Source organism: Mustela erminea, chromosome 8 (genome assembly GCF_009829155.1).
Source record: "Mustela erminea isolate mMusErm1 chromosome 8, mMusErm1.Pri, whole genome shotgun sequence".
In the NCBI taxonomy this organism is placed as follows: domain Eukaryota; kingdom Metazoa; phylum Chordata; class Mammalia; order Carnivora; family Mustelidae; genus Mustela; species Mustela erminea.
Window position 1 is genome coordinate 19287607 of NC_045621.1, and position 144179 is coordinate 19431785.

General features: G+C 37.0%; 1 protein-coding gene across 1 annotated transcript; it reads left to right on the forward strand.

Moving 5' to 3' along the window:
• The first annotated feature begins 220 nt into the window (after nt 1–220).
• PTH2R (parathyroid hormone 2 receptor) lies at nt 221–90013 on the forward strand. The gene is made up of 13 exons (XM_032355609.1): nt 221–862; nt 28337–28439; nt 35701–35811; nt 35927–36048; nt 45045–45142; nt 48574–48763; nt 49941–50094; nt 58650–58710; nt 72208–72274; nt 78103–78197; nt 85117–85255; nt 87236–87277; nt 88954–90013. Exons 1-13 carry the CDS (start codon nt 788–790, stop codon nt 89347–89349), a joined length of 1653 nt encoding a protein of 550 aa, XP_032211500.1. The 5' UTR covers nt 221–787; the 3' UTR covers nt 89350–90013.
• Nucleotides 90014–144179: the final 54166 nt, after the last annotated feature.

Below are 144179 nucleotides of genomic sequence, written 5' to 3' on the forward strand. Positions count from 1 at the left end.
CCCACCCACCCCTATAAATGAATATTAGGTGTCTTTCTACGAAGCTTGCATCCAGTACTTAGAAAATGATACAAAGAAATTTCAACCCAGAGATTTAGAATCTCTGGGAAGTAGAATCTCCCTCCCTCTTTCCTTCGCTCTCAGTCTCTCTCTCTCACACAGGTGCGCACACACTATTCACAGTGGTGAGAAGAAAGGGAAGAGAATTTGAGAGGGTCGTGGAGACCATCGTAGAGACGGCTCCTCACAGCCGCAGGTGCAGCACCCGCCTGGCCTCCGAAGCCTTCAGCCGCACTAGCCGGTGCCTCCCGTGACGGGTGGTCAGCGCGCACCGGACAGCAGGGAGCTTTAGAGCATTCTCTGAGGACTTAGGCCACCCCTCGAGACAGGGGGTTGGAACCCGGTGCAGAACGCACGGAAGTAGAGACGGCGGGAGCTGGGGGCGGCGGCAGCAGAGCTCGAGATCGGTGCCCTCGGGTCCCCTGGGCTGCGGGACTCAGTGACTCTGAGCGGGAGCGGGAGCTCCTCCCGCCCCTCCTGCAACCGGGGATCCGCAGGGTCCGCCTGCCCCCTCCTCCCACGCGGGCCTTGAGGGGTCGCTCTCCCCCGCCGACCGGACAAGGCGCGGGCCTCACCGCGCAGGACCGAGATCCGACGCGCGCTCCGAGCCGCCCAGCGGTGCCGCGCTCCCGGCCACAAGTTTGCCCCGCGCTGGCCAAGTTGAGAGCGGGGAGCCTCTCCGGGCTCTGGGAGAGCGTCTGTGCTTCTCGCTCGGGCTGGTCCCGGCATGGCCGGGCCGGGAGCATCGCCCCACGTCTGGGGGTGGCTGATGCTCGGCGGCTGCCTTCTCGCCGGAGCCCAGGTAAGCGCAGGTGCCCCGTGACACCTGCTTCCCGGAGGCTCGCGACCCGGGGCGTTAGGGAGACGGAGACCGAGGCGTGCGGGGGCTCATGCGAACACATCCAGGGGCGCGCGCGCACACACACACACACACACACACACACACGCACACACGCATCCCTCAGGGTCTGACAGGCATTTAGTGGAGCCACGAAGATGGATCTTAGGGGAGTGTCCTGGGTGGGCGTTTTGGCATCTGCAAAGTAAGGGGGTATTTAATTTACAACCGGTTCTGGATCAGGAGGGCGAGACGGAGGTGCACGAACTTTTCTTGCCCTTAGACTCCTTGGTTCCCGTTTAATTAATCCGAATTATTTTTGTCTGTTGGTAATTTACGGTCACTTTTGAGAACTTAAACTTCTAGGACTGATAGTAACTACTGACTGAAAGGATTGCTGGCTCTCCCTGATAGTCACATACCATTAAAGCGAAGAGACTTGACAGAGCAAAAATACAGGGTTAAGTAAAGCTCAGATTGTTAATGTTGAGTGTTAGTTGTTATTTCATGCGGCTAATACTGTTTAGAGATTTTTCTTTTAGCAAAAGCCCTTTCTAATATGCAAGTCACAATTCAACCTAACATTTTCTTGAGTTAAATAAAATGTGGGGTTTACACTCAACTTTTCAGATGAGCTGAATGGACATACGTGTAGTGCAAGAACCCTGTGAATTTAAACTGTATCAAGGTTATTTCTGTCTTCTGTTCAGCAGAGGGCGCACCTTGACCATCAAATGGAGCCCCAAATTTTGTGGGTTTTTTTTTTTTTTTAAATTCTTTAACCATGAGAAAAATTAAAGCATTGATTTATGTACTAATACTATCTAAACTTAATACTGTGTTCTTGGCTTTCAGATGATCAGTTTAAATGTCAGTTATCCTAAAAGCATAATTTAAAGAAATTTATTATTATTATTATTATTAACCACATAGCCACATGCGTTAAAGGAAAAAATGCCTTTCCCTGCTACATACTGGGCTTTGTCTAGCATGACTAGGATGTTTAATGTATACTTGCTATGTTAAAAAAATCAAATAATATGTGTGTTATATGTTAACAAATAATATTAACAAGGGGTGCGTGAAAGTAGGGTATGCTCAAACCTGAAAAATTCCACCAAGGTAACAGAAAGAATAGGAGCAAATGGAAAAAAAAAAGAAACCCTAAGGATTTGGTGACGGTTATGGAACTCTGGTGATCTCTAATGTATGTCCTGCATTTCTGTGTCATTAAGATATTTGAATAATTTGCTTAAAAGCATTGCTTCCTTGTATAAGGGCAAATGATTGTAATCATTTATTTTATTCAGTGTTTGAGATTACCTTTTTTTTTTTTTTTTTAGGAGAATGGGGAGATACTGATTAGCACAACAACAAAATATCACTATGAGATTGTGGGTAGAACATTTCTTTTACTTTTAGCTTTCAATAAAACACTCAGGACATTGGACACTTTTACTATAATTTTAAACCAAGGTTTCTCAACCTTGACATTATTGACGTTCTTTGTTGTGGGGACCCTCTTGTACACTGTAGGATATTTAGCAACATTCCTATCCTGTCCACTAGAGGCCCGTAGCGTCACCTCCCCCCACGCCGCCCCCAACTCCACCCCCCAAGTTGTTGCAACCAAAATATGTCTCTAGATGTTGCCAAATGTCTCTTGGGAGGCAAAATCAGCCCCAGTTGAGATACATTGCTTTAAATTGACTTCCGTTTATGTTTATAAATTAAGAATGTATGAAATGAAATGATAGCTTTTGGCCCTTTAAACAAAATGTGAAGTTTAAAGTGATTTACACTGACACGTTCACAACTTCTCTGATCGTCAGTCTGCTCATGTTCATTCCCAGCTAGTATGTATATTAAATTTAGAAAATATATTGATAGAACATCAAAGCAGAAAGCTTGTGTAGAACAAATGTTTATTATTTAATAAGCATTGGATCACATCACAAAATAGATAATACAGACTCGTACCTATCAATTGTTCTTAAAGATCCCTGTCGTTTTTGGTTGGTGAAGATGCACAGTTCAAAACTCAAGTATTTGTGTATCAAATGTCATTACAGTGCCCAGCAATACATTTCTTGATGTCAGATTATCTTACGGAAATTGGGAGCATTGTATAAATATGTGTAGTATTTTGTTTGCTGTGTCAGTGGGTCCTTCTGGACACAGACTCTGAGATGGAATTAGTGGTACAGTAGGTTTACTGGGAAGAATGCCTGTGAAAGAGAGAAAAGCGAGAAAGTAGAATTGGACAGGGAGAGCTTCAGACCAGGATGGGAATCCAGCAAAGCCTTGGCCAACTTCGTGGAGAGCTCAGGAGTAAAAGGTGCCCATCAGAGGAGTCCTATGTGGTGATAAAATTGCCAGGTCCTAGTACTCTGCCTGTGGTTTACTCATTAGCTCAGGATTCTTGATGTCACTGTGCACTTGGCTCCAAAGCTGAGACAGATATTTGAAAGTAACCACAGCTGGAGGCTGTCAGGCAACCACAATCCTTACAGACAAATAGTTGGTTGTTTCTTGAAGGACTATGTTAGTGGCGCACCTCTGTGTCTGCCTTCCTTACAAAATTACCAAGGGACCACACAGGTTTTGCTGGGCTCAAGAATGGGCTGACCCCACGTGATTCAGTCACCTTCTGCAGGCTCCAGAGCTGCAGATCAGTGTGGCTGCAACAGTGTATGTGCCCGGAAGTAAGCACAAATGCATTATAATGACTGGAGAAAATTCTCAGAAGAATATGACATATTCAGTGGAAGTGTGTAACTTCCATACAGTACTAGGTATGAGCGGGTACTCATGGGCAGATTTTGTTTTTCAGTAATCATTCATTTTTTGCCTGAGTGGAATATCAACATAACAACACAGCACATTCTGATGTGGGGAAAGGAGCAGTAGCTTGGGAACCCCACATTCCATTTCCTCCTCCAAAAACATGCAGCCTCCTTGGGCATGAAACTTGATAGCTCTGCTCTTATTTGGTTCAGTGAGAAAGATTAGCTCTACTGACCTTCCAGTATGAAGATTCAGAGTCTATTGGAGAATCAGAAGTCTCATATTTGTGGAGAGGGGTGATAATCAGTGATAATATTTATTTACCTACTAAGTACCAAATACTGTGCTAAGCACTTCATTGTTATCTCATTTAGTTCTCATAGTAACTTTATGAGATAGGCACTGTAATTATTCATTTCATAAGGAAGAAAATGGGGCTTAGAGATGTTATGTAATTTTCTCAGGTCACACAACTAACAAGTAGAGTAGTCATGATCCACACCCTGGCTTCTACCCTGGGACCCACCCCTCGGATTGGTGTCCTTATTGTGGAGATCAGTTAGGCATTGCTTAGCTTAATTATGTCTATTCAGCCTTCTGTCCCAACAATATCCATCTCTGTGGATATATCTCAAGGAATTTCTTAGACAAGTTCATAATGGTTATTGCAATAATTCTGTGTGTTGGGATCAACCCGGGTGCTCATCACGGGGTACACTAGGCAGCAGTAAAAAGCAGTAGACTCAATGTACACAAAATAGCGGGTATGAGATCTTTCAAACAGGATAAGCTATAGCATATAAACAATGAGATATATTACACAATCTCATTTACATACATTTAAATACATGCACATAAAGCAGCAATAAATATTGTGTGAAGATCTAGATTAAGAAGGATATGTATATAAGTTTCACATAAGTAGTTGCATATGGAGAGGTAGAGAAGTAGGAGTAGGGTATAGAGAGAAAAGGGGAGATAGATGATAGATTGATTTAAAGAAATAAGTAAGTAAGCCTACAGCCGTATCTCAATTTCTGTGTCAGTTGGAGATCATGGTGATAGCAGATGGAACTAGCAACAAGCCATCATCGGTAGATTTAAGAATGAGGACGTAATTAGGATATTCGTCCCATGAGATAGCCATGGTGTCTTCATCAGCTTCTCCAAGATGGTCAGCCGAAGGACTACTCTTAGCGAAATCAAACTGAAACTTGCTTGCTGATAACGTCTGCACCATGCCTCTTTCCATAAACACTACTGTAGTTAAAGAGGAATGGTTGGTTTGTTCTCCTTCTTTCCTGTTGACAGCCAGGACGGTTTTCATTGGTCTTCCAGGCATGGGGAAGCCTTGTCTTCTGTGGCTGCGCTAATTGCAGGTAGAACCCTTAGCGTCGGCAGCCCAGAAGCTGCAAGGTAGAAGAGAGCTAGGTGTAGCCTCTTCCTGGCCACGCACAGAGAGGTTTCATTTCCTTGGAACTTCCTCAGTTCTTCGTGAACAAAAATAGAACATTTTCAACTAACAGTCACACATTCCACTTATTTTCCTGTTCTGAGCTTCTGTTGGATTTGTCATCCGCTAGAATCCATGTTCGTTCTTTCCCCTCTGCCTTCTCCCTGAGTTATTCTTTAAATCTTTTAATGGCAATGTGAGTTTAGACAGCCCAGTGTACCTTCTGAGCCTCCATTTCCTCCAATATAAAGGGACAGTGATGAAGACACCATGACTATCTCATGGGATGTGGGAATATTGAGTTGAAAAGTACGCAGACTCTCAAAAGCCTTAAGGTGTTGGATAATGAAAATGCCAGCCCTTTTCTTCCTTCCTTCCTTCCTTCCTTCCTTCCTTCCTTCCTTCCTTCCTTTCTTTTTTAAAAATTTTATTTATTTGAGAGAGAGAAAGAGGATGAGAGGAGAGAGGTCAGTGCGAGAAGCAGATTCCCTGCCAAGCAGGGAGCCAGATGCCTGACTCAGTCCCGGGACTCCAGAATCGTGACCCGAGCCAAAGGCAGTTGCTTAACAAATTGAGTCACGCAGGCGCCCGCCACTTCTTTTCTGTGTGTGTGTGTGTGTGTGTGTGTGTGTGTGTGTGTGTGTGTATTTTGTGAGGTTATTTTCTCTGCCTCCAACACTGTTCCTTCTATTCCTTACAGTTTCTCCTTCAGGATCCAGTTGCATTCTGACAGCAATTGGATATTTTATTCATAGTACTGATAGCTGTTATAATTTTACATTTGTTGATCCGACTACTTGCTAAATATCTGTCTCCCCTTCTGAAGAAGTCATTCTGAAGACAGAGCAACTTCTCAGAAGGCCATGGCAGCTGTTCTGACCAGTGTGTCCTTATAGAATTGGAGATGTAAGAAGGCAGATGGATTCAAGAGACAGAAGGTACATTCAGCTGAAGGAAGAGTGCATTGGGGCAGATATGATGAGTGAAATTTTTAGATAAGCTGAGCATGAGATGCCTGAGATATTTAGGAGCTGGTTGGATTTTGGATTATAAAGCTTAAGAAAACTCTGGATTTAGCATCAGCATTTTGTAGGAAGTACCTGGAGCCACATGTGTGAATGATATTTTCTCAATGAAGGTATAATGGAAGTGAAAGGACTGGCTAACTTGCTTAAAAGAGGATATACAGATAGGTTTTCTTTATGATTACTCCTAAATTATACATTCACAGGGGAAAAGGGACTAATAAACAGTTTGGAACACCCTGTGACAATCAGCATTTTATCTTTAGGTAGTAGGTTCTGCATAAATGTTTGAATAAGCTCATTTGTATTTTTTCATTTCAAGAAAATCATCCTCTTTGATCACACTTGGAGCTGAAGTCTCTAATCATTTACTCTGGTTTTAATATTAAAAAGGTCATTCTGTTCTAAGGGCAGAGATCATGGAACCTGCCTCTGGTCATGGAGATGGCGAGAAAAGTGCTGTTGGTCTCTAGGAGAGTTTGGTGTTTCCAAAGCTCTCTTGTCCTAATAACGGATAAAGCAGGCTCAGTATTGAGCTTAACAGTTATTCCATTGGCTGGTGGGATTTTACAGATCTCAAAGGAAGTAAATCACAGCTTTCTGGAGGGGGAAAGAAATATACAAAACGGTTAAGCTTATGACTTTGGTATCAGCACTGAATTTGGAATCTATGTTTCCTACCCTCTCTTACTAGCATCTCAAAAGCTCAGTTTCTTCATTTGAAAAATGGGGATGACCTAATGCCAAATTCAGTAAGTTGGTGTGTGAATTGCACAGCATGAAAATCTCAGGAAATACACTGAATGGAGCACCTGTCAGAGAGCTTGCTCACTCTAACTCTTAGCCATCACTGTTGTTGCTATCATTGTGGCCGTCATCATCATCATTTCTGTTATATTTTCTAATTAGCTATTGCTGGTATAGAGAGATGATTTTTTTAAAAGAATTTATTTATTTATTTGACAGGGAGAGACACAGTGAGAGAGGGAACACAAGCAAGGGGAGTGGGAGAGGGAGAAGAAGGCTTCCTGCTGAGCAGGAAGGGAGCCTGATGCAGGGCTCAATCCCAAGACCCAGGGATCATGACCTGAGCCAAAGGCAGACACTTAGTGACTTGAGCCCCCAGGTGCCCTGAGAATTGATTATTTTTATTTACTCATTCATACCTACCAAGTTTATTCTGAAACAGTAACAATTTTCTCCAATAACAATACTGTTATTTCTTTTTATCTTTTGTCTTATCTTACTGCATTAATTAGAGCACCCAATATAGTGTTGGATGGTAATAATTACTACAGGGATACTATCTTGTTTATTACTTCGATGGCACTGCTTCTAAAGATTTATCATGTATGGTATTTGCTCATGTTCATGTTAATTTTATTAAACTGTTAAATGGAAGGAAAGTGTAGAAAGTTCTGAATTATATAATGTATAATTTTTATTTTAAAGTCCTAAATGATATGCCATTTCTTTTTTAAAAGATTTTATTTATTTATTTTAGAGTGAGAGAGACAGCATGAGAGGGAGGGGCAGAGGGAGAGGAGAGATAGAATCTCAAGCAGATTCTATGCTGAATGTGGAGCCTGACACGGGGCTCGATCCCAGGACCCTGTGATCATGACCTGAGCTGAAACCAAGAGTTGGACTTAACTGACTACACCATCCAAGTACCCCTGATATGTTCTTTCTTTGAAAATATGTCATATTAATTGTTTTGATGTTCTGCCACAGGTAGTGGACTACTTGAGGGCAAGAACTGATTCTTCATAACTTTTCTATAGTACAGGGTACCTAGTAGATGCTCATTAAATATTGGTAAGTATTTGTATGATCATAGGTAGAAGACCTATTACATATTGCTGCTTGAATTAGCAAATAAGCCAAATACTCTTGTTAATAACAAGATACATATTATTAACATACTTAAAAACCTAGCAAACAAACAAAAGTGTTGCTTAATCCTATTTGGCTAAATATTTATGTGACTAGATTAGAGCAGACTTCTGTGTGTAATTAAGGTAAACTGCTTCCTTTTCTTTATGAAACCATTTACATCAAATTGCAAACTGGCTATAATTTCTTAAATGAGAATAATTTATACTTCTTGTCACTTTCCTTACTTACATAATCAGGCTAGTTCTGTTTTCTATGAGAAAAAAATTTTCAGTAATTTTTTTGACTACACTTTATGAGAGCAAAGATTATGTTTAACAATACATTTATACCAATTCTGTGGGCATGAGATATGTCTAAGCTTGCATATTCTTCTGCCTATACCACAGGAGACTCTGCCTTCAGAAAGGCATTCATGCATATTGTGAGCACCAAAGTGAAGCTTCTCCTCTCAACATCTCTTACTTCCTATATGCATAAAGTCTGTAAGACACAACATCCAGAAGCTTTTGGGTTGTCGTGTAAGCAAAACTCAAACACAATTTTCATATTGATTAATTGAACTTAGAGATATCTAAAAAACTAGAAGAAACCATAAGTAGACACGTGGGAGTTTCCTGCAGTCTTAAAAATGCCTCTTAATATCAACCCAAAAGACACAGTAATGCTTCTATCTCCCACCAGATTGGTAATATATTAGGAATGGCATTTTGTCTGTGAGTTTATCACATTTTTTTTTACCACTCGTGCTAATTGTGTAATAAGTGCCCAAGAGCCATACTGTCATTCCTGACCTACCTGAGGAAGTTGTTGACTACATCTATTACCTTGATTTTGGTGATGGCATCTTAAGTGTTTACATGTGTCTGAATCCACCAAACTGTACCCATTAAATATATATAGTTCTTTGTATCTCTTTCTTTCTTTCTTTTTTTAGATTTTACTTATTTATTTGAGAAAGAGAGAGAGAGAGAGCATGTGTGTGCATGCACGCACTTGCCACCTGGGGGTGGAGCAGAGGGAGAGGGACAAGCAGACTCTAAACTGAGCATGGAGCCTGATATGGGGCTTGATCTCATGACCCTGAGATCATAACCTGAGTGGAAACAAGAGTTGGACGTTTTAACTGACTGAGCCACCCAGGAGCCACTAGTTCTTTGTATTTTAATAAAGCTGTTAAAAAAAAAAAACACCTTATCTAATAAACAACAACAAAAAAATCTCCAAACAGGGCCAAATGGGCAAGGTGGTCACTGGTACAAGCTTCCAGTTTTAAAATAAGTAAGTCGTAAGGGTGTAACGTACAGCATGTTGACCATAGTTATCACGTTGTATTGCGTTATTTGAAAGTTGCTAAGAGAGTAGATTTTAACACTTCTCATCCTGAGAAAAAATTTTGTAAATGTATGGTAGCAGATGTTAAATGGACTTATTGTGGTTATCATTTCACAATATATACAAATATCAAATCAGTATAGCTGGAAATAATACAACATGTTACACATCAATTATAGTTCAGTTAAAACACAATAAAAAACCCATAACCTTCTATTCATGACAATTCAGTTCAGTAAGTTCTTAGAGGGTCTCATATGTGCTGGACACTGTGATAATCACTGGAAATAGAAACACGGTCAACACATGCCCACCTTTTCAAACAGATCATGTTCAGTATTCTCAGAAAGATTTTGACATTTGAATTAATGTTTAATACAACCTTTGAGTGATGATGATTCATTTGGGAAGGAAGTCAACACGATAAGACACAATATTGTTGGGTGGCTGGCTCTTATGTCTCTCCCCACATCTGTCTAAAAGTTTGTGCCTTAGACTATACTGATCTCACAGAGTCTTGTCAAATATAGCCCTTTCTATTCCCCGCACCCTTGGCTCTCTGAGTTATTTTATTTTACCTCTGGTAAGACCATGTGGACTCCCACTTCTTACTGATTTAGAACCCTTTATTAATCCCAAATCTATTGACTAAATTCCTTATTACATGTTACCTTTTCCTACTCCCCAGACACCATTATTCATTCAACTATCTAAAAATAGTCACACCTCAACCTCCTCTCTTTCATCCATAAAGCTAGCAGTTGTGTGACAGGCAATCACATCCTTAGTCAGGAATTAGGGAAACCAAAATTTCATTTCAACATTCAACCCTTTTTTGAGAGGTCATAGAAAATGGTTTAATTTACAAGTTCTCATAGTAATTTTCCTTTATTCTCTTAATGTACATTCATAATTGTTATAGCTAATGAGTGCACAGTTTCTACCATGTGAAACTTACTTTATAGTTTCTTGACCTTATTATTATTGTTTGTAAAAATTATTTTTATTAACATATAATGTATTATTTACCCCAGGGGTACAGGTTTCTGAATCATAAGCCTTACATTCTTCACAGCACTCACATCACATACCCTCCCCAATGTCCATAACGCAGTCACCCATTCCATAACCCCCTCCGCCCAGCAACCCTCCTTTTGTTTTCTGAGAATAAGACTCTCTTATGGTATGTCTCCCTCCTGATCCCTTCTTGTTTCATTTATTCCTTCCTAACCCCCTAAGCCCCCCACACTGCCTCTCAAATTCCTCATATCAGGGAGATCATAATGATAATTGTCTTTCTCTGATTGACCTATTTGGCTAGGCACAATACCCTCTAGTTCCAGTCACGTCATTGCAAATGACAAGATTTTCATTTCTTTTGATGGCTGCATAGTATTCCATTGTGTGTGTGTGTGTGTGTGTGTGTGTGTGTGTGTATACACACTACATCTTCTTTATCCATTCATCTGTTGATGGATATCTAGGTTCTTTCCATAGGTTTGGTATTGTGAACATTGCTGCTATAAACATTTGGGTGCAAATGCCTCTTTGGATCACTACATTTGTATCTTTAGGTTAAATATCCAGTAGTGCGATTGCTGGGTTTTAGGATAGTTCTGTTTCCAACTTTCTGAGGAACCTCCATGCTGTTTTCCAGAGTGGCTGCGCCAGCTTGCATTCCCACCAACAGCATAGGAGGGTTCTGCTTTCTCCGCATGCTCTCCCACATCTGTCTTTTCCTGACTTGTTAATTTTAGTTATTCTGACTGGTATGAAGTGGTATCTTATTGTGGTTTTGATTTGTATTTCCCTGATGCCGAGTGATGTGGAGCACTTTTTCATGTGTCTTTTGGCCATATGGATGTCTTCTTTGCAGAAATGTGTATTCATATTTTCTACCCATTTCTTGATTGGATTATTTGTTCTTTGGGAGTTGAGTTTGATAAGTTCATTATAGATTTTGGATGGTAGCCCTTTATCCGATAAGTCATTTGTGAATATCTTCTCCCATTCTGTCAGTTGTCTTTTGGTTTTGTTGACTGTTTCCTTTGCTGTGCAAAAGCTTTTGATCTTGGTAAAGTCCCAGTAGTTCATTTTTGCCCTTGGTTCCCTTGCCTTTGGCGATGTGTCTACCAAGAAGTAACTGTGGCTGAGGACAAAGAGGTTGCTGCCTGTGTTCTCCTCAAGGTTTTTGATGGATTCCTGTCTCACATTGAGGTCTTTCATCCATTTTGAGTCTATTTTTGTGTGTGGTGTAAGGAAATGGTCCAGTTTCATTTTTCTGCATGTGGCTGTCCAATTTTCCCCAATATCATTTGTTGAAGAGACTTTTTTCCATTGGATATTCTTTCCTGCTTTCTTGGAGATTAGTTGGCATAGAGTTGAGAGTTTATTTCTGGGCTCTCTATTCTGTTCCATTGATCTATGTGTCTGTTTTTGTGCCAGTACTATACTGTCTTGATGATCACAGCTTTGTAAAAGAGCTTGAAGTCTGGAATTGTGGGGCCACCAACTTTGGCTTTCTTCTTCAACATTCCTCTGGCTATTTGGGTTTCTTTCTGGTTCCATATAAATTTTAGGATTATTTGTTCCATTCCTTTGAAAAAAATGGATGGTATTTTGATAAGGATTGCATTAAATGTGTAGATTGCTTTAGGTAACATGGACATTTTCACAATATTCGTTCTTCCAATCCATGAGCATAGAATGTTTTTCCATTCCTTTGGGTCTTCCTCAATTTCTTACATGAGTACTTTATAGTTTTCTGAGTACAGAATCTTTGCCTCTTTGGTGAGGTTTCTTCCTAGGTATCTTATGGCTTTGGGTGCAATGGTAAATGGGATGGACTCCTTGATTTCTCTTTCTTCTGTCTTATTATTGGTGTATAGAAATGCAACTGATTTCTGTGTATTGATATTATATTCTGACACTTTACTGAATTCCTGTACAAGTTTTAGTAATTTTGGAGCGGAGTCTTTTGGGTTTTCCACATAAAGTATCATATCATCTGCAAATAGTGAGAGTTTGACTTCTTCTTTGCTAATTCAGATGCCTTTAATTTCTTTTTGTTGTCTGACTGCTGAGGCTAGGACTTCTAGTACTATGTTGAATAGCAGTGGTGATAGCGGACATCCCTGCTGTGTTCCTGATCTTAGGGGAAAAGCTCTCAGTTTTTCCCTATTGAAAATGATACTCGCTGTGGGTTTTTCCATAGATGGCTTTGATGATATTGACCTATGTACCCTCTGTCCCTACACTGTGAAGAATTTTGATCAAGAAAGGATGCTGTACTTCATCAAATGCTTTTTCAGCATCTATTGAGAGTATCATATGGTTCTTGTTCTTTCTTTTATAAATGTATTGTATCACATTGATTGATTTGTGGATATTGAACCAGCCTTGCAGCCCAGGAGTAAATCCCACTTGGTCATGGTGAATAATACTTTTAACATACTGTTGGATCCTACTGGCTAGTATTTTGGTGAGAATTTTCACATCTGTGTTCATCAAGGATATTGGTCTGTAATTCTCCTTTTTGGTGGGGTCTTTGGTTTTGGGATCAAGGTAATGCTGGCCTCGTGAAATGAGTTTGGAAGTTTTCCTTCCATTTCTATATTTTGTAACAGTTTCAAGAGAATAGGTATTAATTCTTCTTTAAATGTTTGGTAGAATTCCCCTGGGAAGCTCTCTGGCCCTGGGCTCTTGTTTGTTGGGAGATTTTTGATGACTTCTTCAATCTCCTTACTGGTTTTGGTTACTTCAATCTCCTTACTCCTTTCAGGTTTTCTATTTCTTCCAAACTACCAGTTTTGGTAGTTTATATGTCTCTAGGAATGCATCCATTTCTTCCAGATTGTCAAATTTGCTGGCATATAGTTGCTGATAATATATTCTTATAATTGTTTGTATTTCTTTAATGTTGGTTGTGATTGCTCCTCTTTCATTCATGATTTTATTTATTTGGGTCCTTTCTCTTTTCTTTTCGATAAGTTTGGCCGGGGGTTTATCAATCTTATTAATTCTTTCAAAGAACCAGCTCCTAGTTTTGTTGATCTGTTCTACTGTTCTTTGTTTTCTATTTCATTGATTTCTGCCCTGATCTTTATTATGTCTCTTCTCCTGCTGGGTTTAGGCTTTCTTTGCTGTTCTTTCTCCAGCTCCCTTAGGTGTAGGGTTAGGTTGTGTACTTGAGACCTTTCTTGTTTCTTGAGAAAGGCTTATATTGCTATATACTTTTCTCTCAGGGAAGACTTTGCTGTGTTCCAAGGATTTTGAACAGTTATATTTTCATTTTCATTTGTTTTCCTGAATTTTTTTTTCAATTCTTCTTTAATTTCCTGGTTGATCCATTCATTTTTTAGTGGGATGCTCTTTAGCCTCCATATATTTGAATTTTTTCCAACTTTCCTCTTGTGATTGAGTTCTAGCTTCAGAGCATTGTAGTCTGAAAATATGCAGGGAATGATCCCAATCTTTTGATACCAGTTTTGACCTGATTTGTGACCCAGGATGTGATTTAGTCTGGAGGATATTCCATGTGCCCTAGAGAAGCATGTGTATTCTGTTGCTTTGGTATTGAATGTTCTGAATATATCTGTGATGTCCATCTAGTCCAGTGTGTCATTTAAGGCCTTTATTTCCTTGTTGATCTTTTGCTTGGATGATCTGTCCATTTCAGTGAGGGGGGTGTTAAAGTCCCCTATTATTATTGTATTATTGTTGATGTGTTTCTGATTTTGTTATTAATTGGTTTATATAGCTGGCTGCTCCCATGTTAGGGGCAGAGATATTTAAAATTGTTAGATCTTCTTGTGGGACAGACCCTTTGAATATGATACAATGTCCTTCCTCATCTCTTAGTATTCTTTGGCTTAAAATCTAATTTATCTGATATAAGGATTGCCACCCCAGCTTTCTTTTGATGTCCATTAGCGTGATAAATTGCTTTCTAACCCCTCACTTTAAAACTGGAGGTGTCTTTGGATCTAAAATGAGTTTCTTGTAGACAGCATATTGATGGGTGATTTTTTTTTTTTAATCCATTCTGATACCATGTGTCTTTTGATTGGCGCATTTAGCCCATTTATATTTAGGGTCACTATTGAAAAATATGAATTTAGTTCCATTGTATTGTCTGTGTTCCTTTCTGGTCTACTACTTTTAGGCTCTCTCTTTGCTTAGAAGACCCCTTGCAATATTTCCTAGAGGGCTGGGTTAGTGTTTGCAAATTCTTTTAGTTTTTGTTTGTCCTGGAAGGTTTTTATCCCTCCTTCTATTTTCAATCACAGCCTAGCTGGATGTAGTATTCTTGGTTGCATATTTTTCTCATTTAGTGTTCTGAATTTATCATGCCAGTTCTTTCTGGCCTGCCATGTCCTTGTGGATAAGTCTACTGCTAATCTAATATTTCTACCATTGTATGTTACTGACTTCTTACTTACTTCTTACTGACTTCTAGCTGCTTTCAGGATTTTCTCTTTGTCACTGAGTCTTGTAAGTTTTACTTTTAAATGACAGGGTGTGGACATATTTTTATTGATTTTGTGGGGGGTCTTTGTGTCTCCTGGATTTTGATCCTTGTTGTTTTTGCCATATTAGGGAAATTCTCTACTATAATTCTCTCCAATATACATTCTGCGCCCTCTTCTTCTTCCTCTGGAATCCCCATTATTCTAATATTGTTTCATCTTATGGTATCACTTATCTCTCAAATTCTCCCCTTGTGGTCCAGCAGTTGTTTGTCTCTCTTTTGCTCAGTTTCTTTATTCTCCATCATTTGGTCTTCTATATCACTAATTATCTCTTCTGCTTCATTTATCCTAGCAGTAAAAGTCTCCATTTTTTATTGCACCTCATTAATACCTTTTTTGATTTCAACTTCTTTGATTTTAGTTCCTTTATTTCTGCAGAATGGGATTTTATTTCTCCAGAAAGGGTTTCTTTAATATCTCTCATGTCTTTTATTGGCCTAGCTAGCACCTTGGGAATCGTCATACTGAACTTTAGTTTTGACATATTACCAATGTGTGTACTGATTAGGTCCGTAGCCATTGGTACTTCCTCTTGTTTTTTTTGTTTTTGTTTTTGTGAGATTTTCCACCTTGTTATTTTATCCAGATAAGAATATGTGAACAAGAAAATAAGGTCTAAAAGGTGGTAAAAACCTCAAAAATGTAGGCCAACCAAATCAGAGGAGACCCAAAACCCAGGGGAGAAGGAATGGGGAAAAAAATAAAAATTAAAATAAGTAAATGAATAAATTAATAAATTAATATTAGACTGGTAAACTTGATTTTGGGTGTATTTTGGTCTCTTAGAAGAAACTACTTCCCAAAATTTTAAAGAAAGTAAAACATATATATACAAAAATAAAGGTAAAGATGATGAACAGATGGAGTATAACTATAAAGATGAAAATTAAAAAAAATTCTAAAAAAAGGAATTAATAAGTTGGTTGGAAGAAGGAAAAAAAAAAAGAGAAGAGAATGTGCTCAGGCTGGAGATTAGAACAAAGCCATATGCTAGATTTGGGGTATATTTTGATCTATTAGAAGAAATTGTATCCCAAAATTTTTTAGAAAATAGAACCTATATGTATACAAAAAATAACATTATATACAATGAAGGGATAAAATATGACTATAAAGAAGGTTTAAAAAGATTTTTTTAAAGAATGGTATTGTTAAGATAAACTAGTTAAAAAATGTTAAAAGAGGAAAGAGGAAAAGTTAAAAAAAGTAGAATAAGAAAAACATAAAATTAAAAAAATTAAACTTTGCAAGACTTAAGGATCATGGGGAAGAAGCCATGAATTCTATGCGTTGCTGTCCCCTAGCTCTGGAGTTCTGCCATTCTTCATTGGTGAGCTTGGTCTTGGCTGGATGTTCTTGCTGATCTTCTGGGTGAGGGGCATATTGCAGTGAGTCTCAAATGTCTTTGTCCAAGATGGAATTGCACCAACCTTGCCAGGGGCCAAGCTAAGTAATCTCCTTGGGTTTGCTCTCAGGAGTTTTTGTTCCCTGAATGCTTTCTGTAGAATTCTGGAGGATGGGAATGAAAATGGCAGCCTCCCAATCTCTGGCCCAGAGGAGCTGAGAGCTTGGGGCCTGACTCCTTAGTGTGCCTTCAGAAAAAAGCAGTCAATCACTCCCATCACCCTAGTCTCTGGCTGTGCTCTGAGCTCACGCTGCCTGTGACCAAGCATTTCTGTCTCTGGTGCACAGCCGTGTTTGGAGTCTCCAAACCCAGCTGATTCCTGGTGCGCTGCAACTCCTGGAGGAAGAAGGTGAGTCTCTCCAGATCTGCCACTTGTGGGGTCCCTTCTTGAAGAGCAGTGGTCTGACTGTGTGTTGGATCACAGTTGAAGGCAACCTTGTTACTTCAACAAGGAGTGAGAGCTCACTCCTTGGCTCTGACTAGGTAGTTGGCTTTCCCGCTCTGATACCTGGGAGTTTTGCCACACTCAGACACCCCCGATCTTTCTGTGACCCTGTGGGACCTGAGACCACACTGTCCACACAAGGGTTCTACCTTTGCTTAGCCTCTGGAGTGATGTCCGTCAATGAAGCAGACTTCTAAAAGTTCTGATTTTGTGCTCTGCTGCTCCACTGCTTGCTGGGAGCAGGCACCTCCCCCTGTGGTTTATCTTCCTGTCACTTGGGATTCACTTCTCTGCATATCCTACCTTTCAGAAACTGGTTGATTTTCTGTTCCTAGAATTGCTGCTGTTCTTCTCTTCTATCTCCTATTGAGTTTGTAGGTGTTCAGAGTGGTTTGATAACTACCCAGCTGAACTCCTGGGACCTAATGTCCTATCAGTCTGCTAGTCCTCCTCCATCTCTCTGGACCTCTGGACCTTATTATTAATAGTAATTTTACCTCATTGCTTTTGCTCAAAATTAGCCTTCTCATTCTCATTGGATATCAACCATGTTATTTTTCCCTGCCACAACTCTTTCTCAGGATCCCACAGCAATGCTGTGTGACAGATGTGTTGCCTGGGGTGGTGACAGTATGGATACAAATGTATGAAATGTTTTCACTGCAATTTGGTCAGCAGCCTGATTTTCTGTATTTCAAATTCTGGTTGCCAACTGCCTGAAGGGAATAATCATCTTCTTGATGATTTTTCGTATCCCCAAACAGGCCAACACTGTTTGTTATGGTGGAGGTAGATTTTTTATTTTGTATTGCATTTCTTTCTTTCTTTCTTTTTTTTTTTTTTTTTGGTTGTGTAATGTGATTCTTTTAAAGGTGTACAACGCAATAATTTAGCACATATATATACATGCTGTGAAATGATTATCATTATCAAGTTAATCAACACATCCATCACCTCACTGTGTGTGTGTGTGTGTGTGTGTGTGTGTGTGTATGGTGAGAACACTTATGATCCACGGGCTTACCATGGAGATACTACAGGTTTGGTTTAATAATAAATTAATATTTCAAAAAAAATGAGTCGAATAAATTACTGGGTTTCCCAGTGAACATAAAAATTTTATTTATACTATATTGTATTCTGTTAAGTGTATCATAACATTATGTCTGAAAAAATGTACATATCTTAATTAAAAATACTTTGTTGCTGAACAGATGCTAACCATCACTCAAGATTTCAATATATCATGATCACTGATTACAGATCACCATAAGAAATATGGTGATACATGAAAGAGTTTGAAATGTTGCAGGAATTACCAAAATGTGACACAGAGACATGAAATAAGTAAACGCTGTTGGAAAATGGTGTGGATAGCCTCATTCCATGCAGGGTTGCCATAACTTTTCAATTTGAATTAAAAAAAGACAAAACAAAAAACAGCATCAGTGAAGGGCAATAAAGCCAAAGTGCAATTAAATGAGGTATGCTGGTTTTTTGAAGTCCTGTATTTCCCCATAATTACAGGGACCCTACTCAAAGCAAATTTTCAGCTTTTCTATGTTCATAGAAAATTCCCAAATTCTTAGTGTGGAATGACTTCAAAAGTCATTTTAGATGTACTAGCTAGTTAGGTTTTTAAGTAACTAAAGTTCTTGGGTCAGTTTTGCTGAGATTTGGAAATGGAGCTTTTGACTTGAGGATTGAATGTTGCACACACCTGCTTGATCCTGTGGGCCTAGTTCTTAACTTGGCTAATTCAGAATTTGTGTTTTGATGGCAACTTCCATAAAATAAGTAAATTACTTTTGAGGAAGATATAATTACTTCACTGAATTTCTAAGGGGTTTATTTTAAATTAGTTGGTGATTAATAGTTGACACTTAACTCTTGCTTGGGAGATTTGGTAATGGGTAGGAATTTAAAATTGTCAGTTCTAATTGGTTTTGTTTGAGAAGATAGAGAATTTTCATATTTATAGAAGCCTATAAATTATGCAGGGCTACCTATTGCATGATTTCTTTTGCACTAAAATTCTTTGCCAAATAGTCTTAATATATTTGCACTTAATTTAGCTCAAATTAATAGATTATATAGTATTTAATTTAAAGTTTAGTTGGTCTTTCTCTGTCATGGTTATCATCATTAAAAGAAATACAATTCACTAAAATAAATGAATAAAGAATGAATAAATGAATAAAGAAATAATAATGAATAAATGAATAAAAAAATGAATAAATGAATAAAGAAAGTACTTTGAGAAAATTGTAGGTTCACATGTACTATAAGAAATAATACAGGAATTCTGTGTACCTTTTACCCTAGTGCTCCCTTGGTGTCGTCTTTCATAACTATAAAACAATAGCCCAAGCAGGAAATTCATTTTGATATAATCCACCTACTTAATTCAGCTCTCACTGGTCTTCTATGCATTCGTTGATATGTGTGTGCATTCAGTTTTATGCAGTTTTATTACATGCATAAATGCCCTTGACCACCACCATAGTCAAAATGCAGAACAGTTTCTACACAGGAATCCCTCCTGCTACCTTTACATAGCCGCAGCCTCTTCCTTCTACCTTGTCCCTTGCTCTCTCTAGTACCTGCCAAACCACTCATCTGTTCTCCATCTCTATAATCATTAGACGACTTGAATAATTAACTATGCTTGGTTTCTAAATAGTAATTGGAGTTCTACAAATATTAATAAATTCGTGTGGTTAAGATGAAAGAGAAAGTGTGGATGATAGGTGTGAATGGTGACGGTTCTTTGTGATCACTCTCCTAATGCTGAAATCCTAACTGATTTTGAATGAGGCCACGGATAGGTCCATTGTATTCTTAAATTCCATTTGCTTTCTGCATGAACAGGGTCATGGAAGTTTCATGGTTTATTGCCTAATGTGCAAAATGGACTGGTCTTTAGATTTAGTTTTGAGTTAGAGGTCAATTTGTGAAAGGATTAAAAAACTTGAGAAGTTTTCCAACAGCGTTTCCACCATTTTCCAACAGCGTTTACTTATTTGGGTTGTGTGTGTGTGTGTGTGTGTGTGTGTGCGCGCGCGTGCATTTTTGCTGTGTGTTTTATCCATATAACCTGTTTTACTTTGAATTAAAAAAGGACAAGTGGGGAAACACTTTTATAGTTGCAGTTTTAATTAAAAGTGGATGGTTCAATATTTTTCCCAAAGCTATCAGTTTATTATAACAGAATCCTTTTCTCTATTCGAACCCAGTAGTATAGACAATAAATTCTGAATGATTAAAAACATGTTTCAGGGCTCCTGGGTGGCTCAGTGGGTAAAAGCCTCTGCCTTCGGCTTGGGTCATGATCCTGGGGTTCTGGGATCGAGTCCCGCATTGGGTTCTCTGCTCAGCAGGGAGCCTGCTTCCCCCTCTCTCCCTCTGCCTGCCTCTCTGCCTACTTGTGATCTCTGTCTGTCAAATAAATAAATAAAATCTTTAAAAAAAAAAGGAAGGGCTTTCTGAAAGATTATTTTTAAAAAAACCAAAAAAAACCAGAAACATGTTTCATTCTCCACAATATAAAATCTTTAGCTACTCTCAATGAAATCATATTCTTGGGAATGAAATTAGTATTTAAATAAAAAAATATTAATATGTTTGTATGAACTCTTTTGAGGCCTGTGTGAAAACATGAAGTAAAAAGTTAATAAGACTGATTAGCTCATTAATACTAGACTGCATGACCAATGCTGAATTCCAAACAAAATTCCTTATTATAGACCAGCTCACCTTTCTCTTGGACTGTGGAAAGTAGAATGTCCAAAGAAATTCATTCTCTTTAAACATAGTCTTTCAACCCTTTCCAAATTAGAGTCAAATTTGGTATATGAATATTACAATAACTTCATCAGAAAGCATTATATGCATTAAAGAAATTTCGCTTTATAAAGGAGACATTTTTGCAAAATTACAAAATAGTCATATTTTAACATTTCTTATTTAAAAAAATTTTTTAAAAGATTTTATTTATTTATTTGGTAGACAGAGATCACAAGTGGGCTGAGAGGCAGGCAGAGACCGAGAGAGGGGGAAACAGGTTCCCCACCGAGCAGAGAGCCTAATGCGGGACTCGATCCCAAGACCCTGGGATCATGACCTGAGCCGAAGGCATAGGCTTTAACCCATTGAGCCACCCAGGTGCCCTGACATTTCTTATTTAAAAAATTTGGTTTTTACAACCACCTTGTGGCAAATTATCACAAAACATTTGTTTTTTTACAAGCATCTTGTGGCAAATCATCATATACTAAAATGAGGTAATATTTTTATATATATTGTGTTTTTTCAAGTTAGGACAGATTGATTCTTTTGAAAAAACTTAAATAATTGTAGATTCATATGTAATTGTAAGAAATAATACAGAGAGAGCCCCGTATCCTCTACCCAGCTTCTCCCAGTGGTAATATTTTACAAAAAGTATAGTACAATATCATGACCAGTTTATTGACACTGATGTAGTCAAGATACAGAACTTTACTATTTCCAAAATATTCCCCTTCTGTTGCCATTCTATGGATGCACTCACATCTCCTCCACCTCAACCCCAGGGCAACAATTAATCTGTTCTCTATTTCTATAATTTACTGTGTGTTTTCACTCTTTTTTTCCCCCCTTTGTTCACTTGCTAGAAATTTTTCAATTTTATTGTCTTTTCAGAGACCTAACTCTTTGTTTCATTGATATTCTCTATTTTTAAAAAAATATTATGGATTTCCTTTTTTATCTTTATTATGTCCTTCTTTCTATTTGCTTTGGATTTAGTTTTCTCTTCTTTTTCTAGGTTTTTGAGGTAAGACATTATGTTATTGACATGAGACTTTTCTTCTTTTCCAATGTAGGTTTTAGTGCTATAAATTTCTCTTGGCATCGCTTTAGTTGTACCTTACACATTTTGATATTTTGTATTTTCATTTTCATTCAGTTCAGTGTATTGTTTTGATTTCCCCTGAGACTTTCTTTTTGCTCCATGGGTTATTTAGAAGTATGTTGTTTAGTTTCCAAGTGTGTGAAGATTTTCCTGTTGTTTTTCTATTTTTGATTTCTAGTTTGAGCCCATTGTATCTGAGAACCTAGTCTGTATGATTTCAGTTCTAAACTTGTTGAGATCTGTTTTATGGCCCAGGACATGGTCTGCCTTGATATATATTCTGTGAGCATTTGGAAAGAATTTGTACTCTGCCTTGTTGAGTGAAATGCCTAAATGCCCATTAGGTCCTCTTGGTTGATGGCATTGTTGAGTTCTTCTATATCTTTGTTGCTTTTCTGTCTCTTTGTTTTATCAGTTGAGCAAGGAGTACTGAAGTTTCCAGCTTTAATTGTGGACTAGCCTATTTCCTCTTTAAATTCTATCAATGTTTGCTTCACATATTTTTCTGTCTTTTTTTTTTTTAAAGATTTATTTATTTATTTTAGAGAGAGAGTGAGAGTGTGGGGCCAGAGGGAGAAGAGAGAGAATCTCAGACAGACTCCCCACTGAGTGCAGAGGGCTTCCATCTCATGACCCCGAGATCTGACCTGAGCCAATACCAAGAGTCAGTTGCTTCACCGACTGAGCCACCAAGGTGTGGGCACCCCTATTATTTTTTGTTGCATATACTTTGCTTTCTTTCTTTCTTTCTTTCTTTCTTTCTTTCTTTCTTTCTTGCTTTCTTTCTTTCTTTCTTTCTTTCTTTCTTAAAAGATTTTATTTATTTATTTGACAGACAGAGATCACAAGTAGGCAGAGAGGCAGGCAGAGAGAGAGAGAGAGGGAGAAGCAGGTTCCCTGCCGAGCAGAGAGCCTGATGCGGGGCTTGATCCCAGGACCCTGAGATCATGACCTGAGCCAAAGGCAGAGGCTTAACCCACTGAGCCACCCAGGCACCCATATACTTTTAAGATAGCTATGTCTTTTATCTTAGGTAATGTCCCTCTTGGTCTCTGGTAGTTTTGTTTGCTCTGAAGTCTACTTTATCTGATATTAACATAATTGGGGAAGTAAGGGTGTCAGTAGAAGTTTAGGTTCCCAAGCAGCTGCTGTTGACATCCAAAGTGGGGAGCTCCTTGTTGCTGATGGGTGGGGATATGAGTTCAACCCCCCCTGCCACGTGGTCTCCACTGACACCACAGAGGGTTGGCCTCATTGCTAGGCTGACTCCCTACTTGGTCTTTTCTGACCACACCCCAAGGAGGGCTACCCTTTAACTGCCAGCAGGAGAGGGAAGTCCAGGCTCTCCACGTGGTCTTTACTGATACCTGAGGTGTGAAGGGGCATGTTACAGACCAGCGTGGTGAACATCCTGGCTCTCTACTTCATTCTGAAACTGCTTTGGGAGAGACTGTAGTGTTACCTCCTTTCAACCTACTAAGGGTGGATCTCCACTTGTCCTTTGCTGGTGTCAATTGGGTTAGAACTGCAGTGCTTTTGTGTGATGTTTGGCTTAGGTCGAGCTGTTATTTTATTTTATTTTATTTTAAAATTTTATTTATTTATTTATTTTATTTTCAACATAACAACATAACAGTATTCATTGTTTTTGCACCACACCCAGTGCTCCATGCAGTCCATGCCCTCTCTAATACCCACCACCTGGTTCCCCCAACCTCCCACCCCTGCCCCTTCAGACCCCTCAGATTGTTTTTCAGAGTCCGTAGTCTCTCATGGTTCACCTCCCCTTCCAATTTCCCTCAACTCCCTTCTCCTCTCCATCTCCCCTTGTCCTCCATGCTATTTGTTATGCTCCACAAATAAGTGAAACCATATGATAATTGACTCTCTCTGCTTGACTTATTTCACTCATCATAATCTCTTCCAGTCCTGTCCATGTTGCTTGTAGCAACTTTTGTAAAATTGGGTATTCATCCTTTCTGATGGAGGCATAATACTCCATAGTGTATTTGGACCACATCTTCCTCATCCATTCATCCACTGAAGGGCATCTTGGCTCTTTCCACAGTTTGGCGATCATGGCCATTGCTGCTATAAACATTGGGGTACAGATGGCCCTTCTTTTCACAACATCTGTGTCTTTGGAGTAAATACCCAGTAGTACAATTGCAGGGCTATAGGGAAGCTCTATTTTTAATTTCTTGAGGAATCTCCACACTGTTCTCCAAAGTGGCTGCATCAACTTGCATTTCCACCAACAGTGTAAGAGGGTTCCCCTTTCTCCACATCCCCTCCAACACATGTTGTTTCCTGTCTTGTTAATTTTGGCCATTCTAACTGGTGTAAGGTGATATCTCAATGTGGTTTTAATTTGAATCTCCCTGATGGCTAGTGATGATGAACATTTTTTCATGTGTCTGATAGCCATTTGTATGTCTTCATTGGAGAAGTGTCTGTTCATATCTTCTGCCCATTTTTTAGGTTGAGCTGTTATTATGTAAAAGTTTTCTGTCTAGTCAGGTGGTTCCTCTCCTTCCTTGCTGCAGAGAGTGTGGTTTTCTTGAGGCTTTTTTTTTTGTTTTTTTTTTGAGTCAGTGTCTGTTGTTGCCAGCTTCTCAACTCCAAGTCCCAAATACATAAGGCAAAAAGGAAACTGAGAGAATTTACCACTGTGTTGTTCTTTGGAATCTGAGGTCCCTAGCTGGTCTGCTTTCTGCTTTTTGCCTTTCAGAATCATCTCATATTAATTTTATATATAATATCCAGAGTTTTTAGTTGTACTCACTGGAAGAAGTAGGAAAAAATACACTTACTCCATTGTGCAGAAGTGGAAGTCCCAGAATGCTTCTTTTTAAGAACATCTAATTTATGGGTTCATGTTAACTTAAAAATGGAATAAATGTGAATATTGAAATTATAAGAATTTGCATGTTCTGACTTTAATTAATCAGTACCTATTACAACAACTTTAAGTACTTTCAGTAAAATACAATATTTTTATTTCAAATTGTATTGTAAATGATCACTTACCCAGAAAAAAATGTTTTGTTTATTTTTTTAACTAAATGTGCCATTTTATTTTGGATGCAGTTGTTGCCTTTGGAGTAACAGCCATTGACCATGAAAACTCTTCTTCTGTTTTAAGTACACTATGATTTTACTGCCCCTCTATGGTGAAGAACACTTGTAACTGAGGAGGAAGAGAAAGCAATATAAAAGATGTTAAACATTTTCCATATTCTCACTTGATGATTGAAGAGCAATTTAAAAATCATGGATTAGCACATTCTAATCAAATTTGCTCCTGGTTCAACTGGCCACATTGTATAGAGCAAAATATCTGTAGAAGCTATAGTATATATGATGCTTATGTTCCTGAAAATGTTATCCTGATAGAAAGGCTAAATCTGCACAAAAGAAAACAAAAAATGTATTAATTCAAGTAAAAATGAGCAAGGGATGATTTGCAGTGTTCATGTTTGATAACTGAAGTCACAGTTCTCTGAATCAAATTTAGAGTTCTGAAACTTGGTCACAGCTTACCCAGCGTTTTTCTAGGATTGAAGTAAAATAAAATAGCTATTGAACTGAAAAAAACAAACAAAGAAAAAACCAGCCAGAAAACAGAGCAAAACAAAAAATGAATGGTGCTTGGCTGTTTCTGGATAATGAATGAGAAGCAGTCAGTTTCACTACCATGCTCACCCAGATGGTTCATTAGGCCCACATTTCATTCTCCTTTCTGGGTTAAGTGAGCTTTTTATAGCTCATTTTTAGTGTAGTTACTTTTAAGTCAGGATCTGCATGGTGTTTTCCTGATGACTAAATTACGGTGTGTATTCCAATCCAAAAAATTAGTTTTTGTTTATTGTCTCCTTCCATAAATATCATTAAATGTGAACATTGAACTATGAATATTATTCAGAAGTCTCTAAAACTATATACCAGACTATTCACTGAACTGCTCTTTATATTATAAATATATTGGGAAATAAACTCATAATTTTCAGGAATAGGACTTTTTTTATTCTGAAACTAGTTCTTATGATAGATATTTTTTTCCATATTCTCTATTTGAAGTTAACCTGTTAGGTTGTCATTTTATGTTATTTAAAATCATAATTTTCATAATCTCTGGGTTTTTATGGCTAATAATATAAACATCTTTCTATTTCTATTTTTTAACCCATAATGTCTTACTGCAAAACATAAAAAGGGTTGTTTTCCCATGTTTCTTAATGAATGGCTCTAGAGAATAAGTATTTGCAGCCTGAAATTAAAGATTTAGGGTTTGCAAAGTGTTGTATTATTGGGACTTGGTTACTGAGGTAAATTGATGAGTTTTATCTTCTCATTTGATTTAAGAATTTCTAAGTCACCTACAGAAAGACAGAAATGCAAAGCTTTAGACTCTATCATCATCATCATTATTAATAATTATTATTTTAAGTATTTTATTTATTTATTTGAGAGAGAGAGACAGTGAGCATGAGCAGGGGAGGGGCAGAGGAAGAGGGAGAAGGAGAAGCAGACTCCCCGCTGAACAGGGAGCCTAACATGGGGCTGGATCTCAGGACCCTGGGATCATGACCTGGGCTGAAGGCAGACATTTAACCAACTGAGCCCCCCATGTTCCCCTGGACCCTATGATTATTAATAAATCTACAAAACCCATAATACTCAGTATTCTCTTTCTATGGACCACTTATAGAAATTTTTGGTTGTTTAAAGATGTATTTATAAATTTTTTGATATCTCTCTTTAAAAGATAGAGATTAATTCCTCTTCTCTTAAGTAAGACTTGGTGGCTTGCTTTTAGCTAATGGAATATGATGGGAATGACCATGAGTGACATCTGAGATTAGATCATAAAAGACATAGTGGGTTTCCCTTGCTTTCTTTCTAGAATCACTCATCTGTGGGAAGCCAGTTGTCATGTTGTAAAGACACTCAGGCACCCATATGAATAGAACTGTGTGGTGAGGAACTAACATTCTTCTAATCAGCCACTGAGAAACTGAAGTCCTCTGCCAATAGCTGTGTGAGGGCACCATCTTGGAAGTGGATTCTCTAGTCCCAGTCAACATCTATAGTGACAACATCTATAGTTGAAGTCTTAACTGAAATCTCTTAAGAGACTGAGCCCAGAACCACCCAGCTAAGCTTCTCTCAATTGTGAGATAATTAATGTTTGTTGTTTTAAGCCAAAGCGTTTTGGGTTAATTTGTTACATAGATAGAGATGATGAATACAGACATTGTTTCCTTAAAATTCTGTTCTTTTGGAATCACGCTTTGTACCAAGTAGATTGTACCGTGATAGATGAAGCATGACTTTGTTATTGAGTTTTCTGGAAGTTTGTTGTGGTTTGAAGAGATGTGTGTGGGTGCCAAGTCAGCAGAGGTGGATTTTGATGACTTTGTAATATGTCAGTTTGGTTATGTTAAAATGTATACCCCAGAATTCCCATTCCCTTTATGTTTCTGGTTAGGGTGACACACAAGACATTTTTTCATGAGCACTGGTGGACAGAAGTGAAGCAGCAGCCATTTTGTCTTTTTACACTCAGATGGTCAAGGCAGGTACTTTCATATCTCACACACATTGTTGCTTATATTTGGGTTCATCTCACTGGGGAGGGACAGTAGCCAGGCCTGCAGCTGTTTCATCTTTTCCTGGGTCCTCCTTTAACTCTCTGATTCTTGGGCTAAGTGTGTGTTTAGGTCCATGATAAAAAATGCCAGCTTCTTCGGGACACCAGCAACATGAAGGTTGGAGGCACTAAGCATTCACATGTATTTTAGTGTGTCCTTATGGTTTCTAGCTCATGCTCATGGTTCCAGTTTGTTCTTATTCTCCCTTCCTTTACATTTATCTTCTTTTTTTGATTTCCTGACCTGCAGATTTCTAGCTCCTGCATCAGACCAAAAAAAAAAAAAAAAAAAAAAAAAAAAAAGGCCTCTGGAGATGTTTAACTAACTTCCACAATACTTCAGTCAAATTGTCAAATCCCTGTAACAAGTACTCTTTCTATCTCTATCTCTACCTGTATTTCTTTGTAATTTATCTTAATCTCTTAAGAGTTCTGCTTCTCTGATTGAAGCTTGACTAATATAATGATATTTACCATTATCTTGTACCTTCACATATGCTGGTTTTTAAACTCATTAAAGTTAGTGCCAGAACCATAAAGGGTTCCTGTGAAACATGGGGATTACCAGTTGCTGTCTCCATGATTCACTGAATCTGATGCTAGCTTAAGGATCTACACTTTGTATATGAATCAGATTCAGGCTGTCCAAGCACCATACTTTGAACAAACACTTATGAATGTTTTGTCATATTTAAGATAAAATATATTTCATTGAAATGAAAGTTTTTCCAAAGTAGAATTTCCTCTCCGTTGCTGGTGGTGTTAAAGCCAAACCTAGGTGAACCCATTCAATTAGAATTCATTATTCACTTGTATGTTAGGTGCATGTTCCAGGGTGGGAATGAAAGATACCTCGTAGAAAGTTTGACTCAGATAAAAGACTATTCCAGATAGGAGGATATCAAAACTTTAATTTTCAACAGTATTAGAAGGTAGACAATGAAATATTATATCATAGTTTAAAAAAGAGGTAATGGGAATGTTTTTCTGTTTGTATTTTTTTCATTTCCACAGCTGGATTCTGATGGCACTATTACGATAGAGGAGCAGATTGTCCTTGTGCTGAAAGCTAAAGTACAATGTGAGCTCAACATCACAGCTCAGCTTCAGGAAGGAGGTAAAGGTGCTAAAAATCATGTCTTCTTGTGTCCTGGCCCCAGTCCTCAAAAAGACCCAAATTCCTCTTTTAAGTAGTAGTTGGGTATTCCTCATCACTCATTCCATGTTTCCATGTGAAGGATCATGTAGCAGAACCATGCTCTTTTCATTTCTTTTTTAAAAAATTATTTTATTTTTAAATTTTTAAAAATATTTTATTTATTTATTTGATAGAGTTCACAAGTAGGCAGAGAGGCAGGCAGATAGAGAGGAGGAAGCAGGCTCCACGTTGAGCAGGGGCTTGATCCCAGAACTCTGGGATCATGACCTGAGCTGAAAGCAGAGGCTTTAACCCACTGAGCCACCCAGGTGTCCTCTTTTCCTTTCTTTAACCACAAGCTCTTCCTTCCCTATGGACAGAATGACTTGCCTGACTTTAGAGTTTCAGAATAGCAGCTGGGCACATGCACATCAGTCTGTTTCTCAGGCCTCTTTTTGGGATCTCTTTGCTTGCAGACAGCATGCATCCTGGTTTGCCCTCAACCAGGTAGTAAGCTTGGAGAGACAGACTCTGTTCTTGTGTGTCTTGCTTGCAGTTTGGTAGTATATATAAATATTAGAAGAACAAATAAGCAGACCCCTTTATATGTACCTAGGCCCTGTTCTCAAAATATTTTTTCTTTTTAGTAAAATGGTTATTTAATTTCCATATGCCTGACTCTCTGTGTAATTTCTCAACTAGTTCCATCTTCAAGTGGGGAACTAGAAAAGCAAAACAATACTACAGGTGAGCTTGTGGTGGCTTTGGTGCTCTTGGGGTTACTCTGCTGTTATAACTGCACAGGAACCTGTGGCTTGTTCTCCTTAGGGCCTGGTGATGACTCATAGTTCTTATTGGGACCATTGAGAAAAACTATTTATTGGAATCTTTGGAGTATTAGGTAAATTATAATGTTTTATATGGGAAAATGCCTTGCCTTGATAGTTGAGTATAATTTAGGAATTTTTTTTTAAAGGGAGGTGCTATTTACTGAGCTTCCCTAAATTCTCAACAATCTGAATGCAGCAGATGTCTCTAAAGCTATGCTGTACCAAAATTCACAAGTCAGAAAACAACAGATGTTGGTGAGAATGTGGAGAAAGGGGAACCCCCTTCACTGTTTGTGGGAATGCAGTCTGATACAACCACTCTGGAAAACAGTATGGAGATGTTAAAAATAGGTGTTAAAAATAGAGATACCCTACAACCCAGCAATTGGGCTACTAGGTATTTATCCAAAGGATACAAACATAGTGATCTGAAGGGGCACCTGCAGCCCAGTGTTTCTGACAACAGTGTCCACAATGGTCAAACTGTGGGAAGAGCCCAAATTTTCATGGACAGATGAATGGATAAAGAAGATGTGTGTATATATTTCTATAATGAAATATTATGCAGCCATCAAAAAGAATGAAATCTTGTTGTTTGCGGTGACATGGATGGAACCAGAAAGTGTTGTACTAAAAGAAATAAGTCAGAGAAAGACAGATACCATATGATTTTGCTTATATGTGGAATTTAAGAAATGAAACAGATGAACATAGGGGAAGGGAAGGAAAAATAAAATAAGATGAAATCTGTGGGAGAGGCAAACCATAAGGGACTCTTAACTTTAGGTAATAAACTGAGGGTTGCTCGAGGGGAGGTCATTGTGGGGATGAGGTAATTGGATGCTGGACATTAGAGAGGGTACTTGATGTAATAAGCACTGGGTGTTATATGCAACTGATGAATCACTAAATTCTACCCCTGAAACTAATAATACAGTATATGTTAGCTAAATCGAGTTTAAATTAAATAAATAAATAAATAAAAGCTATGCCCTGGGGATGTTTGGGTAGCTCCGTTAGTTAAACTCAGGGTTGTGAGATTGAGCTCTGCACTGAATGTGGAGCCTGCTTAAAATTCTCTCTCTTCCTTACCCTCTGCCCCTCCCCCCACCTCTCCCTCTCTTAAAAAGGAAAAAAAAAGCTATGCCCTATAGTGAAATATCTGGTTTGATCTCCTTCATTCTAATCTCCAAATACTTAATTTAAGAACATTTAAAATTTATAACTTCTTCCTCTTAAATAATATAAGCAATTTGAAATACTTTAATTACTTCCAAATTATATGCTATTGTCATGTAATTTTATATTAATAAAGTCATATAGTTTTATCTTAATTATATATTACAGTTTTTCTTCAAGATGAAATATGTCTTTTTGTGAACTTGCTTGCAGTGAATGCTCTCAGTGTTTGTCAGAAAAAATGTTTATTTCGGTCTCAATTGTCAAAGATACTTTTTCTAGATGTGTGATTCTTGGTTGAGAATTATTTATTTTTAGCACCTGAATATTATTTCATTTTTACTCTAGCTTCTGTTGTTATTGGTGACAAATCAGTTTTCAATCTTTGTTGATGATTAGTTTTTTTTTCTCTGGCTCCTTTTAAGAGCTTTTCTTTGTATTTGATGTTCTGCAGTTTTATTCTGTATCTAGGTATGGATTCATTTAATTTCTGAAGTCTGAGGATCTATGTCTTTCAGTCATTCATGGGAATGGTTTGCTATTTTGTCTTTGAAACTTTGTTCTCTCCCATTTTCCTAGTCTTTCCATCTGGAACACTAATTAGATAAATATAGGACCTTCTCCGACCCTTTGTGTCTTCATAAAATAAATTAGATGAAATAAATATGGCAAAATATTATCAAGTGTCAATTCCAGGTGCTGTATATATAAAATATTCTTTTATTTATGAAAAAATTGTAGTAAAAAGAAAATACCATTTTTCATCATGTCTATGGAAGTGGAGGAAGTATAAATGCAAATACCTAACTATCAAATGATTCAAGTAGTTAAAAACAAAACCCAAAATATTGTTGATCCTACTTTGACTTCACAAATGTATGGCTACACTGTATTATGGGTAACAATAGAAGGAAAAGAGACAAAGTTGGAGTTTCCAAATTTTAGACTGTTCTGTGTAAAGATCATGGTTTGACAAGCATCACTAATAAGTAGTTTGTCCTGGCATACACAAAAGATGACAGGGAATATAATTAATGGTGTTAATTTATAAAGAGAGATTGGTGAATCACCAGGCAATTAATTAGTTTCTGGGTAACTGGTGAAAGTATTTGCTCACATAGGATGTGAAATGATGATCAAAGAGTAGATGTTAATTAAGATCTCTGTATTAGCTGTGTGAGGCCATGGCTTCCTCAATCCTTTCAACGTTTGTGGATTTTTTTTTTTAAGATTTTATTTTTATTTATTTGAAACAGAGAGAGAGAGAGATCACAAGTATGCAGAGAGGCAGAGGCAGGCATAGAGGAGAAAGCAGGCTCCCCACTGAGCAGAGAGCCCAATGCGGGCCTCGATTCCAGGACCCTGAGATCATGACATGAGCCAAAGGCAGAGGCTTAACCCACTGAGCCACCCAGGCGCCCCGTTTGTGGATATTTATTATACTTTTTGTCAAAGAGCCACCAGAGAGATGAACACAATCTACAGAAACATTATTTTTGAGGAATGTTGGTTTTCTGAATTTTGGGGAGTGTATGTGTATGTGTGTGGGGTATCATGTAGGGAACTAGAAAAATTGTCCCCTTTAGAGCATGAGGAAAATATCAGCAGATTTATCTCCATAGTAGTTTAAAACTACATAGTTATAAAATAAATGGTCATTGGGTTTTAAACTTGTACGAAGACCTTATTCCATCATGTTAACTAACTCTTGCCAGAAAGTATCAGGATATTGCAGCATACATTTTATTTATCTATGTATCTGTTTTAGAGAGAGAGAGAGAATGCAAGTAGTGGGGAGGGACAGAGGAAGAGGGAGAGAGAGATTCCCAGGCTGGCGCGGTGCTCAGTGCAGAGCCCTATGCTGGGCTTGATTTCACAATCCTGAGGTCATGACCTGGGCCAAGATCAAGAGTTGGGTGCCAACTTACTGAGTCAGCCAGGCACCCCTGCAGCATACATTTTAGAGGGATAGCTAGTTTTCGGAACTCAAGAATGTGTGTCCAGGTCCAATTTTGGTAGATTGTACAATAGCTCTCTGGTAAAAGATTGGACAGTACAGGTCAATAAGGATGCATGTCTTGTTAAAGACAAAGTGAATGTCTGTGAAGCCATATGGAATGGTAGCAAGATACAGAAGAATGCCTAGGGTAAAGTTGGTGGAAGAGGTTGATTCATTGCTCTCTGTTTGAACAAGAAAGAAAAACAAAACACAGGTAATGGTGGAAAGAAGCTGGTGAAGCCCTGCACCAGAAGCAAGAGCCAGTATAATGGGTTCCTGGGTTGCTTTAATATGTAAAGCACAGTCTTTTTTGTGTGGGCAAAGTGAGGCTATTTCCAAGAAAATGCTCTCTTCTATAAGAACAGTGTGGGTAAGGAAAGGCATTTCCTTTTTCTTATTGCTTCAGCAATCCCAAAAGCAAATCAGGTTATTTGTTTCCATGTGATATGGAGGACAGTAAGAAATTAATTTCAGGTTTATTCTGAATTCTTTTCTTTACAGATCAGGGTTTGCATGACTATTCAAAACTGAACAAACAACTCGACATCATGAACATCAGCTAGAAGAAAATTACTCAGCTACCGTAGTGTAATTGGTAACTAAAAAATAAGGGAGCTATAATGGTAGCAGAATAAGGGTCCCTAAAGATGTCCATACCCCAATACTTGGTGTTATGCCTGTGTATATGCTATGTTAAATGGTGCAAGGACATTGCAGCTGGGATTATAGTTATGGGCCTTAAAGTAGGGAGATTATCCTGGATTATCTGGATGGGTCCAATGTAGTGTGTGTGGTGGATGAATCAGGAGGGTAAAAGGAGAGTGGAAGAGAGAAATGATAAGAAGTGTCAGCTTGCTTTGCTGACTTTGAAGATGGAGGAAAGGAGTCATAAACCAAAGAATATAAGTGGTTTCTAGAAGTTGATCACCTTCAAGGAAATGGGGAACTCAGTCCTAGCTGAACTCACTGGATTTATGACTTAAAGAAATAGTGTGATAATAAGTTTGCGTTATTTGAAGCCGTTACATTTGTGGTAGTTTGTTATGGTAGCAATAGAAACATGGATACAACACGCATTAAAAGTAATCTCATTTTTAAATGGAGGATATGCTCTCTTCTTGGAAGTTAAATACGCAACTAACAGAGAGCAGTCCTGAAGAACACACGGTGTTGACTCTGACTGAATATTTGTTAAGTGCCTGCCTAGGGCTGGTACAAAGCAGACAAAATTCCCCACCTTCAGGGTTCCTGTGGTATAAGAAACCATAGTAAAATAACAGTTCCTATTGGAAGATGATGAGAGCTCAGGTAAAAAGTATAGAAGGAAAGGGGATAAGGCAAGTTTTGAAGGTAACTGTAAATGGGGAAAGTTTACTTAGAAGTGACCTGTGAGTAAAAAAGTCTGTAGGGTGAATGGGAATAAACCTTAAAGCCATCTGGTGAATGGACTGAAGTGAAGGGAGAGCTAGGAGGACCTTAGCAGAACCAGGGTCAGGGAGATAAGTATGGGGGAAAGAGGATGTTGAAGGGCTTTCAGATTTTGTAGACTTGGCTTTTGCTGGGATTGAGAGGGGAAGCCTTTGGAAGATTTTGGCTTATTGTGTGAATGAATGAAAGGAGAGCAAGAATGGAACCAGGAAGACCAGATTTACCTTTCAATAAGAAATTTCTTCAATTTGGGGCACCTGGGTGGCTCAGTGGGTTAAGCCTCTGCCTTCGGCTCAGGTCATGATCTCAGGGTCCTGGGATCAAGTCCCACATCGGGCTCTCTGCTAGGCAGGGAGCCTGCTTCCTCCTCTCTCTCTCTCTCTGCCTGCCTCTCTGCCTACTTGTGATCGCTCTCTCTGTCAAATAAATAAATAAAATCTAAAAAAAAAAAAGAAATTTCTTCAATTTATGTGTAAAAAACTAGAACAGCATTTTGAATTCATTAGCTAATTTAAGAAATTTCCACTTTGAAATTCCCTTAAAGTTGAGAGATAGGTATCAAAATATTTAAGAGTGATCTGTTATGCTGTCTGCAATTTACTTTAAAATACCACAGCAAAAATAGTTGAAATAAATATGATAAAAATATAAGCAAGTGTCAATTCTAAGTGAGGGGTGTGCGTGTGTGTGTGTGTGTGTGTGTGTACAGAATATATTGCTTTATTTATGAAAGAATTTTTGACACAGAGACACAGTGATAGCAGGAACACAAGCAAGGGGAGTGGGAGAGGGAGAAGCAGGTTTTCTGCCTATCAGGGAGCCCGATGCAGGGCTCGATCCCAGGACTCTGGGATCAAGACCTGAGCTGAAGGCAGATGCTTAACGACTGAGCCACGCAGGCTCCCCTGAAAAAATTTTTGTAATAAAAATTTTCCTCACGCCTATGAAAGAAAACAGAATGTACATGCAAATACCTAGTTATTATAAAATGATTCAAGTAGTTAAAAGCAAAACTCAAAATATTATTCATCCTGGTTCAACTTCACAAATGTTTGGTTTCTCTGTGTTATGGTTACATTATAATATCAGTTCAGTTATAGAACTGAAAAGAGACAAAGTTGAAGTTTCCAAATTCTAGATTTTTCTGTGTGAATATCATGGTATGATGAGTTTTGACCATGGATGTGGCAATGGAGATTATGAGAACTACTTGGGTTCTGGATGCATTTTGTCCGTTTAGTACCTCCCGCTCCAAATTTTTATACTTGATTCTTAAGGAGAGTAGAGCTTGTGAGAATTTTGTTTGAGATGAGAGTTAGGCTCAAACAAATTACTAGAGTAACTGGTGAAAAGAAAAAAAAAGAATTATTGGTAAAAAGGCAAACTCAAATCTTGGAGCTTACTGGGAAGCTCAATCTGTTTCACATATCATATTTTTTAATAGCAATTTTTAAAAATCTAGGGTAAAAAATATAGCTAGAACTGTGATAGAATTTTACTATGGTTGTTCACAATGAATTCCAATGTTTCTTATATATTAATTGCTATAATTCACATAGAGTGGAATCACTAAAATATTTTTAATTTCTGCAGATCAAATGTTTCTATTAATGGACCTTTAACGAGGCAAGGTGGAGAGAGATTAGGACATTTACGTCATATCTACCCCATTCTAGTTTCCATAACTACCAGTTTGTTTTATGTTTTGCTGCAGGTAGAGACCTGAGATTTTGTATTTTGAATGTACTTACTGTCTGGTTCCAATTGCATTTTTGTTTATTTGTTTTTTAATTTTTTTTATTAGAGGGAAATTGTTTCCCAGAATGGGATGGACTCATTTGCTGGCCCAGAGGAACAGTGGGGAAAATACTGGCTGTCCCATGCCCTCCTTATATTTATGACTTCAATCATAAAGGTATTGAATTTTTCTGAAATGATTAATTTGGAATAGAAAGATACTTTTTTTTTTTTTTCCTAGTGAAAGCCAAGAGCATTGAGCAATCTCGATGTTTTCCTTCATGTCTTTACAGGAGTTGCTTTTAGACACTGTAACCCCAATGGAACGTGGGATTTTATGTACAGTTTAAATAAAACATGGGCTAATTATTCAGACTGCCTTCGCTTTATGCAGCCAGATATCAGCATAGGAAAGGTAATGATAATTTTTGTATTTGTGAACCGCACAGGGAAAATGGAATATTTTTATGCATTTCTTGATTGCCAACTATTATATATAAAAACCCTTTTATTCTAGAACATAAATGTTCTAAAAGATAAAAAGCAAGTTTGGAATCTTTTTAGCTATTTGGTTAAGGAATGGTGTAGGACCTGAAACATTCCGGTATTTTCTTTAGGTTAGAGTTATCTGGCTAAGATACATGTATCTATACTTATAAATCTGTGTTTGTGTGTATTATGTTATAGTACATTATATTTACATTATATTACATTATGCTATATTGCATTATATTTTACTTCAAAATCAAAATACATAGTCAGCAACATGATTTATGATTTCTTTTTTGTTACCTATGAATGGCTACATCTCATTTCACTCTGTATTCCTGAAGAAGATTTGTATTTTAAAGATGTATTTGTCCTTTTGTAAGATTGGCCTGTAGGTGATATTATTAGTATATGAAAGATTAGATTGTAGAATTAAGGAGAAGCAAGTGGCATCCCATAGGTCTTCCAGATGACACCTTAATTTTACACATGAGTAAACTCAGAACCAGAGATTAGGTGTTAGAGAGACTCAGCTCACTGATGACAGGATCTACAGCTGAATCCTGATCTCCAAATACCTGATCAGTGCTATTTGCAATGTAACAATCATATGAAAACGTTGGAAACCCTAGATAGTCAATTTAACTGATACATGTTGCTTTAAGTCATGCTTAAATTCCTATCACTCAGACCTTGTGAGTAAAATGCATGGTGATATATGCATATGATGTTAGGAGTTAATAAGATTCATGGATGTATAAATGGCTTTTATGGGGATCCTGAGAACAGTCTATCATACATAAACTGTACCAGCATTAGACATTTTTCTTTATGCTTGATTTTTTTTTTTCTTTTTGCTGGGGGTTGGGAATAGGGACAATAGTAGGGGAAGCAGTGAGCTGAAGATTTCTTTGATTTTGCACTAATAGTCAGGACTTCCTTTTTAAAAAAAAGATTTTTAAAATTTATTTATTTGAGAAAGAGAGAGAGAGAGCAGGAGCAGAGGGAGGGGCAGAAGGAGGAGCAGATTCCTTGCTGAGCAGGGAACCCCCCCACCCCAAGTGTGGGCCTCAATCCCAGGACTCCAGGATCATGACCTGAGCCAAAGGAGGATGCTTTAGTGACTGAGCCACTCAAGTGCCCAGGAATGAGAGTTTTATAGAAGGAACAATAAATTAAAAAACAAAAAGGTGTGCATTGAGAATAAACATCTTTATTGGAGGGAAATACGACTAAGATTTTTAAAACATCTATTGTCTTCTTCCTAAAATAATTTCCTTATTGTTGGCTTGACAAAATGAGGCTCTTACTTTTATTTATTTATTTATTTATTAGCTTTCATATTTTATTATTTTTCAAAATAACTTAGAGTGTATTGTTTGTTTGAGGGGTTACAGGTCTGTGATTCATCAGTCTTATATAATACACAGCGCTCGTTATAACACATACCCTTCCCAGTGTTCACCAACCAGTTATACCATCCCCCACCCCTCACCCCTCCAACAACCCTCAGTTTGTTTCCTAGGATTAAGAGTCTCTTATGGTTTGTCTCCCTCTCTGGTTTCATCTTGTTTCATTTTTTCCTCTCTTCCTATATGATACTCTGCCTTGTTTCTTAAATTCCACAAATCAGTGAGATCATATAATTGTCTTTCTCTGACAGACTTATTTTGCTTAGCATAATACCTTCTAATACCATCTATGTCACTGCAAATGTCAAGGTTTCATTCTTTTTGATGGCTGAATAATATTCCTGTGTGTGTGTGTGTGTGTGTGTGTGTGTGTGTGTGTGTACCACTTCTCCTTTATCCATTCATCTGTCAGTGGACATCTGGGCTCTTCCATAGTTTGGCTATTGTAGACGTTGCTGCTATAAACACTAGGGTACACGTGCCCCTTCAGATCACTACATTTGTATCTTTTGGGTAAATACCTAGTAGTGCAACTGCTAGGTCATAGGTTAGCTCTATTTTTAACTTTTTTCCAGAATGGCTGCACCAGCTTGCATTCCCACCAACAGTGTAGGAGGGCTTACCTTTTCTACACCCTTGTCAACATCTGTCATTTCCTGACTTGTTAATTTTAGTCATTTTGACTGGTGTGGTATCTCATTGTGTTTTTGATTTGTATTTCCCTGATGTCAAGTGATGCCGAGGACCTTTTCATGTGTCTCTTGGCCATTTGGAGGTCTTTGGAGAAATGTCCATTCATGTCTTCTATTTCTTGATTGGATTATTTGTTCTATAGGTGTTGAGTTGGATAAGTTCTTTATAAGAGACAGTTTCTTTTAGTAAAAAGATGGGAAAGAACTCTTCTGATAGGCCATAGGTTTATTAAATTCATTAGAGAATTATATTTAAAACAACAGCTTACTGCAGAAATTACCATATAATCCATCTCACATTTAAAGGTTAAATGAACTTCTGGAAAACAATTTAACAATATGTATTAAAATAACTTCAAAGCGGTCATATCTTTTGATCTTATGAAGTTTCTTCTAAGAGTCAAGTATAAGAATTTGGAGTGTGGGGAATTGAGTGGACAGAATGTTCATTGAACTATTAATTTTTGTAGTGAATATTCTAAAGAATTTAAGTTTCCAGTGAAGAACCTTCCAGAGAAGTTTAAATAAACTCACATAAATGTTTTTTGTAAAGAGTTTGTGGCCTTAGAAATTTCCTTTGTTATACAGTTAACAGAAAAAAAAATAGGGTAATAAAGTTGTATATAAATTGGGAATGTAGATGCTCAAAACAACAGAAAATGCTGCATAGGGATGGAATAAAAAGAAATACATGAAGTGTTTCTTTTTGGCTGGTAGAAATTTGGGAGTTTCCTCCCTCTTTTGTGTTTCACACATTATCCAAATATATTCTTTTTTTCCTTCCTTCCTTCCTTCCTTCCTTCCTTCCTTCCTTCCTTCCTTCCTAAGTAGTCCTCCATACCCAGCATGGAGCCCAACGTGGGGCTTGAACTCATGACCCTGAGATCAAGACCTGAGCTGAAACCAACAGACTGACGCTTAACTGATTGAGCTACCCAGGCATTCCCAAATATTTTCTATAAAATGTTTTGTATTTTATTGACTGATAATAATATGTAGTAAACATTTTTTTAAAAAGGAACAAAAGGCAAAATCTTTTGCTTTCAATTAGGATGCTGGAAGTTGTGACAGTAGGAACAGATTAAGTAAGATGCAAAGTCAGTAATTTGTAATAATTCATCAGTGAGCTGAGGATGCCAAGAAGTCTAAATGATCCCACTTCTAGAAGGGGGCAAGCCCTTCCTATAAGAGAAGAGACCCATGACTGCTATCTATCCCTGGGTCTATAGCAGAAGAGGAACAACCAGGTCATAGAAAGAGATGGAAAGAAAAGAGCCAGGCTCTTAAAACAACAATTTTTTTTTTTTTAAAGATTTATTTATCTTAGAGGGAGAGAGAGAGAAAACAAGTGAGCTTGGGCCAGGTGCAGAAGGAGAGAAAGAATCCTGAAACAGACTGCTGAGCCAGACTCGGTGAAGGACTTGGACCTGGACATAGGTCTTGACCCCAAGACCTGGGATCATGACTTCAGCTGAAACCAACAGTCTGCCACTTAACCAACTGCCACCTAAGTGCCCCTTAAATCAACTTTTAATAGATAAGCGTTGGTATATAGGCTTAGAATCTCAAGAAGTGAGCCCATTCACAGTGCGCTATCACCCACCAGCCAGTTTTTACCCATGGGAGTGGAGGCCATGTGCCGAAGGCTGGGGACAGCACAGGTAGGGTAAGAGAAATTCTGGGAGAGTTGCGAAGTACTCAGAGTGAAATGCAGCAGTTAGCCAAAGGCATGGGACAAAAGATACATGGAGCATCATTGCTACAGACTGCACGCCAGGGAAGGTCAGGAGAGCAAAGTAAAATCCCTAGCAACTCAAAAATCTGACGATGGTTCAAAGAGCATCAAAAGTTCTATGGCTTGGGGGGGCGCCTGGATGGCTCAGTGGGTTAAGCCGCTGCCTTCACCTCAGGTCATGATCTCAGGGTCCTGGGATCGAGTCCCGCATCAGCCCCTCTGCTCAGCAGGGAGCCTGCTTCTCTCTCTGTCTTTCTCTCTGCCTGCCTCTCCATCTACTTGTGATCTCTGTCTGTCAAATAAATAAAATCTTAAAAAAAAAAAAAAAAGTTCTATGGCTTGGAAAATGTCAGGTGAACTAAAATCCATAAAATGGCCACTAGAGGCTGCTAGCGCTAAGATCTCGAGGTTCGCTGAAGGAGTCTTGATTCTGGGCTCAAAACCTAAATAAACCAGGATAAAAGGATCACAAAAAACATAAAACAAAAACTACAACAAAGCTCAACTTAGTTAACAACAGAGTAATCCAGCTTCCCTACTCAAGAAGCGTGATGGAGGAAGAGGCCTGCCTTTTCAGGCAGTTGACATCAAATACTTCAGTATCTATCATTCTTTTACTTACAGGGCCCAGAGTGTGATACAAAATTACAAGGCAGGGCCCCAAAATCTGGAGTAAAAATAAGAGCAGAAAAAAACCAGATGATCCAGATATTAGAATTTGCAGATAAATACTTAATAATAACTATTTTAAATATTTTAGATGATTTGGTGAGAAGGTATGTAAAATAGATGGGAAAAATCAAAGAAATAGAAACTTCAAAAAAACCCAAAACAAAACCAAAATGGAAATTCTAAAAATTGAAATATTCAATCCAAAAATGAAGAATTCACTTGATTTGCTCAACAGCATACTGGATACAGCATGATAAAAGATTAATGCCTTTTAAGAAAAGTCAATAGAAATTTTCCTACCGAAGCATCAGGAGAAAAAAATAAATTAAAATTGGAAGCATCTGAAACTTGTGAGACAACATGTAATTGTCTAACAATGTGAAATTAGAGGTAACTAGAGAGAATTGGACAAAATAAATATTTGAGGAGACAATGGCCAAGAATTTTCTAAATGGGTGAAATAAATCAACCCATATATTTCAGAAATTTAGCAAATGCAAGGCAGGATAAAATAAAATCATACTGAGATACATCATGGTTAAACTTCTATAAATCACAGTAAAAAGAAAACTTAAAGGCAGAGTATAAGGGCACATTGGGAACGGTAATAAAAAAGATGCCTAAAGGAGGCTGGAATATAATGGGATGACATCCTTAAGGTGATAATATGCAAAAAGATAAAGGTAAAATAATGAGACTTTTCAGACAGAAAATATATGAGAGGATTCATCTTCATCATACCTTCAGTATAGGAAATACTCAAGAAAGTTCTCTAAGTCAAAGAGAAATATGCCAGACGAGAACAGAGATTGGTAGGAAGGAATGAAAAGGACCAGAATGGGTATATGTACATATATATATGGATAAAAGTGACAGACTACAACAGTAAACAAAACTATATTCTTATCCTTGTTTATTACTGTACTTATATCTTTCTTTATATCTTTATAATTCATTTAAAAGTCTACTGACCGCTTAAAGCAATCATAATAGTCTCACAAAGGTTTATAAATTACATAGGCAAAATTTATTTTATATGTGCTGCCAAAGCAAGCACTATGTAGACAAAATCTAAAAGGGCAAAGGCTAGGGAGCAAAACTGAGTATACATTTTTATATGTTTTAAGTCATTTGTGAAATAGTTCAATATTACTTAAATGGAGGCCCTGATAAGTTCAGGGTGCGTAATTGCTAAAAAATAACACAAGCGAAATATTAAGAAATACTTGATTGACACCACCTCCCAAATAGAAGGTAAGGAAGTAGGTACAGAGGAACAAAGATAGGGTATCTAGAATGCCAGTACCAATGTGTTATTTTTAAGCCTGACCATAGCAATGATTGTGCTCAGTGTAAATGAACTTACCAGTCACTTAAGATAGAATGGGTAATAAATGTATGACTTAGGTATATAATGTCTGTAAGAAATGTACTCTATAAAAATATAGATAAATGTGAAGATAACAGATGTGTCGAAATTAAAAGGGTGGATGAGTTAATGCAGTGCATGCCCTCAGCATCAAAAAGGTTGGTATTGCTAAGTGGACTTCAAGGCAGAGTATTACTGAGGTGGAAGGCCATGTCAGAATGGTTAAAGAATCCATTTACCAGCAAGAAGTAATGATCCTAAATATGCACGCTTTTAGGGACTTCATATTGCATAAAGCAAAAATTGTCAAGCAAAGAGACATGATCAGGTCCCACCATGTTGGAATTTATGAAAATACCATTCTCTCAGTAATTGGTAAAACAATTAGACAAAAACACCCATAGGATATCTTTCACACAATTTGATGAAAATGCCATTTATAGAATACAATCACCAAACACAACAAAATTCACATTCTTTGAAATTACACATCAAAATTTCTTTAAGATTGGACATACGCTGGACTATAAAGAAGTGTCAATAAATCTCAAGATTGGGGCACCTGGGTGGCTCGGTGGGTTAAAGCCTCTGCCTTCGGCTCAGGTCATGATCCCAGGGTCCTGGGATTAAGCCCCGCATCGGGCTCTCAGCTCCGCAGGGAGCCTGCTTCCTCCTCTTTCTCTGCCTGCCTGTCTGCCTACTTGTGATCTCTATCTGTCAAATAAATAAATAAAATCTTTAAAAAAAAATAAAAATACGTGGACAATTTACAAATTGTTGGAAAATATGTGTGTGACCCATGGCAAAAGTTTGAACTGAATACTTATGAAAGCTGAATATATCAAAAAAGTGGGAGAAACTACAAAAGCAGACTTTAGGAGATTTATAGCTTATTATTTGTTTAATTATATTATAGCTCAATTATATGCTTAATTATAGCTTAATTAGGAAAGAAGAAAGGTAAGCATTCAGTAATCAAAGTCTCCACATTAAGCTGTACAATGTAATACCTAGAACAACCACTAAAAGTGTTTGAAAAGGAACATCAGAATAGAATTCTGCAAAATGTTCAAGTAACCCACAGGGTGGCAGGAAAAATAAAACAGAGAAATGAAAAATAGAATAACAGAAAATAAAAATATAAGGTGATGGACTTAGCCTTAACATAGCAATATTATATTTAAAAATGATCTAATTATGCCAGTAAACAGAGATTGAAAGAATCTATTAAAAATTATGACCCAAATGTATGCTGTCTACAAAGTTTGAAACATTTTATATATACTGATATACCTAGGTTACATACATACAATGCAATAATATTCAGCATTATAAAGGAACAAACTTGACCTATACAACAGCTTGAATGGATCTTGAGGTCATTATTGTGAGTGAAAAAAGCCAATCTCAAAAGATTACATACTGGAGGATTCCATTTCTATAACATTTATCGAATGACAAAATTACAGAGGTAGAAAAACAGATTAATGGTTGCTAGGTGTCAGGGAAGCTGGGGAAGAGGGGTCTATGGGTGACTTTAAAGGACAGCACAAAGCAGGTCTTCAAGGCCTTCAAGTGTACAATGGTGAAGGGAGAATGTTTTGAGACTTGTGGGTTATATAAAGAAATCTGAACTTTACCCTAAAAGTGATGAGGAGCCATTGAAGGATTTTAAGCAGAAGAGTGACATGAAAGGTCACTGGTGAGGTGGAGTGTGAGTTGGTGGGAAGCATGATAGGAAGCCCATTTGGAAGAGGCTGTTAGAGTAACTCAGGACAGGAAGATGGTGGCCTGGCCAAGGGCAATGGCTTGAGGACTGGATAAAAATGGGACATCTTGAGGTATAGTAATTAAGGCAGTACAATTTTAAGACTTCATCTATTTTTGACATTCACCAATATTGTTGCATGAATCAATGGTCCATTCCTTTGTAATTTTTAAAAATAATTATAAGTTCACAAGAACTGGAAAAGATAGTAAAACAAGGTCCCATTTATCCTTCACCTGGTATTCTCCAATGGTTACATCCTAACATAATTATACTAAAATATCGGAGGCAGAAATCTGACATGGTGCCATTTGTGTGTTATAGTTCTGTCATTTTATCACATATGTAAACTTTTGTAACTGGTGTTACATTTGGGATACAGAACTATTGCACAGTATATTGACAGAAAGAGTATATACTAAGTATATGTTATCTAATTCTAAGAAGGCTAAGAATAGTCAAAAAGTACACAGAGTACATGAACGGTTGATGCCAATTTGTGTTGACAGAAATTGGAACAGTAGTTACCTGGAAGTGAATGGTGGATAGTTTTTTGGCTGCAGACGTGGCTTATCAAAGCCCATCAAAGTGCTCACTTAATATCTGTACATTTTATTTCATGTAAATTACAGCTCAGTAAAAAGCTTAAGGAAAACTAGAAATAATATTCCAAAAATGAAAGTTTTTTTTTATTAGTTTCCTCTTAGAATAGCCCTATAACACATGTTTTGTTTACTTAAGCTATCATTTTAGGTACATAATTCCAAATAACTAAAATGGACAGCACAAAAATTCACTAAGTAAATATTGCAACATTTGATTTGACCTCACTAAAGCAAGAAATGCCACATGTTATTATTATTACATCTTTAACTCTCATTTGAGCGGTGCCTAGTTGACTCATTTGGTTAAGCCTCTGCCTTCAACTCAAGGTTATGATCTCAGGGTCCTGGGGTGGAGCCCTGTGTTGGGGGCTCCCTACTCGGTGGGGAGCCTGCTACTTCCCGTGCCCTTCCCCTGCTCATGCCCTCTCTCTCTCATTCTCTCAAATAAATAAATAAAATATTAGAAAAACAAAAAACAAACAAACAAACAAACAAACAAAAAAATCTCTCACTTGAACATAAGAAATGAAAGAAAGGCTAGATTAATAATCTATGTTATATAAATGTGCTAACACACTGCCTGTCTAAACAGGAAGAAGCATGATTTTTAAGTTTATTCACATCTACTTGTTTAAAGTTATTTTTCTAATTAAATATGTTCCCCTTCAGCAAGAATTCTTTGAACGCCTCTATGTCATGTACACAATTGGATATTCTGTCTCCTTCGGTTCCTTGGCTGTGGCTATTGTCATCATTGGCTACTTCCGGTGAGTGATTCCCAATCCCTTTCTCCATGAAGGGACAGGTTCTGTGTCCTATGCATAGAAGATGTGAGGTCTCACAATTTTTGGCCCAGATACTTTTCCCAGCACAAGTTTTTGAATTCAGCCTAGTGTTATAATATTATTTGGCTTTGAAAATTTATTTTTCATGAGGAAATTCAGGGTTTTTATTGTTGGTGTTTAAAAGCTAAAAGAAAAATCTTTAAAAACATCAAAGCACTATGAAACCATTAAGCCTATAAGATCTGCACTACAGTCTGTTTTGTCTGCAAAGTGTTACTGGGTAGAGCAGAATGAGCTGCAAAAATTTTCATTCATATTGCAAAGACTTCATTTTTCCCAAATGCTTTTGGTGCCATTGGACAGAAATTCATTTTAAATAATCCACCAAATGATCTGATATTATACCTAAAGAAGTCATATTTATTGCTTCTGTTATGGTTTATTTTTTATCCACTGAAACTTTTGCCCAATTCAATTTGGTATAAATCAGGACAAAATTTTGAGCACCAATATGGAGATAAAGCAGTACATAACATGTATGGGAAATGTATACTCATGATGCTTGCACCTGGTTTGTGATACACATCACTAAGAAAACAATTAGTATATAGTGTGAGAAATGGTATGCTTCAGGTGGTGTATGGTAATTGGGAAGGCAGAGTAAGGGGATGAAGTGAAATTTCAAAAGATGCATGACTTTAAGTAAGATGTATCCCAACGAGAATACCAGGGGACAGAATTCCAAACCCAAGTTTAGATCAAAGCATGGAATATTTGAGAATTCAGAGTTTTGGTGCAGATGAGTGATGGGCAGTGAGACTGTGGGTTATATGAAGAAATCTGAACTTTACCCTAAGAGTGACGAAGAGCCACTGAAGGAGTTTAAGCAGAAGCATGACACGAAAGGTCACTTGTGAGGTGGAGTGTAAGTTGGTGGGAAGCATGATAGGAAGCCCATTTGGAAGAGGCTGTTAGAGTAACTCAGGAAAGGAAGATGGTGGCCTGACCAGGGGCAGTGGATTGAGGATTGGATAGAAATGGAAGGTCTTGGGCACCTGGGTGGCTCAGTGGGTTAAGCCGCTGCCTTCGGCTCAGGTCATGATCTCAGGGTCCTGGGATCGAGTCCCGCATCGGGTTCTCTGCTCTGCGGGGAGCCTGCTTCCTCCTCTCTCTCTCTCTCTACCTGCCTCTCTGCCTACGTGTGATCTCTCTGTGTCTAATGAATAAATAAAATCTTTAAAAAAAAAAAAAAAGAAATGGAAGGTCTTGAGCTATAGTAATTAAGGCAAGAACATTTTAAGACTTCAGGGTTAAACTATGCATGGGGAAAAAGAATGAGGCTAGATGACCAAAGAGGCTAAAACTGACTAGGTAAGAGAGGGAGACTTCCTAGAACATACTGACATGTATGTGAACTGATATTTCAATGATGAGAAGGAATTTAGTATATTCCAGATGATGGGAACAGAATGTGCAAAACTCAGAGGCAGAAAGGAGCAGGGTAGACTCTGGGAACATTGAAGAATCCCATGAGAATGCAACATTTGGAGCATAGGGTGGAGTGGCCATAGAGGGATGACTAGGAAGAAACTAGATTTTTCGGCACTGTGTTTTGCAGGTCTTTGTCAAAGGCTTTGAATTTTATCTTGTAAAGGTAGAGAATAGGGAGCTAATGAAGTTTTTAAAGTAGAAGGGAAACACAGATTTGTGGATTATGGTGGGGTTCCTCAAAACAGTTTCATGAAATTGGCTTGGCAGTATTATTTCATTTTACAGACCTAAGAACCTAAAGTTCAGTGTCCAAGGTCACAAGGTCATAGGTAGTACAGCTGGAAACAGAACCTCATCTTCTAATTCCTATCCAGAGTTCATTCCATTACACTAAATGTAGCTCTGGTTGTTCAGAATAATAGATGAATATTTATGAGAAAAAAATTTTTACATAAAATTTCAGGAGGAAACAAATCACTATGTAGTAATTCTTCAATTTACGTAGTAATTTATCACTCTATTTAACAAATTCTTTCTATATAATACTTTTATGTAATTACTAAACTGTACAGCATAATGTTACACAAAAATTTCAGATACTCTTCTGTTTCACACAACAAAATGCTTTTTTATTAGAATAGTAGAGAGTGTTGAGTCTTCTAAAAGTCAATACCCACTTGTATACTGTGATGGCACTATTCGTGGTCAATAATTTCCACAGATACCTGATAACCTATCTGGTCAAATCCTGCTCATTTGTGAACACACTCCCCAGAAGGAATTGACCAATGAGGAGGACTGTCTGGGTACAATGGACATGCATGCGTGTCCCTAACATACAAACAAGATATTTCTGAAATGTCTAAATTTAGCTCATTCTCAGTTGGCTTACCCCTACTATATTATGAAATGTAAAAATGTATTATTGGATTAAAATTTTTTTCTTACTTTCTTATACTTGTGCACTTTGTCCTTTCTGGAAGAGTAGTAATAGGGTGATCTTTGTACAGGAAAGTTGTATTGTCTTGCAGTCAAGCAATGGTAGAGCTGGGCTAGATTCTGCAACCTTTTCTTAGTGTATTTCCCCATTAAACTGAAGAAAAGATCTCTTCTGGAGTTAAATTTTTGTACAGGAAATTAGTAATGCTATATCTTCTTCTGTGTATGTTATGACTTAACTTGTGTCTAAGATTCTTTTATAAACGCAAAACTTTTTGTTAAAACTTTTGTGTTAAAGTAAGCTTGTTTACTCTTTAACATTACTAGGACATAAAGTTGTGTAATGTTATCAAAATATTTTAGTTTTTCTTGTAGCGTATGTGTTGAAAATGTGAAACCTCCATTTTAAAAAAAAGATTTTATTTATTTATTTGAGAGAGAGTGAGGGAGAGAGAGAGATTGAGAGTGCATAAGCAGGGGGAGAGGGCAGACTCCCCACTGGGCAGGGAGTCCAATGTGGGACTCCATCTAGGACCCTGGGATCATGACCTGAGCAGTAGGTAGACACTTAACTGACTGACTTACCCAGGCATCCCTGAAAGCTCCGTTTTTAATAATGTTTATCCCTTTTCAAAATGATTCTCCATTAGTCATTTATTACTGTAATATATGTTTTAGTATAATGCTTTAGTATAATATAGCATAATAGTTAACTCTGCAAAATCAAGATAAACATCGTAGTAGATCAGGTTAAATTTGAAATTATTTCTCAAAAAGTTACATTTTAGTTCTTGATCCCAGTTGTTTCAACTGGAAGTAGATAGTAATGGGTTTCTGTCTTTGTTCAGGCTTACCATATTTTCTTCTTTTTTGGAGGAGAGTATGGACTTTTGTATTTTGTATTGAGTATGGACTTGTATGTATTTTCTTTCCCTATGTCTAATTTTACCCAAATCTAAGTACTGAATATTTTCTTTCCATAGACGATTACATTGCACAAGGAACTATATCCACATGCACTTGTTTGTGTCTTTCATGCTGAGAGCTGTAAGCATCTTTGTCAAGGATAAAGTGGTCCATGCTCACATAGGAGTCAAGGAGCTGCAGTCCCTGTTGATGCAGGATGACCTACAAAGTTCCATAGAAATGCCTTCTGTGGACAAGTCACAATATGTAAGTGTTTTCACCACTTTCTCTCATGACTGATTCCTGTAACATTATAGACAAGTGAAATTTTACAGTCCACTAAATATTAACTTGTTTTGGCTTACGCAATCTCTGAATTAACCAAGCTAGATGACTAATTTATATAATGATATTTACTACCTCAATTCTGTCCTTAAGCTTTACACTTAATTACTCATCATCCTAGACTATTAAAAGTCTTGAGCTCTTTCTGTAAGAACATTCTGGAATGGAAACTTCAAAAATCACATGACCGGAGTGCATTTGATGTATGGCTCATAACTAGCTGTCATGGCTTGCCTTGTTCAGAAGTAAAAAGCCCACTTGCAAAACCAGAAATGTGTTGTTTAAAAGCCCATGACATTTACTTTATTATAGATTCATGCTTGTTCCAATATAAGATTCCAGGGTACTTGATTCTGCTCTGAAATGTCCTGGTATAACTTAGTAAATAGAATCACTGAATAATTCAGTTAATTAAATCACTGATGCACATGTCTGGGAATTAAGTGTAATAGATTATATGTTTTGATGGTTTGAATTAATACCCTTTCTGTGGCTTTGGCTTTTGCCCTGTAACTTTGTAGTCCCTGCTGATTCTGATTCTGGGCTGGTTTTTATGACTTGTTTTATCCAGTAGAATAGAAGTGGGAGTGATAGTGTGGCAGTGAGGGGTAGAGCTCTGGGAGTGAGCTCTCAAGATTAGCAGAGGCTGGCCTAGATCAACAGAGTCACCTAGCCAATGCATGGGTTCATAAGATGTAGTAAATGCTTATTATTTTAGCCATTGACTTTTGGGGCAGAAAAAAATGAGAATAAAATAGATATGGTAGAATAATGGTTAGTATTTCTTCTTTATGCTTTTCTGTACTTTCCTAATTTTCTCTGGCGATCAAGTATTATTTTCATAAACAGGAAAAAATCAAGGAAAAGTGATTTTTTGGTAACTTCTAAAGGAAAACATTTTAAAAATAGAATCGAGTTGATAGTTTTAGAGATGCTGTCTTAAAATAACTTTGTTCTGGTCTCATTCAACAGTCTTGGCTTGCCTACATACAGGAAACAGATCATAAAAAAGAAATACAGAACTACTTTTTCATGGTCTGATGTTTCATGTAGTATAATTGAGTTCTAATATGATGCAATTCTGGTTTACTTGTAACAGATTGGGTGCAAGATTGCTGTTGTTATGTTCATTTACTTCTTGGCTACAAATTACTATTGGATTTTGGTGGAAGGTCTCTACCTGCATAGTCTAATCTTTGTGGCATTCTTTTCGGACACCAAATACCTGTGGGGCTTCATCTTGATAGGCTGGGGTAAGGTATTTATATCCCTTTTCTCTTTAAACTGTATTATGGATTTATCTTAAAACTACTGATGTGAGACTCTCTCTGCCTGCCTCTCTGCCTACTTGTAATCTCTCTCTGTCAAATAAATAAATAAAATCTTAAAAAAAAAAAACAAAAAAACCCCCAAAAAACAAAAAAACTACTGATGTGAGAGACAAAAACAAAAGAAAAAATTAAATGTCCTTACTACGTACAGCCCATTGACAAGCACTGGAAAGAAGAGTGACATTCCTCTAGGATCTCAGGTGCCTCAATGTTGACACTTTGCTAAGGGCAAAAGGCAATCTTAGCTTAACATTATGCTGACCTCCAAGATCCAGTAAGTCTTTTTTAACATATAAAAATTCCTTTGGAAACTTCCTTTATCTCTACCCATCAGGTACATGTTAGCAATCATCCTCCTAGCATATGGCCCACTGACACACATCTGAAGTGTCACAGAACTGAGCTTTTACTATACGGTAAAAAGCGACCTTTTCTTAACAATAGCTAGCTCCCACAGGGTCCTGGAAACCTTGTTTCCAAAATTCCTTAGGGACTTATGATAGCATTAACCCCCTCCCAACTTGAAAGTATACAGTCACATGCCCATCACAACCCAAGTGCCACTCTTTCTGCCCACGGTCCTGTCCCCTTTCTTTAATAAAACAACCTTTTGTACCAAACACAACTCAAGAATTCTTTCTTGACTTTGTTCTGAATACTCAGCATTTTCCTGTATCATGTATCCTTAACATACTTTCAGCCATTTTCCTGAAATCTCTCCATCTTACCTTTATATCTTCTTTCTCTTCCACTGTTCATTGGGGAAGATTATTAAGATCAAGTCTCAAATCCTCCCAATAGTAACAAACTTACCATCTTGAACTTATGGTTAGTGTTCTTAGGTCAGATTCTTGAGAGAATTCTTTGGTGGAAATATAAAAGAACACATTGTTCACCATATACATTTAGAACTGCTATGCTCATTTCTTATGTCAATGTCCTGATTTGGCAATAATTTCATCTTAAATGTTTTGATATTTAAATTTCTAAGCTATAGTAATGAATGTTGATTTGCATTTTTAGATTATATGATGAGAATTCCATAAAGGAATTTATAAGATCATCTTGACTGCATTTAAAGATACAAATTACCAACTAATTATGCAGACTTATCATGTCTTTTGGAAGGAAACAATGCAAATTACTTTCTGCAAAAGTACTTTAAAAAAAAGAGGATATTTATCTCACATTCCAAAAATGCCTTCTCAGCACTACACTGGACTAGGCACTAACTCAACAGGACATGGGGAAAAAGATGTTGCTTGTTCAAATTTAAGAGAAATTGAAACTCATATGTAGTTACAATTAAGAAGCCTCATGATGGACAATTGCAGATCTCTATTGTTATTTTAATACCCACATTATAAGGTGCTCAGCATAGTAAAAAAATTAACTGAGCAGCTCAAGATTAAATTTGAAGGACTTTTTTTTTTTTCTCCTCCAAAGTAAGATTTCCTTGCTTGTTTGGCTTTAATATTTTTTTTTAACATTTGAAAATGTGAAGTAGGGAATATTGAATTTCCTGCTAGTTAATGAATAACTAGCAAGTCTATTAAGAAAACAAAGGGTCTATTTCCTATGACATTTCATTTATTATGAAATGATTATTGTGAATAAAACTTTATTTCTGAAGGCAGGTTGTCTTTTTTAAAGCTTTCCCTTTGACTAGCAGTTGCTAAAAAAAAATAAAAATGAAAAGGATATTTTACTTTTTAGGTACTTTGGAGATTTCTTCACCACTGGTCATACATAATAAATTCCTTTTTTTCCTCTATGTCCTTACTGATTTGATAGCCAACTCCCCCGGAACTCTTACTTGGTCTCTATTGATGTGATTTGAAGTGAGGTTCCTGAGTGAATGGTCAAGAAAGAATTCTTGAGACATTATTAGGTGCAAAAGGATGCTTTTATGAAAACTCCGGAACAGGACCAATGGACAGAAAGAACTGTTTTGTGATTGTGAAGTGCAATTGATTCTATACTTTGGAGGTGGGGGAAGTAAAGACAAAGGAAGTTTCCAAAAGGATTTTCATATGCTAAATAAGACTTATAGGATGGGGGTGGGAGGTGCCTGGGTGACTCAGTGGGTTAAGCCTTTGCCTTTGGCTCAGGTCATGATCCTAGGGTCCTGGGATCAAGCCCCGCATCAGGACTCTCTGATTAGTAGGGAGCCTGCTTCTGCCTCTCTCTCTGCCTGCCTCTCTGCCTACTTGTGCTCTCTGTGTGTCAAATAAATAAACAAAATCTTAAAAAAAAAAAAAAAAGACTTATAGGATGGGGGGTGCTAAGCTATTGTCAAGCTAAGGTTGTTTTTTTCCCTCTAGCAAGGCATTAACATTAAAACAGTTGGGAGTTCCTGGTGGAATGTCATATTCTGCCTGCCTCAAGTTTTTGTCAATGAGCTCCAGGTTATAAAGAAGTTTAATTTTATCTGCATTTCCTTTTGCCTTTGTTCTTCATATCCTCTATTACCCAGTCTGTTCCTCTTTAAAGTCAGGAGTTTGTCTCACTTAAACTGCAAAGTTATTTTTCAGACCTTTCTATGAAAAAAACAGAATTAAAAAAAAGCCCAGTGGGTTCGATACAAATATGAATTTCTTCCCTTCCTATACAAATTTATTGATTTGCTCACAAGAACTTTAGCATTGGAATGATGACTACAGTAGATAAGCATCGTTACTTGAAGTGGTCTTTTCATCACATAGTTTAGGAAGAAACATGAAAGCACGTAGGCCTCCCATGGAAGCTTGCTTTGAAAAACATTTTACATGTGCTGTATCACACACACAATTAAACACAATCTAAGACACTAATAACCAATCTTTAGAGAATTACAGTTCCACATTTGATCTACCTTCTGAATCTCTGTTTGCAACTCCATTAAAAAAAATGTTCTAGGCTAGGGTGCATATAACTATAGTAATATTCTTTAAAGAGTATCTCCCCACTGCTGGGGTGCTCAGTCTGTTAAGAGTCCAACTCTTGGTTTCTGCTTAGGTCATGATCTCAGGGGCCTGAGGTTGAGCCCCCGGTGAGTCTTTCCTTGAGCCCCATACAGGCTCCATACTCATTTTGGAGTCTGCTTGAGGTTCTCTGACTCTGCCCCTTCCTATACTCAAAAGAGTACATGCACATGTGCTCTCTCTCTCTCTCAAATAAATAAGTAAAATCTTAAAAAATGTCTCCATTACTTAAATGCAGCTAATATTTAATGAATTCAATACCTAAGTCTATTTGATTAATAGACTGTTTTCCCCTTAGCACTGACATTCTGTTTAGAATATCACCTGATTTAGAAATCAAAAGATTTCTGATCATTTTTCTAGATTCCATTAAGAAAAATGGAATCAAAAACATTATAGCGGCTTTGCATGATTCTTTGCTAGAGTGATTTATAGTGAATCCAATTTCACACTTTCTTCCAATGATGTGATTTATTGGCTTCACTAGAGAAGAGACCTTGCTTGGATTCCTTTGTTACTCATTGGACCCAATCATGATAACGTTAAACTCTCTTCAGCTAAATAAATAGAGCTTTATTATTCCCATTATAGTGATGTGAAGCTATAATATTTACATTGATTTTGCTGATTCTTAAGAATAAATTGGATGGAAGGAAATTACAATCTAAAGAGGAGAAGATGGCATATCTGAGCATTAGTAAATTGAAGGCAAATGTTTAAAATAACTTTTTTATGCATCTTCATCACAAAACAAATGTATGGAGGAGTAAAGACCAATTCCAATGATGACTCAGTTTTTCTTTCAATCAACCATGTTAATTTTCCCTCTTCTTGCCTCACTTCTCATAAATAAGGCACTTGATTGCTTGGTTCCAAGCATGCATTATTTTTTCTATATATTTAATTTAATATTTGAAAGGTATCAGTCTTATTTCTTTATCCTTAATGTGGTAATTTGCCTCTATATTAACAACCATTCTTAATTTTCAGCTCTCAGATAAGATGCCAGAATGTATGTATTATCATATAAGATCACCTACCCTGATTATACTGTGTAGTCATGTCTCTGTTGCCAAGTTTTCCTATAGAATATTTTCATATGCTGTAGTCTCTGAAGATAATCAGGAGATGCTACATGTCCAGTTTCATTATCTCTGTATCAGGTGATCTCAATTCAGCAAATATTTTTTGATTATCCAGTTGGCAGTAATGTAATTGAAACACAGAGATATGTGTTGAAGTCTCTGCACACAATAAGCATGCAGTCTGACCCAGTAGGTTATTTTGTTTTGTGTTTGCCTATTCTGATCATCCATATTATATTCAAAATATTTGATTTATAAGATCTGTTCTTCAAAAAATTATTTAGGATAGTCAATATAATACCCTTACACAATTAAAAATCTTCCATTGGCTTCAAGCAAATTTAAAAACCTAGGAAAGCTATTTCTCTCTTCCCTTATGATTTTTAATGCCATTACTAGTTTTACTGAAGGTAGAGTCAATAACCAATTAGAGTCAATTACAGTCAATAAAATTCGAGTCAATAAAATTCGAGTCAATAACAATTAGAGTCAATAAAAGATCGATATTTTAGCCCTACTTTTATGAAAGATACAGAATTTGAATCTCTCTGCTTATCATTTTCCCCCAAACTTTTTAGATGTGTTTTGGGGTTTTATTCCTAACCATTTAAGATTATATAAATTATTACCTCTTTAAAATAAAACAAATTATAGTCACATTTAGATTTGTATTTGTAGCAGTTATGTAGATTTATCTCACTGAGTTCGCCTGGTTTCAAGATTTCACTTCATCTCCATCAATTTGGTCTTTTATAGTTTCTGCCCACTGGCCATATTTAATTCAGTAAACATTTTCTTTTTTATTATAGCTCTTCTGTTTTAGACTGGTCCTTTCCCACACTGCCTTACTCTATTCTTCTAGAGCATTTATTTTGGATTATAAATTAGGTACATATTTAAATTTTTCTTTTGTTTCCTGTAGCAATTCCATCTCAGGAGGAGGTAGCTCTTCTAAAGTTTCATAAATAGACCCTCTTCTTTGTAGCAATGAAAGACTTTCAAAGACTTTGCAATTTTCCTGAAAGAGAGATATACTCCTTCAGTATTAGCTTAGAGAGTTGAGAACAATACTGCCAAAATCATATAGAGTTACTTCTGGGTTCCTTAAAGGATGAAACATAGGTGATGGGTATTGACTCCAGCATTCTATGATGAGTAGTGAGGGAACTGGAAGCATAACCTAGAGTTTCGTGTCTGAGCAGTCAATACAGATGGATTCCTAGGGGAATCAAGGTTTCTGGTTGGTAAGATACTGTATGTGTTTAGCAAAGCTAGGCATCCTATGTTATGATGGGTGTCTACTTTTTAGGTCTAACTCTACACTTTATGATCAGTTTGTGATTTTACAATACTACAGTAGGACCACAGGAAGAGGGTAAGGCTAAGGTATGGTTCTATGAAGCTTCTGAAATATCCAAAACAAGACGAAACTACATAAACCAAGGTGAGAAGATCCCATTTATAATTTTTGACTTCAGAGCATTTCTGTTTTATGCAGTTGGCTGCTGCTAAGTTTTTATGTGAAGGAAGGGTTTAATTGCTAACACATTTTAGCTACTATTAGTTAGTCCAAAATTTCATTTTAAAGAAGAGTAGTAATGGAACCACACTAGAACCCACATCTGTTTATTTTTAGTCTAAAGATTACATCCCTCTCAGAGTCACTTATTTATACTGACATTTTATGAAGATAACTGAGTTCTCAAGGTAAATGCATTTATTGAGTAACATTCAAATTTATATTAAATTTACTCAAATTAATATTTAAATTTAAAATAACATCTAAACTTCAAAAATTTCCCCTTATATTTATGTGTTCTCAATTATTTAATAATATGATACTAATATTGGTGATCAAAAATCCTTAAGGGATACCTGGGTGGCTCAGTCAATAAGTGTCTGCCTTTGGTTCAGGTCATGATCCCAGGGTCCTGGGATTGAGCCCCACATGGGGCTGCCTGCTCAGTGGGAAGCCTGCTTCTACCTCTTCCACTCCCCCTGCTTGTATTTCCTCTTTTGCTGTGTCTCTCTGTCAAATGAATAAATAAAATCTTAAAAAAAAAATCTTTAAATCCCAGAGTGGTTTCAGTTCTTTTTCATCCATGGTTGCCTCTGTGCTAGTTTTGTGAGTGGAAGTCTTCCAAGATGATGAGAAAAGTAATTTCATTAAGACATGGTATCTGATATAAGGTATTTGTTATGATTATCATCTAAAACAGAATTCCAACTCAAGGACCATTGATCAATGTGTATAGAACATCAAGCAGGAAATTGCTTGATTGGGAGATTGTAAAGGAAGCAAAAGATAAAGACCTATAAATGAGAAAATGTGAAAATTCTGATCAAGACTAAAGATAGTGGAAGCAGCAGAAGAGTAAAGGGAGATGCATCAGGACTTTTTGAACCACTATATCGGAAGGAACTCTACTGCATTATACAACATCATTCTTGCTTTTTCTTCATAATGCTGATTGATAACCAAAGTTATGTTATTAGTTTTGCATCTCCTTCCAGCATATGCTTCAGAAAAATAGGGATATTGCTGGTTTATTGTTTTATCTTCTGAAAGTAGAGCAATCCTTGACACATACATAGGCACTTAATAAATGGTTATGGGATAGATGGACGGATGGACGGATAGGTAGGTGGGTAGATACAGAGATGGATAGAAAGATAGATAAAATATGTGAACTGAACTTAAGGAATAACTAGAATTGGGTATATCTATTTTTAAAAATATTTTATTTATTTACTTGTCATAGAGAGAAAGAGAGAGAGAGAATGAGCACAATCAGGGAGCAGCAGCCAGGGGAGAAACAGGCTCCCCACTGAGCAATGAATCCTGATGTGAGACTCAATTCTAGGACTCTAGGACCATGACCTGAGCTGAAGGCAGACACTTAACCAACTGGACATACCCCGGCATCCCTAGGTAGATCTATTTTGACAAAAACAATTTCCAATTCTCATGGAATTTGAACATTTTTAAAATGGTGTTTGAAACTCAGATGTTCTAGCAAACAAATAAAATTTGAACATGGAATCATAAAATCTAATAGCCACACAGGCAGGCTGAGGTTAAATTCAATTAGATGATCACTGAGGAGGCCCCAAAATTTTCTATTGCAGGGTATCATCTTATTTTCACTTTTAATAGCATTTTCCTACATCTGAATCTATTCTTTTTTACTTTTTGCTAAAAAAAGATTATTTGAAAAATTGAAAGTGTGTTTTTAAAAGGAAAATTTAATATGGTGTTTAATAAAAAATGTTCTAAGTTAGATTAAAAATTTTCTCTCTCTTTTAAGGTGCTTCTTAACTTTTGCAATGTTTCCATGATGCTCTCTCTTTCCTTTCTTTTAACCACTTTCATAAATTCCACAGAATGAGAAGTTGCCCATTAAATCCTTTGGTCCTATTTTGTTGTGTTCCACAGAAGCTATGATTTTTTGATTTTTCTGTGTGTGTGCTGTCAGAGTCTTATCAACGATAACATGAACTGAACAGTCAGCCTTTACCATAGGTGGCCTTTTCAGGCTTGTGGAAAGTCAGTGTAATAGATCTGATGTTACAAGCTCACAAGGTATTTAACATTTATGAGGAATATATATCTCACACTGAAATCACCAGACTCATATAGCAGGCACCCCTTAGTCTAAATGCATGCAAATGTTTGTCTTCAGCCAATATGAACCCCTCAAAAAGAAGAGGTTAAACTGATCAAAACTTCTCAATTTTGTAACTTCTCAATGGCTTGCACTTTTAGAATGGCTAAGTTCTAATTTTTTAAAATGACAGCCTCCCTGCTGCTTCTCATGAAGTCTGTCATGTTTCTTCACTCCTCCTTGAAAGCCTGTAGCTGTCAGGGTGGCAAGAGTCAAGTCCAGTGCTCCAACTGCTGCCTGCTTCTGGCCCCAGTAACTTCTGTCCCCTCCCGGTATAGCTTGAGGGATATATCCCTCAAGAGAAAATTGGGTCAACCTTCAATCTTTAGACTTTTAGGAACAAATGACAGCAATGTACCTGCTCATTTTTTTGAATGGGCAAGATGATAATTAAGTGGAGTTTCTTGCTGATATATCAACATTTTTCATATCTGTTTTTCTCTCTCAACTTTCTAAATTTTTAGTTAATTATTTTTAAAGATTTTATTTACTTATTTGACAGAGAGAGAGATCACAAGTAGGCAGAGAGACAGGCAGAGAGAGAGGGGGAAGCAGGCTCCCTGCTGAGCAGATAGCCTGATGTGGGGCTTGAACCCAGGACCCTGAGTACATGATCTGAGCAGAAGGCAGAGGCTTAACCCATTGAGCCACCCAGGTGCCCCTCTCTTTCAACTTGTAATAGTATATTCTTATATGTGTTGAGTATGAGATTAAAAAATTTCCTTCATCTTAAATATGGTCTCTGAATCCTTTTTTGATTGCAGGGTTCCCAGCAGCATTTGCTGTGGCCTGGGCTGTGGCACGAGCAACTCTGGCTGACGCAAGGTGAGTGAAAAACGAGAGGTAAAGAGAGCACCTCCGATTTTCTCAAGACTCCGTTTTCCTGCCTGGAACTGACACTTGCTGCTGTTGTTGATCACACGTCCTCCCAGGGATGTCACGTAGGAAATACCTTGATGTGATTGTAGCCTTTGATACATTACCAGTAAGCTATCCAATCCCAGAGGTCATGGGACAGAAGGACTCACAGACCAGCTTAGGATGCTTGACCTCTTCGGTTTATCATAGCATTTAAAAATATATTGTGAGAAGCAAGGGGAAGGGAAGGGTTAAGTTATCACAGGATATGATGTAAGCATGTGGAAGGACCACACCACCTGGGTCCCAGGATGGGCAATTTTCAGATCTGTGCCACATCAGCCTTCCCCACTTCATGGTGTGGGTATGAAGCCCAGAGATGAGATTGCAGCAAGGAGACCCACAGACAGAAGGTGCCTTGGGCCAAGGACACACATTTGCTTTTTCATATTTTGGGAAGCAACTATGCCTGGTTGTAGCTGTAGCTTGCTAGTTAGCCTGCTAAACAGCTTTGGGTTTTATTTGTGTTTCTTGGGCAAAGGGTATGTGGGATGGGTTTCACCAATCAGTGGCTGAATTAAGATGTTAAGAATATTGAGCACTTCCTGTGTATCAGGGAATATTTTGTGCCTCATATATTTGGTGTATCATGAGTGTTTATTTATTTATTAAGATTTTATTTATTTATTTTAGAAAGATAGAGATGCAGTTGGGGGGAGAGGCAGAGAGAGAAGGGGAGAGAATCTCAAGCTGACTGCACTTAGCATGGAGCCCAATGCTGGGCTTGATCTCACTGCCTTGAGTTTGTGACATGAGCTGAAACCAAGAATCAGAGGCTTAACTGACTGGACCACCCAGGTGCCCCAGGTGTATCATGAATATTTAGTGTCTAGTTATACTTATGTTTAACATGCATGGGGTCCACTTATTACCTATTTAGTTGAATTTGATGCAAACTATGGGTTTTATCCATCCCATTTTTTTTTTTTTTGGTCTTCTATAGCACAATTAAATGTTTTCAAAAAAGAGAACAAATGCACATTAGAACTGGAATCCATCCTCGTGATTCAATAGGATTTTCAAGTAGACTGGGGTTCATTTAAAGAAGCATTTTATTTTATTTTATTTTTAAAGATTTTATATATTTATTTATTTGGGATAGAGAGAAACAGAGACAGTGAGAGAGGGCACAAGCGAGGAGGAAAGGGAGAAGCAGGCTCCCCACTGAGCAGGGAGCCCAACATGACAATCCCAGGACCCTGGCATCACAATCTGAGCCCAAGGCAGACACTTTTCCAGCTGAGCCACCTGGGCACCCCTAAAGCAGCATTTTAAAGTATAGGGTAGTGATGCTGGACGATAGTTAAAGATGCTTTTTTAGACTAAGGCAGACACTTGGTCCAGCTATTAGTTTTGAGACCACGGGAAACACACAAGATCTCTTTGTATGCCCATTTCTTAGTTTAAAGCAGAGATAATAATGTATGAATTACATTAAAATAGACAAAACACAGCACAGAGCCTGGCAGCTAGTAGGCACTAAACGGGAACATGATAAGAAAGGGTTCAGGTGCAAGTAACTCACTGGCCTTTTCTGCTACTTCTTGGTTCTCTGACAACAGATGCCCTACCTGACCTCTCTGAGCCTTGGTTTTTTCATTGATCAAATACAGATAAAATGAATATTCACTTCACAAGAGTGTTGTAAATTGAATGAGATATTGTACATAAAACACTATAGGGGTTGGAATAATAAATACTAAATACTTATTAACAAGTATTATTCCTTTAATTATTTCATTAATTTATACCTATGCATAATGTCTGATAAAAAACAATGTTTTTTGTTTATTATTATTCCATTAGAAAGCAGGACTTATTTTTTCATTAATCTTAACTGATGATATTTAGCCTATCAAGTCCATGGAGCCTTGATTCTGCTAAAATTAGAGCTTATAAATGAAGCTGGAAAAGAGATGGGGGCCAGATCTTCCAGACCTTCATAGGTCATACTAGGATTTTTGGCTTTTTTTTTTTTCAGTGATCATGACAACAAATTTGCATTGTATAAAGATCATTGCCAGGACACTGAGGGAAAATTGGAGAAAAGTAGTAATAAAGATGAAGCTAACATTTTTGAATGATACCCACATTCCACACACTTTTTAAGGGTTCTGCAAATATTAACTTATTTGCACTTCCTATCAACCCTATGAGACTGAGGCCAGAAAAACTGTACCTCGTATTGCACAGCCACAAATAGTAGAGAAGGAATTTTCTAGACAGTTAGGCTCCAAAGGCACTCAATAACTACTATGGGCAGACTAGAAGTTTCTATTAAGATCACTGGTATTTATTTTCTGTGGAGGAGGAGTGTGGAAGAGGGATTCCTTTTACAGTATCACTGACAGCTGTTCACCATTCAGTTGCCCAAACAGCCCTGATAATGAGGAGTGCGTGGTGGACAACGCCCATTGTACACTGGACAGTTTTTCTTACCTTCATTTTATCTACTCTTTGTCCTTCTACCACTTGTAGTTCTTCCTACTCTCTTGATAAGAAATAGTCCATCACCTGTCTTGGACTTTTCCGTAGTTCACAGTTTTTACTTAGGTATGAGTTCAAGCTTGTGTATTTGTACGGCATGTAAGCATACAGCATTGTCTACTGGCACATGTTTTTCCTCATTCACATGATAAAATTATATCCACCTTTCATGGTGTTCAGAAGGGAAAGCCATAGCTACAAGTACTCTACCACTTCAGTGTGTTTCAAAGGTGCTATTTCCCCATGTAAAATCTTCATCAAATTCCTTAGCATTTTGTATGTAGATTCTATAATTAATCTCTTTCTTACATACTATCTTATTTCTCTTGATGTTCATCTATAACTGTCAGATTAAAAAAAATTATGAGTTACAAATGGGCTGGAGTAAAATTCTCTGTTTTACAATAGAGAACTGTCCAAAACTTGCCGATTAGTTCTTATGGATCTATTTTGCCACTTTCCTCCATTTGCTAAGTGTCTATTGAGCAAAGATAAAGTTTGACTCATGCAAGTTGTGAGTCACTAGGAAATGTGTTTTCTCGTCCATTCGTTAATTGTGGCAGTTTCTCTCAGTCAAGGCCTTCCCATTTGTAAAATGGGAATATTCGTGGCTGTGAGTAAGATTGAGTCTGCTGGGGGTAGATTTGAAAATCCAATGAAAACCCATTTATGAAAAGACTTTGTAAACTCCAGCTTCTATACAAACATTAGGTTAATAGTTGAGGGTTAATATTATCAACAGTATCATCATTGCTATACGTGTACAATGATACTGGAAATGTCAAAGAAAACTTAAAGTGTCTGATATTTGATTTCTTGGGGGGTGGGTTGTGTCAGTAAAGAGGTACTAGATAATGCTAAATACTTTTACCTGAGATGTGGAACCATAAAACTTACATTTGACATTTTAGAGAAAGTAAATCCTAAGGCATTTTTTGGTTTAATCCCTCATTTGCCAGATGAATAAAATGAGACCCAGAGATATCAGGTTGCATTTTCACAGCCTGTAGCAGTTTTGACTCATTCATCCATTCAACAGACATTCCAAGCCTTGAGCACAGAATGCAAGCAAGTATATTCACAAACGCACTTTATATTGAATTAGATAGTTTTCTTAGTTAATGTTGTATTATTTCTTGAAAATTATGAACTAAATAATTAATAGTCATGTATTTTCAAGGAAAAATTATTATTTTTCAAGGAAAAAAGTTTATTTTTGAGCTACATAATATTTAAAAAATGCAACTGATATTGAATATTTCTTTAAAACAGTTGAGTTAATGTAAAAAAATTAAAGGAGTTAGATCATGTTGACTCCTCTGTGCAAAACATTTATTCATACCAACTCAGAATAAAATCTTGAATTCTATAGTGCCCTGATCTGAGCAGGATAATTGGGTTAAGGGGTCATTTTATATTTATTTTGCATATAAAATAAAACTGTATTATCATATACATAGCATGATTTCAAAATTGCCTAATTTGATTTTTCTTAGAACTCATCTTCTCTCTAGATAGAGAGTTTTTGAGGGCTTTCTTGCAAGTAATCTGACCTACATATAGTCCTCTGTCACAAAGTTCGAGCTTGGAGCATCTCCAAAGGACAGGTGGCATCTCTGCTCCTATCTCTTACATTTGAGATCCTTCTTTTTCTGATCTGGACTTTCAAAGCTAGAACTCTGATTTTCTCTGCATCCTGGCCATTTAGAGGTAAGCAAATCAGATCCAGTTTTGAAGACATTCTAGGTGGTATTGAAGTCTAAAGGAAGTCTTACAGTTCTGAAATTCTATCAAAAGTTATTTGACTTAGGTAGGGTAAGAAAGTTGAAAAGTTTTGATTGGACAAATGAGCTTATAAAGTGAGTATTTTTGTTTCTCCTTTTACTTGCAAAAGTGAAACACCCTATATGATACCTCATTACCTTTTCCCTGCTCATGCAAAGGAAATGGAATGATGGCAGGAAAGGCGGGTCCTGTAATGCAAAGGACCAAGAAAAGATAACCTCTATCATTTCTAGGAAATCTGCATGGGTCTCAGAGCTTCTGTACTTCCTCTTCTCAGAATGTGAGTTATGGACACAATGCAGTGTTCATTTCACTGGATTCCTCCTGCAGAACATGCATTTCCTATTCCTAATCTTGGCTGTAGAGAGTTTCTACTTTCTAGGCAGAACTGGGTGCCTCATCCTTACCTTTCAGAACTGCATTTTTACTGACATTCATTTCTGCATTTTCTAGAGCGTTAAAATTACATTTACAAAGTCTGAATAGAGGGTAATTTCTGAGCTGTGTTAACAAACACAGTGTGAGCTGGGATAGGAAAGAATTAATGAAAAACAAGGATTGATAGTGTTTTCCTTTAAAAAAAATTCTGAAATCTCAGTTGCCTTTCATATCAAAGGGCAAATTTGAAGCTTTGACATTGAAAACTATTGAAGTCAAGTTTTTTCTGTTTTTAGAGGTAGCTGGTTTTGACCTATTTCCAAATATAAGTATTTTGCCAACCTGGAATTGTGCAATTGAGTTGTAATGTTTTAGGAGACACGATGAAATGTTACTGAGGGAAAGAAAGAGGATTGTGAAGATATTACCAAATGCCAAAGCAAAAAGAAAATTTACAGAATCTAGGAGTCTCATAGCTAGAATTGAATCGGTATTCAATTTATATTAATACAATCATATATGCCACTTTCTTTTTTTTTCTTTTTTTTTTAAATTTTTTCAATTTATTTATTTTCGGATATGCCACTTTCTATATAGTAGAGAATATTTTTAGGGTAATGTGATAGATGTGCTGCACTACTCAGGAACACTCTTTTATCCTTCTTGTCTGGTTGAATAATGTGAAGCATAAATGCGTGCAAAGAATGCTAGGAAATGTTTAATAACATGCAAATGCAAAATTTCCCTGTCTTTGATATTTCCATGTTATGCAAACTTCAAGTCCATTGACTTTGCAGATTTCAATGTGGTGGGACCTGAATTACATTTTGGTTTTGAGGTCTAGTTGATTCCACTGTGAGACATCCTTCCAATGGAATGCTGTCCTACTGAGCTGTCTTGGTACTGATATGGAAAGAAATAAAAAATATACTATTAAAAGGAAAGAGCCAGTTGCTGAATGGAGTATACATTGCATTTTTTGTAGGGTAGGGGAAAATAAGATGATAATATTTTTATCTGTATATGCATAAGAAAACACTAGAAGCATGTAAAATAAAGTAATAAAAGATGTTAAGTAACATCACCTATACGAAGAGACACAGGGGCCGAGGAAGATAGGAACATGGGAAGGACTGAGATGTCTCCATGGCTGTCTTTTTATACAGTTTGATTTTTGAAATGAGAATATTAAATATTCTATATGTAAATATTAAAATGTAAAAACACGTAGTCATTATCTATGTCCTGAAAGTGTTTTACCTTCAAGGAATAATTGAAATAGCTTTCTGTTATCCAGAATTTATTCATTAATTTAAAAGTAACTTCTTGATAAGTTTATCATCTAGAATTAAAAAATTACAATTATATCCCTAAAATTTCTTTATAAAATTTCATTTATTATCCCCACAATCAATGCTAGATTTTGTCTAAGGAGAAAGAAATGGAGGATTTTATTTTATTTTATTTTATTTTATTTTTTTATTTTTTGGATTTTATTTATGTATCTTCAAAGTATTATGTATCTTCAAAGTTTCAAAGTATTATGTATCTTCAAAGTTTCAAAGTATTATGTATCTTCAAAGTTTAAAGCTACATTACAGTTTCAAGTGGAACTAATTTTTCTCAATACTGTTGCATTTATTTCAGTGTAAAAACGACATAATAAACCAGGTTGAGTGAGATTGAGTCAAACTTACCTTGAATTCAGTTCAATCTAACAAATATTTTTGATTATCTATATGCTTTGTATTATTTTAGGCACTTAAAATACATCAGAAAATAAGAACAATGATCCTTGTTCATGCGGAAACTAAATTCTAGCTGGGGTGGGAGTGAAGCAGAAGATAAACATAACAAATAGGTAAATTACATAGTGTTTTTATTAAGTAATGCTAAAAATGAACTTTTAAAGTTAAAGATAAAATCATGGATTTTATGCAGATATAAAATGAGCACTTGTCAAAGATTTTTTTTTTAAACTCACTAATTATTGAAGGAACCAGATGTTATAACTTGTTCAGAGAAGAAATAAAGAAATCACATGCATGTGTTTAGCAAAATGAACCCTGAAATAAATTTATAAATACTTGCAACAATTCATAAGGCATTTATAAGGCAATGATCAATCACATTTCATTGAACACAACTAGTTTTCATTTCTAAGCACAAAAATCATTTGCATCTAGTTTTCTGTTGCATTTCTACCAACAAGAATCATTTGCATTACTGTCAGCTTTTTATTGCATTTCGATGGTAAGAATGATTTGCATTATTGTCAGTATTCTATAGCATGTGGAAGTATAGCATAAAATTGGTGGAGCTTCTGGAAGTAAGAGGACTTTATCTTCCCTGTGATAAGAAAAATGAAGTATCAGGTGCACCACATTTATTTACTTACTTATTGATTTAAGATTATTTCAGAGAGAGAGAGAAAGAGAATGGGGAGGGAAGGGCGGAGGGAGAGGAAGCGGGGAAGAAGACTCTTTACTGGTCATGGAGCCTGACATGGGGATCTATCCCACAACCCCAAGATCATGACCTGAGCCCAAACCAAGAGTTGGACTTTCAACCAACTGAGGCACTCAGGTGCCTCCATGTGCACCACATTTATTTATTTATGTATTTATTTATTATTATTTTTATTATGTTAGTCACCATATAGTACATCATTCATTTTTGATGTAGTGTTCCATGATTGTTTGCATATAACACCCAGTGCTCCATGCAATATGTGCCCTCCTTAATACCCACCATTAGCTAACCCATCCCTCCCCTCTCCTCCCTTCAGTTTGTTTCTTAGAGTCTCTCATGGTTTGCCTCCCCCGCTCCGATTTCCCTGCCTCATTTTTCCCTTCCTTCTCCTAACATCTTCCATGCTGTTCCTTACATTCCACAAATAAGTGAAACCATATGATAACTGACTTTCTCTGGGACTTATTTCACCTAGAATAATCTCCTCCAGTCCCATCTATATGGATGTAAAAGTTGGATATTCATCCATCCTGATGGCTGAGTAATATTCCATTGTATTATGAGCCACATCTTCTGTATCCATTTGTCTATTGAAGGGGATCTCGGATCTTTCCACAGTTTGGCTATTGTGAACATTGCTATGAACATTGGGATGCCTATGGGTCTTCTTTTCATTACATCTGTGTCTTTGGGGTAAATATCCAGTAGTGCAATTGCTGGGTCATAGGTAGCTCTATTTTTAATTTTTTGAGGAACCTCCACACTGTTTTCCAAAGTGGATGTACCAACTTTCATTCCCACCAACAGTATAAGAGGGTTCCCTTTTCTCCACAACCTCTCTAACATTTGTCATTTTTTGATTTGTCAATTTTTGCTATTCTAACTGGTATAAGGTGGTATCTCAATGTGATTTTGATATGAATTTACCTGATGGCTAATGATAATGAAACTTTTTTCATGTGTCTTCTTTTGAATACTGTCTCTACATGTCTTCTGCCCATTTTTTGACTTGATTATTAGTTTTTTGGGTGTTGAGTATGAGAATTCTTTCCACACCTTGGATACCAGCCTCTTGTCTGTAGTGTCATTTGCAAATATCTTCTCCTGTTCTGTGGGTTGCCTCTTTGTTTTGTTGACTGTTTCCTTTGCTGTGCAGAAGACTTTTGTCTTGATGAAGTCCCAAAAGTTCATTTTTGCTTTTGTTTCCCTTGCCTTTGGAGACATGTCTTGAAAGAAGTTGCTGTGGCCAATGTCGAAGAGGTTACTGCCTACATTCTTCTCTAGGATTTTGATGGATTCCTTTCCCATTCAGGTCTTTCATCCATTTTGAGTTTATCTTTGTGTATGGTGTAAGAGAATGGTTCAGTTTCATTCTTCTGTATATGGCTGTCTAATTTTCCCAGCACCATTTACTGAAGAGACTATCTTTTTTCCATTGTATATTTTTTCCTTCTTCTTTTGGAGATTATTTGACCATAGAGTTGAGGGTCTATACCTGGGCTCTCCAGTCTGTTCCATTGGTCTATGTATTTGTTTTTGTGCCAGTACCATGCTATCTTGGTGATCATAGCTCTGTAATATAGCTTGAAGTCAGACAGTGCGATGCCCCCACCTTTGTTTTTCTTTTTCTTGACCATTTGGGGTCTTTACTAGTTCCATACAAATTTTAGGATTGTTTGTTCCAGCAATTTGAAAAATGTTATTGGTATTTTGATTGAGATGGCATTGAAAATGTAGATTGCTCTGGACAGGATAGACATTTTAACATTATTTATTCTTCCATTCCATGAGCATGGAGTGTTTTTCCATCTTTTTGTGTCTTCTTTGATTTCTTTCATGAGTGTTCTGTAGTTCCTAGAGTATAGATCCTTAACTTTTTTGTTAGGTTTATTCCAAGGTATCTTGTGAGTTTTGGTGCTATTGTAAATGGAATTGATTCTTTAATTTCTCTTTCTACAGTTATATTGTTAGTGTATAGAAAAGCATCTGATTTCTGTGCATTGGTTTTATATCCTACCACGTTACTGAATTGCTGTATGAGTTTTAGTACTTTTGGGGTGGAGTCTTTTCAGTTTTCCACATTACGCGTCATGTCATCTGTGAAGAGAGAGAGTTTGATTTCTTCTTTGTCGATTTGAATGCCTCTTATTTCTTTTTGTTTTCTGATTGCTGTTGCTGGGACTTCTAGTACTATGTTGAACAATAGTGGCGAGAGTGGGCATCCCTGTTGTGTTCCTGATCTCAATGGAAAGGCTGTATGTTTCTCCTCATTGAGAATGATATTTGCTGCGGGTTTTTCGTAGATAGATTTTATGAAGTTGAGGAATGTTCCCTCTATCCCTATACTTTGAAGAGTTTTAATCAGGAATGGATGTTGTATTTTGTCAAATGCTTTTTCTGCATCAGCTGAGAGAACCATGTGGTCCTTCTCTCTTCTTTTATTAATATGTTCCATCACATTGATTGATTTGTGAATGATGAACCACCCTTGCATCCCAAGGATAAATCCTACCTGGTTGTGGTGGCTAATCCTTTTAATGTATTATTGGTTCCTATTAGCTAGGATCTTGTTGAGAATTTTGGCATCCATATTCATCGGGGATATTGGTCTGAAATTCTTCTTTTTGAGGGGGTCTTTGCTGGTTTGGGAATCAAGGTAATGCTGACCTCATGGAATAAATCTGGTAGTTTTCCTCCTGTTTCTATATTTTGAAACAACTTCAGGGTATTAGGAATTATTTCTTCTTTGATTGCTTGGTAGAATTACCCCGGGACTCCATCAGGTTGTAGAATCTTGTATTTTGGGAGGTTTTGATCATTGCTTCAATCTCATTACTGGTTATTGGTCTATTCAGGTTGTCAATTTCTTCCTATTTCAGTCTTGGTAGTTTATAGCTTTCCAGGAATGCATTCATTTCCTCCAGATTGCTTAATTTATTGCCATGTAGCTATTAGTAATAATTTTTAATGTTTGTTTCTATTTCCTTGGTATTAGTCATGATCTCTCCCCTTTCATTCATAATTTTACTAATTTGGGTCCTTTCTCTTTTCTTTTGGATAAGTCTGGCCAGTGGTTTATCAATCTTATTAATTCTTCCAAAGGATCAGCTTCTAGTTTCATTGATTTGTTCTACTGTATTTCTGATTTCTAATTCATTGATCTCTGCTCTAATCTTAATTATTTTCTTTCTTATGCATGCGTTAGGCTTAATTTGTGGTTGATAGTTTGTGTATTCAGGACTTTTCTATTTTTTTCTTTCTTTCTTTTTTTTTTTTTTTTTTGAGGGAGGCTTGGATGGCTATGTATTTCCCCCTTAGGACCGCCTTTGCCATATCCTATAGGTCTTGGACCGATGTGTTTTCATTCTCACTGGTTTCCAGGAATTGTTTAAGTTCTTCTTTGACTTCCTGGTTGACCCAAACATTCTTGAGCAGGATGGTCTGTAGCTTCCAAGTATTTGAATTTCTTCCAAACTTTTTCTCGAGATTGAATTCCAGTTTCAAGTTATTATGGGCTGAGAATATGCAGGGAATAGTCTCAATCTTTTGGTATCAGTTGAGACCTGATTTGTGATCTAGTATGTGGTCTGTCCTGGAGAAAGTTATATGTATGCTTGAGAGGAATGTGTATTCTGTTGTTTTAGGGTAGAAGGTTCTGTATATATGTCTGAGGTCCATCTGGTCCAGCATGTCCTTCAAAGCTCTCGTTTCTTTGTTGATTTTCTGCTTAGATCATCTGTCTATTGCTGAAATTGGAGTGTTCAGGTCTCCTACTATTAATGTATTATTATCAATATGTCTCTTTATTTTGGTTAATAGTTGGCTTACGTAGTTGGCTGCTCCTATGTTGGGGGCGTAGATATTTACAATTGTTAGATCTTTTTGTTGGATAGACCCTTTAATGATATAGTGTCCTTCTGTATCTCTAACTACAGTCTTTGGTTTAAATTCTAATGAGAATTGCTACCCCAGCTTTCTTTTGAGGTCCATTGGCATGAGACATGGCTCTCCATCCCTTCGTTTTCAGTCTGGATGTATCTTTAGGTTCAAAATGAGTCTCTTGTGGACAGCATATGGATGGGTCCTGTCTTTTTATCCAATCTGCAATCCTGTGCCATTTTATGGGAGCACTTAGGCTGTTCACATTGAGAGTGATTATTGACAGATATGATTTTATTGTCATCATGTTGCCTGTGAAGTCCTTGTATCTATGAATTGTCTCTGTATATTTCAGTTCTATATCATTCTTGGGGTATTTCTCCTTTTATAGGCCCCTCCCCTTAATATTTCTTGCAGGGCCAGCTTAGTGGTCACATATTCATTCAGTTTCTGTCAGTCCTGGAAGCTCCTTCTCTCTCCATCCAACCTTAATGACAGCCTTGCTGGATAAAGAATTCTTGGCTGCATGTCCTTCTCATTTACTACTCTGACTATGTCTTGCCAGCCCTTTTTAGCTTGCCAGGTCTCTGTGGACAGGTCTGACATTATTCTCATGTTCATCCCTCTGTATGTAATGAATATCTTCCTTCTAACTGCCCTTGAGGTGGTTTCCTTGGTTCTAAGATTTGCATGTTTTACTGTTACATACTGGGGCATTGGTCTGTTTTCCTTGATCTTGGGAGAAGTCCTCTCTGCCTCTAGGACACAAATTCTTGTATCATTCCCCAGATTAAGGATGTTCTTGGCTACAGTTTGCTCAAACTTCTGGTTCTCTCTCGCCAGCCCCTCAGGGATCCCAATAATTCTGACATTGGAATATTTTATGGCATCATTTATTTCTCTAATTTTGTTTCATGGATTTTAAGCTATTTGTTCCAGGCTTAAACAAGCCTGTTCCTTCTTTTCTATCAGTTTGTCTTCTAGATCACTAATTCGTTCTTCTGCCTAGCTTGCCCTAGCTGTTAGAGTGTCTAGATTGGATTGGGTCTCATTGATAACATTTTTGAGTCCTGCCAGATCAGCTCTCATTTGTGCCCTTAGAGAATCTATGTTGTCATTAATTGTTTTCTCCATCCTAGCTATTATCTGCGTAACTGTTACCCTGAAGTCTATTTCTGACATCTTGCTTAAATCCATATCCATTAGTTCTGTGGCAGAGATCATGGTCTCTGGAGTTTTTCCTATGTTGGGAGTTCCTCCTCTTAGGCATTCTGTTGAGGGGTCATTGAGGGAATGTACAGAGTCCAAATTATTGACCACAACCCAAGCAGGATGCACCTGTTTTATAGGGACCTTAGGGTTGTCAGTCTCTTGTTCTTTGAGAATGTCTTCTGGGGGAGGGGACTGCCATGCTGTTACTCAGGCAACCCTATTTGGGTGGAGTTGCCCTACCCCCTTTGGGAGGGAATGGGCTCAGTGAAAACTGCTTTTGGGGGGATTTTGTTCTCTGGCAACTTTCTCTGGCAGCTTTCTGCATCCCCACCAAGAGTCAGAGCAGAAGTGACTGTATCCAAACCTCTGACTCAACAGAGAAATCTGTCTGTTTGGTGAGCTCTCCAGACCACACCTTCCCCACTTCTGTCTGTGCTGCCAAAACCCACATCTAGGGTTGTACACCCCACAGCAGCACTCCCAGCCCTTGCTTCCAGGTCCAGGCACATCTCTGCCCTTTGTGCTTCTAAAACTGCCAGTTGCCTCCAGTTCCCACGTGCCCCTCCCCAGGACCCCCCCAGCCCCGGTACCTCCAGGTTTCAGTCTGGGGGGCTGCCCTAAAGTCCTTTTCCTGCTACTACCAGTCTGCGAGTCTGTGCCTGGTCCCCAGCGAGGGAGGCTTTTGCGTTCCAGAGGTACAGGATTCCAGATGCTCCCTCCCCCTTCCATTTATCTTCCAATAGCTGCCCACTGAATCACCGCTCCCTGCTTCATACCTCGAGACCAACTCCCTGAGATATTGTTTGTAGAGATCAGATATATCTTCTTACATCACAGACTGATTTAGTGGGTGTTCAGAATGGTCTAATAGATATCCAGATCAATTCAGGGACCAGTGCATCATATTTAAAAAACGATAACTTTTTGTGGCTCTGAAAATAATATTTATAATCTTCTATAGCTAATAGTATAGAAACTAGGTCCTATTATACATTTTTTTTACTGGTTTTAGTAACACATTTAGTACACATTTTTTACTGGTTTGGGTGTTTTATGAGATTTCTTTTTGTCTACTTATTTTTTAATCAAAAGGTTGGGACTGGAATGTTCAGTAAAACTTAAATGCTACTTAATTCTCACTGCCTATTTGGTTTGCCAATTTATTCATGAAAGTTCTTTTTCATGTCTCAGATGCTGGGAACTTAGTGCTGGAAACATCAAGTGGATTTACCAAGCCCCAATCTTAGCAGCTATTGGGGTAAGTGTTAAAAGCTTATGTTGTGGAAAGAAAGAAAAAAGGATGCATAATTAAACTGCTGCTAAAACCAAGACCTTACTTTGTTCTACAAAGGTTTAGGAGACTTGCCTTACAGCAATAGCTGTTGGGAGAGTCTGGACTGGGGATCATACTAATATTCACAGGTGACACTGAGATCCATACATAAAGCACACGCCCTCCCTTTAATCAGCTAGCACATAGATTCAATTCTGGGGCTTCAAAATATCTGTGAACATTTACATGTTCAAGGAGCTGGAAGGTCTAAAACTTTTCCCCCTTTGCATACATAATATTAGAGCTCCACTTTAACGTTCTGATCACTTGGTAGTAGGTCAGAAGAAGGAGGCAAATAACCAGAGAATGGAGGAATTACTGAGAGAGAGAAAAATGATAGTATGATTCATTATAAAGCATTGACTAAAGCTCTTCCTTGGCACGCTGTCCCCAAGGAGTTAAGATGATTCTGTATGGAAACATAGCCCACAAAACCCTGTCGGATTGGTCATGAGAAAAAGACTGGAGAAAACAATGCATATTGCATGGACCTTTTCTGTCTGTTGTATTTCACCTACATATTATTACATGTGTGTTGTAAAAGAAAACAAATTTATACTTCTTTGTGTCTAATACAAGTCCCCAAAATGTTTATTCTTAATTCCCCTTGAAGATTTTATCTCATTAGCTTCTCCATGCTTTGATGAAGAAATTATACTTGTATTAATTCAAGATTATAAACATCTTAAAAAGAGGACTTATGTTCCCATATTAACTGTTAAATCACTTGAAAGTAATGCAGCAGCTTAATTTTTAACTAAATTCTTTTTTGTCTTTGATCTCCAATTTCTCACATTTCTCATTTTGTTTTCTGTAACATAATGCATCACCAGGTTTATCATTGTATTGCCATGTTTGATAGCAACTATTAATGGGACTGAGGTTTTGTAGGATCTATGCAAAATCAGAGAAAAGCTTATTTATCTCATAGGTAAAATGCAGATACAGAAAGAGAGAAGCTTGAAAAGGACTCATTTCAAAAAGCCATTGAGTAAATGTTTATAGGGAGAAAGAAAACATAGAAGACTTTTAAAGAAGCCAGTTTGTATCCTTGCTAAAACATCCCTTTAGCAAATTAGATCCCATTTCAATGTCCTAGGAGAAGCTGGGAACAGCCTGTAGATAAATGAATGAATGACTTAAATTTATAAACTGTTATCATTTAATTTTAATGAAGTACTGCTATCTTAGTCTAGCGATGAGCTATCCCATCCAATCATCTACTGATAAACTGCATCCCTAGGGAACATTAGTGAGCTTAAAGATACAAATTAACTTTATAAAGTAGTGTCTAGCCTTTACTGCTCTTATGTCCCTTTCATCCATGGATGTCCTCATCTGTGCTTGCTAGCCTTTCATCTTCTTTCTTCCTAGTTCCTCCTCCACTATGTTTGTTCGTCCATCGCTTACCATCCTCTTTTTAAGGAGATAACTTAGGCCTTATTACTTTTTTGTGTCCTCAGTGCCTTGTACGGGAATTGTGAAATGAGATAATTAAATATTATATGAAAACGTGGGCAAATTTAAGAACATTAAGTATGAGTTCTCATTTGACAAAAAAAAAAAAAGATATATTAAAACTCCAAGAAATCCTTACCAAATTAAGAACTGAAGCAAAGAACAGTGGACAAAAATACATCATGAGACATCCTCCATTGAAACACTTGATTTTTAACCAAAGCTTTGTTTTTTGTTTGCAGAACTTACTTACTCACATTGTCAATATGCATGAGAAGTTTATTTGCTGGGATTTCTACATTGCAAAGAGAAACAATAAAATTAGGTGATTATAGAGGTTCTAGAAAATTCCCCATTGGGGAAAGGGAGCTAGAAATGATGGTATGCTCAATGCATCTGCATTTTATTTTATTTATTTTTTTATTTTTTAAAAGATTTTATTTATTTATTTATTTGAGAGAGAGGATGATAGCGAGAGAGAGCATGAGAAGAGGGCAGATCAGACAGAGAAGCAGTCATCCCACCAAGCAGGGAGCCTGATGCGGTACTTGATTCTGGGACTCCAGGATCATGACCTGAGCTGAAGGCAGTCGCCCAACCACCCAGGCGCCCTGCATATGCATTTTAAAGAAAACTTAGATGAAATCCATTTTCACCTTCTTGATTAAATGATGACACCTTCAAAGCAAGAATTCTTTAGTATATTTCCAGTATCACAATATCCATTTAATCTTAAAAATCATAGTCACGATCTCAGGGTTGTGAGATTGAGCCCTGCTTGAGATACTCTCCCTCTCTCTCTCCCTCTCCCCCGATGTATGCACCCTCTCTTTCTGAAATAAAGAAATAACTAAAATCTTTTTAAAATATCAAAGATTCAAGAGCACCTTTCTGTTCACTGAATTACCTTTTTTTTTTTTTTAGTATTATAATTCAATTATCACTGTTCCCTTTAAGATTCCCTCATTTTATTGTAGAACCAGTCTGTAAGGGAAGAGATGTGCCCTGAACTCCATCCTAGTGTTTTGAGTGAGGTGTCCCTTCCTCTCAGCTGTTCAGTGTCCTGAAGCTAGAAAGAATGATGCAAATAATAACAACAGACACTGCATAGTGCCATGCAGTGACCACTGTTCTTAGTGCTTTATTTACATAGATTTATCTGATCTTTTAAGTAGAGAAAATTCCCAATCACACAGTTAGTGAATGGTAGAGTGGGATTCTAACTTCAGGGTCAGTGTCCCTACCCAATAAGCTCCCTGCACTTAACAGTAAAAGCCAACATCCCCAGTAGTCTAGGGAAGACCCTGTCACTTGTGTTCACACCCTTTACGTGTCATGCCTCATCTACATTTTTTCCTCTCAGTTCCTTGAACCTGTCCACCTCTGTCTCCTCCATGTTCTGTGCTGCATTCTTAGAATCCTGCAATGTGCTTCCTACTATCCCTCCCTTTAAATGCAACAGTTCATTGTGGCCTTCTTGATGCCTCCAGTCTAAATTAGGTCACCTGTTATAACCCAAAGAGCAAGGTGAGGTTTTTCTCTAGATCATCACAATGTATAAAACTTCTGAGAGTTGAAAGTCCATCTTATACACTAAGCCATAAGGACCATATTTTTCCTAAATGTCTGTATTTCTAGTACCTAGCAAGCTTCCTGACCCATAGTGATCATTCAATAAATACTTGTTGGAGAAATAAAGCTGGCATACAAAGTAGATGCCCTGGAGAACTGGTAAGAGGAAAGAGGTTAAATAAGAGCCCAAAGCAAAGTTAGGTATGATTACAGAATCTTTGAGTCCATTTCATGCAAGCTTTTCATTTCTAGAGAAGGAAACTAAAGCCTACTCAGATAAAGGTCACATAGCTAGTGTGACAAAACAAGATTATAACTACATTTTTTGACCATGTTGTTTTCACTTGCGCTCCATGGGAAAAAAGTTTTTTTCCATTTTTAAGGTAATGTTTATAGTATTTTATATATCAAGTCTGGATAAAATATTTGCTTTTCACACTTGCATTATATGTAGCATGGTTTTATATAAATAAATATGCTCCATATATGCTATCAAAATTTATTTGTCAATAATTTTATTTATTTAATTTTACTTTTTTGAAGATTTATTTATTTGACAGAAAGAGAGCACACAAACAAGCATGAGTGTAGGAGGGAAGGGCAGAGGGAGAGCAACAGAGAGAATCTCAAGCAGATTCCCTGCTGAGCATGGAGCCCAATACAGGGCTCTTTCTCACGACCCTGAGATCATGACCTCAACCAAAACTAAGAGCTGGACAGTTACCCAACTGCGCTTCCTAGGCATTCCACCAAAACTTCAAAATAGAAGTTGGATCCCTCACTGAATTCTGGCTTTGGATATTAGAATAGCAGTAATTCTATTAATTGGCATTTGTGTATCTGGGAATAAAATCTGACTGAGAAAAAAAAGACACCAATTCTCATGAAGGTTAAGCAGAGTCGGTGAGGTGGACATTTAAATATGACAAGTGCTGTGGTAGGGCTGGAACAGCTTCTAAGAAAAGCTGACATTCAGCCTGAAACCTAGGAGTGAGCTAACCTAGTAAGGAAAGGAGAGCAAAGGGAGTAGAAGAATGATCCATGCAAAGGAGACTCCAGGAACAAAGTCTCTGAGATAGCCTGAAGGGCCAGAGGTTTCAAAACTTAAATTTTGAGTTCTTTGTTTTGATTCATTTGTGGTTCACTTTGATTGCATCTTTAAATTTCTAATTGAGAAAGAATCTCATGTTTATGTTTGCATTATTTAAAAACCATATTTGCATAAAATTTATTCAATGTGTGACTAGTTTTAATGCTTAGGGAGGGGTCACTTTCTTCACCTTCTCAGTTTCCTAATTCTTTGTTTTATCTGTACTTTGCCTGAAGTAGACCTTTAAGCAAAATTTTAGAGGAAGTGCACATGAGAGATACAAGGACTCTCTAAATAATTTTCTCTAGCATTATTTCTACACCTTTTAAAATGAAATTTAACAATCTCACCAGAAGTTTCCACTTGGTCTTGTTTTTTTTCATTCCATTTGCCCAGTGTGTAAGGTCATTTATAGACTCAGAGCTTCCTTTAGCAAAGGAATTTTCCTCTCATATTTTTATTGATTCCTTCAATTTATCATAATCTTTTCTACAGAGAGGGAAATAAATCTGCACGACGACTCTCAATTCCATGTCATACGTGTAAACATCTCTTCCCTCGTCATATGGATCTTTGTTCTTTATCCCCCCATTTGGGAAGAGTCTTCAGTGGTCTTCTACATGGTTCAATGTGTTCTTCTGCTTTGTTAGATCTACTGTTTGCTGTTTCTGATATTGATTTTAAAACTTGATTTATTTTAGAGTCTTTACAATCTTTTCTTTTTTTTTTTTATCTTTTCTTAATCCATCCTGCTCTTTAAGAAATTTCTGTCTTCATCTCAATCTGCTATAACTCAACTCTGTTTTATGGGCAGTATGGTGTTATGGTGGAGTCCCCACTCTCCATTATCCAGGTTGCACAGGCTTCAGGGCACTGCTGCTTGCTGGCTGTGTGATCAGGGATAATTTGTGGAAGCTGTTACTCAGGTTCTTTACCCACAAAATGGGGACAATGAGGTGCCTATCTCATGGAACTGTTGTGAACGACTAAGAGTCAATTCACCTCATACACTTAGAATAGTAAATAAGTAGTTGATAACTTAGTTCCTAATTCACCTTTATTCTCTACTTCCCTAAATTATTCAGAGTAATTATTCAGAATTTTACCCAACTGGTGTAGGAGCTATCAGTGTGTGTGTACATGGGTATATTTTATTAACTAATCTTTTAAGGCAACACCCTATACTTCTCATGTTCCAAGAGGGACACCATCCCCCAAACAACTCTACTATTCCTCTCCCTAAAATAGACACAGAAGCTGGGAAATTAACTTCAAAAAGGGCAGTTAGTTATATTTACATAATAACGGTTATCCTTTATCCTGCCAGTCTGCCACAGGACTTTATCCTAACTTTCGTTTGGAAGTTCCCTATTCATTCTGGCAGATCGTCCTCTGGTATTTCCATTCAGTGCTATTGAGACTTTTTATCTCTATGTTTTCAGGAGGGCAACTCATGAATCACTAACTGTCTGATATCTTATCTCAGGGTCCCTTATTCACATTTGTGGAATAGGTAATTTTCAGTTTTTGAATACAAAGAAGTTTAATTTATGTAAATTTTTATAATCTTGAAGACTTTTATAATCTTGAGGATTCCCTTAATAATGCTTTTCAATATTACCTTCTCTTTCAGCTCAATTTTATTCTGTTTCTGAATACTGTTAGAGTTCTGGCTACCAAAATCTGGGAGACCAATGCAGTTGGGCATGACACAAGAAAACAATACAGGTAATTGCAGGACAGGTACGCACCAGAGGAAATATTTGTGTTACTATTTAGAGTAAAGAACAGATATTGATTGATCTGAAATGTCTCTGAGAGATAAATTTATGCATATTAATTTTCATTTGGTTTAATTGTGCAATTTATCAGGAGAGTATATGTATTTTAGGAAAATTTAAATAACCCCAAACCTTCCTAATGTGTTTAAGTTTTAAGTATTAATTAATATAAATTTTTAATCTGTTCTTAGCATATTGGAGTTTTCTCATAAACTGTGTAACTTCCTAGAAAATCTCTTGTTGATGATCTTGGCAGACAATTTTATCTGTGTTCTTAAAATAATATATCATAACTGAAAATATCAAGAAATTGGGTTTGCTGTATTGATCCCAATCGGTCCATCAGAGTGGCCTCTACTGAATGTAAATCTTTAAGAACTTTCAAATGTACTGATTGAGTGAGGTCTGTTTTTCAGTCTTTCAAGAAGAAGGGAAAATTGAGTGTTTATAATCATTATTGAACTATGTTAAGGGTGTGTCAACTTTTTCCAATGATCATTTTGGGAGTTCTGAATAACAGCAGCCTCTACCCAACTAGATATACACATCCAGTAGTCTGGTAAATTTGATCTTCCGGTGGAATTGATCTTCATAAATATCTATTTCTTTTTGTCTTGGTTTGTTAGGAAATGCTATCGAGACACAGAAAGGAAGAAACCATAGTCAGCATTTTGGTCCTGTGTCATAAATGTTCTCAAAGCCCTTTGTTGAGTCATTTCCCTCTACTGTTTAGGTAACATTCACTGTCAGGAAGAGAAGATGCTGGGTGTGGACTGGAGTCTGGAATAGGCTGTAGAGTATGAACAAACCAGCAGCTGTAGACTTCAGCTGTTTGTAATGTGCTGTTAGCAGTAGCGTTATAAATTGTGCCTGAGAGTTTCCAGTGATGGCCCTTTGCTATACTCCTAGCATGTCTCATGTCACATCCCATTGATGAAGACAAAGGCCAAGGGATGATAGAACAATGGAAAACGTAAATAGCTTTCCATTCTTTTCTGTAAAGTGGAACAGTACAAAGGTTTCTGAAAGTTGTTTATTTTTCTAGCCCTGAATAAAAGCTCCTATTTCTCTAGTTCTGAATGATGTGAACTTGTACTTTCAGTTAAAAGTTTCCCAAGAGATTTGAGAAACTCTGGAGAGAACAAAGGGTGAATTATTGTAAAAAATAGAATAGACAATACTTTGAGTTCATTCATAGGAGATTATTTCTCATAATAACGGAAGAGAAACATTTATCAAAGATTAAAATAATTTACTATTTAGAATTCAGGATAAATTCAGGATAAATTTTAAATAATTGGGGCCTGGAAATTTTTAAATTTTGGAGCCATTAATTTGAACAGGGTCTAGGCTAAGAGTAGTCAAGGAAAGTATTTTCCTGCCAAATACATTTTTTTAAAGTAGCTGAAACATATTTAAATTTTTAATAATCTTCAAAGTTACAGATAAGATGGTGAGGAATGACTTCGTCTTTCTTTTTGGAGAGAAACATGTGGTTACTTACTTGGCAGTGATTTGAGAATTCAGTATTTAGTTTCTGAGTTTTAGATCTCCTACTGTTCCTTCTGTCTCTTGCTCTCTTTCTCTCAAATAAATAAATAAAATCTTAACAAAAATACTGAAATGAAATAATACAGTCAGCTTTTAAGAAACTGTTTATTTTGAGATAACTGCAGAATTATATGCAGTTATAAAAGTAATACAGAGGTAAAATAAAACATACAAGTAATACAGAGTTGTAAAAATAATATATATATATATATGTAATATGTAACATATATCTTTTACCCAGTTTCCCTCAAAAGTGACATTCTACGTATCTGTAGTTCAAATTAGTTATTTTAAAACAAGAAGGAATTTTTCAAATTGTGTAGAAAATTAAATAATCTATCAGATTTAACAATAGGGCTAATGCATTTCATTCTTTTTTATATTACAACTCAATCCCCTTAAGAGAAGATTGCCAGGACTGGAAGAACATGAGATATGAAAAATGCAAGATTCAGTGGAAAAGAACACTTGAATGTTTTGGCAAATTTGACTTTCTATTCAACATTAGACAAAAATCGTATTTATTATTTTTGGAATAAATGCAATCAGTGTTTATTATGCAATATGATAGTAAAGAGGACAGATTTTAAGGTTGAATCCTCTACTCATTGTCTAACTTCGGGTGAATATTTTCCTTTTCTGAGCCTCTATCCTTATCTGGACATAGGAGAATAATGGCTCTCTCACATGGTTGGCAGAATAAAAGAAGGCAACCAGTACAGGAAGCGACAGGAGCGTGATAGCCAACGGCTTCATTGACTGAGTACACTTCTTGTGCCATGCAAGAGATTCAAAGTTAAGAAGACATGGTTTCTGCCTGTGAAAAAAATTTGAGAGAGAGAGAGATAGATATTGATTTAATTAAAATGAGGACCGTGCTAGTAGAAATGCACTTCCAAAGTGTTATGTGTATAGAAAAAAAGGAAAGATTAATTCCAGCTCAAGAGGGATTGAAAGAGGCTTAGGGTAAGTACTGTTTTTTTTTTTTTTTTTTAAAAGCTAAGTTGACTCTTAATAGAATAGTAGAAAATTTCCAGCACTTTTCACCTGGAGAGAGAGAGAGTGCAAGAATTGGGTATCTGTTTTCTAAGTAGGATGCTGAGTCCTACACACCGTTTGATTCCTTTATATTCCTCCCATGGCTTTGCTCTTGGCTGCAGAGCCACAACCATGTCTCCAGCAAGCCAGAAGGCTACTTCAGCTGGTGCACCGCTGATCATTTCATTAGACAGCTGTGCCTTTTCAGAGAGCCGGGCTGCAAAGATGTATAATGTGCATGAATGGCCAGATGGACACCAAGCAAATCAGTGCCCAGGATGGCTGCCTGATTTGATGTCCGTGGAAAAATCCATCTTTATAAATGAACAGACAGATAGATGACCCATGTATACATTGGCCAGGCATATGCCTCTGCTTCAACTTGTTCACTGTCATTGAAGGGTAAATCTTTTTTTTTTTTTTTAAAGATTTTATTTATTTATTTGACAGAGAGAAATCACAAGTAGGCAGAGAGGCAGGCAGAGAGAGAGGAAGGGAAGGAGGCCCCCTGCTGAGCAGAGAGCCCGATGTGGGACTCGATCCCAGGACCCTGGAATCATGACCTGAGCCGAAGGCAGCGGCTTAACCCACTGAGCCACCCATGCGTCCCCGAAGGATAAATCTTAAAAGAGGATGTAATCATAAATGAACACACCTCAAAGATTTTATTTCATTCATTAATGGGGGAAATGATAAGGCATTACACATGTTTAACAGAGAATTATGAATGTTAAAATGAATTTACAAATGGATGCAAATAATAAATTATTAACACCCACAGGGCTGTAATTAGTGGCATTGCATTGAACACAAATTGCATTTCTATGGACAGAACTTATTTGCACTGTTGTGGAGGGCAGATTTCTAAGATGAACCCATGCCCCCCAGAAGATTACTACCTTTGGTGTATATGCCCTATATAATCCTCATCCTTCACACACCTTCTTGAGCAAGACCTATGATGGGATAAGCTCTCCCTTGATTAGGTTACATTATATTGGAAAGGTGATGGGGTAGTCACTCCTGTGACTGGCAGCCTGGAGAGAGATTGTCTTGCAGGCTTTGAAGAAGTAATCTGATATGTTGTGAAGGTCTGTGGTTAAGATCTGGGGGACCTCTTAGAAACCGAGAGAGACTAAATAGATGTTGGTTTAAGCCACTAAATTTGTGGTGATTTGTTTCATAGCAATAGAAAATGAATTCGATTTTGGTTTTCTACAAGTTCACTTTTATCTCTACAGAGTTTTTATAAAAGAGCCTAGTCACAGATAAAGGGGGAGAGAAAACCCAGACGGCTGAGCTAGCAGGATTCCCAATAAATTTTAGTCTGACAGCTTTTTCTTACTCTGCATTGAACCAAACTCTCCGTAAACTTTTCATTTGTGATTTTTTCACAATGTGTTTTACTTCTTTCTCCCTTGCTTCTTCCCTCCCTCTGTCCCCTCCCTTCTTTTCTTTTCTTTCTTTCTTTCTTTTTTTTTTTTTTGTTGTTGTTGTTTTTCTTTTTGTTTTAGCCTAGTTTTTGGCTCCTAGGCACACACAATAGTAGCAATTAAAGTTAGCTTGATTTTGAGAATAGTCTCCAGGGGGATTTATCCATTCATCTTAAAGGAAGAAGTGCAGGGTGGTTTTTGTTTGTTTGTTTTTGTTTTTTCAGATTGATGTTAATCAAGACTTCTAAAATTCTGCAAGTATGTTCCCCTTTATCTGACTAGAGTGAATTACAGCATCATAAAGATACTCACAGTGTCTTGCTCATATATGCAGTGATGTGAAGAGGAAAGTCACTAGGCGGGTTTAGGAGGAGCCTCCGAAAGTTGAGAGAAGGAGTTAGGTCAGAGAAATCCATTGTCTTATCAGGGATGCTGCCTTGAATGAAACAGACTTTAGGTAGAATTTTCAAATTAAGTAGACTATTGGTGAGTCAAGGTAGGAAGTGTGGGACTAGAGCACCATAGGAGAAAGCCTCTAGACCACCAGGGAAACTGGGTGTGAGGCAGAGCAGATGGCTCTGAGCCAAGAAGAGCAGAAGGCCTGGGCACTAGTGAGAGATACAAGAGGCAGAGGAGAATGGGATGGGGCAGGTGTGCAACTCCAAATGCCCAATTTAGGCATTTTAGTACGGTTCTGTGGGATACCCAGCTCCCGCAGGACCTAGAAAGATGGTTATAATAGGAAAATGGATGTGTCTGGAAGATGATCCTCCCTATGAAAGCGGTAGACTGTGAGAGCTCTTATAAACTTCTGGGCCCTGTTCCCTCATTTTAGAGAAAAGAAAGCTGAATTACAGTCACTCAAGAAGTTAATGGCAAGTCTGGAACCTGAATCCAGTTCTGTTTGGCTTCACTCATACTGGTTATTTCCAAGAAGAGAACTAAGTAAGTTTATAAGTACATAAGGAAGGAAGGAGGGAAGAGAGGTAAGAAAGAAGGAAGAAAAGTAGCTGGAGGTAAGACTAGTGAGAGAGGGAGAAGGTTGCAGTTGTTTGAGATTACTGAGGTATAAATGATTTGTAAAGAAGGGAATATTTGAGAAATAAATAATCAACCAGATTTGGCTATTTCTTGGATAAAAAGTACAACAGAAACACATGATGTGCTTGGGTGTATCAGTTGTGTGCTGTGCAAATGGATTGCTGCAAATATCTGTGGCTTACCAACACACTTGCTATTTGACTGTTTCTTTAGATCAGGAGTCTGGACATGCTTTGGCTGGGTCTCCTGCTTCAGAATCTCTTACAAGACTCAGCTGATATGGCAGTCAGGACGGCTGTCAGGACTGCAGTCTTATCCCAAGACTGGGGAAGAATCCACTTTCAAGAATCCATAGCCAAGTATATTGTTGACAGGATTCAGTTTCTTGCGGGCTGTTGGCCGATGCCACCTCTCCTTGCCATCTCTCCCATTCAGCAGAGTAGCTCACAACATGGTTACTTGCTTCCTTGAACCAAACAAAGGAGCGAGTTTGCTAGTAAACTCTCTCTCTCTCTTTTTTTTTTTTACTAGCAAAATAAACTTTCATTTTTACTAGCAAAATGAAAGTTCTACTCTTATGAAATGTAATCACAGAAGTGACAGCTCATCATTTTGGCTGAAATTGATCAGTTAGAAGCAAGTTCCTGGTCTTTGCCCACACTCAAGGAGAGAGGACTAACAAGAATGTAAATACCAGATAGGGATCATTGGGGGCCATTTTAGAATCAACCAACATCTTGGAAACCTGGGGTTCCTCCAGTTACACAAGAAAATGTATGTGAAGAGGTAGTTATGAGAAATAAAGTCAAATTGCTTAGCATGCAAAAAAAAAAAAAAGAGTCCAAAACCTAGAACTGTAGATATTTTGTAGGATATTTGACAGAGGATATTTAGAAAAGTAGGAACTACTGACCACATGCAGCTTATAAGAAAATACAAAATGATTAATGCAGATCCAAATGTAAGAAGAACTTAGGGGGTAGTGAAATCTTGCCATTTGCGACAACATGGATGGAACTAGAGCGTATCATGCTTAGCGAAATAAGTCAAGCAGAGAAAGACAACTATCATATGATCTCCCTGATATGAGGAAGTGGTGATGCAACATGGGGGCTTAAGTGGGTAGGAGAAGAATCAATGAAACAAGATGGGATTGGGAGGGAGACAAACCATAAGTGACTCTTAATCTCACAAAACAAACTGAGGGTTGCTGGGGGGAGGGGGTTTGGGAGAAGGGGGTGGGATTATGGACATTGGGGAGGGTATGTGCTTTGGTGAGTGCTGTGAAGTGTGTAAACCTGGTGATTCACAGACCTGTACCCCTGGGGATAAAAATATATGTTTATAAAAAATAAAAAATTAATTAAAAAAAATAAAAATAAACAATATTGAAAAAAAAAAAAAAGAAGAAATGTACTCTATGAAGGTAAAGACAGTTAACAAGGATGGAGGTAATACTTATTTTAAGTCCCAAACATAGATGTTAAAATAAACTTAGGGCAGAGAAAAAGGGCTTTTCATGGCTTTATGAAACTAGCATCCTATGCCAGAGGAGTGGAAATGGGATTAGAAAGATTGAAGGGATAATAATCTTGGGACATGAGAATAAGTGACTTGACTTAGTATAAAAGGGCAGGAGGAGGAGGGAGGGGAATAAAGATGAGCAGAAGCCATGGGGTCGAAAGAGATGGAAAAAATGCAGCCCCCCTTTGCTCTGGTAAGCTTTGCTTTTCCCCCAGCAAGCTGTCTCTACTGACGGGCACTGGAAGTTGATGAATATAAGGGCTTGGTATTCTCTTTCAGGAAACTCGCCAAATCAACCCTGGTCCTTGTGCTGGTCTTTGGAGTGCACTACATCGTGTTCCTGTGCCTGCCCCACTCCTTCACGGGGCTGGGCTGGGAGGTCCGGATGCACTGTGAGCTCTTCTTCAACTCCTTTCAGGTAGAGCGTGCCGGCTAGTAATGTGGTTCTTGCATTTTGCTTTTATTCCCCCCTCGCAACTTTGTTCTCTGCCCCTCTGTTGGGCTTTCAGGGACTTGTCCCCACAGGGCCATGAAAAGGCATTATTCTCTGGAGTCTGTGCTTTTAACCTCTGACCAGAGCAGGAGCTGCTTCTCACAAACACGCCTGGGCAGTGAGACAAGAAAGCGTATTGTTGTAGACTATGTAATGTGTACAGAGTAGCATGTGTATATAGAAAGTAAATGAAAGACAATGAAAAAGCAGACAGGGAAGAGGGAGAGAAAAGGAAAAAGTAGCTTCTTTCCCTTTTATCTCATTTGAAAATATGATTGCCATCATCTCTCACATGGCTTTCTGTGGACACCGTTCTCCTCCTGGCTACTCACTTGCTGCCTCCCATGGCTGCCTTTAATCTAGTCTCCATACAAGGGTCTGAAGGATCTTAAAAGTAAATTTGATCATGTCCGTTATCTACCAGAAGTACCCAGAGATTCCCACTGCACTCAGAATAAGATCCAATTGCCATTTGTTGCCGTGCACAGCCCTCTGTGACAGGGATCCTGTCCAACTGTGACGTTGCGTGCCGTCATGTTCCCAGTCACCTGCTAAGTTTGAGCCCCACTAGCACTTCCACACTTTCTGTTCCTTGAGCTCATTCCTGTCTCAGGGGCTCAGAGTTACTGTTCGCTCTGTCTGGAAGGTGCTCCCTGCTGATATTCACAAGCCTTCTTCTTGTTACTCAAACCAGCTTAAATGCCATCTCTTCAACTCGGGTCTTCATTGAGTTCCCCATTCATTGTATCTTTTCCATTCTCTTTCACGCCACTTGTTTGGCCTGCATAGCTCTTATTATTTTACATTTTTCTAGTGTGGCTAGTTGTTTATATTTTATCCATCATCCGTATTTCCTTTTAGAATGTAGCTCTAAGGGAACAGGGACCTTCTCTGTCTTGATTGACTCGTTTATTTCTGGCATGCTGAGCAGTTTGCCCTGTAGAAGCTCAATAAATATTTTTGAATGAGAAACAAAAAGTTTCTTTGTCTTTTTACCATATAATAGCCTATGTCCGTAGTTTCCAGCATTCGCAGTGTATAAATATCTCTTACCAACCAGGGGATATTCTGTAATCCTTGAGTGACAACATAAATAAAGCTAATATAATAGAAGTTGTCGTGGCCGGCGCGACAAATCGACCAGGAACGTGAGGGTAAGAGGATGGTGAAAAGAAATTAAGAGACAAAGAGATGGGGGCAGGAGGAGCACTGAGGAGGATGTCCAACAGTGCCGATTTTATTCCACATCTTACAAGCATTTATAAGGCAGACCACAATGGAAGGGGTAATATATCAGTATCTAGTCAGATGACCTCAGGTTTCTATAACAAGTTTACATTAACTACAAGCAAACCTCGTGATGCCAGGTAGTCACGGCTAATGCCATTAGCTACTATTGATGCAAGACAATCAACCAGGGAGTGGGTTATGGGGAGCACAGGAACAACAAGGACCAACTAAGAATTCATGACCCTGCCCACATTGTTCCCGTCTGTAGGGAGAGTATGTGGGAAGTCACGTAGGCGAGCGCACGACACATCGCACAGACCCTTTCTCAGTGTTCCTCAACTTTCCCATCCTTAACCTCTTGTCAAGGCGTCTGGACTTTAAAAGAGACACAAGTCAGGTCCTAGTTTGGTCCTCGACTGCAACCATGCCGTGGCCTCCAACAAGAAATCAGTTATTTGTGTGTCTTAGAGTGTTTTATCCCGTTACTTTGTTTGGTTCAGCTGAGACCAAGGAAGGATCTCAGACAAATATAATGTAAACTTAAAGATTAATACAATTTTCTGAAGGAAGCAAAACACAACCCAGTTTTTCAATGTATGTATTGTGATCCAAGGTGCCTGAGTGCTGTGAACGTCATGAGTTGTCAGCATGCTAACCTTCTCTTCTGTTCCCCAGGGATTCTTTGTGTCTATCATCTACTGCTACTGCAATGGAGAGGTAGGTTTGAAGGATCCCCCCCACCCCCGTCCCATATCCCACAGCTCTAGCTCCAAGTAAGCTTGGAAAGGGCCATCACGGTGTGACCCAATCTCTTTAGGATTCCCAGGAGCTACAGGAAAAAATGAATAGGGAGAAAGGAGGTATTTCAATCATAAATGATTTTGAGGAAAGCAAGAATTAATGTAAATAAGCTAGAGTCTTTCTCTTCTAGCACTTTTCAATGTTAATTCAGTTGGAAACTCTGATAGCAAAATACCAACTTGTTAGAGTGTAAACTGATACTTGGAAGGACAGTGAATTTTGTATTCCAGTCAATACTTAAACTGATATTTAATTTCAAGTTCAATAAGAAATAACAAAAAAAGTTTCCTTGAGACAAAAAAGAATATTTTGATATATTTATAACTATACAATGGTTACTGGACGCTTTCAGTTCATTTAGGGGTTGGCTGGGGAGAAGTAGCCCTACTGTTTTTTCAGGTGACACCAGCTAACCCGATTTCTACTGTTTTCCACAGAACTTCCAGATAAGCTCCTTTTTGGTAAATGGCAATAGCAGTAGAATAGAATCTTCAACCACAGGTTGGAATTGCAAGCGCCCCACCCCATTAACAATGCATTTGCGTGCTTGCTTTTCATGGTATAAGTTTCTTCCCCATATTTTCCTCCTTCAGGATGCTTATGCAAAAGTGATAGTATTACATTTCAGGTTGAGTAAATTCCATGCCATTCTTCAGCCACAGCTGGCACGGTTTCTCTCTCCTTCTCTTCCAACCCATAAGCCTCTTTTCCGTCTCCCACAAGTCAGATGTTTGTCTTTCTCTTTCTTTCTTTCTTTCTTTCTTTCTTTCTTTCTTTCTTTCTTTCTTTCTTTCTTTCTTTCTCTTTCTTTCTTTCTCTTTCTTTTCTTTTCTTTTCTTTTCTTTTCTTTTCTTTTCTTTTCTTTTCTTTTCTTTTCTTTTCTTTTCTTTTCTTTTCTTTCAAGATTGATTTGAGAGAGAGACCAGTATCAAGTAGGGTGGGGTAGGGGCAGAGGGAGAAGGAGAGAATCCCTGAACAGACCCCCGCTGAGCGCCCAGGCCAGGGGGCTCTATCCCAGGACCCTGAGATCATGACCTGAAATGAAATCAAGAGTCTGACGCTTAACTGCCCGAGCCACGCAGGCTCCCCAAGTCAGACGCTTCTATGGGCTGCATTTGAAATTCTATTAAAATACTGATCTTGGGTAAGTCCCTTCACCTTCCTCAAAGCCTGCGCTTGCGCATCTCTGGTCGCGTACGTATCTCCGAGGTTTTTCAAAGTCGAGAGACACTATGTACGTCAAGTCGCTGGCACCCAGGGTGGAAACTCAGTGGTAACCGTCGCTGACGGGCAAACGTCCAAGTCAAGTCCCAGGGCTCCGGGTCTCCCTGACGGTTTCTTTCTTTCTTTCTTTTTAAGATTTTATTTATTTATTTGAGAGAGATTTATTGAGAGAGATCACAAGCAGGCAGAGAGGCAGGCAGAGAGAGAGAGGAGGAAGCAGGCTCCCTGCTGAGCAGAGAGCCCGATGCGGGGCTCGATCCCAGGACTCCAAGTTCATGACCTGAGCCGAAGGCAGCGGCTTAACCCACTGAGCCACCCAGGCGCCCCTCCCTGATGGTTTCTGACGCACCGTATTTCCTGCGACTTAGGTTCAGTCTGAGGTGAAGAAGTTGTGGAGCCGGTGGAGCCTCTCCATCGACTGGAAAAGGACGCCCCCCTGCGGCGGCCACAGGTACGGCTCGGTGCTCACCACGTGGACCCACAGCACCAGCAGCCAGTCGCAGGGGGCAGCCAGCGCTCGCCTGGTGCTCCTCTCCGGCAAACCCCCGCGGACAGCCGGCCGCCAGCCCGACTGCCACGTGACTTTACCCGGCTACGTCTGGAGCAGCTCGGAGCAGGACTGCCCGCCACACCTGATCCGTGAGGAGACCCCGGAGGCGAACGCGAGGCTGCGCGAGGAGATTCCGATGGCGGCGTCCCCCCGGCCGCTGGAATTGAACCCAGAGCCGGAAGGAAGCAGAGGAGAAACCGAGGACGTTCTCTGAGTCAACACCTGCCGCTTCCAAGAGCCGATTCTTCCGGTTGTGTTAGAGTTTGGTCGGCCTTGCTCTGCCTGAGCCGCAGAACTGAAAATCCAGGGTTCAAAGTGTGGCTTCCCCGAAGTTTTCAGGTTGCATGGATTGGATTCTAAAAATAGTGAAGACCCAGAAGGAGTAGTGTATTACCTTATTTTGGCATTAAATCCTCTTCTAAATTGTTGGTGTGGTACGTGCTCTGTGATTGTTCATTTTTTCCTGCTACTTTTGGGTAGAAAACCATTTCAATTGCGTGGCTCTAGTTTTCTCTCATAAAAATATCACTCTAAGTATGATAGAGATCATTCCATATGTGTCCTTTCCCTTTTAAGAAATCAACTTTCTCTTTTCCTCATTTTAAGGTACTTCTACAATTTCATTCCTTTTGCCTGTGCATAGGAGCAATTAGCATCTGAAAACATACCTTGAACGATGAAAGAGCTAAGCACAAGTACACACTGGAAATAAAAAGGAGGCTGGACTTTGATAAGATAATAAATTTGTGAAATATGTTTATTTCTAGAAACAAGGAAAATTATCAAGATAGCATTGCACCTATTCCTTCCTTTGAATGTCTCCTCTGTGACCAGCCAAATCTCAGGTCTTCGCTCCTGAAAACCTTGACATGCCACCCGGTTTTCTCTGTCAGTGAGCTTGTGTCTGCAAACCGATTCTGTTTGTAATCAATTTGTAGTGATAGGCACACTGTGCCTTCTTCTCCTTTGTTCTATTATTATATTCCAAATGGCATGTGGAATCTGGCTTTGCTCCATTATGTTAACATTAAAAGTTTGTTCTAAAAATACATTTTGGGTCACTTTAAAAGATTTTCTCTCAGCCTCTAACTTTGTTTTTGAGAACCAACCGAATGTTCCTTCTTCAAAACTGCAGGGATCAGCATGTAGCTGTAGCACTTTCCCGAATTTGAACCTTCAGTATGTTGTAGCAGTGAAACATTTATTGAGTGCGTATCAGACACCCACCATCCTGCTGGTTTCTTACAAACATTAACTTCTTTAATTTTCACTACAGACTTATGGTTCAGTTTTATCACTGTCACCGTCTTTACAGATGGCGTTGTGACTCCTAGAAGTGGAGTAACTTGCCCAAAGTTGCGCAGCTAGACCTTGATGGAACATGGTTTCTGACACAGATCTACTGACTTCAAGTCCTGTGTTCTTAACCACTAGCTTCACTATCACCAATATATATGTTTCTCATTAACCAATGAAAATATTCAATTAGTTTTTTCTTATAGAGAGTGCTTAAGAATTCTTATTATTTCTTAAACTTTGACCTTCATGATGTTTCCACTCTAGTGGGGTAGATATATATATATATCAAGATAGTATTGCATATATATATATATATATATATGAAATGAATATATTACAGAGCAATCTGTTTCTAAGTGAAACAACACAGGTCAAGATGATCAATCTCATTTTGCTGAATGATTTAACCAACATGCAACTGGTGTCATGATGAATAAGGTACCCTGATGTCTACACACCATCTTGAAAAACATTATACTTTCCTTCTATGCTCATTCTTGCCTTCCTCCTCTGTGCCACACAGAAGTAATTTCCTTCCCATCCTGCTTAGGAAGGTGCCATTGTACAAATTTAATTAATTTGATTCTATGCTTTATTGTCACACTGCAGGCTGTCTCCTTACCAGGAAAGAAAGAGCATGGGTGGAAAGATTAAGTTCAGTTCTATAGCTAATTTTCTGCAAATCTTTATAAAATCACTTAGCTTCCTTTGTAGTTCAAGTTTTCTATCTTTAAAATGAAGATAATATTTGTCTACTTTAGAGAAATGTTCTAGTGATAAGAGAAGTCACATATGGAAAGCACTTTGTAACACAAAATTTTCATACAAATACTTGGTTTGGGTTGTTGTTACATTACAGTTTCGAGTTAAAATCTGGCTTTTCTCCATTATGTTATAAAAGACCTTACACTACAGACAAAGTACTGATATCCAAGATCTATAAAGAACTCCCCAAACTCAACACTCAAAAAACAGATAATCACGTCAAAAAAAAAAAAATGGGCAGAATACATGAACAGAGACTTCTCCAAAGACATATAAATGGATAATAGATACATGAAAAAATGTTCATCATCACTAGCCATCAGGGAGGTTCAAATCAAAACCACATTGAGATACCACCTTACTCGGTTAGAATGGCCAAAATTAACAAGACAGTAAACAACAAGTGTTGGAGAGGATGTGGAGAAAGGGGAACCCTCTTACACTGTTGGTGGGTATGCAAGTTGGTGAAGCCACTTTGGAAAACAGTGTGGAGATTCCTTAAGAAATTAAAAATAGAGCTAACCTATGACCCTGCAATTGCACTTCTGGGGATTTACCCCAAAGATACAGATGTAGTGAAAAGAAGGGTCATATGTACCCCAAAGTTCATAGCAGCAATGGCCACAATTGCTAAATGGTGGAAAGAGCCAAGATGTCCTCAACAGACAAATGGATAAAGAAGATATGGTCCATATATACAATGGAATATTATGCTTCCATCAGAAAGAATGAATACCCAACTTTTGTATCAACATGGACGGGACTGGAAGAGATTATGCTGAGTGAAATAAGTCAAGCAGAGATAGTCAATTATCATATGATTTCACTTGTGAAGCACAAGGAATAACATGAAGGACATTAGGAGAAGGAAAGGAAAAGTGAATTGGGGGAAATTGGAGGGGGAGACAAACCATGAGAGACTGTGGACTCTGAGAAACAAACTGAGGGTTTTGGAGGGGAGAGGGGTGGGGGGGTTAGGTGAGCCTGATGGTGGGTATTAAGGAGGGCACGTATTGCATGGAGCACTGGGTGTGGTGCATAAACAATGAATCTTGGAACACTGGGAAAAAAAAATAAGACCTTATTGGTCAGTACAACACAACAACTGTTAGAATATATATCTTTTGATAATATGGAAAATATTAAGGGTTCTTACTTTTATTTCTTTTTTTTTTTTTGGAGAGATCATGCATGTGTATGTGCACACACGTAAGGTTGGGGAAAGGGCAGAGGGAGAGGGAGAGAGGGAATCCTAAGCAGGCTCCATGCTGATCATAGAACACAACATGGGGCTTAATCTCATGACCCCAAGATCATAATCTGAGTTGAAATCAAGAGGCCAATGACCAGCTGACTGAGACACCCAGGCACCCCAAGTGTTCTTGCTTTCTAAGCCAACCTCATATTTTAAGGTTAGGTTACTAATTCTTTATGTTAACAAGTATGAGTATAATCTTCAGAGTAATCAAAATTTAAAAGTTCAGTTATTCATTTTTTAAAAAAATATTTTATTTATTTATTTGACACAGAGAGAGATCATGAGTAGGCAGAGAGACAGGCAGAGAGAGGGGGGGAAGTAGGCTCCCTGCTGAGCAAAGAGCCCAATGTGGGGCTCGATCCCAGGACCCTGAGATCATGACCTGAGCTGAAGGCAGAGGCTTAACCCACTGAGCAACTTAGGTGCTCCAAAAGTTCAGTTATTCATTAATTAAACAAATATTTACTTAAAACCTGTCATTTGACAGATACTACACTATGCCCTAGGGCCATAACGAAACATAAGGCATTAATCGATTCCCAGTAAGGAACAAAGAACCCCTTAGGTGCATGCTTAGGCTCTGTACCTCATCTGTGTAAGCAATTTTTCTTCCAGGTTTTGACGGTTGCATCCAGTTAAATAATAAGTTATACCATTCTTAATTTTATCAAGTAAAATATCAGATAGTTATTAAGGATTGGCTGATCTAGATTCAGAAGTGCAAACTACTGGGTGATTAGCTAAATTTGGTCCATGGCTGGGTTTTATTGCTCTATCAAGAGATTGCAGCATATTGTTAAGTTGCCAGCCTTGAAAATATGAATGTTTTCCACATAAAAATTATATTTTTTCTCAATTTTAAAAGTATCAGACAATCTTATGAACCAAAAATCTGCTGTTAGAGCTGAATGGTGGCTGACCTTTTCAGATGGGATGACAAAGGTGCGAGTACACCCAGTGCCCATTGGCCTCATCCACTTAATTTCTGTTACCTGCTTTGGCTCCAGGTCCCTTTAATTTACATCTCTTGATCTAGACAATGCACTTATATAAAACTTTAAAAATAGTTTTATAAAATGTTCTTGTGGAGTGACATTCTATATAATTTTAATTTTTCTAATAAAGTTAAGCAATCGAGAATTTATTTTTTATTTTTCATTTTTTTTGCAACCCACTATTTTTATGTGTAGTGATATTTAGACTTGAAATCACAAATATTCTGTTCAGATGAGTTTATTAAGAAAAAAATGCATCCCACAGCTTCTGTGCTTTCAGATCTCAACCACACTATGCTTCACTTTCCAAGTCATCACTCTGACTTATTGCTAACACAACAGATATTTTTCTCTTTGGCGATACAGCAAGTTCTAGACGCAAAAGGGACAGAATTGTATGGTAGGTTACGGGGTGTGTGAAGACAGCCATATAGGGCTTGTAGACATGGATATTAATTTTGATACCTTATTTTTCCTATAGCCAAAGAAACCCTGATATCAGAGAAAATAGAATTCCACTGTTTGGTTTAAACAGGAATGATCTTGGTCACATAACTCGTATTGTCAGGACATTGTCTCTTTCTGCTCTTGTTAAACCAATTAGAAACACTTTTGCTAAAGTTGCTGAAAGAACTTCACTGTTTTTGAATTGTTGGAAGAGAATGAATAAGGTATGTGTGAGTTGCAGCATATTATTTACAGCCAGAGAGTAATAGTATGTGATTCAGGTGATCTTCCTTATAGATTATCGTAGGCAGAATAATGCCCACCCTTCCTTCCCCAAAGATATTTGCCTACTAATTCCCAGAACCTGTGACTATGTGGGGTTACTTGGCAAAGAGGAATTAGGTTGTACATGGAATTAAGTATTGCTAATCAGTTGAATTTAAAATCAGTGGATTATCTGGGTAGGTCCTGCGTAGTCCCCAAATCCTTAAAAGTAGAAGAGAGAGGCAGAGGAGGATGTCAGAGTGACATAATGTAAGAAGGAATACCTCTTGTTGCTGACTATGAAGATGGCAGAAGGGTCTATAAGCTGAGGAATGTAGGCAACTGGAGAAGGCAAAGAAAGTAACTCTCCCTTAGAACCCGCAGAAAGAGTAAAGTATCACCCTACTGACACCTTGATTTTAGCCCAGTATACTCCTTATTGGACTTCTAAACTACAGAACTGTAAAATAATCAACTTGTGTGTTTTTTGAAAGAGATGTGTTTATTTCAGCAGGAGAGAGCACGAGTGGGAGGGGCAGGAGGAATCCTTAGCAGACTCTGTGATGAGCACAGAGTCGGGCATGGTGCTTGATCCCAGGACTCTGAGATCATGACCCAAGCTGAAACCAAAAGTAGTATTCTTAACCAACTGCACCACATTGCAATGCACCCCTCAATTTGTGTTGTTTTAAGCCACTAACTTTGTGGTACTATGTTATGGAACCCAAAGAAACCTATACAGAGATTTCTATAGATGGTCCAAATGGAAAGAATTATAATGGCTCATTAGAATTATGCTGAATAATTGTTATTTACCTGCTTACTTCACGGAAATCAATTATTTCCCTAATGTTTATCATATTTTATATGATGCATGTATTATAGGGAAGAAAGTTGCCTATTTGCCAAACTCACTTTTTATTAAACCAGCGGTTGTTTCATTTTAGAAACATAAATATTTATCAGGAAAGGCCATTCTCAACTTTTCTAAAGGGTTACTAAGTATCTGGATTTATGAGTAGGATTTCAATCTGTGTCTCTTTTTAGTCTGCTCTGCCTATGTCTTTCTACCCTCAGCCTCTTTCCATGAGACATGCAGGGACTCAATTCCTCAGTAAAGCTCTTGCCTGCTCAGCCAGGGAAGTTTTAGGCTGAAAGATGGCCCGCCCTGTGAGTAGTTTAGGAATAACATAGAAACTGAATTCAGACTTTTCTGTTTATTTTATCATATAATCTTCATAACACACTGTGGAGTTATCACCATTTCAAAAATGTAGAGATAATCAGAAGGTAGATGACTTGCTCCGATGGAACGGAATGGATCCAGACTTGAGCCCAGTTCAGTTTGACTCCAAGGCCTTTGATTGTTCTCTCAAGCATATGGACATTTTTACTCTCCTTGTCAGGAAACTAATATTATGCCAAGTCAACCAGGGAATAAATAAGAATTTATTTTAACTACTGTGATGACAAATTACCAACAATTATGAGAATGTGAAAACCAGTAATAACATGATTATAATTTTGAGTAAAAGCATTTTTATTTCCAGAATTTTATGACTGTTAGAATAAAAAAATAGCATATTGGGGTACCTGGGTTGCTCAGTCATCGTTAAGTGTCTGCTTTCGGCTCAGGTCATGATTCCAGGGTCCTAGTATAGAGTCCCACAATGGACTGACTCCCTGCTCAGCTGGAAGCCTGCTTCTGCCTCTCCCACTCCCCCTGCTGTGTTTCCTCTCTTGCTGTGTCTCTCTGTCAAATAAATAAATAAAGTCTAAACAAAAGGAAAAAATAACTTTTAAATTATTTTCTTCTCAACTCTTCTTTTAATTCTAGACAGAATCTATAGCTAGAGATATAGTGATCTAAATCCTTCTTAAGCTGCCTCATGAGACCATGGAAAATTTGCTCACGTATTTTTGCAAAGATGACTTTGAACACTTTAGATTACTCATCTTTATGGCATTTAAAGATAGCTTTTATGTGGGTTTTCACTTATTCACTATTATAAAAACCGCTCAGTGGAAGTATCTATAAATGGTGCAGAAGCCAAGAAAAAGGTAAATGTCCTTTTCTCTCACTGACTGTTAGTTTAATGTGTTAGCACTTAAAAAATAAGAGTCAGCTCCTACTTAGATCCCTAGTCTTTTCCAACACCACATTTCATTTTGGGAGCTTATAGGTTCTTTTGATTCAAGATTTAAATGGCTGAATAGGAAAACACATTTAGTATATGAAGCTATTAGTTTGTGTAACTTTTTTTCACATCTCTAGGGCATAGAGCAGATTCTTGCTGACCAAAGACATTTCCAAAGTCTTCTCACCTTGACCTCCCCAGAGCATGTTAACAGAGATCTGTCTCTCTCTCCCCCAACCCCAACCCCCTGCCCTGGTCTTTTGAATGCTATCTTTATTCCAGTTGAATTTCTGTTACATTGAAGAGAGTTGGAAAGCAGCTCAACTCTTGGAGTTGTATTGCAATCCTGGAGTTGGGTGTGCTGAATTCAAGAGCGCTGTAAGTCAAGGTAGCCTGAGGATGGAAGCAGAAGTCTAATGCGGAAACATTACTCTCTGTCTCCCCCCAGCACCTCCCAACTGCAAAAGTTTACTTCCCTGCCTGCTGAGCAAGCATTTTCCAGAGTTTTGCTGGCTATACCACCAAGACTTCCCTAAGTATTTTTAAAATTTTTTAAAATTTTAATTTACTTATTTTCCCCCAAGTATTATCTATCAGCTTCCAGCTCAAAGAAAAGAGCCATGGGGAATTCTGACAGAGTAGCAACCAGCTATTAGAAGCTATAGAAATATTCATGAACAACCAAAGAAATACTGAGTAACATAGCCTCTGTACTCCTTTCTGTCTTCCTTATTCTGATCAGAAATAGCAGAACTGTGTAAAACTAAATAACATCCAAACAAAAGGGATAAATTTGAATCAAGCTGTGACTGATTCCAGCTAAGGGATTAGAAGAATGATACTGTAGAAGGCATCTTGTGTTTGATGCCCAGCATCCGCTCTCTTTCTTTCTAGTAATGAGATGCCAAGTTTCCGTTGGGGAATCACCCCTCCTTCATTCTCAGTCTTGTGATTTGGGTGGGATTGACCCCACTTATAAGTCCCAGGTGGGACCCGTTAGGCTGCAATCAAGCAATTTATTTCTTTCCTCTGGCTAGTTATTGGGTTGGTGATGAGGGTATAACCAGGCAGAAATATGCTGGGGTCCCAGGAAAAAGAAGCTCTCTCCTTTCCTGGACTGATTGTTAAGATGTGTGCCTGAAGCAGAATTTGACAACGAAAAAACAAAGCCAACCCTGAAGAGGCAAATAAAGCTGATGTGTACATCTGATGACATTGTTTTAGGTAGCAATTCCTCTACCTTGTATGTGATCGCTTAAATGATGAAACCAATCGATGCCTTATTTTATTTATTTATTTATTGCCTCAAGTTGAGGTTTTTCTGCCATTTTCAACTCAGAGTTATGTTGATATAAAAAGTCACATTTTATTTAGAAGCTTATTTTATTCATTCAGCAAATATTTATCATGTGCTAGGTTGTGTCCGAAGACCTGGGAGTGAAGCAGTGAACAGATAGACAGGATCTTTATTCTCAAGAAAATTGTATTCTTTGGGAAAAGATAGCACAGTCTGTAAATAAATGAAGTTTTGCACAGATAAGATAATTCCAGATTGAATTAGCTGTTAAGAAGAACAGTAATAGGGTGATGTGATAGAGAGTAATGTTGGGGGAGATGCTTAAGATACAGTAGGTCATAGAAGGCCTTTATCTGAGGATGTAGCTTCCGAGTTGAGACAAAAAAGCCAGCTATGGAAATATGTTCGAGGGAGATGGCACATAGCAAGGGCAAAATTCTTCAGCAAGGAAGAGCTCTGAGTGTTCTAAAAATATGATGAAAAAGTATTATTTGAAGATAATGAGCAAGAGAGATGTGACTGGAGGGCTGAGCCTGGTGTACCTCTCTCTCATGAATAAATAGTACCCCCTATTTTTAACTCAGATGGACTTCCACTTCATTCATAAGTCATGCATTTGACTAATACTCATGACTTTTATGTACCAAGTTCTGTGGGAGATACAAAAAATAAAGGGATGAGTAACTCAGAATTCCTGTTTCAGAGGACTTCACAGTGTTTGAAAGTTCTTTTCACCCAGAGCCTTAGAATCTCATGCACTTTTCTGTTCTGTAGTAACAGCTCAGTATTTGAAACTTGAGGTCTGTCTCCTCATATCCATCACTGGCTTTACCAAGCACTGTAGTACCTGCTCCACATCCCATTACCTCTTCTGTGTGACCTTCTCAGACCTAAACCTCTTCCCTTGCAGTTGAGATCCCCACTCTCTGGCTCATAAGCAGTTTTCTAATGCGAAGATTTATGTGCTATCAGATAGTACAAAGAGCATCAAATATGGCATATCATTTGTTGCTGGTGGTCTTAGTGATGCGTGCTTATCCATGTAATGTTTTACATGTATATCTTTTTAAAAGGTTGCCTTAAGTTTGTAACAATCAATCCAGGAATTCTGTAAAGAATCTAAAACTATTATAACAGTATTCATGAAGATTATATGTTTATAAGATATTCTAGAAATTTTTTAAGGAAACTTAAAGGCAAACTGATAGATTATGAAAAATAACTAGAGAAATTTGCATTCACACATAAATCTGACATATTGAAGAGACTCAGAAAAAGTAGGTTTACCTTTTCAGAAGTCCACTAGAAGATGCTTTATATATTAATATCAGAGAGAATATTAGAAAAGCAATGGTAAAGGCAAACAGGATTACTTGCACTGGTAAATATTAATCAGTTGTTACTTTACATAAAACACTGAAGCAAGATTAATTGACATGGGCCATTCAATCAGCATAATTTTGTAATTTTGAAAATAACATTTGAAGGCAAACTGATGAAGAATCATGAGGCAGCTCCAAACATTAGAAAGGTCTGAAGTCTTTGACATACCGCATCTCATTTCATGTCATCATTCAGAATGCCGAGACAAGTCTGTCACACCAATCTAGCCATTCCCCAAGTGGAAAAAGGAATAGAAATTCATTCATTCATTCATTCATTCATTCATTTATTTATTTAAAAAAAGATTTTATTTATTTAACAGAGAGAGAAAGAGAAAGAGAGCACAAGCAGGGGGAGCAGGAGGAGAGGGAAAAGGAGAGGGAGATGCAGACTCCCTGCTGAGCAAGGAGCCTGATGTGGGGCCTGGTTTCAGGACCCTGCGATCATTACCTGAGCCAAAGGCAGATGCTTAACTGACAGAACCACTCAGTTAGTTTCACATTCACAAAATGAATGTGAATTTAATTAAGTTCAACTTACTTGCCCTTGTTTATTATGTAACTTTCCTTAGGTTTCTTAAAAAAAAGTTATAAGGCAGTAGTATGCATACAGCTATATAACTGGGAATGTTATATTCATGTAAATGATGTATTTAATGAACAGGCCTGTTATCTAAATGCTACCTCCTTTATTCTTGTTTCTAGTAGAAAGCATGAGAAAATGAATGGCACATCATGAACATTATAATGAAAAATTGTGATGTTCAAAAGAAATAATATGTAACTTTCCAAAAGGCAATTGAGCATGAAATAGAGCCTATAAATTCAACTATGTAAACTGTGAAACACAAGCTAAAGTTTGATAGATGTTGAGTTTGTGTAAGCATCAAAACTGTGTCCTAAGATAGAAAACATGAAGATAAACACAGATATGCCATTTCCTAGGAAGACCTATCAACAGTAATCCAGGTAAGAGGACAGAGCGGCTAGGATCATCTGTTTCTGCTTGTGTCTTTACTTGGTGGTGGGGGAAGCTGGGCTGTCAGGGTTAGGGAAGAAGATGGTGATCTTGACCCCCTCCTGCACTACCAGTGAACTGCCACAACCTATTTTTCCTTCTTACCAAATTGTTACTATCACCATATGATACTCTTGTGATGGTAACAACATTTTATTTTTATTTTTGTAAAATATTTTATTTTTAAGTAATCTCTCCATCCAATGTGGGGCTCAAACTCAAAATCCCAAGATCAGGAGTCATAAGTTTCACCAACTGAGTCAGCCATGTGCCCTGTAACATTTTATGTAAAAGCATCTGTCTGCATCTGACTGTAAACAAAAGCAGACTTTTTCAAAATGTGAATTCACATTTCTCACATTGTTTCCTAGTGACTCTATTTCCTTAAAAAGGACTTTGTTGTGTTAATCTAGAATGAAATGTATGTTTTAGGTATGCTGCAGAATGAGTTTTGACAAAAGCGTATGCTTGTGTACTACCACCACACTCAGGAATGTTTTCATCACCTGGTTTAATTTGTGGCCATTCCCACTCAATACCCTGTCCCTCATGGGACCAGACAACCACTAATCTTTTAGTCACCACAGACTAGATTTGCCTTTCTGGTGTTTTACATACCTGTAATCACAAACCATGCTGATTTCTTTCATTCAGCACAATGCTTTGGACATTCATCCATGTTGTGGAAGTAGCTTGCTGAGTACTATTCCATCACAAGGATGTGTAATACATTGTTTTTATTAGTTCGTCTGTTGATGGACATGATAGACATCCCAGTTCTTAGCTATTACCAATGAAACTGATATTTACATATGTAAATAAGTCTTTGTGTGATCATGTATTATTTCTCTTAGGTAAGTACCTAGGAATGGAATTCTAGTTGTATGTGAAGTGTATGTTTAGATTTATAAGAAACTTAAACTGTGTTCCAAATTTTGTTGTATTATTTTATACTCACACTAGGCATATATGAAAGACTTTAACTTGGGCCATTGTAATGGAAAGAGAGTACTATCTCACTGGAGTTTTCATTAACATTTTCATGAAGATGAGTGATGCTGACCATGTTTTCTCATATTTATTGGCCATTCATACATCTTCTTTTATGAAGTAACTGTTCATATATTATTTCTCATTTTTATTAGGCTATTTGTCTTTGAATTGTCAAGTTGTAAGAGTTCTTAATATATTCTGTATACAACTCATTACTAGATAAAAGATTTGTGGTTTTGTGAATATTTTCTCTGTCAGTGGTTGCCTTTGCATTTCCTAAATGATATCTTTAGAAGAGTAGACGTTTTCAATTTTGATAAAATGCAATTTGTCAAATCTATATTTTTAATGATTTAATGGGGTTTGTGGCCTTAAGGATTTTTTGCCTACTCCAAGGTCACTGGGATTTTCTCCCTATTCTTTCTTCTAGATGTGTTGGGGTGTGTGATAATTATGATCCATTCTAAGTGCATATTTGTGTATGAGATGAGGAAACATCCAGGGTTTATTTTCTTCTCCATGTAAACATGTAGCTGTTACAGCACCATTTACTGAAAAACAAAATCCTATTCCTGATTGAAGTTGCCTTGTCACAATTGCCTAAAATCAATTGACTAGGGATGCCTGGCTGGCTCAGTCGGTAGAACACGAGACTCATGATTTCAGGGTCATGAATTTGAACCCCATGTTGGTTATGGAGCTCACTCTTATAAAATAAAATCAATTGACCATTTAAGCATGGGTCTATTTTTGTACTCTGTATTCTGTTCAATCAATCTATAATCTGTCTACTCTTTTGACAATAATAAGTTTTACTCTGAGCTTTATAATAAGTCTGAAAACCAGGGAATATTAATCCTCCAATTTTATTCTTTTCCAAAATTGTCTCAGCTATTTTAATTCCTTTACACTGTTATATAAATTTCAGGATCAGCTTTCAATTAATGTAAAAAGGCCTGCTTAAATTTTGACCGAGATTAAATGTATACATGAATTTGAGTAACACTAATACCTTAACAGGGTTGACTTCTGACTCACCAATGTGTTATATGCCTACATTTATTTACATCAACTTTTAAAAAATTTATATCACCTTTGATTTTACTCATTAATCTTTTATAGTTTTGTATATATGTTTCTTACATATGTTGTTAAATTAATCCTTAAGCATTCATACTTTAATGTAATTGTAAATGGCTATTAAAAAATTTAAATTTCCAAATGGAAATTGGTAGCCTTCTTGTAGAAATGGATTTTATTCTCAGTTTGAATATTAACTTAGTATCCTGCAACATTATCATATATGTTTAAGAGTTTAGTTGTTTTATAGACTCTTAAGGATTGTCTCTACACAATCATTTGAGCTGTGAATCCTGATAGTTTTACTTCATTCTTTTTAATATGTTTGCCTTTTATTTCCTTTACTCCCTTAGTTGTAGTAGTGAGGACTTCAAGAGCAATGTTGAATAAGTGTGGTGAGAGCTGGCATCCCTGCATTGTTCCTCATCTTAAAAGGAAAGTGATCATTCTTTAATCATTGAGCATGGTGTAAACTATAGGTTTTTCATAGATGTCCTTTGTCAGGATGAGGAAGTTTCCTTCTAGGTTGCTGAGACTTTTTATTATGAAAGAGTATTAAATTTTGTCAAATTTTTTTATATTTCAAATGAGATATATAACATTATTTTTCAATGCATTCAATTATGTTAATAGATTACCTAATGTTAAACCAATATTTCATTCCTGGGAAAAAACGTTTTTGGTCATGATATATTATTATTTTTATAGTTTGCTCTTAAGGATATTTGCAACTAGATTAATTTGAGGACTATTGTTCTATTTTATTTTATTGTACTATTTTTGCCTAGTTTTGGAATCAGGTCAATATTGGTTTTGCTAAATTAGTTAAGAAGTCTTTCTTCTTTCTCCAATTTTTGGAAATAATTTGTGTAGGCTTGGCATTATTTTTTCCTTAAATGTCTGGTAGAATTTACTAACAAAGTCTCTGCATGTGGACTTCTCTTTCTGGAAATGTTTTAAATTATGAATTCAATTATTTTAAAGTTTGATATAGGGAAATTTGGCTTTTCTACTTTATTTTTATTTTTTACTTTTTTTAAATTAACATATAATGTATTATTTACTTCAGGGGTACAGATCTGTGAATCATCAGTCTTACACAATTCACAGCACTCACCATTACACATACCCTCCGCAGTGTCCATAACCTAGCCACCCTATCCCTCCCGCTCTACCCTCCAACAAACTTCAGTTTGTTTCCCCAGATTAAGAGGTTTTTATGGTTTGTCTCACTCCCAACCCCATCTTGTTTCATTTTTTCCCTCCCTGCCCCCCATGACCCCTCAACCTGCCTCTCAAATTCCTCATATCAGAGAAATCATATGATAATTGTCTTTCTCTGACTGACTTATTTCGCCTTAGCATAATACCCTTTAGTTCCATCCATGTCTTTGCAAATGGCAAGATTTCTTTTTTTTTGAAGTTTGCATAGTATTTCATTGTATATGTAAACATATATTCATTGTATATAATACACTCATTGTATATATAAATATGTATGTATATATATACACATACATATGTATATCAAATCTTCTTTATCCACTCATCTGTTGATGGACATCTAGGTTCTTTCCATAGTTTGGCTATTGTGGACATTGCTGCTAAAAACATTTGGGTGCATGTGCCCCTTTGGATCACTACTTTTGTATCTTTAGGGTAAATACCCAGTAGTGTGATTGCTGGGTTCTAGGGTAGCTCTATTTTCAACTTTTTGAGGAAACTCCATGCTGTTTTTCAGAGTGACCCCACCAGCTCGCATTCTCACCAACAGTGCAGGAGGGTTCCCCTTTCTCTGCATCCTCGCCAACATCTGTTGTTTTCTGACTTGTTAATTTTAGTCATTCTGATTGGTGGTATCTCATTGTGGTTTTGATTTGTATTTCCCTGATGCTGAGTGATGTGGAGCACTTTTTCATGTGTCTCTTGACCATCTGGATGTCTTCTTTGTAGAAATGTCTGTTCATGTCTTTTGCCCATTTCTTGATTGGATTGTTTGTTCTTTGGGTGTTGAGTTTGATAAGTTCTTTATAGATTTTGGATACTAGCTCTTTATCTGATAGGTCATTTGAAAATATCTTCTCCCATTCTGTCAGTTGCCTTTTGGTTTTGTTGACTGTTTCCTTTGCTATGCAAAAGCTTTTGATCTTGATGAAGTCCCAATAGTTCATTTTTGCCCTTGCTTTTCCTTCCCTTTGGGAAGAAGTTGCTGGGACTGAGGTCAAAGAGGTTTCTGCCTGTGTTGTCCTCAAGAATTTTGATGGATTCCTGTTTCACATTGAGGTCTTTCATCCATTTTGAGTCAATTTTTGTGTGCAGTGTAAGGAAATGGTCCAGTTTCATTCTTCTGCAAGTGGCTGTCCAATTTTCCCAACACCGTTTGTTGAAGAGACTTTCTTTTTTCCATTGGGCATTCTTTCCTGCTTTGTCAAAGGTTAGTTGGCCTTAGAGTTGAGGGCCTATTTCTGGGCTCTCTATTCTGTTCCACTGATCTATCTGTCTGTTTTTGTGCCACTACCATACTGCCTTGATGATGACAGCTTTGTAATAGAGCTTGACGTCTGGAATTGTGATGCCACCAATTTTGGCTTCCTTCTTCAAAATTCCTCTGGCTATTTGGGGTATTTTCTTTTCCATATACATTTTAGGATTATTTGTTCTGTTTCTTTGAAAAAAAAATGGACAGTATTTTGATAGGGATTGCATTAAATGTGTAGATTGCTTTAGGTAACATAGATGTTTTCACAATATTTGTTCTTCCAATCCATGGGCATGGAACGTTTTTCCATTTCTTTGTGTCTTCCTCAATTTCTTTCATGAGTATTTTATAGTTTTCTGATTACAGATTCTTAGCCTCTTTGGTTAGATTTATTCCTAGGTATCTTATGGTTTTGGGTGCAATTGTAAATGGGATTGATTCTTTAATTTCTCTTTCTTCTGTCTTGTTGTTGGTGTATAGAAATGTAACTGATTTCTGAGTATTGATTTTATATCCTGACATTTTACTGAATTCCTGTATGAGCTCTAGTATTTTTAGAGTGGCGTCTTTTGGGTTTCCCACTTAAAGTATCATATCATCTGCAAAGAGTGAGACCTTGACTTCTTCCTTGCTAATTCGGTTGCAATTTATTTCTTTTCATTGTCTGACTGCTGAGGCTAGGACTTCTAGTACTAAGTTGAATAGCAGTGGTGATAGTGGACATCCCTGCTATGTTCCTGACCTTAGGGGAAAAGCTCTCAGTTTTTCCCCATTGAGAATGATACTTGCTGTGGGTTTTTCACTGATGGTTTTGATGATATTGAGGTATGTACCCTCTGTCCCTACACTGTGAAGAGTTTTGATCAAGACAGGATGCTGTACTTTATCAAATGTTTTTTCAGCATCTATTGAGAGAATCAATATGGTTCTTGTTCTTTCTTTTATTAATGTATTTTATCACATTGATTGATTTGCAGTTGTTGAACCAACCTTCCATCCCAGGAACAAGTCCCACTTGATCATGGTGAATAATCCTTTTAAAGCACTGTTAGATCCTATTGGCTAGTATTTTGGTGAGAATTTTGCAACTGTGTTATCAAGGATATTGGTCTGTAATTCTCTTTTTGGTGGGGCCTTCGGTTTTGGGATTAAGGTAATGTTGGCCTCATTAAATGAGTTTGGAAGTTTCCCTTCCATTTCTATTTTTTGGAACAGTTTCAGGAGAATAGTTATTAATTCTTCTTCAAATGTTTGGTAGAATTACCCTGGGAAGCTGTCTGGCCCTGGGCTCTTGTTTATTGGGAGATTTTTGATGACTGTTTCAATCTCCTTACTAGTTATAGGTCTGTTCAGGTTTTCTATTTCTTCCTGGTTCAGTTTTGGTAGTTTATATGTCTCTAGGAATGCATCCATTTGTTCCAGATTGTCAAATTTGCTGCATACAGTTGCTCTTAATATGTTCTTATAATTGTTTGTATTACTTTGCTGTTGATTGTTATCTATCCTATTTTATTAATTTGAGTCCTTTATCTTTTCTTTTTGATAGTCTGGCCAGGGGTTTATCAATCTTATTAATTCTTTCAAAGAACCAGCTCCTAGTTTCGTTGTTCTGTTCTACTGTTCTTTCAGTTTCTATTTCATTGATTTCTACTCTAATCCTCATTATGTCTCTTCTACTGCTGGGTTTAGGCTTTCTTTGCTGTTTTTCTCCAGCTCCTTTAGGTGAAGGGTTAGGTTGTATACTTGAGACCTTTCTTGTTTCTTGAGAAAGGCTTGTATTGCTATATACTTTCCTCTCAGTACTGCCTTTGCTGTGTCCCAAAGATTTTGAACAGTTGTGTTTTCATTATCATTTGCTTCCATGAATTTTTTCAATTTATCTTTAATTTCCTGGTTGACCCATTCATTCTTTAGTAGGATGCTATTCAGCCTCCATGTATTTAAGTTTTTCCAACTTTCCTCTTGTGATTGAGTTCTAGTTTCAATGCATTGTGGTCTGAAAATATGCAGGGAATGATCTCATTCTACTAGTACTGATTGAGACCTGATTTGTGACTCAGGATGTGATCTGTTCTGGAGAATGTTCCATGTGCCCTAGAGAAGAGTGTGTATTTTGTTGCTTTGGGATGGAATGTTCTGAATATATATGCAATGTCCATCTGGTCCAATAAAGCCTTTATTTCCTTGTTGATTTTTTGCTTAGATGATATGCCTATTTCAGTGAAGGGGGTGTTAGAGTCCTCTACTATTATTGTATTATTGTTGATGTGTTTCTTTGATTTTGTTATTAATTGGTTTATATAGTTGGCTGCTCCCATGTTAGGGGCAGAGATATTTAAAATTGTTAGATCTTCTTGTGGGACAGACCCTTTGAGTATGGTATAATGTCCTTCCTCATCTCTTAGTATAGTCTTTGGCTTAAAATCTAATTTATCTGATATAAGGATTGCCACACCAGCTTTCTTTTGATGTCCATTAGCATGGTAAATTGTTTTCCACCCCCTCACTTTAAATTTGGAGGTGTCTTCAGGTCTAAAATAAGTTTCTTATAGACAGCATATCGATTGGTCTTTTTTTTTTTAATCCATTCTGATACTTTGTGTCTTTTGAGGCATTTAGCTCATTTACATTCAGGGTACCTATTGAAAGTTATGAATTTAGTGCCATTATATTGCCTGTAAGGTGACTGTTACTGTATATTGTCTCTGTTCCTTTCTGTTCTATTACTTTTAGGTTCTCTCTTCGCTTAGAGGATCCCTTTTCAATATTTCCTGTAGGGCTGTTTTGGTGTTTTCAAATTCTTTTAGCTTTTGTTTGTCCTAGAAGATTTTTATCTCTCCTTCTACTTTCAATGACAGCCTAGCTGGATATAGTATTCTTGGCTGCATATTTTTCTCATTTATGAATGTATCATGTCATTTTTTCTGGACTTCAAGGTCTCTGTGGATAAGTCTGTTGCCAATCTAATATTGTAAGTTACAGACTTCTTGTCCTGAGCTGCTTTCAGGATCTTCTCTTTGTCACTGAGACTTGCAATTTTTACTATTAGATGATGGGGTGTGGACCTCTTTTTATTTATTTTGAGGGGGTTTCTCTGTGCCTCCTGGATTTTGATGCTTGTTCCCTTTGCCATATTAGGGAAATTCTCTAATATAACTCATTCCAATATACCTTCTGCCCCTCTCTCTCTTTCTTCTCCTGAGTCTCAATTATTCTAATATTGTTTTGTCTTATGGTATAACTTATCTCTCGAATTCTCCCCTCATGGTCCAGTAGTTGTTTGTCTCTCTTTTGCTCAGCTTCTTTATTCCCTGTCATTTGGTTTTCTATATCAGTAATTCTCTTCTGCCTCATTTATCCTAGCAGTAAGAACCTCCATTTTTTTTTATTGAGCCTCATTAGTAGCTTTTAAAATTTCAACTTGGTTAGATATTTGTTCTTTTATTTCTCCAGAAAGGTATTTTATTTCTCCTTTAGTGATTCCCTAATATCTTCAATGCTTTTTTCAAGCCCAGCTAGAACCTTGATTATTGTCATTCTGAGCTCTAGTTCTGACATATTTCTAATGTCCATAGTGATTTGGTCCCTAGCTCTCAGTATCACCTCTTCTTCTTCTTTTTCTTCTTCTTCTTCTTCTTCTTCTTTTTTTTTTTTTGTGGTGAGTTTTTCTGCCTTGTCATTTTATCCAGATAAGAATAGATGAATAAGAGAACAAAATGCTAAAAGGGTGGTAAAGACCCCAGAAAAATATATACTATCCAAATCAGAAGAGACCCGAAACTGGGGGGAGAATCAAAGGGGAAAAATAAAAAAATAAAAAAGTAATAGACTATATTTTTAATTTCTTGAGGAATCTCCACACTGTTCTCCAAAGAGGCTGCACCAACTTGCACTCCCACCAACAGTGGAAGAGGGTTCCCCTTTCTCCACATCCTCTCCAACACATGTTGTTTCCTGTCTTGCTAATTTTGGCCATTCTAACTGGTGTAAGGTGATATCTCAATGTAGTTTTAATTTGAATCTCCCTGATGGCTAGTGGTGATGAACATTTTTTCATGTGTCTCATAGCCATTTGTATGTGTTTATTGGAGAAGTGCCTGTCCATATCTTCTGCCCATTTTTTGATATGATTGTCTGTTTTGTGTGTGTTGAGTTTGAGGAGTTCATTATAGATCCTGGATATCAACGTTTTGTCTGTACTGTCATTTGCAAATATCTTCTCCCATTCTGTGGGTCGCCTCTTTGTTTTGTTGACTGTTTCCTTGGCTGTGCAGAAGCTTTTGATTTTGGTGAAGTCCCAAAAGTTCATTTTCGCTTTTGTTTCCTTTGCCTTTGGAGACATATCTTGAAAGAAGTTGCTGTGGCTGATAGTGAAGAGATTACTGCCTATGTTCTCCTCTAGGATTCTGATGGATTCCTGTCTCACGTTGAGGTCTTTTATCCATTTTGAGTTTATCTTTGTGTACGGTGCAAGAGAATGGTCGAGTTTCATTCTTCTACATATAGCTGCCCAGTTTTCCCAGCACCATTTATTGAAGAGACTGTCTTTTTTCCACTGTATATTTTTTCCTGTTTTGTCGAAGATTATTTGACCATAGAGTTGAGGGTCCATATGTGGGCTCTCTACTCTGTTCCACTGGTATATGTGTCTGTTTTTATGCCAGTAGCATGCTTTCTTGGTGATCACAGCTTTGTAGTAAAGCTTGAAATCAGATAACGTGATGCCCCCAGTTTTATTTTTGTTTTTCAACATTTCCTTAGCGATTCGGGGTCTCTTCTGATTCCATACAAATTTTTGGATTATTTGATCCAGGTCTTTGAAGAATACCGGTGGAATTTTGATCAGAGTAGCATTAAAAGTATAGATTGCTCTAGGTAGTATAGACATTTTAACAATGTTTATTCTTCCGATCCAAGAGCATGGAATGGTCTTCCATCTTTTTGTGTCTTCTTCGATTTCTTTCATGAGTGTTCTGTAGTTCTTTGAGTACAGATCCTTTACCTCTTTGGTTAGGTTTATTCCCAGGTATCTTATGGTTCTTGGTGCTATAGTAAATGGAATCGATTCTCTAATTTCCCTTTCTGTATTTTCATTATTAGTGTATAAGAAAGCCACTGATTTCTGTACGTTGACTTTGTATCCTGCCACGTTGCTGAATTGTTGCATGAGTTCTAATAGTTTGGGGGTGGAGTCTTTTGGGTTTTCCATATAAAGAATCATGTCATCTGCAAAGAGAGAGTTTGACTTCTTCATTACCAATTTGGATACCTTTTATTTCTCTTTGTTGTCTGATTGCTGTTGCTAGGACTTCTAATACCATGTTGAACAAGAGTGGTGAGATAGAACTTCCCTATGACCCTGCCATTGCACTCCTGGGTATTTACCCCAAAGATACAGATGTAGTGAAAAGAAGGGCCATCTGTACCCCAATGTTTATAGCAGCAATTGCCACAGTCGCCAAACTGTGGAAAGAACCAAGATGCCCTTCAACGGATGAATGGATAAGGAACATGTGGTCCATATACACTATGGAGTATTATGCCTCCATCAGAGAGGATGAATACCCAACTTTTGTAGCAACATGGATGGGACTGAAAGAGATTATGCTGAGTGAAATCAGTCAAGCAGAGAGAGTCAATTATCATATGGTTTCACTTATTTGTGGAGCATAACAAATAGCATGGAGGACATGGGGAGTTAGAGAGGAGAAGGGAGTTGGGGGAATTGGAAGGGGAGGTGAACCGGTGAACCATGAGAGACTATGGACTCTGAAAAACAATCTGAGGGTTTTGAAGGGGCGGGGGGTGGGAGGTTGGGGTACCAGGTGGTGGGTATTATAGAGGGCACGGATTGCATGGAGCACTGGATGTGGTACAAAAATAATGACTACTGTTATGCTGAAAATAAAAAATAAATTAAATTAAAAAAAGTAATAAACTATGTTAGACTGGTAAATAGAACAGAGCCACCCACTTGATTTTGGCTTTATTCTGGTCTCTTAGAAGATAGTACCTCCCAAACCTTTACAGAAAGAAAAACTTATGTATATATACACAAAATAAACACAAAATAAACACAATGAAGGGATGGAATATGACTGCAAAGATGAAAATTTAAAAAGATTCTAAAAAAAGAATTTATAAGATAAGAAGTTGATTTAAAAAAAAAGAAAGAAAAAGAGGAAAGAATGTGATCAGGCTGGAAACTAGAACTAAGCCATGTGCTAGATTGAGGGTATATTTTGATCTATTAGAAGAAACTGTATCTCACAATTTTAAATAAAGAAAAACCTGTATGTATACAACAACTAAAATTAAATAGAACAAATGGATAGAATATGACTATAACAGTGAAAAGTAAAAGGTTTTTAAAAAGGTATTGATAAGATAAAATAGTTAAAAATGTTAAATAGGAAGGAGGAAAATTTTAAAAAATAGAATAAGAAAGAAATAAAATTGAAAAAATTTAACTTTGAAAGATTGAAAGATTAAAGAATCATGGGGAAAAAGCCATGAATTCTATGTGATTCTTTCCCCTAGCTCTGGGGTTCCACAATTCTCATTGAGTAGTGAACTTGGTCTTTGCTGGATGTTCTTGTTGATATTCTGGGGGAGGGGCCTTTTGCACTGAGTCTGAAATGTCTTTTCCTGAGGCAGAATTGCTCTGCCCTTGCCAGAGGACAGGCTAAGTAATCTGCTTGGGTTCACTCTGTGTAGTGTTTTTTCCCTGAATGTTTTCCATACAGCTTTGGAGGACAGGAGTGAAAATGGCAGCCTTCTAGTCTCATGCCTGGGGAAGCCAAGTGTTTGGGGTCCATCCCTCAGTGTGGCCTCAGAGAAAAGCAGTCAATCCCTTCCGTCTCCCTGGTTTCGTGCTACACTCCGAGCTCACCCAGCCTGTGACTGAGCATTTCTATTTCTGGTGCATGGCCCATTTGGAGTCTTCATCCCAGCAGATTCCTGAAGTGTGCTCTTGTGCCACTCCTCCCAGAGGAGGAAGGGGGTAGTCTCCCTGGATTTGCCACATGTGGAGTCCCTGCCCAAAAAGCAGTGGTCTGATTGTGCCTTGGATCACAATTTAAGATAACCATGAGATGAGAGCCCATTGCTCAGCTCTGTCTCTGTAGCCAGCTTCCCCACTCTGATACCTGGGAGCTTTGACATAGTCAGGCACCCCTGGTTTTTTTTTTTTTTTTTTGTGACTCTGTGGGTCCTGAGACCACACTGCTCCCATGAGGGCTCCACCCACTGCTTGGACTCTGAAGCAATGTCCCTCAGTGGAGTAGGCTTCTTAAAGTTCCGATTTTGTACTCTGCTATTTTACCACAGGAGGAGGAGCTGGCTCTTCCCCCTGTGGTCTCTCTTCCTGTATATCACTTCAGATTCACTTCTCTGCACATCCTACCTTCCAGAAAGTGTTGCTTTTCTGTTCCTAGAATTGCTGCTCTTCTTCTTTTTGATCTCCTGTTGAGTTTGTAGGTTTTCAGAATGGTTTAATAACTATCTAGCCAAACTCCTGGAACCTGATGATACCTAGGTCTCCTACTTCTCTGTCATCTTGCTCCTTGATCTGGCTTTTCTACTTTGATTCAATTTGACCATTTGTGTCTATTAAGGTGTTTATTACTTTATCTAAGATGTCAAATTTGTTTGGCACAACTTTATTAATAATATTTCCTTAATTATACTCAACGTCTGTAGTTATGCAGTTTGTCCCCCCTCTATTCATTCCTTGTACTGCTTGTTTGCATTTCTCCCTTTATTTCCTAGTTCAGCTAGATGTTTGTAAAAAATTTCAAGCTTTTCAAAAAAACACTTTTTAATTTCCTTGATTTTTCTCTATTTTTCACCATTTTTATTTCATTGAATTCTGCTCCTATTTTCTTCTTTCTATTTTGGGATTAATTTGCTCTTAATTTTATAGCTTCATAAAATAGAAACTTGCTCATTTTAGAACTTTCTCCTTTTCTAAATAAGCAATTAAGGTCATAGTTTCTTTTTAGGCACTGCTTAATAGCACCACATATATTTTTTTGTGTTTTATTTTTATTCTTTTTTAAAAAAAATTTAACTTTTAGAGTAATTTTATGTTCACAGTAAAATTGAGAGGAAGATACAGAGACATCCTATATCTCCCCTGCCCCTACACATGCATAGCCTCCCTCATTATCAACATCTCCAACCAGAGTGGTACATTTGTTACAACTGATGAATGTATACTGACATAACATTACTACCTAAAATTCATAGTTTACAGTAGGGTTCATTCTTTGTGTGTTATATATTTTATGGCTTTGGGCATGTATAATGAAATGTTTCCACCCTCACAGTATGATACAAAGTAATTTCACTACCCTAAATATCCTCTGCTAATGCATACCGCCCTCCACTGCCCAGATTCTGGCAATCACTGATCTTTTCATTGTCTCCATATTTTGCCATTTCCAGAATGTCCTATCATTGGAATCATATAGTATGTAGACTTTTCATATTGACTTCTTTTTTCCTATTAATATATATTTAAAGTCTTCCATGTCTTTTCATGGTTTGCTAACTCATTACTTTTTAGCACTGAATAATATTTCATTGTCTGGATACAGTGGTTTATTTATCCATTTACCTACTGAAGGACATTTTGGTTGCTTTCAATATTTGACAATTATGGATAAAGCTGCTATAAACGTCTCTGTGTAGGTTTTGTGTAGATTTAAGTGTTCAACTCCTTTGGGCAAATACCAAGAAACCCTATTGTTGCCTTCTATGGCAAGAGGATGTTTAGTTTTGTAAGAAATCACCAAATTGTTTTTCAAAGTGGCTGAACTGTTTTGCCTTCCTACTAGTATACTCACCAGCATTTGGTATTGTCCCTGTTCTGGATTTTGGTCATTCTAAAAGATGTATAGTGTTATTTTATTGTTGTTTTATTTTATTTTTTCTCATTGTTTCAATTTTCATGTCTCTGATGACACACGATAAGGAGCATTTTTGATATACTTATATGCTATCTGGATGTCTTCTTTGGTGAAGGGTCCTTAACAGACAAAAACCTTAACAGTTTTTGATTCAGTTTTGATGTTGGATTGTTTTCTTGAGTTTTAAGAATTCACTGTGTATTTTGGATAACATTTCCTTTCCTTTTTTTTTTTTTAAGATTTTATTTATTTATTTGACAGACAGAGATCACAAGTAGGCAGAGAGGCAGGCAGAGAGAGAGAGAGGAAGGGAAGCAGGCTCTCTCCTGAGCAGAGAGACTGAAGCAGGGCTCGGTCCCAGGACCCTGAGACCATGACCCAAGCCGAATATGTCTTTTGCAAATATTTACTCCTTGCCTATGGCTTGTCTTCTGGTTCTCTTGACAGTATCTTTTATAGACAGAAATTTCTAATTTTAGTCAAGTCTAGCTTATTAATTATTTCTTTCATGGATTTTGCCTTTGCTGTTGTATCTAAAAACTTATTGTGAAAACCAAGGTCATGTAAATTTTTGCCTTTGTTGTCTTTCAGAAGTTTTATTGTTTTGCATTTTACATTTAAATCTGTGACTCTTTTTGAGTTAATTTTTATATAGGGTGTAAGACCCATGTTTAGATTCATTTCTTGCATGTGAATATCAAGTTATTCCAGCACCACTTTTTGAAAAGACTATCTCTGTTCCACAGTATTGCCTTTTCTCCTTTGTCAAAGATCAGTTGACTATAGTAAGTGAGTCTATTTGTGGGATTTCTATTCTGTTCCTTTGGTCCATTCATCTATTCTTTCATCAGTATCATATTATCTTATGGTTACTGTCACTTTATTGTAAGTCTTCAAGTCAGTTAGTAACATCAGTCATCCAACTTTTTTCTTCTCCTTCAGTATTGTGTTCGCTATTCTGGGTCTTTTGCTTCTTCATGTAAACTTTAGAATCAATTTGGCAATATCTAAAAATAACTTGCTGGAATTTTGATTCAGATTGTGAAGAATTTGAAGATCAAGTTGGGAAGAACTGACATCTTGACATTATTGCGTCTTTCTATCCATGAACATAGAACATTTCTCCATTTATTTAGTTTGATTTCTTTTATAGTTTCATACTTTTCCTTATTTATACTGCATACATATTTTCTTAGAGTTATGCCAAAAAGTCATTTTTGGGGGTGCTACGGCAAATGACAATGTGTTTTCAATTTCAAATTTCACTTGTTTGTTGCTGGATATGGGAAAGTGACTTTTGTATATTAACTTTATATTCTACAACCTTGCTATAAATGCTTATTAGTTCAAGGAGGTTTTTTTTTTTTTTTTGCTAATTCTTTCAGATTTTTAAATAGATAACCAAGTTATCTGTGAACAAAGGCAGTTTTATGTTCTCTGTCCCAATCAGTTGTCCTATAGCATTAACTAGGATCTTCAATATGAGATTCACATGGAGTGATGAGGGTGAATATCCTTGTCTTTTTCCTCATCTTAGTGGGAAAGTTTCTAATTTCTAACCATTAAATATGTTATCTGTGAGTTTTTTTTTTTTATTACAGGTGGAGGAAGCTCCCTTATAGTCCTAGTTTAATGAAAGTTTTCTTTTTTTTAATCATAAATGAGTGTTGGATTTTTGTAAATGCTTTATCTGCATTTATTGATATATCATGATTTTTTCTTGTCTTTAGCCCATAGGTGTGACAGAGTACATTAATCAATTTTCCAGTGTTGAGATAGCTGTGAATATCTGAGATTAATTCTACTTGGTTGTCTTACATAATTCTTTGTATATATTGTTGGATCAATTTGCTGATATTTTTGTTGAATTTTATTGCATCTACATTCATGAGAGATATTGTTTTGCAGTGTTCTTTTCCCACATATTTGTCTGGTTTGTTACTGAGGTGTTGCTGACCTTTTAGAATGAGTTTACTCTTTTAAAAATATTTTCTAAACTGGACAGATACATGCAAAAGAACAGAAGTAAACCATCTTACACCTCACACAAAAATAAGCTCCAAATGGATTAAAGACTTTAATGTGAAACCTGAAACCATAAAAATCTTGAAGAGAGCACAGATAGTAATTTCTCTGACATTGGTTGTAGCAACATTTTTCTAGATGTGTCTCCTGAGACAAGGGAAACAAGAGCAAAAATAAACTATTGAGACTTCATCAAAATAAAAACTTCTGTACAACAAAGGAAGCAATCAACAAATCTAAAGGCAACCCACAGAGTGGGAGAAGATATTTGCAAATGACATATCTGATAAAGAGTCAGTATCCAAAATTCTATAAAGAATTTATCAAACTCAACACCCACAAAACAAATAACCCAATTAGGAAAAGGGCAGAATACATGAATAGACATTTCTCCAAAGAGAGAAGTCTCCTGCAGATGTCCAACAGACACATGAAAAGATACTCAACACTGATCATTAGAAAATGCAAATCAAAACTATGAGGAGGTATCCTCTCACACCTGTCAGAATGGCTAAAACACACACACACACACACACACACACACACACATATGAAACAAATGTTGGCAAGGATACAGAGAAAGGGGAACCTTCTACTATTGGTAGGAATGCAAACTGGTGCAGCCTTTCTGGAAAACAGTACAGAGGCTTTCAAAAATCTAAGAATGCAGCTACTCTATGATCCAGAAATAGCACTAGCAGGTATTTACCTAAAGGATACAAAAGTACAGATTCAAGGAGGCACATGCACCTGGATGTTTATAGCAGCATTATCAACCATAGCCAAACTATGTAAGCAGCCCAAATGTCCATTGACAGATGAAAGGATAAAGAAGATAAAGATAAAGAGAGAGAGAGAGAGATATTGAGAGAGAGAGAGAGAGAGAGAGAGAGAGATATCAAGAAAAAGGCTTTTAACTATAGAGAATAAAATGATGGTTACCAGAGGGAAGGTGGGCAGGGGTATGGCTGAAATGGGTGATGGGAATTGAAGAATATAATTCTCATGATGAAAAAAAGGACAAAAATATTCTCTAATTTCTCTGTAGTTCCTTGTTTTTTTTTTTTTTGTAGTTCCTTGTTTGATCAATACCCTGCTATTTAATTTACAAATATTTATAAGACTTTTCAAATATATTTGTTATGTATTTCTAATTTAATTTCATGTGTGGGATTACTTCCATCATTTTGAATTTATTGACTTATTTTTATGAAACATTATCTAGCTTATTTTTGCTAATATTCTACATCTACTCGAAAACAATGTAAATTCTGCTATGCTAAGAGTTAATTATAATGAAAATGGGGTTATATCAACATCTGTATGATTTTGCATAGAATATTGTAATATTAGTCTTTGAGGCATATATTATTAACACCTTTTGATGAGAGTGTTGGAGCTCTCACAGGACATAATTTAACTGTAAGTTACAACCATGTATTAATTAATAATCCATGTTATTTTCATCTGGAAATGTTTAAGGAAGCAGGTGTGGTTGAATTTTTGAAGCACAGTATGGTCTTACTCAATTTGTATCCAAATCCATCACAGCTGCTAAAAATGGTTCAGTCCTTAATTAAATTTTTATTTTGAGTGGAAACAGTTTTTCCTCCAGCCGGGGAAAAGCTAGAGCCATATGCTTGGAAACTGTGAGAGTGGCCTTTATGTCATGCATCAGTAAGAGACTCAGGTGGCATATGCATTAAGATAAGCCACATAAAATATGTTGTAAAAATCCAGAACCAAAGCAGGGCTCTGGGGAGGGGAGGTTGACAGGAAATAAATATGAGAGAAATTTTCTGGAGAAATGGAAATGTTTTAGTTCATGACAAGGTATATACAGGTGTATATATTTGTTAAAATTGTGGTGTGGGGCTGAAACCAGAGCAGGAAGCAAGCCTGTGTGGATTGCCATGCTTAAGGAGGTAGGGTGCCGATGGGCTGTGGTTAAAGGCACCAGCATGGCAGACCAACCTAAAATTGTATATATAAGATTTCTTAAAAAACATATTTTACTGCATAAAGCAAAAAAACATACATTATGAGATTTATTTCATATGTAGAATTTTGCCTCATAAAGTATAAAATGATAAAAACATTTTTAAACCTTGCTGTGCACATTTTCTGGATTTATTCAATATTTAGATTACTATGCTCCACAGCAGAGAGTTTGATTGATAAGGCCTAGCATGAAATCTAGGAACTGGCCTCCTTAGCAATCATTCCAAGTGCTTCTTAAGAAGACTGATCAGTGGTTCACATTTTGAGAGATAATGGACCAAAAAAATTCCAAAGAGGGAGGACACTTTCTGAAAGAAGTAGGACTTAAGGTAGGCATAGTAGCGTAGGAATAGTTAGATAAGCAACAAGCACTTACATGCATTTTGTAGAGAAACATCCATTGCCTGAAAATTATAAGATGTAAGGATCCATGCACTTTGTAACTTCCAATTGCTCTTCGGTTTATAGCAAATGAAGAAAAACAACAACAAGCTGGCTCCTGACCCTTGTGTAACCATGGTAACCTTTTTACAAGCACAATTTTCCCCGAAAAGAAAGTAGCAAAAATAACAATGTAACTAACAAAATATCTCTTTAAAACATCTAAAGGAAAAGTAGTCTGAGAAGATTGGATATAGTGAGGCATAGAATTGCAATTCAAGGAAATATAACATGGTTTGTCTACTAATCTCTCTATAACTTTTACTTCGGGGTAATAGGCAAGATAAGACATAGTTTTTTTTTTTTTTTCCCTTCAAATATACTGTCACAGTGATTGATTAATACTGAGTTGGAAGGTGTCTTGAGCTATATTAAAGTGAAGAATTGAATTTTGTATTGGTGTATTTAAAATTTGAGGATGGACATTGATAAATATTCATCTCCAGAGGATGTATAATTTGTATTATACTAGGTACCTCACATACTAAAAGTGAATGGTGATTTCAATATCAGGAACCTGGGTGATTAAGAAGCTTGAGGAAATGTCAGGGAGCATTACTTTATTCTCTAAATCTAGTGTTACTTCATATTCCAAGTCTATGTATTTATTCATTAGTAATATAAAAAGCACACATAATCATTACAGTAATGTGAAAAAGCTATGACTCTAAATAAGAAAGAGCTAAACTCAGATACAAAGGAAAAAGGCATACACCAATTTCCCTCTTTCTTATTTTTAATGTGGGTTTTGTGTGTGTGTGTGTGTGCATGCACGCACGTGTGTGTGCACGTGTGTGCATGTGTTTGTGTCTGTATTTGTATGCTTTGGAATGAAGTTCGTAGGAGAGTTATGGGCACAGGTAGTGAACTTTTATATTATTTATCCCCTCAGTGTCACTTATTTCTTATTTATTTATTTATCATGTCAAATTTTTATTTAAATTCTAATTAGCTAATGTTTTAATATTGGTTTCAGATAGAATTTAGGGATTCATCACCTACACATAACACCCAGTGCTTATCACAAATGACCTCCCTAATACCCACTTAGTCCTTCTCTCCCACACCTCCCTCCCACCCAAACCCTCAGTTTGTTCCCTATAGTTAAGAGTCCTTTATGGTTTGCTTCCCTCTCTCTTTCTTTCTTTTAATTTCCTGTAGGTTCATCTGTTTTGTTTCTTAAATTCAACATATGAATGAAATCATATGCTATTTTTTTTTGATTGACTTCCTTTGATTAGCATAATACACTCTAGTTCTATCCATGTCATTGCAAATGGCAAGATTTCATTCTCTTTTATGGCTGAGTAATATTCCATTTTATACACACACACACACACACACACACACACACACTCACACTCTACACCTTCTTTATCCTTTCATCAGTCAATGATCTGGGCTGCTTACATAGTTTGTCTATGGTTGTTAATGCTGCCGTAAACATCCAGGTACATGTACCTCCTTAAATCTGTATTTTTGTATCCTTTGGGTAAATACCTGCTAATGCAATTGCTGGGTAATAGGGTAGTTGTATTTTTAATTTTTTGAAAGCCTCCATATTGTTTTCCAGAAAGGCTTCATCAGTTTGTATTCCCACCAATTGTAGAAGAAGTTTCCCCTTTCTCTGTATCCTTGCCAACACTTGTTTCGTGTGTGTGTGTGTGTGTGTGTGTATTTTAGCCATTCTGACAGGTGTAAGGGGATACATCCTCATAGTTTTGATTTGCATTTTCTGATGATCAGGGTTGTTGAGCATCTTTTCATGTGTCTGTTGGACATCTGCAGGAGACTTCTCTCTTTGGAGCAATGTCTGTTCATGTCTTCTGCCCATTTCTTTACTGGGTTATTTGTTTTTTGGGTGTTGAGTTTGATAAGTTTATAGATTTTTGCATACTGGCCCTTTATCAGATATGCCATTTGCAAATATCTCCTCCCACTTTGTGGGTTGCTTTTAGATTTGTTGATTGTTTCCTTTGTTATGCAGAGTTAAAAAAAATTTTTTTTGAAGTCTTAATAGTTTATTTTTGCTTTTGTTTCCCTTGCCTCAGGGAGCATGTCTAGTAAGTAGTTTCTTTGGCTGAGGTGAAAGAGGTTGATGTCTGTGTTCTCTAGGATTTTGATGGTTTCTTGTCTTACATTTGGGTCCTTTCTACCATTTTGATCTTATTTTTGTGTATAGTGTTAAGAAAGTGGTTCAGCTTCATTCTTCTGCATGTTGCCATCCAGTTCTTCCAACACTGTTTGTGAAGAGACTATCTTTTCTTTTTCCACATCATTGAAGACTAGTTGACCATATAGTTGTGGGACCATTTATGCATTTTCAGTTCTGTTCCATTGATGTGTAGGTCTGTTTTTATGCCAGTACCATACTGTCTTAGTGACTAGTTTTGTAATAGAGCTTGGAGTCTGGAATTGTGATGCCACCAGTTTTGGTTTTCTTTTTCAACATTCCTTTGGCTATTTGGGATATTTTCTGGTTCCATAGATATTTTAGGATTATTTGTTCCAGCTCTGGGGAAAGTGTTGATGGTATTTTGATAGAGACTTTATTGAATGTGTAGATTGCTCTAGGTAGCAGAGATATTTTAACAGTATTTGTACTTCTGATCTGTAAGCATGGAATGTTTTTCCATTTGTGTCTTCCTCAATTTCTTTCATGAGAGTTATATGTGTGTCATTCATTTTCTGAGCACAGATCCTTTTACTCTTTGATTATGTTGATTCCTAAGGATCTTATGGTTTGGGGTGTAATTTTAAATAGGAGGGGCTCCATAATTTCTCTTTCCTCTCTCTCATTGTTGGTATGTTGAAATACAACTAATTTCTGTGCATTGATTTTATATCCTGCTACTTTGCTGAATTTCTGTATGAATTCTAGCAATTGTGGGTTGGAGTCTTTTGGATTTTGGAGTTTCCACACAGAGTCATCTGCAAATAGTCAGAGTTTGACTTCTTCACCAATTTGGATGCCATATATTTCTTTTTGTTTTCTGATTGCTGAGGTTAGGGCTTCTAGTACTATGTCTAATGGCAGTGGTGATAGTGGACATCCCTGCCATTTTCCCAGCCTTAGGGGAATTGCACACAGTTTTTCACCATTGAGAATGATATTCACTGTGGGATTTTCATAGATGGCTCTGATGATATTGAGGTATGTTTCCTTTATCCTGACACTGTGAAGAGTTTTAATCAAGAAAGGATGCTCTAATTTGTCAAATGTTTTTTCTGCATCTATTGAGAGGATCATATGGTTCTTATCCTTTCTCTTATTAACGTAGTATATCAATCACATTGATTGGCTTTCTGATGTTGAATCCCCTCATAGCCCAGGAAGAAAGCCCAGCTGGTTGTGGTGAATAAACCTTTACTGAATTATTAGATCCCATTGGCTAGTATTTTGGTAAGAATTTTAGTATCTATGTTCATCAGGGATATTGGTCTATAATTCTCCTTTTTGGTAAGGTCTTTGTCTGGTTTTGGGATCAAGGTAATGTTGGCCTCAAAGAAGGAGTTTGGCAGTTTTTCTTCCATTTCTATTTTTTTGACACAGCTTCAGAGGACTAGGCATTCATTCCTTAAAGTGTGGTACAATTGCCCTGGGATTTCCCATCTGGCCCCGGACTCTTGTTTTTTGGGAGTTTTTAAAATTACTGTTTCAATTTCCTTTTTTGTTTGGGTTTTCTATTTCTTCCTGTTTCAGTTTTGGTAGTTTATATGTCTCTAGGAAAGCATCTGTTTCTTCCAGATTGCTTAATTTGTTGGTACATAGTTGCTTATAATATGCTTTTGTAATTGTATTTCTTCGTTGTTAGTTGTGATCTCTCCTCTTTCATTCATGATTTTATTAATTTGTGTCCTCTCTCTTTTCTTTTGATAAGTCTGGTCAGAAGTTTATCAGCCTTATTAATTCTTTCAAACAACGAGCTCCTAGTTTTGTTCATCTCTTCTACTATTCTTTTGGTTTCTATTTCATTGATATATGCTTTAATCATTATTCTCTCTCCTCTTTTGCTTGGTTTAGGATTTATTTGCTAAAGAAAGAACTTTGTTTTTCTTTTTTTATCTCCTTTATGTGTAAGTTTAGGTTGTGTATTTAAGACATTTTTTCTTGGGGACACCTGGGTAGCTCAGTGGGTTGAGACTCTGCCTTCAGCTCAAGTCATGATCTTGGGGTTTTGGGATTGAGCCCCGCATCAGGCCTTCTGTTCAGTGGGGAGCCTGCTTCCACCTCTCTCTCTCTCCCTGCCTCTCTGCCTACTTATGATCTCTATCTATCAAAAAAATAAATAAAATCTTAAGAAAAAAGACTTTGTTTCTTGAGAAAGCCTTGTATTGCTATATCCTTTTTCTTAGGACCAACTTTGCTGCATCACAAAGGTTTTGAACAGTTGTGTTTTCATTTCATTTGTTTCCATGAATTTTTCAAATTCTTCTTTAATTTCATGGTTGACCCATTCATTCTTTAGTAAGATGCTCTTAGCCTCCAGGTATTTGAATTCTTTACAAATTTTCTATTGTGACAGAGTTCCAATTTCAAAACATCATGGTCCGAGAATATGCATGGAATGATCTCAATCTTTTGGTACTTGTTGAGATCTGACTTGTGACCCAGTATGTGATCTATTCTGGAGAATGTTTCACTTGCATTCAGGAAGAATGCATATTCTGTTGCCTTAGGATGGAATGTTCTGAATATACCCATGAAGTCCATCTGGTCCAGTTTATCATTCAAAGCCCCCTTTTTCCTTGCTGATCTTCTGCTTTGATGATCTGTCTATTGCAGTGAATGGGGTGTTAAAATCCCCTACTATTATTCCATTATTATCAATGAATTTATTTAATTTTGTTATTAGTTGGCTTATATAATTGGCTGCTCCTATGTTAAGGGCATAAATATTTACAATTGTTAGATCATCTTGTTGGATAGAACTTTTAATTATGATACAGTGTCCTTCCTTATATCTTATTACAGTCTTTGGTTTGAAATCTGATTTATCTGATATAAGGATTACCATCCCAGATTCTTTTGATGTTCATTAACATTATAAATTTTTTCCCACCCCTTCATTTTCTAACTGGAGGTGGCTTTGGGTCTAAAATGAGTCTCTTGCAGACTGTATATTGGTGGGTCTTGCTTTTTTAAAAAATCTAATCTGATACCCTGTGTCTTTTGATTGGGGAAAGTTAGCCCATCTACATTCAGAGAAACTATTGAAAGATATAAATTAGTGCCATTGTATTGCCTGCAAAGTGACTGTTTCTGTATATTGTCTGTCTTTGTTCCTTCCTGGTTTATTTTACTTTGGGGTTTCTCTTTGCTTAAAGGATCCCTTTTAATATTTCTTGTAGGACTGGTTTGATGGTCACAATTTCTTTAAGATTCTGTTTGTCCTGGAAGCTTTTTTATCTCTCCTTCCATTTTGAATGACATCCTAGCTGGATAAAGCATTGTTGGCTGCATCTTTTTCTCATTTAGCACCCTGAATATATCATGCCAGTCATTTCTGGCTTGCCAGATCTCTGTGGATAGAACTTCTGCCAATCTAATGTTTCTACCCTTGTAGTTATAAACCTCTTGTCCTGAGTTGCTTTCAGGATTTTCCCTCTGTTTCTGAGATTTACAAGTTTCATTATTATATGTCAAGGTGTTGTCCTATTTTTATTGATTTTGAGGTGGGTTCTCTGTGCCTCCTGGACTTGGATGCCTGTTTTCTCCCAGGTTAGGGAAGTTCTCCACTATAATTTGCTTCAGTATACCTTCTACCCTATTTTCTCTTTCTTCTTTTGGGATCCCAATTATTCTAATATTGTTTGCTTTATGGTATCACTTTTCACTTGCATTCTCCCTCGTGATCCAGTAGTTGTTTAACTCCTTTTTCTCAGCTTCTTTATTCTCCATCATTTTGTCTTCTTTATCATGAATTCTCTCTTCTGCTTCACTTATCCTATCAGTTAGGGTCTCCATTTTTTATTGCATCTCATTAGTAGGATTTTTAAATTTTGACTTGGATAGATTTTGGTCCCTTTATTTCTCCATAATGGGATTTGCTAGGGTCTTCTATGCTTTCTTCAAGCTTAGCTGGTATCTTTATGATCTTTGTTCTGAACTCTAGTTCCAACATCTTACCTATGTCCATACTGATTAGGTCTCTGCAATCAGTAATGTTTCTTCTCTTTTTTGAGCTGAATTTTTCCATCTTGTCATTCTATTCCAAGAAGAATAGATGAATGAGAGAACAAAATATTAAAATGGCAAAAATGACCCCAGAGAAATATACACTAAACAAATCAGAAGAAACCTGATATGGGTGTAGGGAGGAAAGGAAAAATAAAAAGCAGTTAAAGAAAAGAAAAGAAAAGAACAGAACAGAAAAGAAAAGAAAAGGAGACTGTAATCAGATAAGTGAACAGAAAAGAGCAGTACACCAGATCCTGTGTGTATTTTGGTCTGTTTGTTAGAAAACTAGATCCCAATATTGTAAAGAAAGAAAACTTACATATGTACAAAAATAAAATAAAATTAAATACAATGATAGAATAGAATGTAACTGCAAAAGTAAAAATTAAAAGATAAGAAAAAACCAAAAGAGAAAACAACAAAAAAGGAAGGGGTATACACAGACAGGTGACCAGAACAGAGTAATACACTATATCTTGTGTGTATTTTGGTTGATGAGAAGAAACTACACCTCAAAATTGTAAAGAAAGAAAAACTTATATATACAAATATAAAATTAAATACCTTGAAAGGAAAGCATGTAACTATAAAGATGAAAATTAAAAAGACTTTAACAAAACAAAGAAACAACAACAAAAACAACAACAAAACAGAAAAATGGAGAAGAAAAAGGAAAAAGAGAATATGATTATACAGGTATTCAAAGCCATACAGTAGATTTTGGGTATACATTGGTCTGTTAGGAGAAAATACATCCCAAAATTGTAAGGAGAGAAAAACATATATATGTAAGTTTTTGTTTATTTACACACACACACACAAATATATATGTATCTATGCATATATATGCATAAATATTTGTGTATATGTATATATGTATTTGTGTATATATATACACAAATATATATTTGTGTATATATATATTGCCCAGTTGTTGTGTATGTATACATATATACATATACACAAATATATGCATATATATATATGCATGTATATATGTGTATATGTATATATACATGTATATATGTATACATATGTATATATGTATATATATGTAAATAAAATTAAATACAATGAGGAGATAGGATATAAATGTAAAAATGAAAATAAAAAAGATTTAAAAGAGTTGATTAAATAAAATGGTTGAAAAAGGAAAGAGAAAAAATTTAAAACATTAAAATTGAAGGACTGAAGAATCACGGGGGGAAAAAAGCCATGAATTCTATGTGCTGTATTACCTACCGCTGGAATTTTGCAGTTCTCATTGATTGGTAAACCTGGTCTTGGCTGAATGTTCTTTCTGATCTTCTGAAGCGAGGGATGTGTTGCTTTGATTCTCAAGTGTCTTTGCCCTGGGAAGGATTACTCTGTCCTTGCCAGGGCGCAGGCTAAGTAATCTACTCTGGTTTGCTCCATGTGGTTTTTGTTCCCTGAAGACTTTCCACACAGTTTAAGAATAGGTATTTACTTTTCTTTAAATGTTTGGTGGAATTTGCTTAGGAAACCATCTGGCCCTGTACTTTTGTTTTGGGGGGAGATTTTTGATTACTGATTTAATTTCTTTGCTTGTTATGGATCTGTTCAAATTTTCTATTTCTTCATGTTTCAGTTTTGGTAGTTTGTATGTTTTTGGAATTTATCCTTTTCCTCTAGGTTGCCCAGTTGTTGGTGTATAATTTTTCATAATATTCCCTTACAATTGTATTTTTGTATTGTTGGTTGTAATCTCTCCTCTTTCGTTTGTGATTTTGTTTATTTAGGTCCTTTCTGTTTTCTTTTTGGAAAAGTCTGGCTAAGGAGTTATCAGTTTTATTAATTTTCTTTCAAAGAACCAACTCAGTTTTGTTGTTCTGTTCTACTGGGTTTGTTTGTTTGTTTGTATATCATTTATTTCTGCTCCAATCATCATTGTTTCCCTCCTGCTGGCATTAGGCTTTGTTTGCTGTTTATTTCTTAGCTCCTTTAGGTGTAAAGTTAGGTTGAATATTTGAGACTTCTCTTGATTCTTTAGGTAAGCTGGTATTGCAATATACTTCCCTGTTAAGACCACCTTTGCTCGATCCCAATGGTTTTAGACCATTATGTTTTTATTTTCATTTCTTTACAGGCATTTTTAAATAAATTTTCCTTAATTTCCTGGTTATCTCATTCATTCTTATGTAGGATGTTCTTTAACCTCCATGTATTTGTGGTCTTTCCAAGTGGTTTTCCTTGTGATTGACTTCAAGTTTCATAGTGTTATGGTCTGAAAATATGCATGGTATAATCACAATCTTTTGTACTAGCTGAGGGCTAATTTGTGACCCAGTAAATGATCTATTCTGGAGAATATTCCATGTGCACTCAAAAAGAATGTGTATTCTGCTTCTTTAGGATGAAATGTTCTAGGGTGCCGGGGTGGCTCAGATGGTTGGGCGTCTGCCTTTGGCTCAGATCACGGTCCTGGGATTGAGTCCCGCATCGGGCTCCCTGCTCAGTAGGAAGCCTGCTTCTCTCTCTCTCTGTTTCTCATGAATAAATAAATAAAATCTTTAAAAATTATTCTTAATATATCTGTTAAGTCCAACTGTTCCAGGATGTCATTCAAAACCATTTTTTCCTTGTTGGTTTTCTGCTTAGATGATGTCCATTGCACTAAGTGGAGTGTTAAAGTCCCCTCCTGTTACTGTATTATTATCAATGAGTTTTTTCACGTTTGTTATTAATTGATTTATATTTTTGGGTGGTTCCAAGTTGGGGGCATAGTCACTTACAAGTGTTAGATCTTCTTGATAAATAGGCCCATTAATTATGATAATGTCTTCTTCATCTCTTGTTATAGTCTTTGGCTTAATGTCTAGTTTTTCTGATATAAGTTTGGCTACTCTGTCTTTCTTTTGATGTCCATTAGCATGATAGATGTTTCTCTATCTCCTCACTTCCAATCTGGAGGTGTCTATGGGTCTAAAATGAGTCTCTTGTAGGCAGCATATAGATGGATCTGTTTTTTTTTTTTAATCCATTCTGATACTCTATGTCTTTCGATTGGAGCATTTAGTCCATTTACATTCAAGGTGCTTATTGATAGATGTAAATTTAGTGCCATTGTGTTAGCAGTAAAGATGGTGTTTCTGGTGATGTTCTCTGTTTCTTTCTAGTTTTTGTTACTTTTGGTCTTTCTTTTTCATTGAAAGAGTCCCTTTAATATATTGCAAGGCTGGTTTAGTGGTCATGAACTCCTTTAGTTTTTGTTTGTCTGGGAAACATTTATCTCTACTTTTATTCTGAATGACAGTCTTTCTGGATAAAGTATTCTTGGCTGCATATCTTTCCTATTTAGCATGTTACATATATCATGCCACTTTCTTTTGGCCTGCCAAGTTTCTGTGGACAAATCTATTGTAAAACTGATTTGTCTTCCCTTACAGATTAAGGACTTTTTTTACTTTGCTGCTTTCAGAATTCTTTCCTTGTCTGTGTATTCTTTGAATTTCACTATGATATGTCTTGGTGTTGCTGCCTTTTGTTGAATTTAATGGGAATTCTTGTGTTTCTTGGATTTTGATATCTGTTTTTTTCCCCAGATTAGGGAACTTTTCAGATATCATATTGCTCATTTAAACTTCTGCCTCCTTTTCCTTCTCCTTCTTCTGGGACTCCTATGATATGAATGTTATTATGCAATAACGAGTCACCGAGTTTTCTACATTTACATTTGTGATCTAATACTTTCTTCCTCCACAATTTTACCTTATGTATCACTGATTCATTCCTCTGCCTCATCCATCCTCAGTGTCATTGCATCGAGTTGGTTTTGCATCTCAGTTATAGCATTTTTAAATTTCAGCCTGAGTAGTTTTTAGTTCTTTTATCCCAGCAGAAAGGGAATTTCTAGTGTCTTCAAAGCTCTTCTCAAGCTCAGCTAGGATCTTTATGATTGTTGTTTTATTTATTTACTTATTTATTTTTTTTTAAAGATTTTATTTATTTATTTGACAGACAGAGATCACAAGTAGGCAGAGAAGTAGGCAGAGAGCCTGATGCGGGGTTCGATCCCAGGACCCTGGGATCATGACCTGAGCGGAAAGCAGAGGCTTTAACCCACTGAGCCACCCAGGTGCTCCATGATTGTTGTTTTAAATTCTGGTTCAGTCTTCTTATTTATATCTGTTTTGATTAAATCCCTGGCCATGATTTCTCCTGTTCTTTATTTTGGGGTGAATTCCTCCATCTTATCATTTTGTCTAGGTCATATTGTGTGTGTGTGTGTGTGTGTGTGTGTGTGTGTGTGTGTGTGTTAGGAAAGTCTATTATATTCCTGATCTGGAGAGTAGTGGCTATATTAAGAGAGTTCCTATATGTCTTGGGCCTGGTGCTTCAAGAAGTGTTTCAGAGTATGCACTCTGCTATTGTATTTTCACAGCTCCTTCCAACAGGTCTGTCCTCTGCAGAGTTTCTTCTTATCTGCAGTGGGAGTGTTTGGACATTGCTCATAATGTGGCAAGTTTTAACTAGATGTGTTTTGGTCTGCTTGTTAAGAAAAGCTAGATCTTCTTTTCCCTAGAACTGAAGCTTTCCAGCCCTCTATGATCAGTAGATTTGGTGTGTGTTGGGAGATTTGTGTTGGTGTTCCAGAGGAGTGGCCTGCTGTGTTGGTTCTCAGGCTGACTTGCCTCAGTAAAGATGCCTTTGCAGGCTGTAGGAGGGCAGGGCTTGTTGTAAGCAGCTGCAGCCTTCAGAGTGGGTGCTGAGCTGCTCACCAAAGTTGGTCAGCACTGATGAACAGGGGAAAAATGGTTTTATGCTGCTGTCTCCTCTGCGAATGGGGAGTTCAGGCCTGCCACTATTCAGAAAGCCCTCTTAGAGGAGCAAACAATTTCCTCTCTTGTGTCCCTGGCTTCTGTCACACCCCTGTCTTCACCCTATCTGTGCCTGAGTGGTCTGCCTACCACACAGCACGATTCTCTTGTGTTTTAGCTCAGGCTTATGGCTATATTTCAAAACTCTAAATTTTAGGGACCCAGCACAGCATGGACATGTACTAATCCTCTGGAGGAGGGTCTTGCTGCACTGTAGCTGGTGCTGGTTTGTCCCAGAAAAGTGCTCCCACAACTACTCAGCAGTTTAGAGTTTATGCTAAGGTACAGCAAAAAGCTGGCACCAAGGTTTGCTGCCCTCAGCAGGTGTCTCTGTTCTTATGTTAATGAATATGTTGCTGCCCACCAGGTCTTTTTTCCCTGTAGAAACCATGCCACCACTCTCAAATGTATTCCAAGGGGGAAACTGTTTCTCTCTATTTGACGCAGGGGATATTCTGACCATACTACCTTCTCCCAGGCCTCTGCCCTCCCTCCTCACAGAAGCACTGCTAAGTCTGCCAGGCATGACCTTGGTGATAGTGCAGACTTCTTCTTCTTCTTTTTTTAAAATTTTTATTTATTTTTAAAATTTTTTTTCAGTGTTCCAGAATTCATTGTTTATATACCACACCCAGTGCTCCATGCAATATGTGCCCTCCATAATACCCACCATTAGACTCACCTAACCTACCACCCCACTCCACTCCAAAACCCTTTGTTAGTTCCTCGGAGTCCACAGTCTCTCATGGTTTGTCTCCCCCTCCAATTTCCCCCCTTTCATTTTTCCCTTCCTTCTCCTAATGTCCTCCATGCTATTCCTTATGTTCCACAAATCAATGAATCCATATGATAGTTGACTTTCTCTGCTTGACTTATTTCACTCAGCAAAATATCTTCCAGTCCCTTCCATGTTGATACAAAAGTTGGGTATTCATCCTTTCTGATGGAGGCATAATACCCCATAGTATATATGGACCACATCTTCTTTATCATATTCATCTGTTGAAGGGCATCTTGGCTCTTTCCACAGTTTGGCGACTGTGACCATTGCTGCTATGAACATTGGGGTACATATGGCCCTTCTTTCCACTACATCTGTATCTATGGGATAAATTCCCAGTAGTGCAATTGCAGGGTCATACAGTAGCTCTATTTTTAATTTTTTAAGGAATCTCCACACTGTTTTCCAAAGTGGCTGCACCAAATTGGATTCCCACCAACAGTGTAAGAGGGTCCCCCTTCTTCCACATTCTCTCCAACACTCGTTGTTTACTGTCTTGCTAATTTTGGCCATTCTATCTGGTGTAAGGTGGTATCTCAATGTGGTTTTGATTTGAATCTCCCCGATGGCTAGTTACGACTTCTAAACCTTCAGAATTTGAACCTCACTGGTTATAAAAACTTGTGGTGGTCAGACCCTCTCCTTTTCCCAGTCAGTGGTTTTGGGAAAGAGTTTTTCTTGTACAAGCTCCTGCATGCAGCTTTCACTCTTTATCTCCCACTCTTTTTCTTTTTTTCCTCTCTCCATGATCAGGCTTTCCCCCCTCCACAGACTGGACAATTCTTTTCTTCCCCAAATCAACTCTCTATAGCTCCTATCTTCCACAAAGTGGCTGTTTTCTCCCTCTAGTTGTGAAGTTTGTTTTATCAGTCTTCAGATCAATTTCTTGGGTGTTCAGAATGATTTCATATTTATCTGGATTTTTTAAAAAAGATTTTATTTATTTATTTATTTGACAGACAGATCTCAAGTAGGCAGAGAGGCAGGCAGAGAGAGAGAAAGAGGAAGAAATAGGCTCCCCGCTCAGCAGAGAGCCCAATGTGGGGCTCGATCCCAGGACCCTGGGATCATGACCCGAGCTGAAGGCAGAGGCTTTAACCCACTGAGCCACCCAGGTGCCCCTATCTGGCTGTTTTGGAGGGAAGATGCAAACATGGAGTCCCCCACTACTCCTGCAGTGTCATTAGGTAAACATAGAAAAAAGTAATGATTTTATTAAAAATTAAAAATTAAAAAACAAAGATAACAATTAACACAGAAATATATTTAATTTTTTAAAAGCTGTTACATTTAGTAAAAATATTTTCACAGTAACCATGATTAGTTTTAAAATTTCTTCTTAGATTTAGAAATTTGAAGCAGAAGGAGCATGTTACAATGACACTATATTGGAAAATGTGTCCTTATCAGATAATGTGCATAATGCTAATTAATGACTTGTTGAAAGATAATTTTAAAATCTAAAAGTATTAAAGTAGAATACTTGAATACTTGTACACATTCTTACACAGTGATATTAAGAATCTATAAAAATTTGGAATCATCATCCATGAGTAAAAGTAAAGGGAGTTGCATAAGTTCAGAATGATGAGAATACAATGAGAACTGTTCTCTTCCTTCTTCTTTTCATGGTGTCCTTTCATCCAAGAAAATGATGAAATCTCATGGGAAATAAGGGCTTGAACATGAATGGGGGAACAAAACATGAAATATATTTAGATATAAGAGGTATGACCAATGAGTGTCAAGTGCAGAAAGTCCCTAAATCAGACAGCTTGTCTACATGGAAACAACAACAACAACAACAACTATATATATATATATATATATATATATATATATATTTATTTGACAGACAGAGATCACAAGTAGGCAGAGAGGCAGGCAGAGAGAGAGGAGGAAGCAGGCTCCCTGCTGAGCAGAGAGCCCGATGCGGGACTCGATCCCAGGACCCTGAGATCATGACCTGAGCCGAAGGCAGCGGCTTAACCCACTGAGCCACCCAGGCGCCCCAACAACAATATTTTTATCGTCTTGTTTTAATCACTGGATTGTCCCTGGGTTTAGAGCTCTATGCTGGACATAAAACCCCAAGATTTCAAGGAGTTGTTGCAGAGGCAGAAAATTCCCCTGTATGTATGTAGAAAATACTGCCTTCTTTTCCATCTCTGTTCATATGACTACAGTTGGACCCTATATATATATATGATATATATATATGAATAAAATAATTCTTTTGTAAGCAATAAATAACACCACTTCTTGAGAAACAACTTTGTGCTAGCTGTTCAGTGCTTTATATGTGTTAATCCTCACTACAACCCTCCTTTACATAATGAAATTGGTGCCTACAGTGTGACTAGGCAAGATTCAAAGTTCATTACCATAGGTTATTAATATATAATGTTCACAATGATAATTGATTTTCTGGAATTGCTAATTCTTTATTCAAGAAAATGAGGGAATTAACCTCATTTAAGTGGAAGCTGCACAGGGCTGGGAGCCATTGAACATTTTCAAATTCAGCCCTGTAGCCATTTGACCTGCATAATCTTGCAAGGTATTCTATATTAAAATATGTAGGTCAGTTTTCAAACTTTCTATGTGAAATCTTCATGTCTGAAAATATTCTATCTGGATAATACCTGATCTTTCCATTTAGAAAACAATTTGGTAGAATACCAAACTTAGCACTATGTTTTTACTTAAGCTTTGTTATGCTCTGTCATGACTCATGTGGGACTATTTCCACTCCTTGCCCTGATTTTCACTACTGGTTACCAGGCCAGTGGACTGCTGGGTGGAATGTGGGTCCTCCAGGAGCTCATAGCAGGAGTCCTCATGCACCACAGTCTGTTTTTTAAAAGGCACTTTGGCTCTGCCAGGCTGTAGGTGATAGCACAATAGCACTGGAAGTTTTAAATATTTGGTTAATTCTCATATATGTAGAAAATATGCCTATTTTTCATATATGTAGAAAATGTGCCTATTTTTTAGATTACTCCAGTGCTCCATAGATGAGTAATAATTAAACACTTTGTCAGAAATAGTTGGTTTCCTTTAATCAAGAATTAATAAAATATAACTTAAAACATTTCTTAATAAAAGGATCAGTGATAATTTTAAGGTATGAATGTGGTATTATTAGTACATATAATTGATACATTTTCTATTAAAGCAGTGAATCTATTCTTTTGACACTAATATGCAGAAAAATGATTTCCTTTTGAAAGTTCACTGATAAAAACCTTAAATACCACTTCCTGGAATATGGGACCAACAAGATTCTATTTCGAAGCAAAGTGGTCATTTTTAATACTAGGTTCAAGGGTTCCCTTACCTTTTTGTCAGTTTGAATATCACACCAATCAAGACTTTATTTAGTCCTTGGTAAATAAAAGTTTGTAAATGGATTAATAAGACAATTTGTGTGTATGTAATTATATGCATTCTCTATTTTAAATAAAGCCAACTGGCATTTTGGTGTTGCTCTCCTTAGTAATAATATTTTATTATAAAAATGAAGGAAGACTAAAAGTATTCTCCATCTTTTAAAAGTCTCACATATAAAAATGAAGTAGATATTTAAAATATTTGTTAAATCAGGGACAAAAATAATTTTAAAGTATAGGAAAAATGGAAAGTCTCATGAAATTAGGACACATGGATGTAGGCATTCAATGGTCTTTTTCTGTCTGACAATATTTCATTTGTTTTTTCTTACTATGAATCAGCTAAAGAACTCATAGGGATGATGCTGTTCATTATATCATTCTGAGCAGAAACTGCATTATAAAGAGGAAATTGTGGGGGCAGCTGGGTGACTCAGTTGTTTGAATGTCAGACTCTTGGTTTTGGCTTGGGTCATGATCTTATGATCTCATGATCTCATGATCTCAACTCTTGGGCCAGAGTTGTGAGAATGAGCCCATGTCAAACTCTGTGCTCAGCAGGGAATCTGCTTGGGATTCTCTTCCTCTCCCTCTGTTCCTCCCCTGCCTTTACTTAAAAAAAAAAAAATTAAAGAGGAAATTGTGATATTATGAAGGTTGGAAGTATCTGTCATTCTGTATACACCTACTACAATATTTTATCATGCTCCTAAATGCACTTTCCCTAAAAGGATAATTGTCCAATAATTCAATTTATAGATTTTATTTTTTGTTTCAATGGGTTGTTTTGTTTCTGTTTGTTCTGTGTACTTTTCCTCAACGATTTCTATTCATACAGGTGCAACCATACTGTTTCCCATTCCTGTGAAGTGAATGAAGCTAGAAAGATGTGTTTTACTCAGGGAATCCACTTCCAGCAAGCATTTTACTGAAAGTACAGGAATTATTCAAAAAATATTCCCAACTAACACTACAACTTGGGCAAATAAAGGGTTTTCTAATTTCTGTAACACAGTTTGCCCCTCAAGCATAAATTTTAAGTGCTTAGTCAGAGCTATAGGTATAGAAAATATTCTCTTATTTTGTGTAACTAGGGTAAGTCTTCAATTCAGCTGGTCTGCTTTAGTGTGGCTATTCTCCAGGTGTGTTCCCAGGACCACTGAAATCTCCCCAAGACCTTTATTCTCTGTTATTCAGGTCTGTGAGGTTTTTCTTTTTCTAACTACATATCTCAGTGATGATAGATTTTCTTCATATATGCCACCCAAAAAACAATGCATCACAATAAATTGGATGCCAAAGCAGGAATGAAAACCCAAATGTCTTCATTAAACCAGACATTAGATTTTGAAAAAATGTAAGACCTATCCTTACTATTTGTTGTTTGTTTGTTTGTTTCTCACTATTTTTTCTCCAAAATTTTAATTAAATTCCAGTTAATTAACACACTTTGTAATATTAGTTTCAGGTGTAGAGTTTAGTGATTCATCACTTACCTACAACACCCCATGCTCATCACAACAATACACTCCTTAATCCCCATAACCTATTTAACCCATTCAGCCAACCATCTTCCCTCTGGTAATCAACAGTTTGTTCTCTACAGTTGAGTCTGTTTCTTGGTTTGTCTCTTTTTCCACCACCCCCCCACCGTGTTCATTTGTTTTGTTTCTTAAATGCAACATAGGAGTAAAATCATATGGTATTTGTCTTTCTCTGACTAACTCATTTTGCTTAGCATGATACACTTTAGCACCATCCATGTTGTTGCAAATAGCAATATTTCATTTTTATGGCTGAGTAATATTCTGTTATATCAATCTATTAATATCTATCAATCATCATCTATTATCTATCATCTACCTATCATTTAGCTATCTATGTATCTATCATCTATTATCATTTATCTATTATCTATTGATCTATCTATCTATCTCACATCTTCTTTATCCATTCATTTGTTGATGGATACTTGGGCTGTTCCCATAATTTGGCTGTTGTAAATAATGCTGCTATAAATATCAGGGTGCCTATATCCCTTTGAATATGTATTTTTGTATCATTTGTGTAAATACCTAGTAGTGCAATTGCTGGGTTATAGAGTAGTTCTATTTTTTTACTTTTTGAGGAACCTCTATACTGTTTTCTAGAGTGTGTGTGCCAGTTTGCATTCCCACCAACAGTGTAGGGGGGTTTCTTTTTTCTGCATCCTTGCCAACACCTGTTGTTTCTTGTGTTGTTAATTTTAGCCATTCTGACTGGTGTGAGGTGATAGTCATTGTGGTTTTGATTTTTATTTCCCTGGTGATGGTGATATTAAACATCTTTTCATGTGTTTGTTAGCCATCCATAGGGCTTCTTTGGAAAAATATCAATTCATGTCTTCTGCCCTTTTCTCAACTGGATTATTTGTTTTTCTGAGTGTTGAGTTTGATAGGTTCTTTATAGGTTTTAAATACTAACCCTTTATCATATATGTGATTTGCAAATATAGTCTTTCATTCTGTAGGTTCCTTTTTTAGTTTTGTTGATTTTTTCCTTTGCTATAAAGAAACTTTTTTTTTTTAAGATTTATTTATTTTAGAGAGGGAGAGAGAGAGAGAGAGAGAGAGAGTGCATGAATGGGAGGAGGGGGAGAGGGAGAGAATCCTCAAGCACACTTCTTGTTGAGCAGAACATGATTGATGCAGGGCTTGATCTGAGGACCCTGAGATCATGAATTGAGCTGAGATAGAGTCAGATTTTCTTGCTCAAAATCAACCAATGGAAATATTTTGAACCCAACATATATACTTTTTATCTTAGTTGTCTAACTTAAGCTTCTATGTAAGTCAAATTACAAGGATATTTTCTAGAGAATTCCCTTGGTGTTGTGTGAATTGGTAGTGAAATGTCATACTATTAGAATTTATGTCCTTGAAGGTACTTGGGCATGCTCTTACACACCACCTTCATTCCTCAGTTGCAGGTACTGTTATTTCTTTATTGCATTTGGTCATCTAGTTTCTTTCCTGAATCAGGTTACCTTCTTTTTATTATTGCAGACTAGTCTGGATTTGTTTCTTCCATAGATTGTAAGTATTCTGTAGAAAGAATTGTGCTCAAATTCATTGCCTCTAAAATACAAAATATGATAATGCAATTTGGGTCCAAAATAAATGTTTACTAAATGAACTGGCAGGTATTATAAAACTTGTTTGGTATAATTAGGATTTAATTTAATAATATACTCATTCTTTTCTTTTGGGAAAGTTGCATAAACATTGGTAAGACTTATATGATTAGACCATTTCCTCAGTTTTCTTTTTACAATTGGCTTTCTTTTATTTCCCCAAGTCAAGAGTTAAAATACAAATTATATCTCTGTATATATGTGTGTATATGTGTATATTTTGGTTACTGTGTTACTTCTTTCTCAAGATATAATAAAAATATAAAATATTGGTGAAATATCTATTTCATGAGTTTTGAATAAAGTTGTGATACCAAAGAAATCAGATGGATGACTCAGTAAATCAAGGAGTTAGCAAAACCATTCTTTGTTTAAAATATTGGTAAAACTGGCCAAATCTAGACTATTATACAATCACCCTTATTTTAAAGTCTTCTCCAAGAGAATAATTAGTCTTAAAAGAGAAGCTGATTTTTTTTTCTTTCAGAAGCCTCTTTCCAAAAATAATTTCATTAAAACTTTTTTTTTTAATATATTTATTTATTTTTTTTATTTCCAGCATAACAGTATTCATTATTTTTGCACCACACCCCGTGCTCCATGCAATCCGTGCCCTCTATAATACCCACCACCTGGTACCCCAACCTCCCACCCCCCGTCCCTTCAAAACCCTCAGATTGTTTTTCAGAGTCCATAGTCTCTCATGGTTCACCTCCCCTTCCAATTTCCCCCAACTCCCTTCTCCACTCTAAGTCCCCATGTCCTCCATGCTATTTGTTATGCTCCACAAATAAGTGAAACCATATGATAATTGACTCTCTCTGCTTGACTTATTTCACTCAGCATAATCTCTTCCAGTCCCGTCCATGTTGCTACAAAAGTTGGGTATTCATCCTTTCTGATGGAGGCATTAAAACTTTTTAAGCTAAAAGTCTAAAATTTAAAACAGATTCAATAGTATATATAACCATACAAAATTGGAAATAAAGTGATTAGGAGTAAAACCTCAACCAGCAACAGTTGGGGAGGTTGGTCTTAGTGTGACAAAGAAAGCATCACAACCTTCATAACTCTGTCTGGTTGGAGGCACTTGGAAATTTGAATGTATGTTGGAAGCTGCCACATGTACCATAACTGCATTGTTCAAAAAGCAAGCTAGTAGTTAAAAGGTGGCAGAGATAGGCAGAGACAGGGAAAGAGGAAAGGAGGGATGATAAGCTACAGGGATACAGAAAGAAAAAAAGCCATTCCTAATTCTTTAAATTTATATAAAACAGAGCTTAAGCAGTTTCATAAGCAGAACCTGAGACTTTTCCTGTCAATAATAAGTTCTCTGATTAAAAAGTAGGAATGATCTTAGTCTAGATGATCAAGGATCATGAGAGATTAAAAGGAAGACGAACAAAATTATCTGATTTGAAAAGAAGATCAGGACAAAAGTCTTTAGCCAGGTAGTCCTTAGTGATGCAGGATTTAAAGACAATATCATTTTTAAGTGTTCATACACATTTAACTGATATTGTATACAAATCAATTATATTGTATTTTATGAATTATCATTCTGTACTAGTGTTTCTCAACCTGTTTTTCATTATTAACACCATAAGGAGAATAATAAAATTTAACTTTAATTTATCCTAGTGAGAGAAATTGAATACTAAGGAACAATTTTTTTGGTAAAATTGAGCATTGGAGGGTTTCAAACCATTGTAATATATAAGATAACTTGCCTCCTCCCACCCCTTTACTCCATTGGGGGCAATATTGCTTCACTTGAAAAGACATGTTCTATATGGATTTAGTTATTCTTTTATTTCTGGCATCAATCATTTTAAGCTCCCTCCAATTACAGATAAAAGACAAGAAAATCTGTGGGAAAAAAGACTTATCCTCTATAAACCTAAATGTCATTCATTACATGGAATTAAATTGCTTGAACTTGCTTTTGTCTAGATAGGAACTGAGCAAAAATGGCTCTGTCTGGAGGGAAATGCAGGAAAGGAGAAGTAGACCTCTTCCCATGGATGTCCTCTGTAGGGAAGCTAACCAAAGGATTCCAAGGATGGGTAGAGTGTTTAAATTGAAAAATAGTAACTAAAAGTTAAGTGGTCACATCTAAATGTTCATCTGAGATGTGGCATGAAGTATAGCAAATCCTTGATTATTTTAGAGACATTTAACTATGTGGGAAATTGGAAGTTTTAAATATTTCAATATATCACATATTTTAACACACAAGTATGAATAGACACTCTTTCAGGTCTTGTAGCTTCTTGAATCTTGAGATAAAGTCATATTTTGATCCCACTCTCTGTTGGAAATCCATGTTAGGACTCTTCTCATTTCCCTCTTTTCTTGCTTTCCTTAAGTTTTTACCTTGAAATCTAATTTAGAGGCTCAGAAGTACTGCTAGTCCACAATAGAATCTGCATTGGAAACCTGCTCTGGAAGATGCAATCCTCAAAATTGTCAAAGGTTATGCTTCTGAAGCACTGCATGTTTCTAAATGTTCTCTGCCATCTGAGATTTGGCTGTTATCTCCTTAGCAACAGAAAAATCTTATTCTTCCCCATAAGGGTAATTTCTTGTCAGACTCATCCACAGCCTGTGTCCAAAAAAAAAAAAAAAAAGAAAAAAGAAAAAAAAAAGTAAGCAGTTGAAACAATGCTGTTATCACCAAAAAACAAACTCCTGTCCCTACACTAATTCTAAGTACTTTTAATCCCGTTGTATAGGAAGCAGAGGGACATTCTGGTATGTCCACTGAAGTTTTGCTCTTCATGGAGAACACTTTGGGCAGTTTACTTCTCCAGAGTAAATATCTAAATTATATTAATAATTTCTGGATGACTAAAGATCCAATTAAGTTCCATAAGAGGTGGTTGTTCAGGAAAAGAACTCGGAAAAAGATGAATTTAGAAGAAAAAGTGGAATCAACACGAAGATTTCAAGAGGGAAACCAACTCCACCTGCACTTGAAGATAAAACCGAGAGGAACTAGACTCTCTCTCCCTCCCCTCCCTTGCTCCTCTCTCCCCACTCTTCTGGCTCTTCCTTCTCAGTCCCTCTCTCTGGCCTGGCAGCGCTATTTGGGGATTTGATCTGTATAAAGTGTTTCAATTTCTTCAGAAGTCATCTTCTATAGGTTAAAAGAAGAAATGGTTTCAAAGTGGAATTAAAGAAATGTGGATCATTTCCGAATTTCAAATCCTGCACTTCCATCAAGACTGTCCCAGAAATAGTGCTCTGGGAATCAACAGAGGTAATAGTTAGATGTGGCAGAAGTAGTAGTGAAGTGCTTCTCTTACTAGAAGACAAGAGATAACCTAGGATGCAGGTTCTTTAAGTGGTGTAAGAGATGACTTCATTCAACCATTTGACATACTTGAGATATGCCAACTTCAGAGAAATGGGAGATCCCATTCTATCTGGCATAGAGGAATAGTTATATCTGACACAATTCCAGAAGGTAATTTTTTTATTCTATTGACAATTAATTTTAAATATTGTCTGATATGCTTTTAAACTGTTATGAAAAAATAGAAAATATGTTATAAATCATACATATTATCTTACATAGATATCAGTCTGTTCTTAAAAAGTTTTGTGTGACCCCAATTTCAAGCATTATGTAACAGTATCTCTGAACTATCTTGGTCCAAGTGACATTTCATCTTTCATGAATAAACATTTCAAACTATAGCAGTGGGAGCAAGTCTGCCAGGGAACAATTCAATGGTGGCAGCACTACCATATTAGTATAGTAGTGTTCAAACAATCTTTTGAATATTTTATTTCATTTTTTTCCCTAGTGTTTAGTGAAAATGAATGATTGGAAACTGAAAAAATAACTAGAGATACTAATGTTTGGTTGCTGAGACCTCATAACACTTTGAAACAAAAATGAGGTTCATTAAAGTTTTGAAAATCATGTATCTTTCATCCTATTATTTTTAGGATGAGGAATTATGTATTTAACTGTGAAATACAGAATCAAAATTTAAAAACTATAAATCTGGAAAAATAATAAGAACATAGGATTTCTACCTCATATAAGTTCCAACCTCCTATGTTACATCAGGATAACTTCAAAATTGGTAAAAATATATATTATAAATAAAAAAAAGTAGTAGGGGAAGTCATGGAAAATTCTTTTATTACTCTAGAGTGAGAAAGGCCTAACAAAAGCCAGAATGCCTCACCTGTACCCCTGGGGATAAAAATACATGTTTATAAAAAAATAAAAAATAATAAAAAAAAAGCCAGAATGCCTCAAATCAAAGATCAATTATTACAAAAGAATCTGCATTGCAAAATCTATCGACAAAGTAAAAAATGAATATTTTCAATTCATAACTAAAAAGTAATTTGTCTAATTAGTTTATATATTCCTTAAAATGTGGAAAAAAGCCCAGTTCAACTTATTTACAAGAAAAAGAAGCAACATAAAATGGGCACAGAATAAGAGCAACCATCTCTTCTCCTTCCTAAGAGTGAGGAAATATTTTTTAGAAGTTTCCTGCAGACTTTGTTTCACCTCAGCCTTAACTGAATCATGTACTTAAATCAATAGCAAGGAATAAGTTTTACCATATGGGTTTAGATTGACCATCTAACGGATGTTGGCCAATCAAACATAATGATCACTGTGGTGGTTCATGCTTAAATTTAAAGATGAAAAAGAAAATGAGGGGCGCCTGGGTGGCTCAGTGGGTTAAGCCGCTGCCTTCGGCTCAGGTTATGATCTCAGGGTCCTGGGATCGAGTTCCACGTCGGGCTCTCTGCTCATCGGGAGCCTGCTTCCCTTTCTCTCTCTCTCTGCCTGCCTCTCTGTCTTCTTGTGATCTCTCTCTGTCAAATAAATAAATAAAATATTTAAAAGAAAAAGAAAATGAATAATGATTTATAGTCTGTCTCCTTATTTGTTTACATAAAGAAAATAATCTATTTTGATGGAAAAGAATCTAAGATTACCATGATTAAATTATTATTCTCAGGTTATACCACAATTAAATCTATTTTGATGGAAAAGAATCTAAGATTACCATGATTAAATGGTTATTCTCAGATTAAATGGCTTGCATTGAGGCAAGAATTCTAAAATCATAAATGAATTTAAAATTTCAGAATCCCAAAATGATAAAGTGCCTCCTTTCTCAGGTGCTGACACGAAAGGTGTGTTGCAAAGCAGATTATTTTATGGTCTAATGAAACTACATCTAAAATGCTGAGAATGCAAAGAGCTATGGCAGAGACTGAAGTTTTCTGACGAGGAATAACAGTCTTCCAAATAAAGATTAAATGTAAGAGGCACATAAGCAATAGAAATCCAACTCAAGGTACTAATCCCCTTATACAGAGTTTTGCCTTAATTTTGTGATAATTATAGGGTAAATACTTGATAGTGCAATTGCTGGGTTGTAGGGTAGTTCTACTTTAACTTTTTAAGGAACCTCCATACTGTTTCCCAGAGTTGCTGCACCAGTTTGCATTCCCAGCAACAGTGCAAGAGGGTATCCTTTCTCCACATCCTCACCAATACCTGTTGTTTCTTGTGATTTTGATTTTAGCCATCTGACAAGTGTGAGATACCTCATTGTAGTTTTGATTTGCTTTTCCCTGGTGATCAGTGATGTTGAGCATCTTTCTTGCGTCTTTTGGCCATCTATATGTCCTCTTTAGAGAAGTGTTCATTCATATCTTCTGTCCATTTTTAAATTAGATTTTTTTTTGGGTGTTGAGTTTCATAACTTCTTTATATATTTAGATATTAGCCCTTTTTTGGATATGTCATCTGCAAAATATCTTCTTCCATTCAGTGGTTTGTCTTTTAGTTTTCTTGGTTGTTTCCTTCACTGTGCAGAAGCTTTTAATTTCATTAAATCCCAATAGTTTATTTTTCCAGAGATATATTTATTTTTTTAAAGAATTTATTTATTTATTTGACACAGAGAGAGTGAGCTAGAGAGAGACAGACAGCAAGAACAAGCAGGGCGAGTGGCAGGCAGAGGAAGAAGCAGGCTCCCTGCTGAGCAACGAGCCCAATGCGGGACTCCATTCCAGGACCTGGGATCATGACCTGAACCCAAGGGAGATGAGCCACCCAGGCACCTCACGAGAGACTTATCTAGAGAGAAGTTGCTACAGCTGTTGTCAAAGAGGTTACTGCCTGTGTTCTTCTCTAGGATTTTTACAGTTTCAAGTCTCACATTTAGGTCTTTAATTCATTTTATTTTTTTATGTATGGTGTAAGAAAGTTGCTCCATTTCATTCTTTTGCATATAGCTGTCCAGTTTTCCTAATGTCATTTGTTGAAGAGGCTGTCTTTTTCCCCATTGCATATTCTATCCTGCTTTGTCAAAGAGTCATTGACCATATAAGTGTAGGTTTATTTCTGGGTTTTCTATTCTTTTATATTGATCTATGTAGCTGTTTTTCTGCCAGTACCATATTGTTTTGATCATTACAGCTTTGTAATATAACTTGAAGTCTGTAACTGTGATAACTCCAGCTTTGCTTATCTTTTTCAAGATTGCTTTGGCTATTACAGGTCTTTTGTGGTTCTGTACAAATTTTAGGATTGTTAGTTCTAGCTCTGTGAAAAATGCTGTTGGTAATTTAATAGGGATTACACTGAATGTATAGACTGCTTTGGGTATTATGGACATTTTAACAATATTTGGCCTTCCATTTCATAAGCATAAAATGCCTTTCCATTTGTTTGTGTCATCTTCAATTTCTTTAATCAGTATTTTATATTTTTCAGATTACAGGTCTCTCACCTCTTTGGTTAACTTTATAATTCCTATTCAATAAGAGGAACTGCAAAATCATATATCAAAAAGAGTGGAAATGAAGATTGGGACCATTATCGCAGTATACTAGAGTCCTTCTGAATGTTCTTTTGTTATTTTCCTGTTGAGAAAACAAGGCCCATCAAGGTCAATCAAGCTGTCCAGGGTGATGCAGTGAGTAAGTGGCAGACGGGAATGGACCCTGCATCCAGGCCAGGGTTCATGTCATTTCACCATGTTGTCCCTCCAAAGGAGGAGTAACATTTTAACTGATGTATTTGGTGTCTAATCTCCAGAAAGGAAGAGCTGGGGGCATTTTAGCAGTCTTGATAAGCAAACTTTACTACTCGTGATCTTAGACACCAGTTAAATTTCTTATACCATTTGTTAATTTTTCTCTCTTTTTGCACGGATAGTAAATCGGAGTCCAGGTTAATAAAGAGCTATTAGCACCTTTCTTTCCCCCTTTCCTTGTCATTATTTTCTAGAATTCTGTAAGATTATGCTAATAATGCTGTTTCAAATATCCTAAAACAAGATTAATTAGGGTGGTCTTGAAGCTAGTGGCTTGTTCATTTATAAGCAGTTCTGAACCAAATGTTATCTCAGTGTGGCATGGCTAATATGTAAGAGGGAAAAGTCTGGGAACAAGTTCAAAAGGATCTCTTCTCTACTGCACATAATTATAATGCCATTCTCAGTTTTCTTGGAAAGACACTGCATCTATCCGTTTTTTGCTACTAAAATAAATTATCATCACAATGAGTAAAATAGGTCACACTAATTTTTTTCCCTTTTCCTCTTTCAGTGCACAATAATGAAATTCTTATTAATTGTAATTGCATGATCTGATGTTTCTGAACTGTTCTTACTCTATTTCAGCCTCTCTAGAGTTAGGTCTATTTCACAGCGTATTATCCCTTTCTCATGGTGGATAGTTCTGAGTTTGAGGAGCCTCTTAGTAGTGTGCTGTGAAAAAAACACTCCCAAATCCTAGGTCAGTGGCAAGTTCTCTATGCTGATGTCCTCAGACATTAAAATAAAACCTGCCCTCATTATGTTCTCAAGTTAGCTAGTGATTTCCATTTCGAG

Excerpts from the sequence above, each read along its gene's own strand:
- PTH2R (XM_032355609.1), top strand. The coding sequence starts at position 788 with ATGGCCGGGCCGGGAGCATCGCCCCACGTCTGGGGGTGGCTGATGCTC. Across the intron at positions 863-28,336 it reads GCCTTCTCGCCGGAGCCCAG|CTGGATTCTGATGGCACTAT; the intron begins GTAAGCGCAGGT and ends TCATTTCCACAG. Across the intron at positions 58,711-72,207 it reads GCAACTCTGGCTGACGCAAG|ATGCTGGGAACTTAGTGCTG; the intron begins GTGAGTGAAAAA and ends TTCATGTCTCAG.